The 142,189-nt window shown below is 38.5% G+C and overlaps 15 protein-coding genes, 1 non-coding gene and 2 pseudogenes across 18 annotated transcripts in view; 8 read left to right on the top strand and 10 right to left on the bottom strand.

Annotated features, from left to right (window-relative positions):
• LOC126802730 (protein ALP1-like) overlaps window positions 1-651 on the bottom strand; it is a 3,877-nt gene extending 3,226 nt beyond the window's left edge. Inside the window, exons 1-2 of the mRNA XM_050530412.1 lie at window positions 606-651; window positions 130-387 (exon numbers count right to left, since the gene is read on the bottom strand). Of these exons, the coding sequence (XP_050386369.1) occupies window positions 130-268 (139 nt within the window). The 5' untranslated portion in view covers window positions 269-387; window positions 606-651. The remainder of the gene's footprint in view (window positions 1-129; window positions 388-605) is intronic.
• Window positions 652-9,205: 8,554 nt separating this feature from the next.
• On the bottom strand, window positions 9,206-12,466 carry LOC126802368 (phragmoplastin interacting protein 1). The gene is made up of 4 exons (XM_050529988.1): window positions 11,737-12,466; window positions 11,401-11,572; window positions 10,658-10,704; window positions 9,206-10,558 (listed from the first exon to the last, which is right to left on the bottom strand). The coding sequence occupies exons 1-4, from the start codon at window positions 12,399-12,401 to the stop codon at window positions 9,397-9,399; spliced, it is 2,046 nt and encodes a 681-aa protein (XP_050385945.1). The 5' UTR covers window positions 12,402-12,466; the 3' UTR covers window positions 9,206-9,396.
• A 21,411-nt stretch (window positions 12,467-33,877) lies between these two features.
• On the top strand, window positions 33,878-34,526 carry LOC126803720 (uncharacterized; annotated as a pseudogene).
• Window positions 34,527-36,819: 2,293 nt separating this feature from the next.
• Window positions 36,820-37,953, bottom strand: LOC126803719 (F-box protein At4g00893-like). Its single transcript, XM_050531471.1, has one exon. The coding sequence runs from the start codon at window positions 37,951-37,953 to the stop codon at window positions 36,820-36,822; it is 1,134 nt and encodes a 377-aa protein (XP_050387428.1).
• A 4,182-nt stretch (window positions 37,954-42,135) lies between these two features.
• On the bottom strand, window positions 42,136-44,655 carry LOC126802394 (receptor-like protein kinase THESEUS 1; annotated as a pseudogene).
• A 1,732-nt stretch (window positions 44,656-46,387) lies between these two features.
• LOC126802393 (F-box protein At2g39490) lies at window positions 46,388-48,794 on the top strand. The gene is made up of 3 exons (XM_050530014.1): window positions 46,388-47,600; window positions 47,719-47,877; window positions 48,002-48,794. The coding sequence occupies exons 1-3, from the start codon at window positions 46,770-46,772 to the stop codon at window positions 48,146-48,148; spliced, it is 1,137 nt and encodes a 378-aa protein (XP_050385971.1). The 5' UTR covers window positions 46,388-46,769; the 3' UTR covers window positions 48,149-48,794.
• Window positions 48,795-54,062: 5,268 nt separating this feature from the next.
• On the bottom strand, window positions 54,063-55,183 carry LOC126802414 (aquaporin TIP1-3). Its single transcript, XM_050530039.1, has 3 exons — window positions 55,051-55,183; window positions 54,578-54,828; window positions 54,063-54,437 (listed from the first exon to the last, which is right to left on the bottom strand). The coding sequence occupies exons 1-3, from the start codon at window positions 55,181-55,183 to the stop codon at window positions 54,063-54,065; spliced, it is 759 nt and encodes a 252-aa protein (XP_050385996.1).
• A 5,830-nt stretch (window positions 55,184-61,013) lies between these two features.
• On the top strand, window positions 61,014-62,967 carry LOC126803718 (photosynthetic NDH subunit of lumenal location 1, chloroplastic). Its single transcript, XM_050531470.1, is given in 8 exon segments — window positions 61,014-61,147; window positions 61,258-61,361; window positions 61,857-61,924; window positions 62,032-62,105; window positions 62,213-62,335; window positions 62,421-62,492; window positions 62,590-62,686; window positions 62,850-62,967. Coding segments are annotated over 8 exon segments (702 nt in total). The 5' UTR covers window positions 61,014-61,087; the 3' UTR covers window positions 62,954-62,967.
• A 343-nt stretch (window positions 62,968-63,310) lies between these two features.
• LOC126801947 (ABC transporter B family member 20) lies at window positions 63,311-71,049 on the bottom strand. The gene is made up of 11 exons (XM_050529445.1): window positions 70,318-71,049; window positions 69,056-69,110; window positions 68,780-68,955; window positions 68,456-68,656; window positions 67,992-68,251; window positions 67,575-67,885; window positions 67,228-67,448; window positions 66,754-67,094; window positions 65,803-66,590; window positions 65,475-65,716; window positions 63,311-65,136 (listed from the first exon to the last, which is right to left on the bottom strand). Exons 1-11 carry the CDS (start codon window positions 70,723-70,725, stop codon window positions 63,907-63,909), a joined length of 4,233 nt encoding a protein of 1,410 aa, XP_050385402.1. The 5' UTR covers window positions 70,726-71,049; the 3' UTR covers window positions 63,311-63,906.
• A 3,401-nt stretch (window positions 71,050-74,450) lies between these two features.
• Window positions 74,451-76,312, top strand: LOC126803077 (psbP-like protein 1, chloroplastic). The gene is made up of 7 exons (XM_050530830.1): window positions 74,451-74,587; window positions 74,702-74,804; window positions 75,006-75,086; window positions 75,290-75,495; window positions 75,592-75,663; window positions 75,899-75,995; window positions 76,113-76,312. Exons 1-7 carry the CDS (start codon window positions 74,525-74,527, stop codon window positions 76,226-76,228), a joined length of 738 nt encoding a protein of 245 aa, XP_050386787.1. The 5' UTR covers window positions 74,451-74,524; the 3' UTR covers window positions 76,229-76,312.
• A 908-nt stretch (window positions 76,313-77,220) lies between these two features.
• Window positions 77,221-78,498, bottom strand: LOC126801899 (60S ribosomal protein L23A). Its single transcript, XM_050529382.1, has 3 exons — window positions 78,457-78,498; window positions 77,575-77,935; window positions 77,221-77,478 (listed from the first exon to the last, which is right to left on the bottom strand). The coding sequence occupies exons 1-3, from the start codon at window positions 78,467-78,469 to the stop codon at window positions 77,394-77,396; spliced, it is 459 nt and encodes a 152-aa protein (XP_050385339.1). The 5' UTR covers window positions 78,470-78,498; the 3' UTR covers window positions 77,221-77,393.
• Window positions 78,499-86,618: 8,120 nt separating this feature from the next.
• LOC126802887 (uncharacterized) lies at window positions 86,619-88,424 on the top strand. Its single transcript, XM_050530595.1, has 4 exons — window positions 86,619-86,665; window positions 86,909-86,950; window positions 87,107-87,882; window positions 87,975-88,424. The coding sequence occupies exons 3-4, from the start codon at window positions 87,271-87,273 to the stop codon at window positions 88,062-88,064; spliced, it is 702 nt and encodes a 233-aa protein (XP_050386552.1). The 5' UTR covers window positions 86,619-86,665; window positions 86,909-86,950; window positions 87,107-87,270; the 3' UTR covers window positions 88,065-88,424.
• Window positions 88,425-99,734: 11,310 nt separating this feature from the next.
• LOC126801566 (protein-tyrosine-phosphatase MKP1) lies at window positions 99,735-103,615 on the bottom strand. Of its 2 annotated transcripts, none has more exons than XM_050528956.1 (3): window positions 103,480-103,615; window positions 100,538-103,211; window positions 99,735-99,891 (listed from the first exon to the last, which is right to left on the bottom strand). In XM_050528956.1, the coding sequence occupies exons 2-3, from the start codon at window positions 103,028-103,030 to the stop codon at window positions 99,835-99,837; spliced, it is 2,550 nt and encodes an 849-aa protein (XP_050384913.1). In that variant the 5' UTR covers window positions 103,031-103,211; window positions 103,480-103,615; the 3' UTR covers window positions 99,735-99,834. The 2 variants fall into 2 exon arrangements, with proteins under 2 accessions (XP_050384913.1, XP_050384914.1); XM_050528957.1 differs by having other exon boundaries at window positions 100,538-103,048; window positions 103,480-103,544.
• Window positions 103,616-105,429: 1,814 nt separating this feature from the next.
• LOC126801620 (beta-hexosaminidase 1) lies at window positions 105,430-110,893 on the bottom strand. Its single transcript, XM_050529036.1, has 15 exons — window positions 110,415-110,893; window positions 110,234-110,317; window positions 109,697-109,732; window positions 109,464-109,575; window positions 109,306-109,376; window positions 109,053-109,183; window positions 108,586-108,602; window positions 108,401-108,449; window positions 107,650-107,750; window positions 107,238-107,297; window positions 107,114-107,147; window positions 106,474-106,572; window positions 106,163-106,222; window positions 105,821-106,071; window positions 105,430-105,701 (listed from the first exon to the last, which is right to left on the bottom strand). Exons 1-15 carry the CDS (start codon window positions 110,739-110,741, stop codon window positions 105,526-105,528), a joined length of 1,608 nt encoding a protein of 535 aa, XP_050384993.1. The 5' UTR covers window positions 110,742-110,893; the 3' UTR covers window positions 105,430-105,525.
• Window positions 110,894-115,728: 4,835 nt separating this feature from the next.
• LOC126801519 (metal tolerance protein 11) lies at window positions 115,729-119,243 on the top strand. Its single transcript, XM_050528897.1, has 6 exons — window positions 115,729-115,987; window positions 116,456-116,565; window positions 116,659-116,904; window positions 117,866-117,946; window positions 118,047-118,280; window positions 118,688-119,243. Exons 1-6 carry the CDS (start codon window positions 115,825-115,827, stop codon window positions 119,033-119,035), a joined length of 1,182 nt encoding a protein of 393 aa, XP_050384854.1. The 5' UTR covers window positions 115,729-115,824; the 3' UTR covers window positions 119,036-119,243.
• Window positions 119,244-120,639: 1,396 nt separating this feature from the next.
• Window positions 120,640-127,935, top strand: LOC126802006 (probable sulfate transporter 4.2). The gene is made up of 17 exons (XM_050529519.1): window positions 120,640-121,091; window positions 121,630-121,678; window positions 122,146-122,347; window positions 122,661-122,829; window positions 123,354-123,419; window positions 123,507-123,614; window positions 124,229-124,336; window positions 124,423-124,488; window positions 124,725-124,785; window positions 124,892-125,019; window positions 125,304-125,345; window positions 125,745-125,861; window positions 126,206-126,257; window positions 126,604-126,742; window positions 126,906-126,994; window positions 127,227-127,303; window positions 127,408-127,935. The coding sequence occupies exons 1-17, from the start codon at window positions 120,783-120,785 to the stop codon at window positions 127,723-127,725; spliced, it is 2,100 nt and encodes a 699-aa protein (XP_050385476.1). The 5' UTR covers window positions 120,640-120,782; the 3' UTR covers window positions 127,726-127,935.
• An 809-nt stretch (window positions 127,936-128,744) lies between these two features.
• On the top strand, window positions 128,745-128,899 carry LOC126804263 (U12 minor spliceosomal RNA). Its single transcript, XR_007673219.1, has one exon. It is a non-coding gene; the product is annotated as a U12 minor spliceosomal RNA (small nuclear RNA).
• Window positions 128,900-129,089: 190 nt separating this feature from the next.
• Window positions 129,090-133,549, bottom strand: LOC126801729 (TMV resistance protein N-like). 2 transcript variants are annotated; one of them, XM_050529176.1, is made up of 5 exons: window positions 132,965-133,549; window positions 131,754-132,861; window positions 131,369-131,644; window positions 130,412-131,272; window positions 129,090-130,327 (listed from the first exon to the last, which is right to left on the bottom strand). In XM_050529176.1, exons 1-5 carry the CDS (start codon window positions 133,459-133,461, stop codon window positions 129,731-129,733), a joined length of 3,339 nt encoding a protein of 1,112 aa, XP_050385133.1. In that variant the 5' UTR covers window positions 133,462-133,549; the 3' UTR covers window positions 129,090-129,730. The 2 variants fall into 2 exon arrangements, with proteins under 2 accessions (XP_050385133.1, XP_050385134.1); XM_050529177.1 differs by lacking the exons at window positions 129,090-130,327; window positions 130,412-131,272; window positions 131,369-131,644 and having other exon boundaries at window positions 132,026-132,184.
• Window positions 133,550-142,189: the final 8,640 nt, after the last annotated feature.

Genomic DNA, 142,189 nt, shown 5'->3' with positions numbered 1-142,189 from the left:
TCTCGTCTCAGAGCCACAACCAATGCATATACCAAAGTGTCAGCTGATAACCGAATAACACAGATTAAGCCATAACAGGGAAGTAAAACTCAGACGCTAAACACAAACCAGAAGATAAATATTTCTTACCAGTAATTTGTTGTCGAAACTCGTCCCACCAATCCAGTGGCTGAGGCTGAGGGCTCAGTTGAGCAGCAGCAAGCACATTCTGATCAAGCTTCTTCGGCTCTGTCTTCCTCCTCCTCTTCATTCCTCTAATGGGCCCCATTCCAAACCTCAAAAGGAAGCAAACTCGGCCAAGTCAAGCCTCAGCTACAAAGACCCACCAGGAATACAAAGATTCCCAACACAAATTCACTGGGAACCCATCAATCACAAACCCCAAATCTGCAGAAAGCAAAAGACAGATGATGATGAACATGCACAGAGTTTTATATATAGAACAATAAGGTTTGGCTTAAAAGGGATTAAAGATATGCAAGTATGTAACTTTGTTGTAAACATTTGTGGTATTATATGCATCAATATATGTGTGTATATACGATAGGTGGTGATTTGGGTAGGATTTCAAAGCATGCAGTGAGAACAGAGTTGAAGAAAAATACGTGAAGAAAGTCTTGGAGAAAACCAGAGGAGTTGCAATGTAGCAAAAGCCCGATCGATATGTATAATGAATAAATTTATATATGGACAATGGAGGTTCTGGACATGGAGAACTTCTTACTGCCTCCCTCTTTCTTCTATTTACTGTCCTTTTCTTTTGACCAGCCTCAATGAGTCCAACAGACTATGGGTGTATTTGGGATTTGCTGGATTGTCTATTGTCCAGAAATGTAAGATTGATTTCTCTAGCAATGGTCAAGTACGGATTCATTATTAATGACTTGACTGTGTAGAGAGTAACTAAATTATTATTTATGTACTATAACGTATTTGATGTCGCGTTAGGTCGCATGAAAAATCATGTGATGAGAGATTAATAAATTTTATCTTTGATTTTCGTGTTAGTGTAACTTGTATTGAGTATTAACGAATATCATATATTATTGGAATTTACTTTGAATGTTGTCATTGTAGAACAATTCAGATTGCTATGATGTTCATATATACTCTAATAGCAAGTTTGATATTTCTTTTATTAGTTTGTGTTACAAAACATGGAAATTAAGGTGAAAAAGATTGATCATTCTTCTAATTCACCTTTATGGAAGCACATAGTTATTAATATTGCTATGTTTTAAACAGTTGGAAACTCCTATATTTTGCAGAGACTTCCATTGAAGTTTGGTGTTCCATTCTGATTTTTCAATATAATCTGGACTCCATAACTCTTTTTCAGTCCGTCCCGTATTTGAATCTACGAGTAACGAGTTAGTATGTATTTGTGTCGTATAAGCAATTTTTTTTAATTGAAATAAGCAAACTTGTACATAACTTTCCATTCAAGGCTGTACGATACGACGGTAAAGAGCTACGTAAAGTTGTGTATTCATTGCGCCACTTGACAGAGGGAGGTCCAACGCTAGCCACAATTGAGGCTTAATTATGAAGTGGGCTCAAATTCACCTAGGCCCACTTTTAATGGAACTAAACCCTTGTTTCGGCTATCGGCATATCTTTTACTACCACACCCTGTAAAATTATTTTGACCTTCCCAAGTGATACCTGATTCCATTTAACTGATTTAAATGATCTATTGGGGTATTGCATTAATGCTTTTAACAAATCGGTGTAGATCCGTAGATATATCTATGTTCTTGTAGTCCTTCGTAGATTTTCAGGGCATTAAGTTAGAAATGTAAACTTATTGATTTTTTGTTTGGGTTAGGACGAGATTGTTCTGAAATGGGTAAGAAAACTAATGACCATGTGAGCTAGCTAGAATTACATGTCTACATGTTTCAATCTGAACAGAGTTTTGGTTCCCATATGATAGGGAATGCGGAAGAATGAACTGAAGAATGGAAATCGAAATAACTCACAACCACAAGCGAAAATAAAATGAAAGAGAACACCGGGATTTAACGTGGTTCGGCAAAGTGCCTACGTCCACGGGTAGCAACAATAAAGAACCTCCACTATACGAAAAAAGGTTACACCGAGAGAAACACTACTTCAAGACTCACACTTGAAGGGATACACTCTCACACACTTTATTTTGCTACACACACAAAACTCTCTACTTGGAGTTTTCTCTCTATCTCTCACTCTTGATCACACACAAGATGATCTCTCACTTATTGTTCTTCTATGTTTATTGCACCACTTCTCATGCCTTTATATAGGCAAACATCTTTGTGCAATTCATGCATTTGCATGTAACATGCATGGAAGCAAAGTCAATCTTCTTCCTTGATTCATGCTCAATGTTGGCATGCTCATCAATGCATTCTTCTTTCTTTGTCAAACAAATCAACCACCTACCACCATAAGGTTGTAGATTTGTTTCTTACCTTCAACAAAGGTTGCTCCAAGTTTCAACAAAACCAACTCCACCAATTAATGGGTCACCAAAACAATAGGTGTGCTTGATTTACTCATGTGAACATCACATAGTTTTCACACCTTCATTAAGGAGGGATTGACCCTATCAATCTCCCCCTCCCGACTTAGATGGAGGGATGCGCCATTCCAGACGCGCTTCTGCAGAACTCGAACTTCTCCTTCGGTAGAGACTTCGTCATCATATCTGAACTGTTCTTGTCTGTATGAATTTTCTTCAGCAGCATTTCCTTAGCTTCCAGCACATCACGTATCCAGTGATACCTCACATCAATGTGTTTTGACCTCGAGTGAAAACTCGAATTCTTGCTCAAGTGAATCGCGCTTTGACTGTCACAATGCAAGACAAACTCTTGTTGTGTATGACCCAATTCCTGTAGGAATCTCTTTAACCACAAAATATCTTTGCACGCTTCCGTAGCTGCAATATACTCTGCTTCTGTAGTTGACAAAGCAACACATTTTTGTAGCTTTGACTGCCACGAGACAGCTCCCCCTGAAAACGTGATCAGGTATCCGGATGTGGACTTTCTCGTGTCAATATCCCCGGCCATATCTGCATCTGTGTAGCCAACTAGTTCAGACTTGCTACTTCCAAAGCATAGACTCATCTTTGAGGTTCATCGCAAGTATCTCAGAATCCACTTGACAGCATTCCAGTGCTCCTTGCCTGGATTAGATAAGAATCTGCTAACAACACCAACTGCATGTGTTATGTCTGGTCTAGTACAAACCATCGCGTACATCAAGCTCCCTACTGCTGAGGCATATGGCATTGTTGCCATTTCTTCCTCCTCCTTCTGACTCGTAGGACTCTGCTTTGAGCTGAGCTTCATGTGACTAGCAAGTGGAGTAGCAACTGGTTTTGCTTTCTCCATGTGGAAACGCTATAGTACCTTCTCAATGTACTTTTCTTGTGATAACCACAATTTCTTGTTCCCACGATCACGGGCAATCTCCATGCCCAAAATCTGCTTGGCTGGTCCCAAATCCTTCATATCAAAGGACTTTGATAAATCTGCCTTTAACTGCTGAATCATAGCAATATCTTTGCCAACAATTAACATATCATCTACATAAAGTAGTAAGATGATAAAATTACCTCCAGCGGGTTGTTGAATATAAACACACGGATCTGCTGACGTTCTTTTGCACCCATGACTCACCATGAAAGAGTCAAACTTCTTATACCATTGTCTTGGTGCTTGCTTTAATCCGTACAGGCTTTTCTTCAACTTGCAAACCATATGCTCCTTTCCATTGACTTCAAAGCCTTCTGGTTGCTCCATATATATTTCTTCATCTAAATCACCATGAAGAAATGCAGTCTTCACGTCCATCTGCTCCACCTCTAGATCCATGCTCGCAGCCATGCCCAAAATGACTCTAATCGAAGTCATCTTGACAACAGGTGAGAAAATCTCATCAAAATCAATTCCTTCTTTCTGGCTGAATCCTTTGACAACTAAGCGAGCCTTGAATTTTGTCAGTTTCTCATTCTCATCTCGCTTTAACTTGAACACCCACTTGTTCTTGAGTGCTTTTCGGCCTTTAGGAAGCTTCATCAACTCATAGGTGCCGTTCTTTAGTAAAGACTCCATCTCAGACTCCATGGCTAGCCTCCATTTGTCGTGGTCTTGATGAATCTTTGCTTCCATGTAACTTTCAGGCTCTCCGTCACTGGTCAAAAGGATGTAATTTGCATAAGGATCATCTCCATCATTAGTCACCAAAATATATTGAGATGATGGATACTTGGTGGATGGAATTTGCCTCCTGGTGCTTCTACGAACAGCTACTTGATTATTCACATGTTGCTCCCCCTGATCAAACTCCCCTTCATCTTCGACTTCAGCATCTCCCGTGTCAGGTACATTTTCAACTCTATCACCTTGCAGCCCAACGTTGTATTCATGCTGCAATGGTGAATCATAAATGCGACTATCACTTGTTGCATTTGGTAGTACCTCTTTGTCGAAATCTGCAATAGATTAGTCTTCATGGAACACCACATCTCTGCTTCTTATGAATTTCTCCGTCTTTGGATTCCACAACCGGTAGCCAAACTCTTCTTCACCATAGCCGACAAATATGCATGGTGTCGCCTTGTCATCCAGCTTTTTCCTATGCTCCTTGGATACAAGTGCGAATGCTTTACATCCAAATACTCTTAAATGTGAGTAGGATGCATCTTTCCCGGTCCAAACTTCATTTGGAGTCTTAAATTCCAAAGGTACACACGGTGCTCTGTTGATTAGGTAGCACGCAGTCTTCACAGCTTCTCCCCAAAATTCTTTTGATAATTTTGCCATCTTCAACATGCATCTGACTTTCTCCATAATTGTACGATTCATCCGCTCTGCTACGCCATTATGTTGAGGGGTGCCAGGAACTGTCTTCTCATGTCTGATGCCATGCTTTGCACAATAATCTCTAAATTCGTGCGCTATGTACTCTCCGCCATTATCACTACGAAGACACTTCAATTTTCTTCCAGTCTCCCTTTCCACCATAGTGTGGAAAATTGTAAATGTCTGGAACACCTGGTCTTTGGATTTCAACAAATACACCCAAACCTTTCGTGAAGCATCATCGATATAAGTAACAAAATACTTATGCATACCTAATGATTATTCTTCTATCGGGCCACACACATCTGAATGTACAAGATCTAGAATATTTTCTTTCCTAGTGAAAGTCTTTGAAAAACTAATTTTCTTATGCTTGCCATATAAACAATAATCACAAGAGTCTAGTGAGTTACCTTTGGTAACATGAATTAGTGACTTCTTTGCCAACAATTGCAGTCCTTTCTCACTTATGTGGCCAAGACGTCTATGCCACAAACTTGGAGAAGATTCCTCAACTGCATTCAACTCACTCTTGCATATCTTTTCATAAGTCTTGTAGAGTGTGCAACACATTTTTCCTTTGGCAACTACAAGAGATCCCTTGGTAAGCTTCCACTTTCCATCACCACCATGATGATGAAAGCCTTGTCGATCAAGTACACCAGTTGACATAAGATTGAGACGTAGACCAGGAACATGTCTCACATCTTTCAACAATAATTGACAGCCCACATCTGTCTGCAAGCAAATATCTCCAATCTCAGCACTATTGGAGTAGCTGTCATTGCCCATCTTCACTTTACCAAAGTCACCTGCTTTGTATGTAGTGAAGAACTCTACGTGAGAGGTGGCATGAAACGAGGCTCCGGAATCAATGATCCATTGAACTCCAGGATTATCAACTAGTAGACATTCACCTCCAAGTGACAAGAACTCACACTCATCATGAGACACCGCAGCAACAACATTGTTTGTGTCCTCCTTTTGTTGATGAGTAGCGTCTTCTCTAGCTTCTTTGATTTCCCGCTTCAATTTGTTACAATTTTTCTTCATGTGGCCTGGAAGACCACAATGATGACACTTTCCGTTGAACCTTGTTCTGGATTTGCTCATACTCCTTTCGTGACCTCTGGGTCCCTTGCTTTTGCTCCTTCCTCTCATCTCCGCAACGAAGAATTGACCATTTTCTGAACTTGATGAAGAACTCCTTCTTGTTTCTTCGTTCAACATATTATCTTTAATATTTTCCATAGATAATACACCATTTGGAGCAGAGTTACTTACAGTAACAACAAATGTCTCTCAGCTATCTGGTAACGACCCGAGCAGCAGCAACGCTTGTAACTCATCATCAATCTTCATGCTCATCGTGGCTAATTGATTGAGTACACTCTGAAAGTTGTTGAGGTGCTCGGTCACTCGAACGCCTCCCCGATACTTCATGTTGACGAGCTCTTTAATGAGAAAAGCTTTATTGGCAGTAGTCTTTTTCTCAAATAAGGACTCCAGCTTCAACCAAAGCTCATGCGCGCTGGTTTCATTGGCAACATGGTGAAACACACTATCGTCCACCCATTCACGAATATGACCGATGACTTTGCGGTTCATTTTCATCCAAATTTCTGGTGAAATCTCACTTGGCTTGGCATCGTCTCCCTCGATCGGCTCATGCAAATCTTTGCAATAGAGAATATCCTCCATTCTCGGCTTCCAGGTAATCCAGTTGGAGTGGTTGAGTCTAATCATGGTACTCCGTGATCCTTCCATTCTAGCAGCTCCCAGTCAGAACCAGGAGCTCTGATACCACTGATAGGGAATGCGGAAGAATGAACTGAAGAATGGAAATCGAAATAACTCACAACCACAAGCGAAAATAAAATGAAAGAGAACACCGGGATTTAACGTGGTTCGGCAAAGTGCCTACGTCCACGGGTAGCAACAATAAAGAACCTCCACTATACGAAGAAAGGTTACACCGAGAGAAACACTACTTCAAGACTCACACTTGAAGGGATACACTCTCACACACTTTATTTTGCTACACACACAAAACTCTCTACTTGGAGTTTTCTCTCTATCTCTCACTCTTGATCACACACAAGATGATCTCTCACTTGTTGTTCTTCTATGTTTATTGCACCACTTCTCATGCCGTTATATAGGCAAACATCTTTGTGCAATTCATGCATTTGCATGTAACATGCATGGAAGCAAAGTCAATCTTCTTCCTTGATTCATGCTCAATGTTGGCATGCTCATCAATGCATTCTTCTTTCTTTGTCAAACAAATCAACCACCTACCACCATAAGGTTGTAGATTTGTTTCTTACCTTCAACAAAGGTTGCTCCAAGTTTCAACAAAACCAACTCCACCAATTAATGGGTCACCAAAACAATAGGTGTGCTTGATTTACTCATGTGAACATCACATAGTTTTCACACCTTCATTAAGGAGGGATTGACCCTATCACCATATTGATTCATTTATCAGTTGATTTTTCCAAAATGTGATGGAGTTTGTAAAATCATAGTTGGACTTGATCGATTATTAAGTATTATGGATGAAGTTAGGTTTATGCTCTTGGGTGTTCGTTGAGTAAGAGCAATGTAGCATATTGAAAAAGTGATGTTTTCGTGTCCTCCTGTTTGTTTGATTTGTTATTTGAACTAGCGTTATGGGTATTTTCATTTTCTTACGCAGCAGCGCACGACAGTAGTGAGGGTCAGTGTGCTGAATCATGATCTTAATTAGAAGAAACATGGTAAGACGTGAGCGTCAGATGATGATCAGGCTGTCATATAATTAGAGTGATCATACCAAGTTCCTCCTTGTCATGCAAAAGCATGACGAGTATCCTGTACGTATCCACCTTAAACGATGCTCATGAATTGTGTCTCAAACGGAAAGCCATTTGGACACAAACCAATGACAAGAACTTACTCGGGATGGTCAAGCTTGTATTGGTTCTTTAAGTAAGCATGCAATGTAATATGCGAAAATACACACGAGATAGTAAAATCTTTGATCACAATTCCCGTTATTACTCACAAATAACTTGGATAATGTTACATATTTTACATGCAATATAAAAATCAACACCGTCACATCATGTTACACACAAGATGGAAAACAATTACCATTAATTCCATGCATATATATATATATATATGTACACACACAGTGGAGGCACATTATTCATTATATTGTATCACTATAACACAAATTAGCATTCAACTGAGATCATCCCAAGTTCAGCTGATAGATGCATATGGGATAACTCATTCACAAAGGCCCTTGAGGAAAAGTCTAATGTAAACTTTCATAAAGAACTTTGAGAAATATCGAATAGTAGAATTTCTTGTAGCATTGTAAAAATCTCCAGTACCTGAGGCAACCATAAGCATATTGACTTGGCTGGAAGTGTTTCGTGTTCCCAGTAGTGTAAACTCACCAGTATATCGTTTGCCTGAGTCATCTGTTACATTCGAATGCTCTCCGATAACAAAATAAGTGTTTGCACCTGTTCTAACTCTGGCTCCTCGCCATACAGCCTTCACTGCAGAGTTTGAATTTGGAAGTTTTGTTAACTTACGATTAGTGGAAAAAAAATCCCTCTTCCGATGGGCGTATTAGGGATGTAGCCACTGATAGTAGCAGTCTTCCTTTGTGGTATACAACATGAAGCTTCGGTAGAAAATGCAAACACAAACGGAAGCGACACCATAAGAGACATGGTGGACTTTGGTGCCAAGATAAAAGCCATTTGGACTTGAACAAACCAACAAAGATGGGATTGATGGGAATGAGTTTGTGATCGATGTAGTTATGCAATCGAGTGGTTCATGGTTTCTATTTATAATCCATATAAACAAGAAGTAAAAGTAGATGGACTAATCAAAGTAGTTAATGATCAAAGTTGATGGACTAATCAGAGTTGTACTGTATATTATGCATGCAAAGAGTAAAGCAAGTAGGAGATTTTCATCAAAGATGAATTTCTAAATTCAGCATTTACATTTTTAGTGGAAACGAACTTATATTTCTAATTAATGATCGTAGTATTTTTGCCGTGTTCGATTCTTCATATGTAGACGATACATATATATTAATTTATGATTGAAGTACTCTTGTCGTGCTCGGTTCTTCATCTGTGACAGTAGAGAGCCAACTTCGATATGCAAATCAATACAGAGGTGAATGAAAGCTCCGCATTGTGATTGAGAAATCTCAAATAATGCAAATCAATACAGCATTCCTTTGTCAATTAGAAAATTGCATTATCAAGCAATGAACAGATCCTGATTTATCAATAAGAAAGAATGATCTCGCTTATACAAATATTTGCTTCAAAGTAAGCTGATTTAAGTCATTTAACATCACAGATTCACAGTATTGCTCTCACTAGCAAAACCCCCATGCAGCTTTTTCAGCCAATTCATAAACAATAGTAGTGTGGAAGATGCGCAATCTGGTTTACCTAAATATAATGAATAGGAATACAAATGAATGACAACCATAGGACCCAGTGACATGCTCAAGTTATCAGCTTGCATTGTTATCAACAGATTGTTTCTTTGGACAAGCTGAAGATATATGGCCCTTTTCACCACACTCATAGCATGTCCTTCTCTTAATCTTACCACTCATAGAGCTCAACCCAGCATTATCGGGTTCTGTACCTGTAGTTGTGGATGCAGACTCCAGAAGGGGAGTTGGAGTTGTAAGTACTTGCTTTGTATGACTTGCAGTGGTCTCTATTGGATGAGCATATTGTTTGTTTGGGCAAGCTGTAGATACATGACCCTTTTCCCCACATTCGTAACATGTTCTTCTCTTAATCTTACCACTGATGGAATTTAACCCAGTATTATCAACTCCTGTACTTGAAGGTATAGCTATGGGCTCCAATACAGGGCTTGTAATTGTATGTACAGGCGTTGTAGGGGTGGCATTGCTATCTGTTACTGCACCAGCAGATTGCTTCTGTGGACAAGCTGTAGAAACATGGCCCTTCTCACCACACTCGTAGCATGTCCTTCTCTTAGTCTTACCACTAACAGAACTCAACTCAGTATTAGCAGCTTCAGTAGTTTTTGTTACAGACTCCAAAAGCATACCTGTAGTCATTACAGGCTTTGTATAGGATGCATTAGTATCTGTTGCATTCACAGTATTCACTTGTCGCTTCAGTGGACAAAGAGAAGAAACGTGGCCCTTTTCACCACACTCATAGCAGGTCCTTCTCTTGAGCTTACCACTGATGGCACTCAACCCATCGTTATCAGCTCCTGCACTAGCAGTAGTAGCTACAGCCTCGGAAAGGGTACCAGTACTTGTAGATACGGACTTGGGATGGATCCCTGATTTTCTCAGAGGAACTGCACAGCTTATCTTGACAGGTCTCCCAAGCACAACCTTCTGATCCAACTTCAATGCCATCGTCAGTGAGAGACTGTCAGAAAATTCCACATGGGCATAGCCTCGGAATTCTCCTGTTTCCTTATCCATGCCAAAATTGATAGACGATATCTTGCAATCTGAGAAAAGCTTCCTCAGTTCGTCCTCAGTGATATCCCACGACAAATTTCCAACGTAGATTCTATTGTAGCCCTCCACAATTTTTGGGGCAAAATCAGATACTTTATTGACTACTTTATTAACCCGAGTAGATTTGTAAGGCAAAATTTTCAGAAACAGACCACCCCTGAAACATTAAGAACTTCCATTAGAATCATGTAAGAAGTGGAAAAGAAGCCTATAACATCAAATTCATTTACATAAATTGGATAATGCCTAAACTCACATGTCAGCTCCATCAAGAGCCAAGGCTCGTTTAGCTGCTGCTTCGGTCTGTAGAAACATTAACATAGAAAGATAAGTTAAATGGTATTCGCCTCTGTTGAGAAAGAATCCCAAACACCAACTCAAACTTTCATATTCGTCATTCTTGGTCTTATCCAGTTTTTAAAGTTGCAGTTATCTTTAAACAGGACTCATTCATAAATAATGTAAGATATGAACATTGTAGCCATTCATTTAGTGCTGTTTAGTTTATTCTGGAGGTTGCACAATTCATCAACAGATTCCTTCACAAAAAACTCTACCATGTTGGGAAAATCATCCGTTTAATACAGACTGAGTGAAATAACTAACATCTAAAATCTGTCTATTCTGTTGTGGTTTTCGGTTATGTTTATGTCTCCACCCCTAAATGACTCCTGTGCCTATACTCTTCAAGCATTTGAAGCCAGCTACTCTAAGGCCTATCTGTCATTTGGGCATCGGGGGATGTTGCCCTCAGCCTTAATGCTACTCATGGATTGAGCAGAACTTCTATGACCAAGGTACCCATCCAAGGCATACAGATTCAGGTTTACAAAAGAACATACTACCTAAACTAAGTAGCATGAGGTGTCGATAAAAGTATGTCCAAACACTAGTCCATCCAACAAATAACTTCTAAGCTACAAGAAAAAGTATTGAAAATCACAATGTCCTAATCTGCTATATTTAAAATTCAGGCAAGAATTAACAAAATTTACTTACCCTAAAGCTAATAATGGCAATTCCTTTGAACTTCCCACTGTCAAGAAACCTCATACAATCAACCTCAGTAATGGAGCCACAACTTTCAAGGAAACTTCGAATATCATCCTCCGTCGAGTAATAAGGAATCCCTCCAACATAAACTTTCGTCGCAACTTCCCCATTTTCTTGCCTAAAAGAAACAACACACAAGACAACCACACATTATTATCATCATACACAAAACTCTTTTCATCCAATCCAAACTGCCTATCAATCAACCTCTCATTCAATCTAACTACTCAACACAATGATCAAAATCAAAGACCATAACAAAAAACAGAGAAAAGAAGTTACCTTTCAGTTTCCTTATCAGTCTGATTGACACTTTGCTCTTCCCTCACAACTTCAAACCCCTTCTCCTCCTCACTCTTAACCTCCTTCTTCTTCTTCCACTTAGGCTTCTTCTTCTTCGGCTTCTTACCCTCCTCCTTCACACCCACACCATTTCCCTCTGAACTCAAATCCTCACTCTTCTCTTCCTCATCTATCTTCCTCTTCTTTTCCTTCCCCAAACTCTCATCCCCAATCTCCAAATCCCCATTTCCCTCTAAACCCAAATCTCCACTCTTCTCTTCCTCATCTCTCTTCCTCTTCTTCTCCTTCTTCTCCTTCTTCTTCTTACTCTCCGACCCATTTTCCTTCTTCAAAATCCCATTTCCCTCCAACCCCAAAGCTTCAGTCTTTTCCACCCCATCGTTCTCCCCCAAATCTCCGCCGCCGCTCGCCGCCGGACCACGCAAAGCGGCGAGCTTTCTCCGTTTAGCTCGCTTCGACAGGCTGGGCTTCGGGGTCGCCGAGCCCAGAAGCGCCCGCAGCGATTGGGGCTGCTGCGGATTCGGGTCAGGGTTTGCAGACCCGTCATTGCTTGACGGGTCGGACTTGACGATTTCGAATGTCAGTAACGAATCGGATATCTTCTCCCTGAGCTGCTGCTTCAGCTTTCGGTTCGATAAGACCATCTCGGATGGATTTATGGGTTGATGGGTTTCAATGAAAGTTGGGAAGGAATGAGAAGGAAGAGAGGAGCCGCCAATGGCTTAAAGCTCTGTTAAACCCTGGATAGGTTTTAGAGGTAGTAGACGAGAGATACGACGCGTCGTATCGTGTGTTCTCTAATCTCTCTATTCTCTAGTGCAATATTAAAAAATGGATAATGGCTTAGGCCCAATTTAGCTGCTTTGAGCTAGTAATTATGTACGGATAAAACTTAGCTCATCATATCTTCTAATAAGTCGACATGTGTCCTTTTGTAATGTCTTATTATTTTTTTGCCAACGGAGAAGAGTTCTAACTTAACGGCCATATTCAAGTCTCTTCTTCTCTTCCAATGTTCATATTGAAATCCAAATTTCACGAACATGGAACAAGATTACAAGAAGCAGCATAATCATTAATTCAAGTAGGCATACTCATAGAAGTCTAACCCGAATAGCTTCGATGGGACAAAATTAGTTCGCTAGAAAGTTGAGACCGGAGTCAAGAAACTTATTTTTCCGGCAAATGCCGGCAAAATTTTGATTTCCATTTCACCCAAAAGAACACAAGTTTTCACCCATAACATTTTCTCTAGAAACAAACACAGACCCATCAAATACCAACCCAAGAAAGCTCACCAATTAAGTAGGGACACATATCGTATCTTGAATAAGAACGAAGCACCCCGCCCATAGCGCCACAGAGTGATAGACCAAAATTCAGATACACCCACATATATGATAAACCCATAAAAAGAAGAAAGATGCATTCTTGGAGCAAAAAAAAAAAACCCTTTACCGACCAGTTTAAGCGTCACGATTATGAATGATGTCGACGTGAATCACAGAGTAATTAGTATTAGATTAGGCTATATAAATGATTAATTTGTGTATGAATTTATCAAGCAATTACAAGCAATTTATTTCAACTTGGTATCAGAGCCGATTTTCTCAGTTTTTTCTCTCTTTTTTCCGGCCGGTCACCGCCCGCTGCTCACCGCTGCCTCCTCCCGTCCGGCTCCGCCCCGCTGCCCTCCGGCGCTCCTCAACATCACCGTCCCTCCTCCCTGCCCCCCTAACGTCGCCGACCGCCCCTGCTCGACCCGCAGTCTCCTCTGGCGCTGCTGCTCTCTGACGTAGCTTGACCGCTCTTCCGGCGTTGCTTCTCTCCGGTCGCCGTTCTTTTTTGTCTCGAGTCGGCCTCTCTCCGCCCCGCCCGACCCGGCTTCCTTTCGCTCTGACTCGGCCCGGCCCAGCCCAGATTCGACGCGACCCGACCCGGTTAACTCAACCCGACCCGATCAACTCCACCCGACCCGGTCAACTCAACCCGACCTGACCCGGTCAACTCGACCCGACCCGATTCGGTCCTCTCGATCCGACCTAACCCGGCCCGGCCAGATTCAGCAGCTTTTTCTATTAGTGCATATTCATTGACAGTGCAAGTGCACCGGAGACAGATTCTTCTCCGTTTTTTGTGCTTTTGTTCCTGCCTAATCCCTGCTTTTTACATTGTTTCTTTTTTAATGGGTTCTAGACACGAAGCAGAGGGTTCTCATATCCCTGATGTTCTGACATTCGAAGAATCTGTCAAGGGTTCTGACAGTGGTTCATTTGGGGGCGCCAAACTCAACGGAACCAATTTCCGTAAATGGAAACGACTTTTGGCTGCTCATCTTTGCGGCATGCACAAGATGGGGCATGTCACCGGCGTCACTAAAGCTCCTAGTCCTGAGGATATTGTTGCCTACAATAAATGGGACGACGACGATGGTCTTGTCATGTCCATCTTGTGGAAAGCTATGAATGATGAGATAGTTGATATGGTGGAAGCATGTGCCACTGCGCAGGCAATATGGGAGACACTGGCCGGCTTATATACTAATGACTCTGATTTCATACAGGTTCATGAGTTAATGTGCACAACTTTGTCATTACACCAAGATGGGCAACCGGTGACGCACTATTTCACCAAACTGAATAATATTTGGGCTGAGATTGGTGTGAAACGTCCTTGCATGATCAAAAATCAAGAGGATATTGTTTGGTACCAAAAGGAGAAGGAGCTTAAGCGAGTTAACCATTTCCTGAAAGGTCTTGATACAAAGCATACCAGTACGAAAAGCGAATTGCTCCGAATGACCAAACCACCTAGCCTCCTCACCGCTTTCACCTATATCTGAAAGGATGAGTCTCAGCATGAGAAGTATTCTTCTGACACCGGCTATCATTTCCAGTCTTACTATTCATTCTAGATCTCCGGCACCACCCCTTCCGCAAGCAACTTCAGCTCCACTTCATCGACAAGGACCACCACCAGGCTTCGGGAATCAGCACCGCCCTCCTTGCTCTTATTGCCATGATACTAACCATGCTCGTGTGACCTGTTGGAAATTGTATCCACACCTTAGGCCTAAGAGGCCTAATTCTCGTCCCCAGGCAAAAGCAGTTGTTCAATTAGTTCCAGAACCAGATATCTTTGGTGTGGTTGGGCATGATCATCATACAGCAGGAGGAGCAATACCTACCGCATCCATAGCTGGTCGTGGCAAAATTGGTATGGCTTTAAATATTTCTAACTTTGTTGGTTTTGATACATGGATTATTGATTCTGGTGCGTCTGATCATATGACTTATGACCAATCTTATTTTACCGTATTATCTCCTCCACCAGTACCATTTGTTACTAATGCTAATGGTGAGGCATTTCCCGTATTAGGGAAAAGGAAGTTCGTATTACTCCCACAATAGAGCTTCACAATGTGTTATATGTACCTGCTTTATCTCATTATTTGATATATGTTCCTCAATTGAACGCTGATGCTCAGTGCTCTATGACCTTTTTTCCTACGTATGTGATATTTTAGGATCTTTTCACCGGAAGGGTAATTGGTCGGGGGTATCTGAGGGGCCGGTTGTTTCATCTGGATCTGACATACGTAGGGGAAAAACCAGGAGAACAGTCTCGGACCGCTTTGCTCTCTACTTCTGACAAGCTAAGTGAAGTTTGGTTATGGCATCGTCGCTTAGGACATCCATCTTTTAGTGTTATGAAAAAATCCATGCCTACTTTGTTTATTCTTGTGGACGAGTCTTTTTATGTTGTGAGACATGTGTTTTGGGCAAGAGTCATCGATCTACTTATTTCCCTAGTACTACTACTAAAAGTATTATTCATTTTGAATTAATTCATTCTGATGTTTGGGGATCCTCTAAAGAGTCTACTGTGTCATGAATGCGGTATTTTGTGTCATTTATTGATGATTGCACACGTCTTTCATGGATTGTTCTTCTTAAAAATAAAGATGAAGTTTTTCCAGCTTTTCGTGCCTTCCATACCTCTGTCCACACACAATATAATACTACCATTCGAGTTATTCGTTCTAATAATGGGGGGGGGGGAATATGTGAATCATGTCTTTCAGGAGTTCTTTAACACACACGGAATTGTTCATCAAACAACGTGTCCTTACACACCTGAGAAAAATGGGGTTTCTGAAAGAAAAATTGTCTTTACTTGATATGGCTCGGTGTCTTCTTTTTAGTGCCCACATGCCTAAATACCTTTGGGGTTATGCTGTCATTACTTCTGCCCACCTCATTAATCGTCATCCATCTCGTGTCCTTCAGGGGAAAGTTCCCAATGAGGTGCTTGCATCTCATGTCTCATTACCCTCTTTTCATAATTTTCATGCCTGTGTTTTCGGTTGTGTTGCTTTTGTTCATCTTCCACAACATCAGTGGTCTAAGTTGGATGTCCGAGCAGTTAAATGTGTGTTTGTTGGGTACGAAGGACATCAGAAAGGGTACCGGTGCTATCATCCCCCTACCCGGAAGTACTATGCCACTATGGATATTACTTTTTTTAGGACATGTGTTATTTTACCTCTTCTGATACTGCTCTTCAGGAGGAGAATTCATATTTTGAAGAGCTGTATCATGGAGAGGGGGAGATGAGTGAGCCAGTCGATATGGTAACAGGTTCCGTTGAGATTACCAATGTGTCAGCTACACAGGCACCACCGGATGTTGTCACTCCAGAGATTCAGGTACCATAAACTTACAACACAACTGCCCCTCTGTTGGCTCAAAAATCGTCCCGGCCGCGTGTCAATAGGCCGGGGTCCTCTTTGGCTTCCACGTGTCCTTCTGGCTTGTGATGTGTGCTAAGGCGTGCCAACTCGCGGCCAAGGGGCCAAGCGAGGTTTCAAAGTTGTTGTTTGCGCGGATCTAACTTGTAATCAAATGATTGTGGGCCGAGGAAGGATCACTCTCGGCCGCGGGGTTCTCAATGCCTTGATACAAGGACTTTAACACGGATCGGCTAGCTAGCCACGATCTTAGTGTTGTGTGGTACGGGTGGATGTTGTGAATGTGATGGTGATTGTGGTTCTTTGTGATTTTCTTAATACTTAATGTAAGCAATATAAAGAAAATACGGGGAAATATAAAGTAAGAACGTAAAGAACAATATGATAAAGAACGATATAGAAAAGTGCAGAAAGATAAATACCAGTAAAGAAAACGATGAAGTAAACTTGGAAATTGAAAAGAGACTGGTGTGTTGTGAATTGTAGAATTGTATTGATAAGAAAAACAGTGTAGCCTCGTTGAGCGTTTGGTCGAGGACCTCTAACAATGATGCCTACGGTCCATTTTATAGCAAAACTACATAAAGAACAATAAATGAAATCTTGACACTAATTGTCAGAGATTTATTACAAATGAATCCTAATTGATGATGATTCACAAGAGATACGAATTCCTATTGAAGCTAAGAACCAAAATCTTGGCAACGAATTGTAACGTCTTCACCTCTGATTGCTCCATCATTAAGACGCGGTCAATTTATCAAAACTGACAATGCCTCGTACCTTTGATCAAGCTAAAGTCTAAACCGACATAAATCACAATGGCCATGGTAATATCGTGGCCGCAGAAATATCATGACCGCGGTAACTTTAGTAATTACTGCGGGCTCGGCTTAGTTGTCATGCCACATAGGCTGTGCCAAATAGGGATTCAAACAGAGCCCCCACAGTTCCTTATGCTTCGGCGTAAGTGCCGAATGGTCAAGGGATTAGGATTATTTCAAAAGACTAATTTGGCACATGCCACAAGCTTTCATGTCAAGACATGGTACAAAACTTTAAACCTCCTCAATTGTAGAGTTGTAACACGTAGTTACAGAACCAAGTTTAATTAAGTTCAAATATTTGGCTACCTATGATTAATAAAACCCTGGTTGCCAAATATATATTTAAGTGCCCAAACACGGCTGCCAATGATAAAAACGATTATGGCTGCCGTCTGCCGACTCAATGGAGTTATGGCTGCCACCCTCAATACCATGCTCTAATATTTAATTATGGCTGCCATGTATATAGGAAAACCAAGGGTGTATTTGACATGAAATCAAATTAATTCCTATCCATTAGATCACACGTGATGCTTTCCTTTTAGAACACAAATTCTTCATGCATGCAAATCTTATCAAATCCTTATTTGATAGGGATTCAACTTTAAACGCATATATACCCGGCCAAACACACCGATTATCTCATAGCTCTACACCAATGGGTGAACCAGAACTCAGATTCTCTAGCAAATATAGCAAAGCTATCTCAGATGTGTTGGCGAAAATTCGAGATGACGAGATTCAACCATTAATCGGTCAAACCCCAACTCCGATTTCTTTAGGCCCTTCTTTCCCTGATGGCACACCCCAAAAAATCACTGACGTCTTGTGTAAGTATCAAGCAGATTTCTCTAGCCATTTTACTCAACACGACTGGAAATCTTGGTCATGCTACAAGCCTGAAGGTTGGCCGACCCTTACAGCTGAATGGGTAGTGTGGGTTCCGAGAATGGAGCATTTGTACGGTGATCATTGGCGAGCAGTTGGTATCTACGACGCCATTAAACTCACCGAGAAAGAAATCCTCACTGAAAAACCCATATTAGGTGCCGCTTTAAGTTTTTGGTATGCGGCTACTAATACAATGAATTTGCCGTTGGGTCCTATGAGTCCATCCATCATGGACATGTGCACCTTTTTTGGTTTCAAACCCACTGGGGTTGAGATTAGTGCAAATCACAATTTCAAAACTACCTTCAGAGATAATTTACTTCCTGCAAAAACCGACCGAGGAAATGCCCAGAATGGAGAAGCAATGGAAGCAAAAACCGAGGCTTTGAAATTATCAAAGCGATCACGCAATTACGGCACTTTGTACCGCAATTATGCGGCCACCGACCCCAACCTTGTCACAGAGAACGAGCACCATGCGTTCCTGTACTACTGGTTATGCAAATATGTGTTTTGCGTCAAAGCTCGCCAATGTCCTCCTGATTTTGCAATGTTAGCTGAAGAGCTTGCCTCAGGTACCCAACTTGCACTTGGTCCATTTGTTCTTGCTTATTTGTACAGGAACCTGCATGATATTGTGACCAACAAAATGGATCTCAACCAAGGCGGGCCATTGTGGATGTTTCAACTCTGGCTGCGAGCTTACTTCCCTCAGTTGTCATCAGAAAAACTAACTACAGACAATGTGATGTTCCTTGGCCGCCAAATCATGGCTCTGCCATCTTCCCATATGCCTTTGGAGGAGTGTTTTTCCATGTTTTACACACTTAAAAACTTCAGAAATTTCCATGTTTGCTATAGTCAATGGAAAAAGATTTTCTTTGCGGTCAACAAAGGATTGGGGCAAGAGGTCGTTAGAGATAATTGGAGAGCAACGTGGGGTAGTTTCCTCATCTCCCGAGACTTGCATTATGGCCTAACACTCACTCCACATTGCAAACTAGGCGTAGAAGTTTACCTCCCAAACTCTTTTGCACGTCAATTTGGATTGGTCCAGAACTGCCCCGTTTTCTACAACACTTCACTCAATCTTTTGTGCTCATGGCGTTCAAAAGTCAAAATCATAGATATGTGCAGCTCAATCTCACGATACTACCATGACCGTCTCAGTAGTTTCCAGATGGAAAATTTTCAATCAAGTCCCACGGCAACTCCTATCTTTGTCTCCTGGTGGTCAGATTATTCCACGAGGTTTGTCGACATGGAAGTTAAGGATATATTCACATCACGGATTACTCGAGGGCTTGGCGGCATCCTTCAGAAATATAGCGGCCAAAAAAGAAAAAGAACTAATGCTAACAAGTGCCTTGAGCCGCATGCATCAGATCGACAAAGTTCATTGAATACTCGAGAAACTGCTGATAAGGCATCGCAAGCTAGTTCAGATAATGGTAGTAGCCATACCCTAGAGTTGGCGCTTGATGATGCAGATGTGGAGGTTTTTGATGACAGCGTAAATAGTGTTCCTATTGAAAAATCTGCTCATTCGTTCCCCGAAGATCAACATGTGATCATTTAGTTGATATTGTATGTTGTGTACCTTTATTGTGCACTGGTCGTTAAAATTTTAGTCACCGCAGCCAACATAACCCTCTTCATGTGGCCAACTCTTAACCGCAGTCATCCACTTAGCCACCGTAGCCAATAATTAGCCGCAGCCGACCCTCTAACTACTGCGGCCAATAGTTTGTTGTGGTTATGTTATGTATATTGCTTTGTTCCTTGAAATAACTCATTTGACGTCAATCTGTAGATGTTGATGGAGACTTATCACCTAGGCAAGACACCAAGTCCGCAACAAGAAACTGCTGCATCAATCCTATCTGCTGAAACCATGGCTTTCTTTGATGAACTTGCTGGACAAATTGAAACAACCGAAAAGGACATTCACAATGGCCGGCGAACAAAAGCAACCCAATTTGTGACCACTCATTGTAATACGCCTTTGATAACCATGGTTGAAAAAGGCCTCTATGTGTGCTTCAAACAAGATATGAAATTCTTGATCTCAGAAAATCACTTCAGCCATGAGCACGTACAACAGATTAAGGACCATCTTGAAATCACAGACGCCAATGTGGTTGCCTTCACACATGCTTTAGACGAGTGGGACACTGGCCACGCTCTTGAGAATAGTATGGGCGGATCGTCGAGCACCAGTCTACACGAGCCGCACGACTAACTGAACTGCGTAACGAATTGAAAAAGGATGCCCAAGATCTGGTTGATTTGGAAAGTCGAGTGATCGCAATCCGCGAACGTATGGCCGCAACATCAAACACCATAAACCAAGAGTATAGAGAACATCATGAAGAACTCAAACTATTCTCTATACACGGTAGAGAGACTCAAACCTTCATAGAAAGCAAGGAAGGACTTGAAGCTGCCATGAAGAAGTATGAAGCCGATTGGGCTATGTGGGAAAAACTCCTGTCATGAAAATATGTCAGATGTGGATGCATAGGGATCAAAGATGATTATTGTTAGTATTTCTATTTCTTTTAAGAGAGAAAAAAAATTGCTTTTCGGCTTCCACCGCGGCCACAACAAATTGTAATGCCCTATATTAACCGCGATCATTGTTTTGGTGCGGTCAAGCCTTCTTAATTCATCAGGTTGCAAGGTGCGGTCAAGCCTTCTTGATTCATCAGGTTGCAAGATAAGTAGCCCCCCAAAGTGAATTGACTATTGTGCATTAGACACAAAGTCGTGTCACTTAAAAAATGTGTTGGATTTCGGACACCTCCGACGTGGTGGGATAGTACTGCTTCAAGTGTTGTCCATTTATGGGCATGCGGTTTAGCTCGCCATCAAGGTCCCGAAGATGATACGCGCCATTACCAATTACTCGATCGACCGCAAATGGCCCCTCCCATCTAGGTGACCATTTCCCATATCGTGGATCCTTCAAGGTCTCAGGAATGACTGCTTTCCATACCAAATGACTGCCTACAGGGACACCACGATCTTGTAAGGCGGGCATGGTTCTTCTAAAGACCTTAACTATCCGACTTGCTTCTGTTTTCCGAAAGTGCATACCGGAGGCAAGCTGTGCCATTTCATTAGCATCACTATTCTCCTTTCGTGGAACATGGACAAAAGAGATTCTATCAAAAGTCTCAGCCAGTTGATCTGCTAGAACATAGTAAGGTAGTAAAGACCAACTTGTGCATTTGAATTCCTTAATCAACTGATTAATTACTAACTGTGAGTCCCCAAGTACCAAAACACGCCGAGCTCCCATCTCCTGGAGCATCTCCATCCCAATAATGAGGGCCTCATATTCAGCCTAATTATTGGTGCAACGAAAATCTAACTGAAATGCGAATGGGAATATTTCACCTTCTGGGGACTCAATTGTAACACCAGCGCCGGTAACGTTTCTGTGCTAGAGCCATCAAAGTGCATTGTCCAAAAATTATTCAGCATGGTTTCAACAAATCCAATCTCAACTTCCTCCATGGATTCCATCTCTGCAGATGGGTGATGAGCCAAGAAATCAGCCAATGCTTGTCCCTTTACAGATTTTTGTGCTACATATTTGAAAGTGAACTCTGAAAGAGCCATAGTCCATTTTCCAATGCGGCCACAAATGATCGGCCGAGTAAGTATGTATTTAATCAAATCAGTCTTGGATATAACCAGGACTATTGATGGCAACATATAATGTCGCAATTTAATGGCTGAGAAATACAACGCTAAACACAACTTTTCAACAGGAGTGTATCTCTCTTCTACTGGCGTTAGAATGCGACTCAAGTAGTACACATCTCGTTCCTTCCCTTGATCTTTATCTTGCGCTAAAAAACTACCAATCAACTTTGCGGCCGCGGCCAAATATAGCTTGAGCGGCCGCCCTCTAATCGGTGGAACAAGTACTGGAGGGTTTGTAAGGTAACGTTTGATTTCCTCGAAAGCACACTGATGCTCCTCATTCCAAATAAATCGTTCCTCTGACTTAAGACGTAACAAAGGAGAAAACGGCTGGATTTTTCCTGCAGAATAGTCTCAAAAAGTTTACCTTGCCTATAAAAGATTGCAGCTCCTTCTTCGTTGTTGGTGGTGGCACATCAATGATAGACTTTGCCTTATTCTTATCCACCTCAATGCCCAATTTATGAACCAAAAAGCGTAGAAAGTTTCCAGCCGAAATCCCAAAAATGCACTTTTGTGGATTCATCTTGAGTTGATGAGCGCGCATCCTGACAAAGGTTTGTCGTAAATCGGCAATATGGTCATTCTGTTGCCTGGATTTAACAACAACATCATCAATATAGACTTCCACAATACGGCCAATGATATCATGAAAGATCATGTTCATGGCACGTTGATATGTAGCCCCTGCATTCTTAAGGCCGAACGGCATGACAATCCATTCATATGTTCCAAGTGCGCCAGGGCATCTAAAAGGGGTCTTGTGAACATCTTCTTCCGCTATAAAAATCTGATTATAACCAGCATGACCATCCATAAAAGATAACATTTCATGACGAGATGCCCCATCCACTAAAAGGTCAGCTAAGGGCATGTGATATTCATCTTTAGGAGTTGCCGCATTTAGATCTCGAAAGTCAATGCAAACCCTGAGTTTTCCATTTTTCTTTCTAACGGGAACAACATTAGATATCCAGTCTACATACCTAGCAGTTCGAATAAACCCAGCATAAAGTAATCGTTCTATTTCATGTTTTATTTCTGATTACACCTCGGCGGAAAATCGCCGAGATGGCTGTTTATGAGGTTTACAACCAGAATACAAAGGTAGTTTATGTTCTACAACACTCCGGTCTAAACCGGGCATCTCATGGTAATCCCAAGCAAACCAATCTTTATACTCCCTAAGTAAAGCTGCCAACTCCTCTTTATACTCACTGGGAAGCAGTTTGCTAATAAAGAGTGGTTTTGGATCTTCGGGTGTGCCAAGATTGATCTCTTCCCTAGGATCCTCTACCTCCGGTGGAGTGTCTTCTAACTCGGCTGGAGCATGGCTGAGGCCTTCTATCTGGATCTCATCTTCAAGTCTTGATTCTGACAAAAACTCAACTAAATTGACGGCCGCGCCAGAATTAGCGGCCTTCTCATGCCAATAGGCCAGCAGGTTTTTCATGGAACTTTCAACCGTGGCCATCTTCTCTTTGTTTCTATGGGCTTCATTCATTAATAACTGAATCAAAAAGTTTAGTCAAAGCAGGACGCTCCGAGTCTTCTACAATAGTCTCGGCGCCAAGTGAAATTAACCTGCGCATTGTAACCCCTGTAATTCTGCCAGTATTGTCCTCTCGCTGCACCTCTGATGTGCCAAAATGATCATCATAATATGCAGCCTCAACCACATTAGCCGTAGCCTTAAACGGCTTGTCATCGGCTTTCACAACCTCAACTTCATCCCCGGACCAGAAAATCAACATCTGATGGAGAGTAGAAGGGATGCACATGTGCTTATGTATCCAGTCACGACCCAAAATTGCATTATAAGTCGTATCTTCTTTGATCACATAAAAGCCCATAACAATACTCTTACTTCCTACCTTGATCTCCAATGGAATCACTCCCAATGTTTGCTTTTTACTACCAGAGAAATCGTATACAGCCAAATATGCTGGTAAAATGTCTTTCTCGAACTTCTTGAGTTTGGAGATCACAGATAAAGGAATAACATTAACCGCGGCACCACCATCGACTAACACCTTAGAAAAAGGATACCCTTCAAAACAAGCAGTAATGTATAGCGGTCTAATATGTTTAACCATCTCAGACGTAGGTTTGGAAAATTGAACCTGAGATGACTCTTCTATGAGAACTTTGGGTAGTACCATCTCCTCCACGTCCCCATCCATGTGGTGAGGCTGGTCTGGTTGAGCCAAAAAGTCAAGAGGAAGAACATACACCATGTTCAGAGTCACATCAGCGTTTTCAATCGGTGGCACTGGAACAGACTCTACGTCCAGTTCTCCTACTGCATCGGTTCCACTCTGACTAACAAGGTTGAGCACAACATCAGGACTGGTGAAACTTTCATTGCATCCAAGAAGATCCTGAACCTGGCCGGAGCTAACAAAGTCACCATTGCGGTCAACCAACTCTTCTCCAAGGTTTAACTCAGGTGGTGCCACCGACCCTAATTCTTCCTCTACTTCAATCATTGGCTGCACATCATCAATAACGAATTTCTCAGGATCAGCAAAGACTCTCTTCAGACCTTTACCGTTGACTGCGCAAGAGCTAACAGGTTCTGTAGAGCCGCAATGATCCACATCCATGGCGGCCAACTCTTCTTCAATATCAAGCTGAGTAAAGTCACAAGGTTCCATGTCTATTGTAGCCAACTCCTCGTCTCAATCAAAGTCCGAATCACCTTCGCCAACTACTTCAGCATATTCCTGCTAACGTTGGTGAATACGTGCCTCCATCTTGAGTAACAATTCTCTTTCTTGTGTAGTCACCCCATACGTACTAACAACTGAATACATCTTGTGATAACCTTCCAAATACTTAAGGTCTCCTCCAGACACGGGCAAGTCTTCTTTGCTTGCAAATATCTCCACGCCGTCTAATCGTGCCTGGTATAGAATTTTTAGTGCCGCACTTGAAGTATTCTGCACCATGAAAGGTTCAAGTCTAGGATTCTCTGCCAAGGCCTTCATGGTGTCCATTTCTTCCCATGTAGGTCCATACAAAGCCAAAGCCGAATGTGTCTTGTGGTATTCCTTCATAGCAACCCAGTTCTTACCACAGAACGGAGGTAATTTGTTTTTAACAACTGCAACCTTCAACTTCTCAAGGGTTGGACTTGGCCGCGGCTCCACCAAATTCGCATGATGCTCTTGAGCCACAGGCTTATTAAAAAATTGAGCACCAGATCCACTCGAACGAGTCACACTATCACAATGAGAAGAACTAGGTTCTTTCATTTTATCTTGTACTCGTAACTTAGGCACTAGTTTCTGATAATCACCATTATGGCCTTGACGCCCACTAGTTTTCTCCTGGCGACCACGATAGTGTATGTTGTTCCCACCTTCAAGCCGCATGTGTCTTACTGGACCTGTCTCCACCGAATCTAGCCTTCTAGCCAGAGCGACCTCCCGCTGATGTCGGCGTTTATGAGTCTTTGTCAAGGGTGCAATATCATGTTCTCTCGATGTTCTACCATACCACCTGTTATCGTGAGTCACTGGAGGCTTATATGTCTGCATCTTGCATTCCCCATACTTTCGTTCACCCCTGTACTCCCGAGCAGAGGTTTGGGAAACCTGGTTAGCACCGTAATCCGGGGCCTTTCCTTTCCTCCGATCGTTACTATTGTGCTTTGGAGAAACAACTCTTTCTTTCGTATCACGAGAAGGACTACCATAAGAAAGCTTCCTCCTGATTGACTCATTCTCACACTTAGGAACATCTTGTCGTTCTCTTTTTGAAACCCCAGTTCCACTATTGACGATTCGACTCCAGCACAGAAGATACGTTCTGAACAGGTTGTGCAGGTAACTTGGGTGCAGGCTTATCACGACCATTTAAGATATCAACCAGACATAACTCCTGCTGACACCGTCCAGATAACACAGTTGGAGCGGGAACGTTACCAACTGTCAACTTGGAAGGAGAGAGCTTGATGGAGCCAATCATCACTTCTTCAGCCATTGAAAGATCCTTCTGCTTCAAACTCACACCTGCTGATGTAGGACCGCCGACACGGATCATGTTCACTGTAGTCGTAGGAAAAGAATTGGTATCCACTTTCATCATAGAACTTGACACGTTAGGGAACTTTAGTTTTCCTTGATCAATTAAATCCTGCACCAGATCACGAAAAATCACACAATTGTTAGTGGAATGTCTCCAAGAATTATGAAACTTACAAAACATTTTTTCTTTCATTTGTTCAGGACTTGGCAAAACATGCCCATCAGATAATGTAATCAATTTCGCGGCTAAAAGTTGATCAAAGATCAAATCAGCCTTGCGAATATCAAATATATATGTGCGTTGTGTGGTTTTAGAAGTGGTGTAAAGTGAACATGCGGCTGACTCAGTTTTCTCTAAACCCTTGCAAAAACAAAAGGGCGCTTCACTAAGAGTTCGGCCGAATTTATTCCGGCCATATCGTCGTCACTACTCCATTCTTCAATTTGGGCCGCACTTACGGCCTGACTCGTGTAGTAGGTACCCTTCCAAGCGAGCCTCTTCTGTAGCTCTTCTCTAAGAATTGCATCATAACGGATTACTCTTGACTCTAGCTCATATAGATCTCTGAAAGTTAATCCCTCAAACTTTTTTCTGAACTCAAAACCAAGTCCGGCCAATGCCATCTCCACAAACTCTGATTCTGGTAACTGTGCCTTACACCTGGTCCGGAGAAGTTTGAATCTGCCTATATACTCTTGAGCCGACTCAGCCCCCGTTTGAAATGATTTTGCTAGTTCAGCCACAGGAATATTCTGCTCTGCCTTGTGGAATCGATCATGGAATGCTCGCTCCAAGTCCCTCCAATTATGGATGGAATTAGGTGGAAGATTGACGAACCATGAAAAATGCGGAACCAGTAAGTGAATTCACAAACAATTGCATACGGTTCTCTTCACTATTAGCTTCACCACACTGTGAAATAAAATGATCGATATGCTCAACCGTAGATTGATATGCATCCCCTGAAAACAGATGGAAAGATGGCACTTGATAACGATGTGGCAATGGGATGAGATCAATATGAGGTGGATATGGTTTTGTATAAGTGGGACGATCCACCCTTTGACGCAGATCCCCCACCATGCCTTCTACCATGTGTTGAATGTCATTAAAAAGTACAGGCCTATTAAGATCTCCAGGCCCCGGTTGCGCCATTTGTTGTTGATGTGGAACCAGTGGCCATCCCTGCTGCGGTGGGATATGAGCCTGATAAGGCGGAGCATGATACAATGGAGTTTGGTACGGAGTCATAGAATGTGGTGGAGTCTGGAATGATGTAGCAAAGTGTGCTTGAAAGTGTTGGCCGTAACCTTGACATGTCGGTTGTATTGGCCACGGCTGCGACCCAAAAACATATTGTTGAGCATATGCTTGTTGACTGCCAGGCAATGTGGGGCGTGTGGAAGTGCTCAAATGAGGTGCTTGTTGGTATGATGGATTCTGCGGACGAGAATTCGGATTTCCATGATTTTGATTGTTTATGTTTTGTCTCCATTGGCTGCTAGGAAAAACATGTTGTGTTTGAGTGGAAGAATGAATGGTCATTGCTGGTCTTATTAGCGTTGGTGCCGTCTGACCACTTGAAGGCGGATTTTGTTGTGTCTGACTGCTTTGCCCTGGCTCAAATGACCAAGGCTGACTACCATCACACTAGCTATTACGCGGCATCTGTGTTCCGGTTCCAGTTTGAAACCAACGTAACCAGGCATTCATCATCTCTGATTGAACTCCCAAATTTTGATTAAGCTGACCAATACAATTTTCAAGCCTCTGGCCTAACCGACCAATTCCATCATCAATGTTATCGACTTCATTATGAACATCTTGTCATGTTACATCGAGAGCATTTGTCACTGGTGCACTCACTGGCATGGGCTCAAAAACTGGATTGAAACATGATGTTTGGTTCCATGGTGGCTGCTCTGCTCTGTTGTCGTTGACACATTAGGTTGTTCGAACAGTGGATTATAACCTTGTGAGAACCCCCAAGGGAATGGACCAGCCGCAGTTCCAGTAGAAGCATTTACCGACTCATACAGAGGAGTGTACCCTGGTGGCAGACCCCACGGATAAGCGACCGGGTCATACGGCCGAGAAGCCACTCCACTTGTAATTCCTACATGGCCTGAAGACCCTGCTTGTGACTGTTGCGGTCGACCAAAAATGGTTTGACTCCCATTTCTTGAGGTCGATACTATAGTAGAGATTGCGGCGGATGCTGATAAAGCCCCACTCGATGGATGTGACAAAACCCTACTTGTCGTAGTTGTCATGTTTGGACCCGAGGTTGAACTAGATGTCACTGGAAAACCAGACATATTTCCCACTATATCTCTTGAAGTTCTAGATCTATTTGGACAAAATGAAGAGGTGTGGCCTTCCTGCCTACACCTGTAACAATGATCTCCCCGAGCTTTAGCGTAGGGATCTGGTAACATTCACCCAGTCGTCCCACTGGGCGTGCCAAAAGATGTTGGCTCAAAAATCGTCCCGGCCTTGTGTCAATAGGCCGGGGTCCTCTTTGGCGTCCACGTGTCCTTCTGGCTTGTGACGTGTGCTAAGGCGTGCCAACTCGCGGCCAAGGGGCCAAGCGAGGTTTCAAAGTTGTTGTTTGCGTGGATCTAACTTGTAATCAAACGATTGTGGGCCGAGGAAGGATCACTCTCGGCCGCGGGGTTCTCAATGCCTTGATACAAGGACTTTAACACGGATCGGCTAGCTAACCACGATCTTAGTGTTGTGTGGTAAGGGTGGATGTTGTGAATGTGATGGTGATTGTGGTTCTTTGTGATTTTCTTAATACTTAATGTAAGCAATATAAAGAAAATACGGGGAAATATAAAGTAAGAACGTAAAGAACAATATAATAAAGAACGATATAGAAAAGTGCAGAAAGATAAATACCAGTAAAGAAAACGATGAAGTAAACTTGGAAATTGAAAAGAGACTAGTGTGTTGTGAATTGTAGAATTGTATTGTTAAGAAAAACAGTGTAGCCGCGTTGAGCGTTTGGTCGAGGACCTCTAACAATGATGCCTACGGTCCCTTTTATAGCAAAACTACATAAAGAACAATAAATGAAATCTTGACACTAATTGTCAGAGATTTATTACAAATGAATCCTAATTGATGATGATTCACAGGAGATACAAATTCCTATTGAAGCTAAGAACCAAAATCTTGGCAACGAATTGTAACGTCTTCACCTCTGATTGCTCCATCATTAAGACGCGGTCAATTTATCAAAACTGACAATGCCTCGTACCTTTGATCAAGCTAAAGTCTAAACCGACATAAATCACAATGGCCATGGTAATATCGTGGCCGCAGAAATATCATGATCGCGGTAACTTTAGTAATTACTACGGGCTCGGCTTAGTTGTCATGCCACATGGGCTGTGCCAAATAGGGATTCAAACACCCTCATGTCTCCCGTACAATTGTTTATATCCATGAGCAATGCTCTCCAAGTACAGAAGATCACTCATCTGAGATTAGTCATTCTATTAAGGCTAATAGTAGACAATATGTTTTGCCAAATAGGTCTACTCGGGGTCAACTAACAAAAAAATATGAACCTACCATTCAGACTAAAGCTAAGTATCATGTGGCAAATTTTATATCTACTAAAAGATTATCTAAGTCATATGAGTCATTTGTGAATCAAATATCTACTGTATCAGTACCTGACAAAGTGCAGGATGCATTGAGAGATCCAAAATGGAGGAAAGCAATGGAGGAAGAGATGGAAGCATTACAAAAAAAAAAACAAAACTTGGGAGCTTGTAACTCCACCACATGGCAAGACGGCTGTAGAATGTCGTTGGGTGTTTATAGTGAAGCATAATCCAGATGGGTCAGTGAGCCGGTATAAAGCACGCCTAGTAGCGAAGGAGTTCACCCAGACATATGGCATAGACTATGATGATACATTTGCATATGTTGCAAAGATAAACATTATCCGGGTATTGCTCTCTTTTGCTGCTAACTTGAACTGGCCACTTAGGCAGTTTGATGTTAAGAATGCATTCCTTCATGGAGAACTAACAGAGGAAGTATACATGGATATTCCGCCTGGATATGTGGCCGCTTCTCCAACTACCTCTGTATGCAGATTGAGAAAGTCTTTGTATGGTCTTAAACAGTCACCTCGTGCTTGGTTTGGAAAATTCTCACAATTCATGAGGAAAATTGGCTACAGACAGAGTAATTCAGACCACACGTTATTTCTCAAACATTAACAAGGGAATGTAACAACCCTAATTATATATGTTGATGATATGGTAGTTACTGGGAATAATACTGTTGAGGTGGATAGATTACAGAAACAGCTTGCCACAGAGTTTGAGATGAAGGACCTAGGTACACTCAAGTACTTCTTAGGCATTGAAGTAGCCCGGGGAAGTGATGATATTTATGTGTCAGAGGAAGTACATTCTTGATCTACTAACAGAGACATGTATGTTGGACTGCACTCCCATTGATACTCCTATTGAGCAGAACCATCGGTTAGTAGAGTACCCAGATCAAGTCCCTACTGAAAAACCTTGTTATCAGAGGCTAGTTGGACGCCTAATTTATCTATTACATACCAAACCAGATGTTGCGTATGCAGTAAGTGTAGTGAGTCAGTTCATGCATAATCCCAGTGAGGACTATATGAATGTTGTTGTAAAGATTTTGAGGTACTTGAAGTCAGCTCCAGGGAGATGAGTAATGTTCTCTAATCACAATAATATTCTTGAAATTTGTGGCTTCACAGATGCAGACTGGGCTGGAAATATTACAGATCGGAGATCCACATCAGAGTACTTTACCTTTCTTGGGGGTAATCTTGTTATATGGAAAAGTAAGAAACAAAAGGTGGTAGCACGATCTAGTACTGAAGCAGAATATAGAGGTATGGCTCAAGGAGTGTGCGAATTATTATGGCTTAGAAATTTGCTACAAGATTTGGGTATTAAGCCTAAATGTGCTATGCAGCTGTACTGTGACAACAAGAAAGCTATTGATATTTCACATAATCATGTGCAATATGATCGTACACAACATGTGGAGGTTGATCGTCACTTTATAAAAGAGAAGCTAAACGCGAAGATCATTAGTTTTCTTTTTGTTTCTATAGAAGAGCAACTTGTCAATATGCTCACAAAAAGAGTGTCTAAAAATGTCTTTTATGATTCAATTAGCAAATTGGGCATGGTTGATATGTATGCACCCACTTGAGGAGGAGTGTCGGCGTGAATCACGGCCCGTGATTCACGGAATAATTAGTGTTAGATTAAGCTATATATATGATTAATCTGTGTATGAATTCATCAAGCAATTACAAGTAATTTATTTCAACTAATGAATGGATATAAAATATAGGACAACGATTATGGTGGGTTGCTACCTATGATCAAATCAAACGAAGAAATTCACTCTTATATTATAGGGAAAAACTTGCGTACAAACTAGTATGTACGCGTGCGTCCAAACTCTCGTTTATTTGCACACTTTGCGAATATAAATACATGATTTTAACCGTTCAAAAGTTTAGTTTATTACTAAAGATCATTTCTGTAAAATATCAACATAAACAAAAATCGTCTTCATAGTCGATTGCATTAAAAAAATTGACGGTTGATCATGAGACTACTAACTTTCACCATAACCGTTCATTTGTTTGATGCAATCGACTATGAAGACGATTTTTGTTTATGTTGATCTTTTACATAAATGATCTTTAGTAATGAACTAAACCTTTGAACGGTTAAAATCATGTATTTATATTCGCAAAATGTGCAAATAAACGAGAGTTTGGACGCACGCGTACATACTAGTTTGTACGCAAGTTTTTTCCTATATTATATTCACTTCACAGCTGCTGCGATTTGGGGGGAAAAGCCCTTGAAAGCCTTGAATAAGTCGTCCCGTTAAACTGAATTCTTCCCTGTTAGCAACAAAATAAAGATATATTGTAAATTGCCACATGTCAACCTATTATAGGATGCGGTCAGGCACGGGCTAACCAGGTATGGTCTGGTAAGTTTTATCCATTATGTACTAAACCGCTTAGACCTCCACCCAATTTAGCTTGGTTGTATTCTGATAGGAATCGGCACGACTCAACTTGAGTATGAGAATTCTATACCTAGACTTGTATTAACTCGATTATGTGCGGTGGTTAAGCTGTCATCGATCTCAGTATTATTTTTAAGTGACTTGATAATAGGCAGAAATTCCGCCGTTATGATCATCACGTAAGTGATTCCGTAATTGTGTGTTTGGATATTGGAATTTAAGTTTCCATAGAAATTATAAAATTATGGGAATTATAATTTAATAGATTTCAATTCTATCATTTGAGAATATCATTTTCTCGGGATTACATAATTTTTTTTAAAATAACAAAAATTAAGGTCATTTAGAAAGAATTAAAAAAACACATATTTTTAATGGAATTCAAGTGAAGAATCTCCATCTTATCCCTAATTTATTTTCCACAAGAATTATAATTTTCACGTAATTTTTATCCAAACAGATTAGTTTAAGGAAATGAATCCTGAAATACTCATTTTCTGTAAGTGATATATATTTTCCTCTTGAAAAAAATGAAGGCATTTTCACAACATTATAAAACATGTGTTTCACTTGCATTTGTTGGAAATCTTGTTTAGAAACATACTCTAGGTGATGGAAGCACTTGTCAATGCTTCTTGGGAAAGTAATTGGATTGACCAAGGAAAAAGATGAGAACCGGTACTAGGAATTTTAATAACAAACAACGAAAACTGAAGCATTGTCATAGGAACACATGGATAAGGGATTAGATAGGTCCAATATATCAAAACGTTATGACTATGATGTTACTCTATTCTTCTTGCATTTTGTTATTACCAGGGGAAGTGTCTGTCCAGTTCTAGCATGCGCAACCAATGACTACATTTACCTTAATTGTTGCCTTCGCGTTTTTAATTGTTTGTTCACACTATTTCTTTCAAATTTTAGGCAACAGCCTTCTCGGGGGGTTTGTTTAAGTAGAAAAAGTTGTTGGTTTCTTATAGATCTTGACACAGTCTTAATTCTCTCCGTTATCTTTGATTTTCTGGGCAAGTTGTATTATGAAACTGGAATTCAAACAAGAATTACAAGATAATCTTGCAACTTTGTGCAAGTCAATTGCTTAATTACATCAGAAGCTCAGCTATTCAACTTCATGACCTCATTTTGGGGTATTTCATAATACACCCATTTTTTGAAAGCTTTTTTTTTTAAAAAAAACTCATCTAGTTTTTTCTTTATTATACACTAAATTATTATCATTCTCTTAAATTTAAATTACAAAATGTCACTATTAAAAGCTGATTAGTCAATCAACAAATTATGCTTTCATTCATCTATAATTAAGAGCATAATTTGTTGATTGACTAATCAGTTTTTAATGATGACATCTTGTAATTTAAATTTAAGAGAATAGTAATAATTCAATTTATAATGAAGAAAAAACTAGATGGGTTCTTTTTAAAGAGCTTTCAAAAATTGGGTGTATTATGAAATACTCCAAATTGAAAAAACATTTGAGTGTGGGTTTAATTTCAAAAGGGAGCTCTAATATTGGGTTTATCTCTAATTTTCTCTTCTCAAGTCTATAACTATGCATATCAGTATTGTCTTCTTCATTATAAAAATCAGAAATCTTACTATCTATCTAATAGATTATGCTAGTCAAGATCGTAGAACAAGTCCTACTTTGAATGTATCGGATAGTTGGGAGTTAGTGTGAAGCTCAGTAGCTATAAAACCAATGCAGAAGAACTAGCCAAATGTCACAGGTATCATCTTAATGTTTCAACTTTCCAATACTAGTATACTCAGTCATTCTAGATTTCTTGGTTTCTACCTTGTTTAAGTTAATAGGATAATGAGGGAGCAAAAGAGAGATAATATGTTTGGTAGATTACCAAATGAGATCATTTGCCATATCATTTTTTTTCTTCCTTCAGAATCTGCATTAGAAAGTAGTTTAATTTCAAGTAGGTGGAGAGGTCTATGGAAGAACATGAAGCCATAGATGAAGTTCCTGATGCAGTTTCTAAGTTCCTATCCCATTTTGATAAATTCAATCCCTTAAGGCATCTGAGAAGGCTAGAATTACACTTCGGTGAAGGTAAAGATATTCTCTTAGCAAGCACTGCACCAAACAATAAACTTCATCTGGATTTTTCTACAGGGAAGAAGGAGGAGTACCCTCTAAGGCAGTTTGATTTACAGTTACAGCTCAAATATAACCAAAATGTCCAAAGCCTTGTAGCTCACCATCAACCTTGTTCTTCTACTTTCTATGTCAAAACTCTACATCAAAAGCAGTAACCAATTTTACCAATGAGGCACTTTCTTCTATGTTTTCGAGTTTCCAGTTTCTTGAAAATTTGAATATCATTGAATGTGATGGTTTACAAAGTTTGCATATTGAGTCCAGTCCAAAGCTACTCAGCTTAACCATCTTAGACTGTCAGCACCTGGAGTCTCTCCACCTCATAACCTCTAAGCTTCAATCCTTTCATTATTGAGGTTTCCTCCCTTTAATTTGGCATTTTAATCTGGTAGATGCCATGCTTGATTTCAAACTAGGCCCCAGCGAGACCGATTTCTGCAGTAGCGACTTTGATTCATTGTTTTTAACCATTAAAAATGCTCGGGTTCTTACACTACGCAGATGGACTTTTCAGGTTTGTTCTAGTAGCTTTTGCATGAACTTCCTAGTTCTAGCTTCGAATTCTGAGTACATTTACATCATTTATATTGTTTAAATTAGAGTACAATACTTGAGTTCTAATCCTTTTGCAGACACTGATCTGGCCATCGATTTCGCCTCTAAAACAAAATTCTGTGTGCACCCCACGCGCCGCCACGTGCGGCGGCGTGAACAGTATTTCTGAAAAGGGTAATTTTGTAATTTATTTTTACGTACGGTAAATGTAAAAAGGTGATTTACGTACGGTAAATGTAAATGTAAATTACTTTTAGTAAATGTAAAAAGTAATTTTGGAAGGGTAATTCGGTAATTATTATTTACTGAGACAGTTCGTACATATGAATAATATTTATACGTACAGAAATACGTAAATAGTATGTACTCGTACAGAGATACATATTGGATGTGTATTTATACATTGATACATAAATAGTAAATACGTGAACATTAAAAGTGAATAGTACTTAGTGAACAGTAAATTCGTAAAACCGAAAATTGCTGAACAGTAACCGATTATTACTGTTACGGCATTTAAAGGTTTACGAAACGTTTCTAAATTCTTTTCTTATCTTTTCAAGGTGATCGATAAATCAAGGAAAAGAATTATCTTCGGAAATTGTGGAATTACGCTCGAGTCGATAAGGTGAGTAAAATCTCACATATTTACGAATCTACCATTGCGGTGAATTCAAGATTTTTGCAAGAGTTTTAAATATTGACATACGACATGTATATGATGGAATATATATATTTGTATAAATGGTAAATACGTACTTATATATATAGTTTGCTATATTATATACTGTTATGAATTCATTGGAATTGGTCATTTCGATGACGAGAATTATATGACGAGCATGTGAATTAATTTGTGCAATATGAGGTGTAATTATCGTACGTGATTTTAATGTGTTGTTAAACGTTTTGTCTTCGGACGTGTTTATGAATTATGACATGTATATGATATAATGGATTATATATATATATTGTATAAATGGTAAATAAGTACATATATATATATATATAGTTTGCTATATAATATACTGTTCTGATTTTATCGTGATGATGTCATTTCGATGACAAGATATTATCGAGCATGTGACTTTGATTTGTACAATTTGATATGAGATTATTGTACGTGAATTTTAACATGGAGATTGTTAAAATGTTGATTTGTCTTCGGACTTGATTTTGTACAATATGATGTGAGATTATTGTACGTGTTTGGCAAGTCGGAACCTAGGCCTTGGCCGGGCGAAAGTTACGATACAGTTAGAGTTCTAGTCTGTCTGCCGGAGTACTGCATGTGAGGTAACGGGTGGTTATCGGCTCATGAGTACTCATATTGTTTTGGATGTTGGGTAGCGGGTGGTTACCCAATATCGGCGGTGTACTACGTGAGGGGTAACGGATGTGTACCAGCGTTCATTAGTATTATAAATGTTTTTGGGTAACCGGAAGGGTTACCCGATTTCTCATTAGCACTTTCATTTCATATATTTTTGGGACAACCAGATGGGCCGTCCATTGACTCATGAGGGCATTTATATTTGTTGATTGTGATTTTTCGTATATATTGATATGCGAATTATATTTTCATTTTACTCATACGAGCTATAAGCTTACCGGGTTTGTGTTTACAATCCCGGTGCACCAATTCGATGATGTAGAGGATAATTATGCAGGTCTTGATTAGTGGAGATTGAGTGACGACTCCGGAGACTCGAAGTCGTTCGTATCCTATTTGTGGTGAGGTTTCTAGCGTGGATTTGTGTGTGAGAATTGGTGTGGATTTATTTGTGAGTTTTGTGAGAGATTGTGAGGATTAATACATTCCCATCTTATGTAATGTTGAATTATAAATTTAGGTTGTAATAATTGGTTTTCTGAGTTGTATTGAGAACTCAGTAATGATCCGCTGTGCATTTTAAATGATTTTGATTTCATTGAAATTGGTTAGTGTTTAACGACTTTGAAAATTTTGAGTTTTAAAGCTTGAAATTTTAGGGTCGTTACAGAACTATCGAACAAAAAAATGTAATCTTACAAAGATAACTAGCAGGATGAGGGAAACATAACTTTTACTAGAACATGAAGAATACATTAGTTTAGAAACTCGGTTGGATCCATGAATGTGACGTTAGGTTCTTTCCTTTGTAATGAAAATTAAGCAATGTTTCCAAGTGATTCTCTATTTTCCCTTCATCCATATAGTAAATACCCATGTCGATGTGATCTCTTGTAGATACGTGACTCCGATTTAGGAAATAAATACAATTGGCCTTGCATACAGAATTATCTAAAGGCTCAATCGAGAATGAAGAATAGTTTGCACCCACAAATAAGGTTGTATTCCCCAAATTCTTTACCTCTGATTTTGCCCATGATTTACCATCATCAAATGGCACTTCGAACACCCTCCAAGCAATAGTTGTATCATAGTCTTCATCAAATAAGGAGAGAACCAATAACAGGGTCCCTGTGGCTGATTCCACTAAATATGCTTTATTAAGATGAATCTCAGGGCCTAAGAGTATTTCCAAAGGAACCTCTGCAACAAGCCTCAGATGGGTATTATTAGGATCTTCCATCTCACAAACAAAAAGCTTACCACGAAAGTCCAGTGCATAGAACTGTCCCTTGTAATAAACGGCATCCAATAATACTACCAGCTCCAGTAAAGGAACATTCCATCTGCCATTGTTGTAACCAGGCCTGTAATATGCCAAACAATGTGATGACATAAGCAGGACCTCATAATTCGATGTCCAAGAAGGGTTCGATGACAATACAAGCTTTCTGACATTACCTTCCCAGTATCTGCTGGAAATAAGGGGTAGCTCAATATGGGCATGAGTTAATGGATTAAAAAGATGGGGGTTGGAACAATCCCAGGATATAGTCAACAACCATCCCAAAGAAGAAAAGCAAATCTTGCTTTTAGTTTCTGGTAAATCAAGCTGGTAAATATGACCTTTTGTCAGGCTGTAAATATTGCGGATGGGATCATTGTACTCCTTTGGAGGGAGGAGGATGGGAACTTTGTGCTGTAATCTCAGAGCTGCATTAGAGTTTTCCTTGATCGCTTCTGATCTCCATGATTTGCAAACTCCTCCAAAAGCAAAGAAATCCTTCATGGAAACTATCTGCTCCGCGAAGCAGCTATTAAAATCTTGATGAAGGCCCGACCAGTCAGTCACGACGTTCTTCTTACTTTGGCAATTACGTATCGTTGCTCCCATGGAGATTGATTTCTTGTACGTTTCAAATAAATGAGATTATTCTGTGTATTTGATGAATGCCGAATGCAATCTAGTGAGTGCCTTATATAGGCTCTATCCAGTAGGAATCCCATTTCGCTTAGAACTAGGAAACCTCCCTTTCAAAATATATAAAAAAAATTAAGAAACCTAAATTTACTGGAACTAGAAATCCTTACTGAAATGGGAAAATGAAATAAACCGTCAGTCTGTTGTTATAAATTATATTTCCTTGATTCAAACTGATTACAATATACATCATATCTATGATTCGGGGAAATAAATTTGTCACTCACCCCTACCATGACAATCTCATGCCAAACTCACAAATAAATGTCAAATGTCTTTTATAATAATTATGGTTTTATATTTATTGAGAAAAATGACACTTTGACATTTATCTGTGAGGTGGACATGGTAGGGATGAATGTCAAATTTGTTTCCGTGATTCTGAGCCTATTACAGAATGAAATATACAGTAATAAAAGCTATAAATATGGAGATTCATATCAGTGAATCAATCACACAATTTGTGGTAATATCAGTGGAGAAAATCATGCTCAAGGATTGAGCTGAGATGAAGGAGAGCTAATCTCGCCAATAGTTGTTATGCGTGTAGATATCTTCTTTAACAAACTACTAGTTTTCTATATTTTTTTGGATATGCTTGGAAATATTTGATGCTTTTTGATATCTGATAAGTTGCTGATCTAGGCAGACGCAGCCATTTCAAGTTGAAGCTTTTAGACCTGAAGACAGCCTACTTTTATGTGAACTGACTGATTTACAACTTCTGCCTAGCCTTCCTTTGTTATGAAGTCATTACGCCCTTAGCTCAAGTTGTTGTTAGAAAACAATCTTCTCAACTAAACTTGGCTCAGAATTGATGGAGGAAACCAACAATTCTAGAGTGTATATGTCACGATCCCGAAATTTCGATTTATAAAATTTGAAATCGAAGTCATGAAAAACTCTAAAACAATCTCAAATATATTGAAATTATCTTATAGTCACAGTGTATCGAAACTGAGTTCAAAGTACAACTCAATCGATTTGATTATTACAAAACATAGTTTATAATTCAAGCATTATAACAAATGGAAATAAAACATCCTCTCAATCCTCCAATAATCCGTACTTGCAGAACTATCCCCTTCACCATCGAATAGGTGCACCGGGATTGTATCTACAAACCCGGTAAACCCGGTAAGCTTTACAACTCGTATGAGTAAACCAGTAATATAACGCACATCGCATACTAAAGAAAATACAAATGAAATTTAAAAATAAATGTACTCGTAAAACTTTGGACAACCCATCTGGTTATCCAATAACATCTGAAAATATAAGTACTTATGACACATTGGGCAACCCATCTGTTTACCCAATTACATTTAAAATATGGGTACTCATGAGATCTAGGTACTCATCTATTACCACTCATGCAGTACGCTGACCGATAATGGGCAACCCATCTGTTACCAAATATCACTCAAAAATATGGGTACTCATGAGACCCAGGCAACCCATCTATTACCCCTCATGCAGTACACTGACAGACAGACTAGAGCTCTAACTGAATCGTAAACGACATCCGGCCAAGGCTCGGTTCCGACCACTGCCAATACGTCCGAATACCAGAAAACGTTTTAAAGACTCAATGTTAAAACCGCGTACAATATAACAATCAACACATGTTTATTGTATTACAATCAAACAACTCTCGCCCAATAATAAAAATATAGTTGCCCCAAGATAAATTCATTTGGAAATAAGAACGTAACAGTATATAATATAACAACTCATATATATATATCGTATTTACCATTTTATACACATACACAACCCACTATATTTTATACATGTCATAGTTCGATCTTTTTAAGAAAACGTAAATATGAGTCACCATCAAGGGTAGACTCGTCATAGTGAGATTTACTCACCTTATTGCATGAGTGTAATTCCCACGACACCGAGAGTAATTCCCTCACTCGTTTTGTCGGTCACCTAATTGCATAATAAAGTGGTTAGAAACGACACGTAAAACCTCAGATGCTGAATCAGTATATTGTTTATTATTCAACAAATTATAATTTTTACGTAATTACTGTTCATATAGTACTATTCACCAGATCATTGTTCAAGTAATTACTATTCAGAAATTACTTTTACAAGTTACCGCTTAGAAATTTACTTTTAAAAAGTACTGTTCAGAAGTTACTTTTATGAAATTATTGTTCACGCACCGCTGCATGTGGCGGTGTGTGGGGCTCACGCGCCACCCTCCGGAAACCGCGCGTGACCTCACACGCAGCCCCTAAAACGTACAACTCCACTTCCTACGCCGTCCTAGCTGGATGACCTAGTCCCTACTGCCCTCACCTCCTCCCACGCGCCGCCATGTATATTTATGTTTTTGTGTGTCACGTACTATTTCCTCATGTTTGTCATGTTAGCTTCTTACTTTTAAGGAACTTTTGCAGCTGTAATCTCATCACTCAAAGTTTTTTTCTGAAAACATGGCTGATGACAATCCTTCTAATGGAGATGCAGTCACTGAACAAGAAATTGCAGTTACAAGGTTTTGCCAAGGAACAAAATGCCAACCCAACGATCGATCTTGCCTCCAGATAGAACAATGACCTCAAAGACCAATCAAGCATCAACAGAAACCCAACTGCTTATCAGATTATCAACCAACACCTAATTCTATCTAACAACACCTGAACTTCCATGATCAAATTTAAAGTTGATAACAGAAGAAAAGAAAATACCTCTCGATTTCCTTGTTAGTGTCATCAACAGTTGAGCTTCTTCTTTGGCGTCTTTAGCCTCCTTCACACCCCCATTTTGCTAATTTGCTCCAAACTCTAAACCCAAAATCCCCTCATCTCTTCCTCTTCTTTTTCTCAACCCCAAACCTCTCCGACGCAGTTTCCTTCTTCAAATGACAAACTCATAGTCATGAGTTACGTTTTCAACCCAGAAAACGATATCCTATAAGCAGCGATTAATATATGTTATTATTGTTACTATTTTGCCTTTAACCCAGAGGCCCCGTTGACTTATTCATTTTCTATTTCAGTAATTAAGGAGATATCTAGTTCAATATCCACTTTCCTATCTGGTTTAGGTTTCCTATTCAATAGAATTTTTTTTAAAAGCATTGTAGACTATCTAAATAGGAGCCTATATAAGGCAGTCACTAGATTGCATTAGGCACAACAAACATGTGAGATTAGTGAATAGGAGAAACGGGTAACGATTAGTGATTATCAAAAAAAGAACGTAGCTCATAAGAGCTGGTCGGGCATTCATGAGGATTTGATTATATATGTATTATATACATATAGATTTTCTCGGATAAAGAGGTCCACACTAATGATTTTGGTGCGGATTTCTATTTTTCACTGGTTTTTGATCGAATTTTCTCATCCACTATCTAGTATATAAATAATATTATGTAAATCATCTTTACATAATTTCAACCAATTTGGTAATCATTACAGTCCTCAAAATTAAAAAACAAATTTGACAAACTAAATTTTATCAAACATGAACCGTTCATGTTTTTAACAGGAATATACAATTTTGAAGGCTTTAACGATCACCAAATTGGCTGAAATTTTGCATAAATAACCAACACAATATTATATAGATACTAGACAGTGAAAATAAGAAAATTTAATCGAAAAATTGTATAAAAATAGAAATCTGCACCAAAACTATTGGTGTGGACCTACACAGCCAAGAAGATATATATATATATATATATATATATATACAGTCCCTATCCAGAGTGAAGTTCTAATTTTGAAACACTTTTTGGTCAAATTTTTTCAGCATAAGCGATTCAATATTTAGGTATGCTATTGAAGATCATCTCTACAAAATTTCATCTAATTCGGACATCGTTAAGGTATTGAAATTAGATTAAATCAATGAATGAATTAAAACTGTTCAACGTGAACCGTTCGTGTAAATCTCAATTTTGAAAGCTCAAATCATTATCAAATTAGATGAAACTTTATAGAGATGATCTTGAATAACATATCTAAATATTGAATCTCTTATGGTGAAAAAATTTGACCGAAAAGTGTGCTAAAATTGGAACTTCACTCTGAAATTTCAGAGTGAAGCTTCATTCTGGATAGGGACTATATATATATATTGCTTGCACTCTCTATTCTCACGGCTCAATTCTCAAGATAACTCTTGCACTATCCGACTCTGAAATCTTAACAATGTATTCTGCTTCCTTGGGCACCCATTGAATGCTTAACTATAGATGGGATGGACTATTACACCTTCGACTATGGACTCCTCTTCCAACTTCGCTACCGCTTCTTTTGCAAATTGCAACCATGGCCATTGAAAATGATATGACCTTTGCCACGTGACCAAGTCTACCTGACATTTGACAATATAGCATGTAAGACTGGTAAATATATATGTACTTCACCTCCAAATGAAATCACAGCTGGAGAAATATGATCATTCCTTCTGCTAGAAATCATAAGATCTATTCAATGTTGCTGATTTGCATCAGTTGCATCACTTGCACATGCTCTATAACTGGGTAGAAAAAAAATACCACAACCAGCATTGAATGCTACCACAGCGTACATGTTTCTAACTGCATCCTTGAGGACCAGAGATGCTTTCCTGTGCCTCTCCTCTGAAATTATTTGCACTAGTTGTAGCTTAAGCAGTGAATTGTATAGAAGCCTCGTGTGGTTGAAGAGCATACTCCAAATTCTACAATACATCTCCCATTATTGGTCTCTCAACCCCATATTCAAGCAAACACTTCTCTGCTGTCTCACCAAATTTTCTCAGTGATCAAAGATTGACATGCACTACAAGATTTCGATCCCATAATCTTCTCCAGTCTTCCTTTCTTTGAAGGTTCATGGGCCATTCAGCTATATCAACCTGTTCTCTCGGGAGTGAAGGGTTTATAGCAGGCCTAGCACATAATACCTATAATAAATCTACTCCAAATGAGTATACATCTGATTTCTCAGTAAGTATCTGGATCAAGATAACCAAAGTTCTCCTTCACTGCAGTACTTACATGTGTTTGATCCAAAGTAGGCCTAACTTTGACAATGCGAAATCAGCCATTTTTGCAGTCAGATTCTCATCAAGAAGTAAGTTGGTTCATTTGACATCACGGTGAATTATTGTCTTTGCTGCTCCTGTGTGAAGGTAGTGCAACCCTTTTGCAGCTCCTATGCAAATTTGAAGCCTTTGTTTCCATGTCAATGGAGGAAAATCTGAGCCATACAAATGTTTTTCAAGAGGACCGCCAGCCATGAACTCGTAAACAAGAATCGTCTTTTTAAGTTCCTTACAGTAGCCTATAAGAAAAACCAAATGTCTGTGCCTCATCTTTGACAGCATTTCAATTTATGTCCGATATTCTGTGAGTCCTTGTTGAGAACATGGATTTCCATGGTTTACTGCAACTACACTCCCATTTTCTATCACTCCTCTATGCACCATTCCAAAGCCACCAACCCCCAAAACCAATTTCTTGTCAAAGTTATTTGTTGCCTCAATGATATCTGAGAAAATGGGTGATGTGGGAGGTGATGTGGGAGCAGAGCTATCAATCGAAGTTTTAGAATCAGAAAGTCCCATATGGGTAGGAAGTGGTAGCCACGTTGAACTTGAGTTGTGAGTACTTTTCTTCTTTGGATGGCTTTGACGCAGATACAAATTAAAAAGCAGCTGACAAAATCACAAAGACGACAAATCCTGATGAAGAAGAACATATCGCCAGCAGCATCCACTTATTCTTGCCTACAGATGATTTCAAACCTGTAGACTACTCCCCTGGAAGATTCTCATCAAGGCTGTCTCTAGAATTGCTCATTTTCATAATCTCCAAACCATTCAAGATTGCATTGGATGAGCCGATTAGAGGTCTGCTAGCAAGGGAGGACCAATTTGAACCAAAATCCGGTCTGACCCATTGACACATTCGTCACGATGTCTATAAAACAAGCTGCTGACAATGCCATTGTCCTGCTAGAGATATCAAAAGTGTCTAGAGCAGATAGTTGATTGATTTACACATTGAACAGCAAATGATGTAGAGATGCACTTACAATGTCACAGAAATGCATCCTAATAGGATAGCTGAAGCCAATTTCAACTTTAAATGCCCAGGATATGTTATATTTCTGATCCAAACTTTTTGTTGTATTTATCTTTTAACAGGATTTATTCATAGAAAATGAATAATGCTAACATTGTACTGAGCCATTCATTTATAGTTATCCAAATTATTTTGGAGGTTCCACAATTGATTCTGCCATGCTAGGAAATTTATCATTTTATTACGGAACTAGTGGAATCACTAAAACCCATCTAAATTATGTTTATCCTTTTGTGGTTTTGGATTATGTTTCCATGTCTTATGACTCCTATACCTAATTTCTATACTTTTCAAGCAGTTTAAGCCAGCTACTCTAAAGCCTATCTGTCACTTTGGCAGTCAGCAGATGTTGCTACTCATGTTTTAAGCTATCATTCAATCTAACTACTCAACACAATGATCAAAATCAAAGACCATAACAAAAAACAGAGAAAAGAAAATACCTTTCAGATTCCTTATCAGTCTCATTGACACTTTGCTCTTCCCTCAAAATCTCAAAACAGACCCTCACAACCTCAAAGCCCTTCTCCTCCTCACTCTTAACCTCCTCCTTCTTCTTCCACTTAGGCTTCTTCTTCTTCGGCTTCTTACCCTCCTCCTTCACACCCACACCATTTCCCTCTGAACTCAAATCTTCACTCTTCTCTTCCTCGTCTTCTCCTTCCCCCAACTCTCATCCCTAATCTCCAACTCCCCATTTCCCTCTTCTTCTCCATTTTCCTTCTTCAAACTCCCATTTCCCTCCAACCCCAAAGCTTCAGTCTTTTCCGCTCGCCGCCGGACCACGCAAAGCGGCGAGCTTTCTCCGTTTAGCTCGCTTCGAAAATCCGGGCTTCGGGGTCGCCGAGCACAGAAGCGCCCGCAGCGATTGGGGCTGCTGCGGATTCGGGTCAGGGTTTGCAGACCCGTCATTGCTTGACGGGTCGGACTTGACGATTTCGAATGTCAGTAACGAATCGGATATCTTCTCCCAGAGCTGCTGCTTCAGATTTCGGTTCGATAAGACCATCTCGGCTGGGTTTATGGGTTGATGGGTTTCAATGAAAGTTGGGAAGGAATGAGAAGGAAGAGAGGAGCCGCCAATGGCTTTTTAAAGCTCTGTTAAACCCTGGAAAGGTTTTAGAGGTAGTAGACGAGAGATACGACGCGTCGTATCGTGTGCTCTCTCTCTCTAGTGCAGTATTAAAAAATGGATAATGGCTGAGGCCCAATTTAGCTTGTTTTGGACTAGTAATTGACGGTAAATTATGGACAACTCCTTGGAGCTCCACCAAAAGATTGGGTTGCAGTCCGATAGGAATCGGCTCGACTCGAAATTGAGCATGAGAATTCCATACCTAGACTCGTACAAACTCGATTAAATTGGTACGAACTCGATTACTTTCTAGTGGTTAAATTGCCATCAAATTTGACATTTTCTTTATGAACGAATTGATAATAGGTAGAAATTTCGCCGTTGTGATTACCACATAAACGATTCCGTAGGTGACATAACATTTTCCGCTTGAAAAAAGGAATGCTTTTTTTTTGAAGGAAAAATGAATGCTTTTTTGTTGTGAAAAAAAAAATAACTTGACATAATGAAACATGTTTTCACTTGCATTTGTTGGAATCTTTTTTAGAAACATACTCTAGGTGATGGAAGAACTTATCTATGCTTTTTGGGAAAGTAATTGGATTGACCAAGAAAAAAGATGAGAGAAAGTACTAGGAATTTTAATAACAAAAAAAATGAAGAAACTGAAGCATTGTCATAGGAACACGTAGATAAGGGCTATATTAAAAAGTGATGACACTAGGCACCATATTATGGTCATACATATGATTTGCTATACTTCAATTTTGAGAAGTTTTATGACCATGACGTTACTCTATTCTTCTTGCATTTTGTTATTACCAGGTGCAGTGTCTTATGTGTCTCTCCAGTTCTAGCTACCAAGCGTAACCAATGACTACATTTACCTTAATTGTTGCCTTTGCGTTTTTAATTGTTTGTTCACACGATTTCTTGCAAATTTTAGGTAACAGCTTTCTTGGGGGTTTTTTTATGAAAAAGTTGTTGGTTTCTTATAGATCTTGACACAATCTTACTCTCTCCGTTATCTTTGAATTTCTGGTAAGTTGTATTATGAAACTAGAATTCAAACAAGAATGACAAGATAATCTTGTAACTCTGAGCAAGTCAATTGCTTAATTACATCAGAAGCTCAGCTATTCAACTTCATGGCCTCATTTTTAGAGATCAATAGTCAATCTCTCACTCTCAATCTTCATAATTTTAATTTTTCTAAGCCTCAACCACATTACTCGTTTATAAGTCTACAACACTATGTAGACCAGAACTGTCTGGAGTGTCTCCTTCATTATAGAAGTCAGAAATCCAAGTATCTAGCTATCTAATAGATTAAGCTAGTCAAGACCGTAGAACAAGTCTTGCTTTGAATTTATAAGATAGTTGGGAGTTAGTATGAAGCTCAGTAGCTATAAAACCAATGCAGAAGAACTAACCAAATGTCACAGGCTACATGTATACTTCTTTTTTATTATCTTAATGTTTCAATTTCTAGTAGTAGTACATTCAGTCATTCGAGATTTCTAGGCTTCTGCCTTGTTTAAGTAATTATTTAGGATTATGAGGGATGAAAAGAGAGATGACTTGTTTGGTAGATTACCAAATGAGATCATTTGCCATATCATTTCTTTTCTTTCATTAGAATCTGCATTAGAAACTAGTTATATTTCAAGTAGGTGGAGAGGTCTATGGAACACATCTTTAGTTCAACATGTAGCCATAGATGAAGTTCCTGATGCAATTTCTAAGTTCCTATCCCATATTGATAAACTCAATCCCTTAAGGCATCCGAGAAGGCTAGAATTACACTTCGGTGAAGGTAGTGATATTCTCATAGCAAGCACTGCACAAAACAATAAACTTCATCTGGATTTTTCTACAGGGAAGAAGGAGGAGTACCCTCTAAGGCAGTTTGATTTACAGTTGCAGCTCAAATATAACCAAAATGTCCAAAGCCTTGTAGCTCACCATCAACCTTGTTCTTCTACTTTCTATGTCAAAACTCTACATATAAAAGCAGTAACCAATGTTGCCAATGAGGTACTTTCTTCTATGTTTTCGAGTTTCCAGTTTCTTGAAAATTTGAAGATCATTGAATGTGATGGTTTACAAAGTGTGCATATTGAGTCCAGTCCAAAGCTACTCAGCTTAACCATCTTAGACTGTCAGCACCTGGAGTCTCTCCACCTCAGAACCTCTAAGCTTCAATCCTTTCATTATCGAGGATTCCTCCCTCTAATTTGGCCAGAACATCATTTCAACCTGGTAGATGCCATGCTTGATTTCAAACTAGGCCCCAGCAATACCGGTTTCCGCAGTAGCGACTTTGATCCATTGTTGTTAACCATTAAAAATGCACGGGTCCTTACACTACGCAGATGGACTTTTCAGGTTTGTTCTAGTAGCTTTTGCATGAACTTCCTAGTTCTAGCTTCGAATTCTGAGTACATTTACATCATTTATATTGTTTAAATTAGAGTACAATACTTGAGTTCTAATCCTTTTGCAGACACTGATCTGGCCATTGATTGCGTCTCTAAAACAAAATTTTGTGTTCTATAAACTGGAAGAGTTATGGTGGATTGACAATGAGGAGGAAAGTTATAACACAGATGCATTAATCTCCTTTCTGAAACTGTCTCCTGTTTTGGAAAGACTCTTTGTAACTGTAAGTTTCTTATTTGCACTGTTGATATTTCTCCAACACTGCTGCAAAGTAAAAAATAATAATAATAATAATAATAATAAGTTTTTCATTGTGTGGTTTTTGGTACATTTTCAACGATGTGCAGAATGATCCTGAAAGCTACTGCATAACAAGCTCAACTCCAACCTCGAAGATAGTTAAAAGCCACACAACATTGGGTTGTCTCAAAGTGATTAAGATGGTAGAGCTTGTCAATGACTTGAGTACACAACAAGCTCACATCCAATCATAGTTGGTATTATCTTCTCAAAAAATAAAATCATAGTTGGTATTAAATTATTCGTTTTCATATGATTTTGGTGAATTTGTAAATATATAATCAAGTCAAATGTCAAGTTATAGTGACAAGTTATTTCAGATTTACAACATATATAGTCGGTGTTATTGCTCTGGTAGGTAGACTAGCTTTCGTATATCAATGTTGAGTATAATAATTTGTTCACGTTTATATATCATTCAAGTTACTCTTTCGGATTAGTTGATCTTTAAGATCCCATGTGGATTAGAAGAAGGAAAAAAAAAAGTGCAAGATCCTATCACCCGGCCCTATGGATGATTTGTTTCTTCTTCCGTCACGTTATGGATGTTCCATTTTCTCTCCTCATTTTATGGATCCTAAAAAAGAAGAAAAAGTAGAGTGATACTGAAGATCCTAACTATATATATAAAAAAAAAGACTATTGATCGAGGTTTGTTTCTCCAGAGACTAAGGAACTTTGTGTCCCAATAACTGAGAAATTTTTGTATGTTACCGTAGTACCACGTAACAATATCTAGTTGTACTTATTACTTATTATATTTCAACACGTGTGTAATAATCCCATTTTTTCTCCCCCTCTCTCCGCACCCGCGCCTTTAGAGGCGAAAGTTTCCTTCCGACCCGACTTTTCTAGCTGACTCCGGCGGTTTCAGGCGACCGGGCCAACCCAGATAGCTTCGTCTCCTCCTTGCGCGCCTCCCTGTGGTGGTGAATCGTGGAGTAGCAAGCCGGTTTCCACGCATCGAATCCTGGAAGTCGACCCGGAAATCAGTCGGTGAACCGGTTGTGTTTTTCAATTTTCCGGCGATCTCCAGCGAGTTTAGGCTTCACCAGCGGTCCCAACGTCGTCAACAACCCCTTAAAAGGTTTTGAGCTTGTAATGACCCGATTTTTCGGGATCAATTTATTTGATTTTGTAGAAATTGATGAACTTTGTAAGATTATTAAAACGCATTTGTTTCATTTTGCGACGTTGTAAAATCAAAGACAAAAATGTTATCGGAACTTTTAATTAGAAAAACGTTACGTTTCCGCGACGCGAGAATCGACTTTTACTCTGTCGCTTGTTTGTGAAAACCTCCTTCACAAAAGTTGTAGAGCTCGTCAATACGAGTTCGTGGACACGTCACGCGTTCTAATCGGACGTCGTACAAAAACGTTATTAACGACAGAATTTAGTTTCCGATTTTGGAAATGAGTATAAAAGGAAATTTTTAGGAGTAGGGTTTCCATTTTCGGAAACCCTTTCTCTCTCCTCGCCCCGCCTCCCTCTTCTCTCTCTCTCCCTCAGAAATTTTTCGCCGGCGATCTCGCGAACCACGCCGTCGTGGCCCTCACCGCCGGCCCCAGTAGCTTCACACGGTCTTCCGCAGTCGACCCCGAGCTCGACACGCCGTCCCACGCCGCATCGGAGCTCAACCAGCAACTCCAAGAATCGGCAGAAACTGCCTCCGTCCAGGGTGCTCCTCCAGCGATTCTTCGGTGCATCCAAGGCACGAATTAGGTAAGGGTTTGCTTGATTTGTTAGTTGTTGTGCTTGGTTGTCGATTTGGTGGTGTTTTGGTGGAGGATCGAAGGAGGAGGAGCAGAGAGGATATCGTCGCATTAGGTGGCACGTGAGGGGACGTGAGGTAGCCTAGAGGCGGTCTGAGACTGTAGGAGGGTAGACCGGCGGCGCGTGAATAGTGATTTTGAAACAGTAATTTGTAAAAATTATTTTTACGTACGGTGAATGTAAAAAGTGATTTACATACAGTAAATGTAAATTTATTTTACATACGGTAAATATAAATGTAATTACGTACAGTAATTATAAAAGTAATTTCTGAAGGGCAAATCAGTAATTATTATTTACTGAGTCAGTATATACGATTGAATAGTGCATGGACCTACAGAAATACGTAAATACTATGTACTCGTACAAAAATACGTAAATAGTATGTACTCGTACAGAAATACGTAATTACTATGTATTTGTACATTAATATGTGAATAGTGACTACGTGAACAGTACATTCATAAAAACAAGAAATTGCTGAACATTAAAATATTTTTACTGTTTTGGTATTTAAGGTTTTACGTAACGATCATAAATTCACTTCTTATCTATTCTAGGTGATCGATACTTCAAGTAAATGATTCACATTCGGAATCGTGAAAATTACGCTCAAGATTATAAGGTGAGTAAAATCTTACAGTGACGAATCTACCTTTGCGGAGATTCAGGAATATGCTAAATTTTAAAGAATGAAATATGGTATGTATATGATATAGTGGATTATGTATGTGTATAAATGGTAAAATAGGTACATATATATGGTTTGCTATATTATATATTATCGTAATTTCCTCTGCGAATAAGTTCATTTTGGTGTTGAGATTTATTTAATGAGCATGTTAATTCGATTTGTACAATATCATGTGATGATTGTTGGTACGTGGTTTTAACATTGATTTTGTTAAAACGTTTTATGTCTTCGGACGTGTTTTCTGTCTTCGAACGTGTGTTATGTCTTCGGACGTGTTTTTCTATCTTTGGACGTGTGTTATGTCTTCGGACGTGTTTTCTGTCTTTGGACCAGTCTTCGGACGTGTTGGCATGTCGGAACCTAGCCTTGACCGGTGAAAGTTACGATACAGTTAGAGCTCTAGTATGTCTGCCGAGGTACTGCATAAGAGGTAACATATGGGTTATTGGCTTATGAGTACCCATATTTTTTATATTGGGTAGCAAGTGGATGTCCAATGTCGGCGGCGTACTACATGAGGGGTAACAGAGGTGTACCAGCGCTCATGAGTACCCGTATTATAAATGCATTTGGGTAAACAGAGGGGTTGCCCAATTTCTCATGACCACATATATTTTCATATTACTAGACAACCAGATGGGTCGTCTAATGACTCATAAGTGTATTTATGATTGATGTTTTGTGGATTTTCGTATATATTTTTATGCGAGTCATATTGTTGTTTTACTCATACGAGCTGCAAAGCTTACCGGGTTTGTGTTTACAATCCCGGTGCACTTATTCGATGGTGTAGGGGATAATTCCGCAGGTGTGGATTAGTGAAAATCGACGGACAACTCTGAAGACTTGAAGTTGTTTTATTCTATCTTGTGGTGAGGATTTGAGAGGATTTTTACATTTCCATTTGATATAATCTTGACTTATAAATTTGGTTTGTAATAATCGATTTGACTGAGTTGTATTTTGAACTCAGTAATGATCCGCTGTGACATTAAAATGATTTCGATTTATTGAGACTGTTTTAGAGTTTTTCATGACTTCAAAATTTGAGTTTCATACTCGAAATTTTGGGGTCGTGACATAACTAAATCGAAAGGTAAGAACTCGAACCAAGAAATTTCAATTCTAGGGTTCTTGATTTGGGATTTTTTAGAAATTCCAAAATTGGAGATTTTTAAGCTTTGATTTAGACTTTGTTGTGAACTAGAAAGTTGTTAAGAATGTCATTTAGATTGTGGTGGTGGAATTTGGTGGTCATTGGTGGCGGTCGGTGAACAGTGTCGCCGCATGAACAATATTCATAAATAGTACTGTGAACAGTGTTCATGAATGGTTACAGTTCCCAGTGTTCATGAACAATTACGATGCACAGGGTTCGTGAACATTAATTGTGAACAGTATTCTGTGAAATAATAAAATATGAACAGTGTTTTATGAACAACATTTAGCTATACTGAAATCGTCACCTGATATTTTACGTATCGTTTTCTAAGCATTTTATCATGTTATTAGGTGACCAACGAAACGAGTTAGGAAATTGTTTTCGGTGTCGTGGAAGTTGCACGTGGGAATTAAGATGAGTAAATATCATAATGATCATCATGATCGAAGTAGTATTATAATTATTGAATTTAGTTTGAGTTGTCACCATAATCGTTGCATCACTAGTTTATAAAAATTATTTTAAAAATATGTTTTTCTTTAAATTACGTGAACTTAATCGTCTAAGGTTCATGGGTAAGTGAAATGCTATTTTAATAAATAATTTTAAAAATGTTTTAGTGATTATGTACTATGGTAAATGTGAGTAAATCTCACTATGACGAGTCTACCATTGGCGGTGACTCATATTTACGTTTTCTTAAAAAGATCGAACTATGACATGTATATAATATAGTGGGTTGTGTATGTGTATAAATGGTAAATACGATACATATATATGAGTTGCTATATTATATACTGTTACGTTCTTATTTTCAAATGAATTATACTGTGACAACTATATTTATTTTATTTGAGCAAGAGTCGCTTGTTGTAGTACAATAACATGGGTGTATTGTTATTGTACGTGGTTTTAACATTGAGTTTTGTTAAAACGTTTTCTGTCTTCGGACGTATTTTATGTCTTTGGACGTGTTTTAATAGTCTTCGAACCTGTCTTCGAACGTGTTGGAAGTATCAGAACCAAGCCTTAGCCGAGTAACAGTTACGATTCAGTTAGGTAACAGATAGGTTACCTGCTTATGAGTACCCATATTTTTGGATATTAGGTAACATATGGGTTGCCCAGTGTCTAACGGCGTACTGCATGAGGGGTAACAGATGAGTACCTATGTCTCATGAGTACCCGTATTATAAATGTATTTTGGGTAACCAGATGGGTTGCCCAATGTCTCATGAGCACTCATATTTTCAGATATTATTAGACATCCAGATGGGTCGTCCTGTGACTCATGAGTGCATTTATAATTAAATATTTTCAGTATTTTCTCTTGTATACTATGTGTATTATACTGTTGGTTTACTCATACGAGCTCCAAAGTTTACCGGGTTTGTATTTACAATCCTGGTGCACATATTCGATGGTGTAGGAGATAGTTCTGCATGTGTGGATTAACAGAATTAGAGGATTTTCTCTAAAAATTGTCAAAGATTTATTTATGCTGTTCGTGGTGAGGATTGAGTGAATTTTACATTTCCATTGGTTGTGTATTACTCAAGTCAACTGAGTCATGATGTGAACTCAGTTTCGATACACTGTTATGATAAGATGATTTCAATATATTTGCGATTGTTTTAGAGTTTTCATGGCTTCGAATTCGAATTTTTATCAATCGAATTTCGGGGTTGTGACAACGTGGATTTATTATACTAAAATTATAATTTAACATATTTTTATTATTTATGAAATGATCTTCATGGGTATTAATGATTTTAAATTAAGATTTTGGGTTTAGAGTTTAAAGTTTAGGATATAGGGTTTAGGATTTAGGATTTAGTATTTATAATTTAGGATTTAGGGTTTTAGAAAGAAATCTAAACTAGTATTTGACAAAATAGCTGAAATATAATTTTTCTGATTAAATCTTGCATGTCAAATTGTAATTGAAATGGTAGACCACTAAACATTAACATGTGGGGCTACGGTAGCACTGAAAAATTTCTCCCTATAACTCATATTAGAGCACAAGATGAAACTTTTTTTCTGAATCTAAGACTCAAAAGTACGTAAAACAAGTAAGAATTAAGTAGAATTTCATGTGTGTAGCCAAAGTTCCTCCTATCAGCCAAAAACAATTGGAGCAGTATGCTCACAGGGCTCTGTGGATGCCATTATATCTGTCTTGCTTATTTGATATTAATGGGTTGTTAAATGTAAAGTTTCTGATCATATGTAATATATATATTCACCTTTTGCTAGCATTCACAATTTACTCATATTTTGATTGAAGAACACTAAAATGATGCCAGTTCAACCATAACTGAAATGATTAACAAGGCAAATTCCCCTGATTTCACAAGAAAACCAACTAGCGCTCTGCTCCCCTCTTAAAAACCGAAATATAAAGAGACTGATCGAGAAACACATCCAAACACCTACAACAAACGTTTCTAACATCAACGAAACAACTGCTTTCCTAGAAGTCATGGTGGGGAAGTGGTTCATGAGCTCCATCACCAATAAACATGTTGTCATAGACAAGAGCAGCTATTGCGGCACCAATCATCGGGCCTGCCCAGTAAACCCAATGGTGATTCCATGACCAACTCACCACAGCAGGCCCGAATGACACGGCCGGGTTCATGGATGCACCATCAAAAGCACCACCAGCCAAAATGTTGGCACCCACTATCAGACCAATAGCAATAGGTGCAACAATGCCTACATTCCCTTTCTTCGGATCCACTGTTGTGGCATAAACTGTGTAGACCAAGCCGAAGGTCATCACAATCTCAAACACCAACGCATTCCATATAGAAACACCGGAAGATAAAGAAAATGCTGTTGTTTCCTGTAAAAAAAAAAAAGGTCCCAATATTGACATGCATATCCAAAAATTAAGATACATGTGTTCGTTTAGCTGAATAGTACTCTCATAACATAATAAGCCAATATGTGTTACGCTTTGGAGATCAAACACATGTTCCTTACCAATCCTCCAGTGGCAAACTTGAGCAAAACGCAAGCAACAACCGATCCCAGAAGTTGCGCAATCCAATACAAAATGGCCCTCAACAGTGTTATGTTACCACCAAGGAATGCACCAAATGTGACAGCAGGGTTTACATGTCCCCCAGAAATGTTTGCACCAACTGAGACCGCCACGAATAGAGCAAACGCGTGCGACAATGATGCAGCTATCAGACCAGACGGTGTAGCTGATCCATTATCTGTAAGCTTACCTGCCAAATTTCCTCTCCATTAGATCAGGAAACAAAAAAACGCATATCCCGCACTTAAATTCAAGAACCGAAATGGCCGGCGAAATGTACGACACAGTGATACCGGAGTACAAATAAAAGAGCTAGTATTCTAAACCCCTGTGATAAAAAATGTTGATGTTATAATGAAAATATAACAGTGAAGACAGTAAAAAGTAGATATATGTATAGTTGGGTTCTTACTGTAGGCCATGCCAGACCCTTCCCCGGCAAATACAAAAATAAGCATAGAGAAAAACTCAGCAAAGGCAGCCCTAATTGCATCAGGGTGGCTAGCCTCTCCTGGTGTCCCAATCGCAATTCTAGAGATCGCCATTTTCTCCTTTCTTCAACCTCAACACCTTCAAAGTACTCAAATTAAGCCTTTGTATATTAATCTGACACTGTTCTGCTCACTCACTTGTCTTGGCTTAGTTCGTCTATATATAACACTGAAACAACGGCCAAGGAACCGGTACACTCGTTTACAGTTAAACGCTGTATAATTCAGTGGGACACATTTGCCACATGTCGGTCTACGGTGGGGCTACGGTTGTCCTGGAACGGCGGCGTGTACGGTTGCGATGCGATTAAGTAGCCGTTGAATCGGAAATAAAGGACGAAATTGTTTGTGATATGATCTGCCAATACTCATTTTACCAAACTCTTAATTAGTTCTTTGTTACTATTGGATGCGTCCAGTTCTAGAGAGACACTAGGTTTATTTCAACTAAAATAAATAAGTTTTCCGGCCATCATAGCTGATATTGGGTTTTGGTTCATTTTTCCCGATGGGATATATGATATTGTAACTTGGTTAAGATCTACTTACTGATCTAGTTGCATAAAGCACCATTCGACATTCACAAATCGCAACTGCTATCTGATTATCCCTGTTTTCAATTAATGTACCATAGATACATGGCACACAATACCAATCTAGATTAAAGATGCTTGCCTGTGCAATGGCAGAAATAGTAAGAACAGTGTCAAAATGAAAAACATTAAACATTATACTGCCGTTCAGTTATAGCTATCGAAACTATCTGTCAAAAGGATTCACTGACTTATAGGCATATCTATTACAGAACTGAAAGCTTCAATGGAACCGAGTGCAATCACTAGTTAAGAAGCCATTAAAAATCTGTCACACCTGTTATATGCAAAAACAAACAATATCTTTTGGAAATATTCCCCTAATTATAAGGTACTTGTTCCGGGGGAATTATTATTATAATTTTGTGTGTGTCATAGCTTAATAGGTTTTCTGTTAGGATATTGACTAACATCTTTGTAATAGATTAGTACTCTAAATCCTACGGGATTGTGGTCCAAAATTTTAGATTGTGACATTAAATTCCACCAAATCAATATAAAACTCCATAGATATTCCGAACATGCAAACTTCCAAACTAAAATTAATGATTAATTCTAAGTTTGAAATAATGTGCATAAACATTTTTTTCTTATGCAAACAAGTCCTCAGCAAAGGAGTGACGATGAGCTTGAAGTCCTTGAACTGAAGAAGACGAGAAGACGGACGCAAAGGAGAAGAAAATCATAAAAGTGAGAAGAGTTTTGTGCTATCTCTATGTTTTAATTTTTTTTTGTTATGAAGTTGGTTTTTCTTTTTGTTGGGCTTCAACTTTGGCAGAATCCGCCCGTGCCATTATATAATTATCTAGGGCTTTAACTTTGATCCGAATATTTGTGAAACTTGCGAGAGCGAGTGCGACACACTGGACACTCACCGTGTGAGAAGGAGATTGCATACGACAAACTGATCATAGTAACCATTCGCACGCACAACAGAAGTAAAATTAAAATAAAAGAAAAAGAGACTGACATTGATGTAAAATTAGATTAGTTTCAATGACAGAATGTCATCGAAACTTATTCAGTGCACGGCCTGTATATCTACATGGGTGATCAAAGCCGTTCATTTCAACAGGTGGAGCATATTTCGATCGTGTGAGATCAGACTCCGATATAGTAGAAAAGGCGCGAGTGAAGCATTCGACCTACCCCGCCGCCAATCTCCTCCCCTACGCTATTTAGAAATAGAACACGACCTAGGAGCATCTATGAATATGTCATACTAATCACCAGCGCGACACCCGGTGAGTTCGATTGGCGAAGCTGGGGTGAGGATCTCGTTGTTGGCGGCTTCGGTTTTGAGGTTGAGTTCGATCGATGCTTCTGCAACTTCCTTCTCTCTATCGGGTTCCTCTTCTGTGATTAAACTTCTCCATGATCTTGATTAATCATCCCATAGAGAAGCAGATCTTGATTCATCATCCTTCTTGGTCTCAATTGTTGAAATTGGGGTTGAAGTCAGAATCAATGAAAAACAAATCCAACACAGTAACCATTGAAGCTCTAATTCGCTGCTGGTATATGTGAAGAGAGTAAAACGAATCAAACAAATCAAAGAGGAGGCGGAGAACGAGAAGGGGTGGTGGTGTTGTGTCGTTCAGGTAAAGAGGGTGATATCAGTTCATGTGCAGTTCTTATAGAACACAAACAACAACCTTAAACCCCTAATTGTACTAATAGCGCCTGGTGTGCAACTAAACCCGTTTATATACACGGGCCGCGCACAGAATAAGCTCTCGAATGTCATACAAACATTTTGAGTTTAATTAGTACTGACTTTTCTCTTTCTCAACGCCTTGCCCTGACTAGACTCATGAATAGTCTTCTGAGTTTTCTTCTGTAAATACCGCAAACCTGAAAGATGGCGCCTCAGGGTCCGTACTGTGAGTCCTTGACGGCGCTCCTCATCCATCAGCTTCAGAACAGCCGCCGGGGTTGCCTTGCTCAGACCACCGAGCCTTTTCACGGCCTCCACGACCCGCTTGTGATGGTCCACCGTCCTCGATGACAACAGCCTCGTCGGAGGTCCCACGTGAAGGCCTTCCAAGTCGTTCACCAAACTCTGGTAAGCATCCGAACAAGGTTGCCGCGGTAACGGCGTCAGTCTATGAGATAATGATAGATGGGTTCGTTTGTTTAGTAGCTGAAATAAAACCATGTGGTGCACTAGGGTTCTTTGGGAAAAACCCTTCGCATTGTTCATCATCTCTGCTACTACGATCCTTGGTGTTCCGATTTTGGTAAAGCCTCCCAGCCGGACCACTATGTCTATAAACGTCTTGTGGTGCTCTAGCGTCCACTCCATTGATCCTTGAGGGTGGCCGTCGACATCCATGTGTCGAATAAATCTCTTAACTGGTTGAATCTCAAATAATTTCTTCGGGAGTCAGATGAATAACTTGTTCAAATAATGGTTTGCTCGTAGAGGACCTCAAATTCGTTGAAATCTTCTATTGAACGGACCTAATAAGATCGTTAGAAGAAAGAACCTGGCACCCCATCCTCAGAGAACAAACTCTTGAAAGAGTTTTGGGTTTGACGCGATTGATGATTTTCAATCCGGCCGTTTCGTATGGAACCCTAAACCAACCTATGTATAGAATGTTGACAAACCCTAGCTGTTTCTTGCCCTTCCTTTGCAATTCTGAACTGTATAAGGAAAGCTAATCAACCAACCTTCCATCGATAATTCCTCTGAGCTGTCAATGTCTAAAAAGTAAAAACTCATACGGATGACGATTTATGCATCTGAGGGCCGGGTAGCCAGCTCAGCAAGGAATCAATTAACTAGGCTGGATTATATTTTGCTTAGCAATTTGGGTCAGTTAACTCATTAACAGGTCATAACATACTTTTCCGATTTTCCTGAAAATATAGAAGCGAGTTTGCTTGAATTTTCTTTTACCGCTATTAATCTGATCGGAATTTGGGTTCTCCACCCTCGTTTTACAACTTAATAATCAATTGTGTCCTGGACTTTTACCTGTTAATAATTCATCTCATCAGAGATGCTATGGAGTTTATTTCCATTCTCAATGGAGGTTGGGGACCTATATTGATCGTCAGATCAAAATTCAAGATCCAACTAGCAGGACATCGGTGAAGCAGTTTGTTTGATTTTAATGTCTTGAGATATAACAGATTCGGGATCGAAAGATTAATTTTTGGTAATATGAACATTGTGAGAAATTATGTACAACATCGATTGTGACTACTTCAAAGTTCTTGCCGTTTGATTTGATTATAAGTCATATAACACACAGATTTCGATCCATCATGTACTTTTTCTTTTTACATTCGGTAACTTTCCTTGATAGAAGATTATAAGTTATAGAACTATGAGTTCATACAATGGCGAGCTTCACCAGCATATTGTCAATTTGGCAATACCTTCAATACAAAGAGACACAAGACATCAAAAATAAAACAGTGGCTTCTTCGATATTCAATTCTTACTCCAGCATATGATCCGAAATAAGGCCGTGACACTCTGAGGCTCCATTGTTATTGTTTCTTCTTCCCACTTTCACCTTCTTCAGTTTCTTGGGCTTCCTGACGCTGTAGCCATGTCTAGCTTTATTCTCCGCCGCTTGTACAATGGTCTCCTGAGTTCTTCTCTGTAAATAGCGTAACCCTATCAGATGCTTCGTTACCATCCAAACTGTCAGACCCTGGCGGCGCTCTTCTTCCATCAGTCTCAAAACCCTAACCGCCGTCTTCTCCATGGGGCTTGCCATGTCAAGGGCACCCACCTTTGCCACATCATCCACCACGCGCTTATGATGCTCCAGTGTCCACGTTGACACTTGACAGCTTGCGCTCCACAGTTAGGCCCTCCAGGTCTCTCACCAAATCGTCCACCAAAACATTAAGTGATCGAACAAGAAGGTTTTCGGGGTCGACGATGTGATAGTCCTGATTGGGTTTGCTTCCAACTGGCGAGAAGGGCCTAACGCAGCCGACCATGTAAGACCCTTCACTGTCTTCATAATCCTCCTTAGTACGAACACTCGAACTTTCTCGAAGCCGCCGGACCGGAGGATGAGCAGGTCCATGAAAAGCTTGTGGTGCTCTAATGTCCACTCCAATATTGTTTGTGGAACGTTTTTCTGATTTTCCATGACTCCGACTTGGACCATTTTATTTCTGCACTTCTAGCTGCAAGAACATTGGGGTCATTATATAATGGAACTGCAAAAGCCCCCGTATTGATTTCCTGATCGCAATCAGCTTTTGACTTGCCCATAAATCTGATAACATTCTTATTCCTTAGTGGATTACGATTTTCCCCTAACCTTAAGGTTTGCGACTATGATGTTAATCCTCTTGCCAAAGAGTTATGAGCTTTGAGATAATCCATTAGAAAAAATTTGCGTATAACCTAGTAGTATGTAAATGTAAGTCCAAACTTGCTCTCATTTGTCTATTTTTCAAAATGTAAATAAAAAATTTTAACCGTTCAAAAGTTAAATAAACCAATAAAGATCATCTCTGCAAAAAATTAATGTCAATAAAAATCATTTTCATAATTGATTGCATTAAAGAATTGACGGCTAAACTTTTGATCTTTAGTGATAAACTAAATTTTTTAGCGGTTAAATTCATGTATTTGTATTTCCTAAGTGTGAGAATTCAGACACACACACATGCCAAGTTAGACACAAGTTTTTTCCCAATCCATGCTCAAATTACTACTTTTTTTAAGGCATAACACCTAGAAAAAAAACTAAGTGTCACGGGTGTTATTTGATAAAAGTAAATTTTGCAACCGGGGGGACAAAGAACCTAAATCACGTGCTACAGAAGATAACCCACAAATATCCTCATAAAACACATCCCAAATAAAATTAGAGATGCCTCCTCTAACCATAAACTATCGACAAAGTTACTACTTAGAGCCACAAAGTTTGCGCGTGCGCTTTTTTTGCATCTTACAAAAGTGTAACCTCTATATATAAACACAAAGTAGGCAATTCTTGCGTAATCGTAAACAAAAAAAAAGACCCCCTAGCTCTAATGTAAATTGTAATTACATGACTAACAAGTTCCTTGCATGTTGGAGTTCATCTAGGAAAAAGTAACTATATATTAGGACTTGTCAAACAGTAAGAAAAACTTGACCTGCAAGCAAAATAATGGGTAATCAGCCACGTGTTTTATTTACATATTATTATTCATTTATATTCATATATTATTTTTCAATAATAAGCAAGTCACGTGCATCTCTCGTGCTAGCTCCCCAGTCAACTCCGAGCCTTACAACCCACATCAAGAAAACCAAACTACAAGCTTCATTCTCCACCATCCACCTACAATATCAGAAGCCAAAACCGGTTCTCACATTGTCAGTTCCCACAATCCTACTATGGCAATATCATCACTCTCACTGAGCTGGGTTTCAACTACCTTGCCTGCAGACAATAAGGTAATCTTACCAGATTTCTCAGTTACATGCCTAATGTTCATTGATCGAGGACTAGTGTACCTTGCTAGCTAAGCTAATTAGTATGAATTCTGTACTTGGTTTTGCACCAGTTGAATGTGCTTAGTCATAATGAGGTTTCAAAACCTGCCGGTGCATATTTTTCCGGTAAAACAATCACATGCTCCAGTGAGACAGCTTCCAGTGAAGAAAGTAAGTTAACCGATCTGAGTTTTTCTTCAAGCTCCTTATGCTTAATGATGCATTGTTGGTAGTCTTCGGCTTTGAATGAGTACTTCATTGATGCATATGTCAAGATATCAATATGGGTTCCTACGAAGTTCAATTCATTTCATACATGACCTCATCTTGTGAGCAGTTGTCTTATTATTAGCCATTGCTCTCTGCCACAGAAATTCTTCATGTGGATAATGTTGGAAATTAGCCATTGAGCTCTATTTCAATTTTATGTGATATTTTCTCTTTGTATATATGCATTATTATAGGGAGTTTCATCTCCATTTCAATAGTCAATCATCTGCACTTTCTATGCTTCGTGGTTCTATTGATAGTTTGTTACCCTCAGAGAGTCAAGAGTCTCGAACAGGTGTTTTGTCATGAAGATATTATAGATAATGTATGAGCCAGCTTCTAATGGATTCTAAAATGATTACTCTATGTCCTTGACTCATCACATTGATGAAATTTTTAGGCCATTACTGTTGGGAGTTGGAGCACTAACAACAAGTCTACTACAGACAAATTCCCTCTTGGCTGAAGGTATGAAACTATCAATAGTTTTAAGTATTAAACTTTTCTCTGAACCTTTTTGTTCTTTGAATTATAAATGGAGAATTTTCTCTCAACCAGTTTTCTTGAATATGAAGGAATGCCTGACAAGTTTCGCGGCTATATTGACAAACAAGATGGGTATTCATATTATTACCCCTCTGATTGGAGGGTAAGAACTAAGAAGACAATCACATTTGTGCAGAAGCCTAATTCTATCACACAACAACTTTCTTCCTTGATTACTATATTAACGTACTTCTATGCTCCATGTATCAGGATTTTGACTTCAGGGCACATGACTCTGCCTTCAAGGACCGATATATGCAACTTCACAATGTAAGAGTTAGATTTATACCCACAGATAAAACCGACATACATGATTTGGGTCCATTGGAAGAGGTACATACATGATTGGAGGAATTGTACTGTTGTCTCTTATCTAGGAAGTTTGAATGATCCTTGACCAGTTTTCATCATTATACAGGCGGTACCCTAGTTGGTGAGACACACATTTGCTGCACCAAACCAAGTAGAAAAAATTTTCAACATGGAGGAGGTTCTACTCTTTGCATCATATCTTTAAATGGAATTCTTGCACTATCTAACTCTGGAAATATTAATCATTTCATTCATTGGGTATCCATCGAGTGCAGAAAACTATAGATGGGAAGAACTATTACACCTTCGAGTATGGACTCACATCTCCCAACTTTGCTACCACTTCATTTGCAACCATAGCCATTGGAAATGGTAAGTAGTGCACCTTTACAATGTGTTAAACATTCAACATGCGATATTGTTTGACATATGTATATAGATTTCACTGCCAAATGAAATCACTGCTAGAGAAATGTGATCATTCCTGCTGCATAAAATCTGTTCAATGTTGCTGACTTGTATGTGCTCTCAACAGGGAGATATTACACCCTAATTGTCGGAGCAAATGAGAGACGGTGGAAAAGATACCGCAACCAGCTTAAAATGGTTGCACACTCTTTCAGGATTCTTGACATCTAAAATGCAATGTCGTCGAAGAGGCAATCTTCACACTGAAATTTCCAATTGGTGTACGTATAGTACTCCCAAGTTCTTCCGGAACAGCTACAACTAGTGTAACTGGGCAAAACTAGAAGTCACTAAGTATTTAACTACATGCAGATATGGTGTTCCAACCTAAGTTTTTATACCACTCAACTTCTAGTTTTCACATTCATATCTGTCCACTTCCCCAGTCCCCATTTGGTACCATGTCAAAAACAATTCAAGACGTATATGACCGTGCCGATTGGCTTGTAAAAGTTAAAGAGTCCCTGCACCTAGCATTTCTCAGTCCTAAAGATTTTAACAGAAAAATAGAGGGCAATCGAAATTAAATAGCCAACCAAGCGGGAAAGAAATGAATAGCATTAAATCATTTCCTGTATATTTACAAATGTTACAACAATTTTCCCCCTGAATCTTTCTACCCTTTTCACAAATGGGAGGAAAACTTTTAGAGAAATAATTTACCATCCAACTGTCAAAAGGATAACTCCAGTAAACTAAGATATAGGGCAAGCCCCCACACCTCAGCAGACCCATGAATTGATACCAAACCCTCTGCTTCAAAACAACCAATATACCATGGAGACAGCACAAAACACCCAACCTAAGGATGCTTGCCTCCTAAAGAATTTGTCCAGATAGCACAACCTCAAAGACAACCAAACATCAAAAATCCCTAGTCCTAAAGCCTACATTTGAAATATATAACTATGAATCTGCCTCTGCCTCCATGTTCCGACCCTCACTCTGCCATATAAACATTGTTACAATCCCCCGCATTCTGATTCTTATTCTCCCCTGCCGATTCTGAATCTACCGATAGATATTCCCGGATAAAGCCATCGGATGCAGATATTTCCAGCAGAACAAAATGAGAGAATGAGAATTGTACCGGTGAACCCCGTGACAATATTAAAGACCCATCCCTAAACAAGGCGGTGCTGACGTAAACCTTTGCCAAAGTGAGGTTGTATCAAACGGACGTACAAACCGTTCTTTGACATTAAAGTATCATGGGACCCTTCTTCCACAATTCTCCCTCCATTAAGAACTACAATGTTGTCAACATGCCTCATCATTGCCGCTCTGTGAGCTATCAAAATGGTAGTTTTGTTCCCCATGATTAATGTATCAAGAGCCTCCTGCACCACTCGACTTGACTCAGATTCGATGGACGAACTTGCTTCATCCAACAACAAGATTGGAGCATTCTTCAAAATAACACGAGCAATTGCAATTCTTTGCTTCTGGCCTGGGGTCAGATCAACACCTCTCATCCCCACATGTGTATCATAACCATGAGGCAAGCTGCTGATAAAGTGATGAGCATTCGCTATTCTGGCAGCCTCTTTCATTTCAGCTTCACTAGCATTATGCCTTGCGTATATTATATTCTCCCTAATTGTTGTCGAAAAAATAATGGGTTCTTGTTGAACAAGACCTAGGTGGTTCCTCAACCATCTTAAATTATATAGCTTCAGATCTCGACCATCTAGCATCACTTGACCAGCAACTGGATCATAAAATCTCTCGATCAAAGAAATTATAGTGCTCTTACCAGACCCTGAAACTCCCACCACAGCTACAGTTTGCCCCCCGTTTACTTTGAGACTGAAATTGCTCAGCACCAACAATTCTGGGCGAGTTGGATAACAGAAATCAACATTCCTTAACTCAAGGCTTCCGTAAACATTAGGTGGTTTCATGGCTGAGCTTTCATCTGGCTCAATCTTTGGCACTCGGTCTATAATTTCAAATACTGAAATGAGAGATTTACGCCTTTTAAGTATGTACGGAGCCAATCCAAAAGGCTCTACCAGTGCAAATGTTGCAAAAGAGAAAACCATATACTCCTTGAGGGCAGTAGGGAGATCCATATACTTCATTTTGACGGAGTAAGCAGTGTACCAGAGAAGAAGGGCATTGCAGGCAAAGAGAAGGAACTGTGAAAAACCAAATGCAAACCCTATGGCCATTCCATGTAAGAAACTCTGCTTAAAGATCTTCTTTAGCTGCAATCTGTAGAGCTCCATAACCTTGTTACCAGCACAGAATGCTACCACAGTGTAAATGTTTCTAACTGCATCCTCGAGAACCAAAGATGCTTTCCTGTGCATCTCCTGAATCCCCCTCGAAAAACCAGCTAGCCATAATTTCTGCATTTAAATAGAAATATCATTGGATGAACACAGACGCATTCAATCTTTTTTCAAAGAATAAAGCAGAAAATGATGAATATATAGCAAACTGGAATATGCAAGTGCCGGGAATATCACAACATTTGGCAAATGAATTGAAAGGATAAATAGGGGTAAAGGACCAGTGAGTAATCCTTCAAATAAGAGTACAAGACCCAGTTAATTATACAACAGTGAGCAACAGGATCCAGCTACAGGGAACTATTAAACTCAAAAAGCAAAGGATTCTAGTCTAGCCTCAATCAATAAAATTTCTGGTTACTCCAATGTAAAAAGAAAGTAGACATGATGAATACCTGTGCAATGGCAGAAATAGTGAGAACAGGTAGGGTTGCCAGAGCCACAAGTGCCAATCGCCATTGTAGCAACATCCCTATAAGAACAGCTACAATAATAGCAGAACTGTCCTGTATGAATATTGAAAGCCGATTACTAAAGGCAGCTCGCACGAATGTAGCATCATTTGCCAAGCGCATGGACAAGGTATCAGCACTGTTTTCTTCTTCATCAAACCATCCCACTTCATTGCGGAGCATTGCTGAAACATGATAAAGCACGTAAGAATAAAGTGCCTACAGTGTCAGCAATAATAAGAACACTAATAAGAGATTAATAGTCTTGCACCTGAAAACATCATTCTACGAACTCGTTCAGTCATTTTCTCCCCCATGATACCAAAGTAGAAATGTTGCAAGAAATTGGCAACAACTGTCACTATTCCCATGCAAGCAATTATCAAGCACCATTTGTCTACCTCCTGCCTCAAGTGAGGACCTTCGTTAACCCTGTAGTATGCTGTTACTACAAGTGCGATGACATAGGCAAGAAGAGGATTAAAAGAACCAAAGATAGCAGCACCAATGCTTCCTAACACCGCATAAAGCCACTCTGCAAGACTAAGCTGTGCAAGCCTCCAGAATGATGGTGACTTTTTATAGTGTGCACTCTTTGCTCCCTTCACTTTTATCGGAACATCATCAGAGTGGCTATGAGGACGGCTAAAGGTTTGTGAATGGGAACGTTCATTTTTTGGATCAGATGTCAATAGGGGTGAAACGGGGGATTCAGGGTCTGAACCATTTGTCCTCTGTTGATTTGCAGACTGGACATCAAGCTTGGGTAGTTCTGGAAGTCTCATTTCAAAACTATCCTGCCTCTTTATTGATGGCTCCTTATCTGCAGCATCCAAGGGCTGCTGACCGTTTTCCGTAACTTTCTCTGGTGGACTCTTAGGTTTTGGTGATTCCTGTGCACTAAAATTGTCATCACCCATCCGAAATATGCCTGTGACCCTCTGAAGTGAGGGTGATTTCATCATTTTTGGTGATGACGGTTCTTGAAGGCTATTACTTGCTGAAGAATCCATTTCAATTTGAAAAGCTGTAGTCTCCTTGTAATTCCGCACTGGCATTCTGCATCAAAAGATGTCAATAAGGCATAATTCAGCTAGCAAAAGAATTTAGTTCAACTACAAAAAATAACAAATGTCTAGCCTCGCTGAAAAGAACTTGTGCAATTAATCACAGATAATCCTCAACAAAGTTACAGAAAGAGAACAATGATCTTGTATAATACCTCCTTGGAAGCTTTGCAGCTTCTTCGCACTTAAGAAGCTCTGCATATAGCCCATTGTGTGTTATTAACTCTTCATGAGTACCTGTTTCAACTAGTTGACCTTCCTCCATCACAGCTATGTAATCAGCATTCCTTATAAGACTAAGTCGCCGAGCTATAATTATAGTTGAACGTCCCAACATGAGGAGATCGAGAGCCTCTTGAACAGTTCTTTCTGCTTCAAAATCAAGTCCACCAGTGACTTCATCAAGCAGAAGAATTGAAGGATTCAGAAGTACTGCTCTGGCAATCGAAAGTTTGATTTTTTGCTCCTCTGTCAATGCTAATCCTGCCCTTCCTACCTGAAATGCATAAGAATGAATACAACAACCATAAGTATAAATATAAATACTTAAAAGTAACATAATAAAATCAGTAGGCGGGAAAAGTAGAAACATAAAAAAGATATGGCAACTTTTGCTTTCCAATATTGACCTGTGTTTCATATGATCCCTCAAGTGATGTAATAAATGTATGTGCATGCGCTATTTTAGCAGCTTCTTCAATTTGATCCATTGTTGCATCCCGCCCATAAGCAATATTATCTCTTATACTCAAACTTAACAAGGCAGGCTCCTGCGTGACTAGCCCTATCTGGCTTCTGAGCCATTCCAATTTCAGATTTTTTATATTTTCTCCATCTAAAAGAACTTCTCCTGCACCACAAAATGGAAAAACCATTAGAATCTGCAAACAGAAAGTTTTGCTAATTTTTCAGCAGAAACTTGAATGGAAAAATAGCATGCATGCCGCAATGAGAATGCCATATGACATCCTTGTACCTAATGTTGGGTCATAAAACCGCTCCATGAGAGGAATGATACTGCTCTTTCCAGATCCATTTCTGCCCACTAGAGCCACAGCTTTCTTTGCAGGTACAGAGAGGTAAAAACCACTCAAAATAGGAATCTCTGGACGAGATAGATAACTGAAATACACATTCCGGAACTCAATATTTCCTTGAACAGCCACTAGGGTAGTTCCCTCATGATTAACAATAGAGGATGATCGACTTATCATCTCAAACAGTCTATACGCCGCAATTCGACCTTGATCAAATGAGTAAAAATTTGTTGCAGCTTGGTTCAGCCCACTGTATGTGTAGGTATATGAAACACATAAGTGCTATGGAATAAAAGATACTCAGAACTATGAATGAGACACAAATATATATATATATATATATGGAAAAGACTTACAGGCCACTTAATATCACAGCAAACAAAGCTGTTATAATTTCACCACCATGAGCTTGTTTATGAGTAACCAGAATTCTTCCAACCCAGAGTTGCAAGGCACATGAACAAATAGCAAGCCCATATGTAAATCCAAGTCCAAGTCCTTGTACCAGACTAATCAATATACCATATCGAAGCGTTGCTTGTAGTGATGTTGCATAAGAGTACTTGGCCAATGTTTCATTGGTAAATGCATATAATGTTCCAATGTATGAGACTGCCTGCAAAATGGAGATGTACAGGAAGTTAAACATCAATTTAATAACTTCATCAACCTCAAAAACCGGAACATATCAGATTACAAAACTAAAAATACAATGAGCACTGCTATTTTAAATGGTTATATGATGTCATGACCCGCTTTGAGAGTCAATTCCATTTTATTTTATCCTGTGTTACTAAGATTTTGAAAATTATTAAGCAACCTGTTCAGCAATGCTAGCTGCTTCCGCATATGCATCTTGAATGTTCTCAGCAAGCCTATGAAGAAATATATTTGATATTCCTCCTGCAGCAACAATAAATGGACCAGTGGCTAATGTTATAGCCGCAATCTGCCAACAGTTGATGAATCCAATAATGAGACCACTGAAAAATGTCGCCATATTATGAATATAATTTCCAACCTGCATTATGAGAGGGACTTTAAAGATTAGACACATGGACCAAGTGATCAATTTGAAAATTAATTGGGCGGGAATATGAAGGTGAGAAAGCAGAATGAGACAATAAAATAAGCTCAAGCGTACTTTTTCACTAAGAGCAGACTGAATGAGTAGAACGTCACTCAAAACTTGGCTCACGATGTCCCCATTGTTCCCATAGGTATCAAAAAAACTCATATCCTGGTTAAGTAATACTTGAACATATTTTGACCTGATGACAGCAGTCTGCCGTTCTCCCGTTAGAATCCAGCATGAGACCTCTATTACATAAGACAAGAACAAGTTAGAACAATGTATGCAAATCTTATCTATATGAATGAAAACTAGAAAAGTACTACAATGGGAGAGAAATAAACTTACCAATCCACCCAGCAGCAAACACACCCGCAGCAATATAAACAATGCATAAAGCAAGCTGCAGGCAGACAATAAGACAGTTATTAAATTCCAGCTCATACTTTAAATTCCATTTAGAATTGAATGCTCATTAAATAGGTAGAAAAAAAAACATATATTAAACGCCCTGATAAAAAGAAGAGGAAAAAGTAAGAATCACGCCTCAATACAATTCCTAAACTTTCCGTCTACTAAAAGATTCTATTTTGGTAACATGATGATTCCACTGTTGTATTCTTAATTGAGAGCATTTGAACTATGTAACTTCTGATATAACACATAAACTTTAGACAAAAGGGTTTCCAACAGAATAAGAAGCAAAGTTAACGGTAAATTTACATATTTGCAATTACATTTACAAAATGTTCCCCTAGCTGAGGACGGGACCCTTTAGTTGACAAACAGATCAGATATGAGGCTGCTAGATGCTTAGCCAAGTAATTTACCCAATTCCACAATTTGTGAATTCAAAGGTACTGCCAGCACTGTGATAAGTATGCAACTCTGAATACTACCAACCACTGAAATAAGAGTCTTTTCTCAGAAACAAACTTTCACAGTCGTGCAGTGTACAACATTCGGAATGGGAAAGAATTATATCTCGCAAATCTCTATTACTACTATAGAAATACTTATTGATTGAAGTTGTTGCGGCAGAAAACGTACGCATCTTCCTCATTAAAAAGAACCTAAGAAGACCTCAACGCAAATTACTGAGGAGCCATCTTCCTGATTAGCAGAACTGTTCACCTAGTATTCATAACTACTTGATTAAAAAATTATTCCCTAGACTGCTAACTCAAACTGATATTGCATGGTTAGAATAAGCCGGCAACAATAAATCCCCAGTCTCAACGTTTCCAATTTGAAGTCTTAACCTCGCTTGCCTAAGCTAATGTCCCTATAAGCAAGCAAAATAGAACCAAATTCCGGAACTAGCATTGAAATAGAACACCAAGACAGATTGCATCGTATGTAAAATCCCTATAAAAACATAAAGGAACGAGCTTTAAACACTAAATCAGTAGATCTCAAACTCCAAGCTTGCCATTTCCAGCTCAATCTAGCCCGAAAAGGAAACACCTGATAATGAAGAACTGTATACCTACTTAAATCAGCTAATTCCAGCTGAATTAACCAAACCTCACCTAAAACACAACCCAAATTTCCTTTCTTTCCCCAAATTATCAAACACTAGGGTTTTCGAAAACGAAGATTAAACTTACATCCATAAACTTCTCGTACTGGTAGTCCTCTTTTGTCATGCCCGCCGGCGGCGGCGCGGCGTTCGGGCCCTTATCGATAAGCACGTGAATAATCTTGGCAAAGAAGTGCAAGTACACCACAAGCGCCGTCCCGTGCGCCGCCGCGGCCACCGATCCGACGGTCATCAAAACCCAATCGAGCCGGTCGGCGCACTTGAACAGCCTCGAGAACGGCACAGCTTCCGGCGGCGGCTCGATCTCCTCCAGCTCCTCCATCTCCTCCTCCTGCTCGACCGGCTGCGCCGACGTGTCCCCGCTCATGTCCATGTACGGCGACGGCGACTCCGGCGGCTCGGAGACCTCCGAGACCGGCGTCAGCGGCTGCACGTGCGGCGGAGACCACCCGAACAGCCCCCGGTTAATCATCATCTTAATCCTCCTCTAAGCTCCACCACAGTCGACAAAACCCTAAACCTAATTCTGTAATTGAGTCTCTCTCTTTCCCGCTCTAAATTTAGCACAGATCCGCTAAATTTAGAGGTGAAGCAAAACGAAGAATCGATGCTATGGGATTTGGTGTGAATCAAAATCCGGGCGTTGATTTCTGCAGCTTCGTCTTCGAATTGAGAAGAAGAAGAAGAAGAAATGGAGAGTCGTCGGAAAGCTGAAGAAGGAAATGGGGGGCAAAAATGGGAGGGTCGAATCGGTCAAAGAAGGCGGAGAATGGAAGAAAGAAAATATTGACTCTCCCCTCCAAACCCAACTCTTCTCTTTTTTTCTTTTTTCTTTTTTTGATAATTGTTTTGGTTATGTTTTCGGTGTTTAGCGGTCAAACGCCGGCGAGGGGAGGGTGGTTTGGTAATTTCGGGTGGGGGATGGGGGAGTGTTGGCGAATGTGTAAAGTTGTAAACAGCTGTGAAGGGAGGGGGAAATGACGGGGGAGTCCTTGTTCGAGGGAGACACGTGGATTGTTTTAGATTGATAAGAAATTTGTTGTAATTTATATAAAGTATTTTGGTGCTGGTTTTTGGGGGAAGCAGACATAATTGATGGAATTTAGAAAGGGTGCTTTTGCTTGCCAGGGCATTTGCTCTGTGTGCCCATCATTCCTTTTTTCTCATTTTGCTTTTGAGTTGTGGTGCGCTTTGTTTATTGGAGCTAAGCTGTTATTTCTTTTTCTTTTTTATTGAATTTCATGTTGCCTATAATAGTCATCTAATTCGCCCAAGAAATTAGAGCAGTTGATGACTTAATGCCTAGAATCTCTGAGAGGTGTGCATATATTATGATTTTGTCGTGTTCATTTGAGCTTAGGTTGTGTTCGAAATTTGAGATAAAATTATATGTTATGGATGTTGATGTTTTGTTATTCAAAGAAAAATTATATGAATTTCTAAGGTGACAGTTTTGTCATTCAAAATATGACTGTTTAAGGTGAAAATTTTCTAAAACTTCATATATACAATTATCTTCTTTCTTTCCACAATTTTATGTTGGATTTGTTTTGATTGTGAAACAGAAAACCAATTATTAAATTCAGACTTTTGATTCCATATTTGACCACTCCTTACTCATCATTTATTACTTATTACTAAACATGAATACACATCTCGGCAGTGTGAACAACAAAGCAAGTGAAAGCATAAATAGCTCCCGACACTAATATATAAGTTAGAGCGAGGAAAAAGAAAAATGCAAACCATGTTAATAACCAAGCAAGTGAAAGACTTCGTCTTAAAAGAGTGAGTGAATGTGAACCACCAAATTTTATTTACACTTTATGCTTAGTAATTTAGAAGAACATAAGACCTCGGGCACTTGATTTCTTCTCTGTAATTTAAAACTCATCATCCCTTTTATAATATAGGTCTTATAATATATAGTCTTTTTATATACTAAATAAAATGAAATCCTTTTGGAAAATGCTGGTAACCAACAAGGTACCCCCTTACCTAAATCATTACAAGTTGTTTTTATCAATCTATGACAACAAAAACATGCAAGTTGTCAGCAAATCAAACTATGATTTTTTATGGAATAGCCTTTATCTCTTTTGGATTTTGCATTTGTATGCATGCTTGATAATGCGGAGTTTATTTATGCCTTTAATCACTATTTTAGCTGGTCAATCATGATGCAATCTTAATTAAACAATACTATTGCATAAAGATTTCATGTTATCACTGTAGCATATCTCAAATTAGTTAATTTGATATAAAGTACAAGAAAAAAAAAAGCAACAATGAGAGGGACGATTCGAGGGACGATTTCGTAGGAGTTTTAATTTAAATTGTTCGTTACATAATTTACATTTGGAATATGTGTGTAAGTGTTATACTTTAAGATATACAAAATAGCATCTGTGAAGCCCAATTATTGTTATCACTGGAGTTTGATTCTGAAGGCTAAAGGTGTATGAGACATTGATCCTAATTATATTCGGTATTTGAGTTTATTAGCAAAAAGTTTGAGTCTTGTAGCAACCGTGTGACAATGACAATAAGGGAAAAAACTTAATGATAAGTTGCTCTACTGGTGCAATGACAAAGAAGATAAAAGATATACATCATTCATTTCCCAACAAAAAAAAAGGGGATGATGGTTCTTTGCTTGCCAATGTAAGTCTTTATCATATTATAAGAATGGCTGCAGCAAAGAACAAGCCACAAAGTAAGAGGCAATATTTGGGTAGAGAATCGATACATTATACTACTAAAAACAAAGGGAATACGATATGCATTGTCGGTTTTTACCTAGGTATGAGAAGACCTTATAAAGTGTTAGTTATTGATTAGGAAAATATGCTACACACACGTGGATAAATCAAGCAAATAATATAAAGAGTTGGTATAATTAGCGTTGATATATCGACCCTCCTAATTATGATTTATCATTTCTGGATACACCACTGACAATATGTATTACAAAAACTCAAAAAGCCAAGATGACTGCAATGAGGTAGATATCCAATACACAATACCATTTAAGTTCGTGATATATGGTACAGACGTACAATGGCTATGGAGATTGCATCAATTCCAATATAGCCTTGTCTTCGAGAAAGAGTTGGGTTCTGCGCTGGCCACCAAAAGAGATCGAGTCGCTCCGAGTTTGCAAGAGAGGCTTGATTTACCACTGGAAGAATGACCATGTTCACATATATTTGTCGGAGTTGAATATGCAAGGCACATATAGTTCGAGCTAGCACCTTTTCGAATTTGTATAGTTCGTCACCAAGGATCATGGAAATGGCAATCAAGACCTGGTAAGCTTGAAGGCCACTCATGCTCTTTGCGCTGAGACCTGCATCACAAGGGCTCCAAGAAACACTGATAAAGCAATAAAGCAACCAAAACAATGGAAGGCAATGCACCAGAATAAAGTTCATAGGTAGGATCTTAGGATGCAAATGTTTCGCCAAAGTAGTGAGCTATTCTATCATGAGTCAATTCATATGGTCCGCCAATATGTAGCTCTGATGTAGTGAAAGTTCTTGGAGAATGATCTTTTATAACATTGATTTTAGTGTATTATTAGATCAAGAATAAGTGTGTCATTAATAACATCCATCCACCATACAATCAACAAAAGAGAGAGAGAGAGAGAGAGAGCGCTTGACTTCAATACAAAGATTCATCAACCTAAATATCAAAACCAAACAGAGCGTTCATGAACATTTGAAGAACAAAATCACCAATTTCCAGCATGATTATTCTATCAAATTATAGAAAGTGCCTCCATTTTTAGCTTGAATGCTCAACATCGGTCATCAATTTGGTAAATCACGAGCAATGATTGAAAAAAATAGTAAGATAATCTATTGCGGGGATCAAACTCGAGACACTCTCTTCTAAAAAATGTAACATGGATAGTATGAAGCATCTTCTCTCGAGTTTGACTCTTCCTCCTGTAAAATTCGAGGCAAACGTACGAATTTGAGTATCTGTGAAGGCAAAAGAATCCAGATAATTTTATCCGGAGTATTTTCTCTATTCTAAATAAAAATGCGGGTGTTCAATATTGGGATTTATTTATTTATTTATTTCTGTGACAGTGAAAGAGAGGAAAAGGTAAAGAGCAACAAGGCATACAGGTGTCTCATCTTGTCCAAACAAACAAGGAAACAGATAAGGTGATCATCCACTTCACCACAGAAAACAATAGGTAACTCTGAAGAGCTCACATAGTGACTACACTTTGTTTCCAGCTTCACTCGCAAACACCAACAATGGCGACCCTGCAGAACTCACCTTCACTTCACAGGACCCTTGTACTCAATTCCTTCACTAAGGTAGGTACTAAGAACCACCTCTTTGTTCCCAAAAAGCTTCAGTCTTTAACTTTGCAATGTTCATCTTCTTTTTCTACTTGGTTGATTAACATTGGGCTATAATGCATTAACTAGGTACAGAGTAAGCAGAGCAGCTCCCATTGTTGTAGAAGAAGCGTGACGTTTTTGGTAAGAGCAGAGCAAGCTTCATCATCTTCAGCATGCTCTCCTTCTCAAGGTCCTCACTTTCATTATTTTATCTTCCTTTCTATTTGCATTGTTGTATATCAATGTCTGTTTCAATATAAAGTAGTAGTATCTGACATTAGATTCAATATTTGCTTCTTCTTTTTTCGATTGATTAGTGGTATTAGCTCTAAACTATATGGGTTTCTTTCTTCTTCAATTCCATATCTAATTTTATGTTTATACTTGGCAGATAGATCTGGGAGACGCCAAGTACTAGCTGCAGGGACAGTTGCTTCTTTGGCGTATCTCATTAACCAACATTCTGTATCATGTAAGGACTTATATCAGTTGTACTTGTTCTGTATTTTGTTTTGTTTTTTGAAGTCTAGCTTCGGTTTCATACTTCAAAAGTTCAAAGTACTAGTGCACTAGATAGCATTAGTCGAAAGAAATGTCCATTATGTCTAAACTGAGTTGCTTTCCTAACTGAAATGTTGACTGATATCCTAAAACAACACCTTTGATATGGCTCAGTTGCTGCAGAAAAGAAGAAGGATTTTCAGCTTGTTACGGACAAGAAGGATGGATATGAATTTGTCTACCCTTTTGGATGGCAGGAAGTTACCATTGAAGGCCAAGACAAGGTATTAAAGGATGTGATTGAGCCACTGGAGACTGCAAGCGTGACCCTCTTCCCAACTGTCAAGCAGGACATCAAGGAATTTGGTACTCCACAAGAGGTTAGAAGGATATGAACCTTGCGCGCTAGATTCTCACATGTTGACCTCAATTTCTATGTAGATTTAGCTGAGCATACCCTTGATGATCAAAAACAGGTTGCTGAGACTTTGATCAAGAAGGTTCTGGCTCCTCCTAACCAGAAAACAAAGCTGGTTGAGGCATCAGAGGTTTGTTTTATAATTTCATCTTGTTTATACATATGATGAATACTTAATAATTTTCATATAAATCCATCAACTAGTTTAGAGCGATGGAAATTTCTGATAAAGTTCGAATTGCTAATCCCCAATGCTGTGATTGTCTATCTACACCTTTCACCAACAGTAACTTTGAGGGATATATAATTGTGTTGGGCCTTGTCAACAAGACTATTCTAATGGTGCTTTAAAAAATTTGGTGCAGCATGAGATTGATGGGAAAACATATTACACGTTCGAGTTTGTGGCCAAGGCTCCAAACTATACTCGCCACGCTCTAAGCACAATATCTGTTAACAATGGTACTGCTATTTGTTCAGACTTAACAGCAATTTTTGTATAAACTACTTTGCCTGTAGCAGTTGGCAGCAGCTAATGTTATTTTGCCTTTTGACCATAACTCGCATTGCTGATTGCAGGCAAATTCTACACATTGACGACCGGAGCCAACGAAAGGAGGTGGGGGAAGATGAAAGAAAAATTGCACACGATCGTCGATTCCTTCAAACTTTTTAAAGTCTATGAAGGCAATTAAGCAGACATCAGAGTTGTAATTAGCAGAGGTCATTCTGCATTATACCAAAACGAGGGCAAACTTTAGACCATACATTATGTACCTGCACATTCTGCATTTCATTTTAGTTTTTTTTTTTGTAATTTTTTTTTTTTGAAAAGCTTTTTTGTACTTTTGAGAGGGAAGAGATTGAGATGTACCTATTAACCTTGAAACTTGAGCGAATGTCTTTGGATGGTAAACTCTAAACATTCTAATACATCACAACATCATCAGTTTTACAGAACATCATGTCCCTGGTATGGAGCATTTTTCCAATGCTAACAGCTCAGCACAAAGCGCCATTTTCTTTCAGTCTGAATTTATTCAAATCATTTCAATGTTAATAGACCAGTTCAGCAAATTCTAGACCCGGGACCGACTTGTATGCATTTACTCAAATTCTCAAAAGCTAATGGATGTTGCGGAAGACAAGGATACTGAAACAGAACCTTTGATGAAGGTCCAACTGAGGAAATTGTTTCACCGGAATCTACTGATGAAGATGCAGTTGCAGCAGTCGGAGCGTGAAGTGTTCAGATGGCCTAAAAAAGTGTCAACTCAACGGCTTCAAGTAATGCTCGAGCTACTCCCCTTATTCTCCTGCTCAGCTGGCTCGAGCAAAATCGTCAGGAAGCCTTTGTTTCAGGCTCACTTTCTCCCTAAGTATTGTGTAATGAATCTTTGAAAATATTCCGGGGCAGTTTAGACTTCATAGTATGCATGTCTTTCAAATATCTTAATTCACCTTTGGTGGTTATTAAATGTTCAACTGAGAACAATGAATTCTCTGTAATGTTATAAGCAATACTATATGATGTTTGAGAGCAATGAACTTGACAAGCACCTGGGTCTCCAAGATTCCATCTAACATACAGAGATCGGAAATTAACTAACAAGAGAGTTGATTGCTGGAAAGATCTGTGAAAAAAAAAACATAGAAGCATAATAACAAGCACATTTTGACACAAGAATTACCAAATTGCAAGTACTAATATTGATAGCATCACATTGCCATAGGAAAAAAGACATGGTTCTCAAATACATCAAAGAAAGAGTATTTAACCAGTACAGTTCTACTAACAAAAATGTCAAAGCAATAACAAAAATCCCTTGGTTCCATCTAAGAAGATAACACAGTGATAGCTTATATGATGCCAATCTTGTTAGCCACGTCCAATGCATCATAATCAGGTGTCAACCTAACATATGCTTTCTTGGTTCCATCAGGCCTGCACAATAAAACCACCCTTAAAACATTGTATAACTAAGAACAAAGTCAACCTCAATGTAGTGTTCACATAGAAGTATCAATTGATAGCAGTTACCTGATCAGAGTGTTCACTTTCTTGGTCTGAATGTCGTACATCTTCTTCACGGCATCCTTGATCTTCTTCTTGTCAGCACGGATGTCAACAATGAAGACAAGTGTGTTGTTGTCCTCAATCTTCTTCATGGCAGACTCTGTGGTCAATGGATACTTAAGGATCTGGTAATGGTCCAACTTGTTTCTTGGTGGTGCGCTAATGCGGGGATACTTGGGGTTTCTTTCCTTCTTCAAAGTCCTCGGCCTGTGGAATGTGACCGAAGTCCTGATCTTCTTAGCCTTCTTCTTGAAGCTTTGCCCTGACTTCACAGCCTTGGCAGTCTTCAAGGCCTGAGCCTTAGGATCAGTCTTCTTACCGTCAACTGCAAGAGACAATCAACACAATTTAATACTGTTTCACGATTCCGTAAGATAAGTACCCAAACCAAAAACCAGACATAATCATAATTTTTGGTCTCTAGAATCTACTGGGTTCTAGGCAGAAAGCAGTAACATAATTATACCAAAAGTAGCACAAACAGACCCTATTTCAACTAGTTTCACTATAGAAACCATAGGAGTACTCTTCAGACTTAATCCACCGCAGAAAACTATAAAGTTCATTTGTCCAGATGAAAGAAAGGAAGTAAAAACAAACCAAAGCTTTCATCTCTTTCACAGAGAATGCCTACAACATACAATCACAAACCTCGGAAACACTTGCTACAACTACTAGATATGCATAGAAACCAAACATATTGAACTTCAACAAATGAACACATGCACGAAAATAACCAACTTGCAGTCGCAGTAGCACAGGTACCATGTAAATCAAATTTCAGACTAATCACAATAAATCATCCCAAAATTCACTCTGCATAAAGTTTGGTATCAAAGTAAGTACCTTTAGGAGCCATTTCTCAAACCGCTGCTGAAACAGTCCAAACTGAAATTCATCACACAAACAATGAGACCACATTAGTACAACCCTAAACCAAATAAGACCAAAGCCAAACCAAAACAACAAAGCCAAACTATTACTACTGAAACAGCAAAGCTAGAAAGCAAACATGAACTGAAATCAGAAGCGTGAATCTTTAAACGGCGTAGAGAAATATCTCGACTCGGAACCTAGCAGTTAGATTTAACGATACAAGAGCATTTCAGAGAGAATTGGAGTTGAAGGTTGAAGGAGGTACCTGAGGTGAAAGAGGAGCTGCGGCTGGGAGTAGGGTTTCAAAATGGAGAAGATGACTCTGGTGGCTTTATATAGCTGCTCTCTCTTAAAACCCTTGCTTTTATGGGCTGCTACTTTCTCATTTTAAACTGGGCCTTCTTCGGGCCCGTGTTTTGCTATTCTCACGGTTTTTTTTTCCGTTGTCATGAAAAAATTTCGTCGAGAAATATACAAAAACAGTTTAAAACTTCAATTCAAGGATCATGGATATCTTCGCAAAACTCTTGTAAAGACGCATAAACTACTTTCATTATAACTATGCCATAAACTAGAACCGTTATTGTACTATTTTGGCCGCAGCTCAAAACAATATGCCAATTCCAAAGAATCACAACTTCTAAGTGAGACTTCCAAATTATATAATCTATCATTGTAAATTTCAGAACTGTATATGTTGACAATTTTTCGTTTAGAAGCCAAGGAACTGGATAAATTTGAAGGTCTTAGTTTGAGACTCTCCTTATCGGTACTAACTAGTCTAACTTAGCTGTATATGTTGACAATTTTTCATTTAGAAGCCAAGGAACTGGATAAATTTGAAGGTCTTAGTTTGAGACTCTCCTTATCGGTACTAACTAGTCTAACTTTAATTATATAAAGCTTACAAGTTTATATCATGTTGTCACTTAATTATGACCAATGACTAAAAAATCGAAATTCTCATCGATATTTTGGCAATAATTTCGTTTTTTTCAGATACGGATATTTTTTTGCCATACCAAATTAATTTCGTCCAAAATTTTTGATATTTTCTGATATTTCCCTATATTTTTGATATTTTCAATAAATTTAATCATGTATACCTTTTAATATAATTTTCACTACCGATATTTCCCGATATTTTCCATATTTCCTCGATATTTCCTGATCCATTAATTCAAGACGAAAATTGGTGGTTCGCGACATTTCGAAACGAAAACGAAAACGTTTTCGGATCGTTTAATTAAAAAACATAACGTTACCGCAACGTATAGATCGACTTTTATTCCGTCGCTCGGTTGCGAAAATTTCCTTCACGAAAGTTGTAGAGCTCGTCGATACGAGTTCGTGAGCATGTGACGCGTTCTAATCGGACGTCGGACGGGGAAGTTATTAACGTCAGAAGTTAGTTTCCGATTTTGGGAACGAGTATATAAAGAACTTTTCTGTTTACGGTTTCCATTTGTGGAAATCCCTCTCTCTCTCCTCACTCTCTCCGCCTCCCTCTCTTCTCTCTCCCCGAAACCTTCACTCCATCCTTCAGATTCTTCCCTCCACAATCGGACGAGCTCCGGCTCCGTGCTTCTCACCGCCGGTCGCCACTCCATCACAAGCTCGACTGCATCCTCTCCGAGGCAAGACGCGCTTCCCTTCATCGTTGTGGATCGACATCGAGCTCCTCCGTTCGCTGCTACACACCCGCCCCTATTCACGCCCTCCTTTGATGAAGCTAGGGTGCAACGCAGGTGCACCTCCATCAACCCTCAAGCCCTGCACCATCTACGAATGAACGGGGGACGCGGCGACACACCTCCGCAAGGAATCGACACGATCGGCGATGAATTCGACTGTTCAAGCTTCGTTTGAGGTGAGGGATTAGTATAGCTTGATTGTTGCGATGTTTGTGTAAATTTTTGGATGATTTGGAGTGGAGATGTTGGAGATCGGAGGTGGAATGAAGGAGAGGGGTTACTGCCGCTCTAGGCGGCGCGTGGGAGTGCGTGGAGGGAGTAAGAGGCGGTGTGAGGCCGTGGGAAGGAAGAGGAGGAAGAAAAGGAGAGAAATGGGGCGGCGGTGGCGTCCTACTCGCCGGTTTTGGGCTCGGCGCGTGGGCCCCACGCGCAGCCACAGTGAGTGGTGCGTGAGCGCCACGCGCGGCCTGCCGGAGGTGGCGCGTGTACCCCACGCGCCGCCACGTGCGGCGGTGTGAACAGTGTTTCCGAGAAGGGTAATTTTGTAATTTATTTTTACGTACAGTAAATGTAAAAAGGTAATTTGTGTACGGTAAATGTAATTTAAATTACTTTTAGTAAAGGTAAAAAATAATTTTGGAAGGGTAATTCGGTAATTATTATTTACTGAGACAATACGTACATTTGAATAGTATTTATATGTACAGAAATACGTAAATAGTATGTATTCGTACAGAGATACGTATTGGATGTGTTTTTGTACGTTAATACATAAATAGTACCGTGAATAGTAACCGTGAACAGTGAACAGTACATTCGTAAACCGAAAAATGCTGAACAGTAACCGATTATTATTGTTTCGGCATTTAAAAGTTTACGAAACGTTTCTAATTATTTTCTTATCTTTTCAAGGTGATCGATAAATTAAGGAAATGAATTATCTTCGGAAATTGTGGAATTACGCTCGAGTCGATAAGGTGAGTAAAATCTCACATATTTACGAATCCACCCTTGCGGAGATTCAAGATTTTACAAGAGTTTTTAATATTGAATTACGACATGTATACGATATAGTGGATTACATATATATTGTATAAATGGTAATAAGTACATATATATACAGTTTGCTATATTATATACTGTTATAAATTCATTGGAATTGGTCATTTCGATGACGATAATTAAATATTGAGCATGTGATTTGATTTTTGAACAATAAGATGTGTGATTATCGTACGTGGTTTTAACATGAGTTTGTTAAAATGTTTTGTCTTCGAACGAATTTTGTCTTCAGACGAGTTTTTGTCTTCGGACGTGTTTTATGAAATATGACATGTATATGATATAATGGATTATATATATATATATATATTGTATAAATGGTAAATAAGTACATATATATAGTTTGCTATATAATGTACTGTTATGATTTTATCGTGATGATGTCATTTCGATGACAAGATTTTATCGAGCATGTGATTTTTGATTTGTACAATATGATGTGAGATTATTGTACGTGATTTTAACATGGAGATTGTTAAAATATGGATTTGTCTTCGGACGTGATGTTTGTACAATATGATGTGAGATTATTGTACGTGTTTGGCAAGTCGAAACATAGTCTTTGGTCGGGCGAAAGTTACGATACAGTTAGAGCTCTAGTCTGTCCGTCTTAGTACTGCATGTGAGGTAACGGGTGGTTATCTGCTCATGGGTACTCAGATTATTTTGGATGTTGGGTAGCGGATGGCTATCCAATATCAGCGGTGTACTACGTGAGGGGTAACGGATGTGTACCAGCGTTCATTAGTACATGTATTATAAATGTTTTTGGGTAACCAGAAGGGTTGCCCGATTTCTCATGAGCACTTTCATTTCATATATTTTTGGGACAACCAGATGGACCGTACATTGACTCATGAGGGCATTTATATTTGTTGATTTGTGATTTTTCTTATATATTGATATGAGAATTATATTTTCATTTTACTCATACGAGCTGTAAAGCTTACCGGGTTTGTGTTTACAATCCCGGTGCACCAATTCGATGGTGTAGTGGATAACTCCGCAGGTGTGGATTAGCGGGAATTGACGGACCGCTCAGAGGACTTGAAGTTATTTACCTCCAGCTTGTGTGGGGATTTTGTGTGACTATCTTGTGAGGTTGTTGTGAGGATTATACATTTCCATTTATTATAATGTTGAATTATAATTTGAGTTGTAATAATCGATTTGACTGAGTTGTATTTTGAACTCAGAGATGATCCGCTGTGGCATTTTAAATGATTTCGATTTCATTGAAATTGTTTAGTGTTTAACGACTTTGAAATTTTGAGTTTTTAGGCTCGAAATTTTAGGGTCGTTACATTGAGTTTTCTATGAAACAAAAAAAAATCTCGGCGGTGCCAAAGACTTATATTATGTGGGAAAAAATATACATTTGGGAGATCATTACCCATCAAATACAATATAAGAATAAACTAACTAAATCTAACCCTACGGTTCGATAAATTTTCAAAGTCATGGATCACTATATCATTGTCAACAAATCAACATACTCCTCAATGTGGAGCACTATACAATCATCAAGAAACTCATCCTCCATCTTATGTTTAAGTCTATTCTTGAATCATACAATTTATTAGAGACTACCTATAGATTAAGAAACAATGTTTATAGTAGACAAAATGTAGGCAAACACAGCAACAAGGCAAACACAGTAACAACAATCATACCAATTAGGCAATTATCAAATACAAAAATCCATATTAATTGTGAATTTGTGATAGAAGTCATAGAACCTAACAGGCTAAAATTACACTTATGTAAATCAATAAGTATAAATTTAGCAATAATCGTCTGACAAAGCTTAGAGTCTAAGTAGCATGAACACGAACACGAGTGTCTGTATTGGACACGATTCAATACGTAGACACAACATATCAATTTTGTTTGACACGGACACGTGGTAGACACGTTAATTAAATATTATTTTTAATATATATAGGTATTAAAAATTGAAATCTAAGTTATATAGTTTCTTAATTAAAAAAATTTAAACAAAGATTCAAACCAATTACTAAAATATTGACTTCTTAGCAAAAACCAACATTCTAAAAATATATTTTGATCAATTTTCAAGAATTATTTTTGACAAAATTGTCAAAATACACCCCAAACTTGGCTGAAATTGTCAATTTGCACCATGAACTTGTATTTGAATCAATTTACCTTCTAAACTTGATAAAAATTGTTGATTTGCACCTCATCCGTTAAATTTAACTGTTTCTATCTAATTTTGTGTCACATGTCATGCACATGAGGGGTAATATTGTCATTTATATTTATATTTTTCTTAAAAACTTTGTCACTGTTTCTAACTTCTTAAAAAATTATTTAAAATGAGGATTTTTTAATCAAATTATTTATTTACATTTTTTTTCTACATACATAACCCTATTTCGAATTATATATTCAACATACGCACTCATTCAAATACAGTGTGTTGTGTGTATATATATATATACATATATATAGTTTTATATGTACAAATTTATTTTTAATTTTATATTTATTTATTTATATTTTTCTAATATCTTTTAACATACCATATCACGTAAAATAATAAATATATAAATCAATAACATGTTTCGAAAAAAATAAAAATATATAGTAGCAAGTGTTTCTCTTAAGTGATTTTATTAATTTATTTCACTATTAAATATGAATAAATATACAATGACAATATTGCCACTTAAATGCATGACATGTGACTTAAAATTGGCTGAAAAACATTAAATTTAACGGATTGGTGCAAATCAACAATTGTTACTAAGTTTATGAGACAAATTGACTCAAATGCAAATTCGGGGTGCAAACTGATAATTATGACAAAGTTTGGAATGTAAATTGTCATTTTTGCCAAATTATTTTTATTAATATAAATTTTAAACTATTTTGATAGCTATATCTATTAAAATGTGCATCAATATACACAAAATCAATTCAGGAGGAATGACTAAGGAGTTCACATCTCCTTGGAGTAACCAAGGTTCGAATCACACTATGTGCAATTTTGTGATTTTATTGCATGTGCATGTTCAGATTGTATCCAAGCAAGGATACGCGTGTCCGAAACGTATCTAAACAAGCATATGCGTGTCCGGTGTATTTGAGCGTATCTGAGGCGTATCATGTCCGTGTCTGTGTCGGACACGCAATACGTGTGGTGTTGCACGTGTCCGTGCTACATAGCTTAGAGTTCATACCAGAAAGCATAATTAAATTCCCAATTTAGTATTTGAAACCAATACACCATTGTTTGATTAGTCACTTCATGCTTGTCTCTATCCATCCTCCAAGATTAGAAACAAATTTAAAAAAAAATCAAATCAAATAAATGAAATAATAAAACTCAATTGAAAATAATCTATTGTATAAGCTTATAGTCTGTTAAACCAGAGAAATAAGAAGAAGTAGAATTAAATCAATTGATGATGCTGAGAGGGAGCTAGGGAGGAGAGACTTTGATAGAGAAATTGGAGGATGTGCAACAGTAAGCAGTTGAACTTGATAGAGTAAGTGAGAGACCGAGAGTAATAGATCGGAAATGATAGAGAGATTGTGAGAGTATTAATGTAGTACTTAAAAAAATGCTTATACTTAGATTTGTTTTTGTCCCAAAATTCTCAGTTGGGCTCAACCCCACCCAACCTATGTCCTAAATCCGCGCCTGAAGGCATTAGGGCTGGACTTTCTGACACCGAAAAAACTGAAATCGGCTATAACCAAACTGCGTCAAAGCCGATAAACCGGAACCGGATGGAATCGCCGTGTCGATGTCAGAAACCGAACCGAGCAATTGGTGCCGGTTATCAGTTTCATGCTTTCCAAAAACCGGTGGAAGCCGAACCGAACCGAGAATTAAGAGGTAAGGTTATAACTTGTATTTGGTGAACATATATAATCTGGTGCTTATGCAAAGAATAGATTTGGTAATAAATATATACATGCAGAGATATGTGGGTTTGTATAAGGTAATATGTGATTTTAATTTTTGTATGTGTACAATCATGCATGCAGAGATCTAATGTAATACTTGAGAGTTTTGTCAACTAACCCTCATGTTAAGACAAGTCTGAACATCTGGTGATGATGAAGTTATGAGGTTTAATGTTTATTTTGGTTAACTTTTTGTGTTTCAGCAAAACATAATACATTTGTTTAGTTAATATTTGAGTTCTTAATTATTTATTTGGTGAATGTAACTTAATTAAAGTATTGAATTTGTAGCTTACTCCTTCACTTTTATTTTTTTTATTTTCATTAATTAAGTATGAAATGTCAATAAGGATATTAGATTGTGTAACCGAAATAAAACCAAAACCGAACTGAATTATAGGTTAACCGACACCGCAGTTTCTATATATATTTTTCAGTTTCAGTTTTAAATAAGGGTAAATTCCTTCTATGGTACCTAATGTTTGACTACTTGGACAATTTGGTACCTAATGTATGAAAACGGACAATTTGGTACCTAAAGTTATCAAATTTAGGCCATTTTGGTACTTATGTCAATTTTGACTATATTTTCAGGGTTATTTCTGTCATTCTATCTCTACTTTATTTTATTTTTTCATAATACCTTCAAATTGCCTCTAAATTATCACTAAAAATTTGATAACTCATCCATTTAGTATATGTGATGATTTACGTATATAATTTTTCATAATGTAGCTATTAATCTAAATTAATTTTAATTATAAGTAATTTAAAAAATATATTTTATTAAAAATTTACAATTGCATAAGGACAATTTATTTCCTTTGTAAAAAATAATTAGGATACAATAAGTATATTAAGAAAAAAAATTCGATTTATGCGAAGTAGATGCTAAGTGGAGTAGATATATCAATTTAATTATCTAAAAAAAAGTCAATTATAGGAAGAAATGAAGAAAAATGTGAATTTAATGATTTTAGGGCTAGAATGACGAAAATAACCCTAAAAATATGATCAAAATTGATAGAGGTACTAAAATGGCTTACAAATGAGAACTTCAGGTACCAAATTGTCCGTTTTCATACATCAAGTACCAAATTGTTCAAGTAGTCATACTTTAGGTACCATAGGAGGAATTAACCCTTTAAATAACATGAAACCGAAAGTTCGGTGTCGATTATTAGTTAGTGCTCATAAACTGAACCGTTAACACCGAGTCCAGCCCTAAAGACATCCATGATCCTTGAATCGAAGTTTTTTTCAAGTTATTGAAGTTTTAAATTATTTTTGTATACTTCTCGACGAAATTTTTTCATGAAAAACGGGGAAAAAACGTGACAATAGCAAAACACGGGCCCGACCCAGAATAAAAAAGAGAAAGCAGCAGCCCATAAAAGCAAGGGCTTTACCAAGACAAAAGAGAGAGAGCAGCTATATAAAGGATACTCTCCACTTTGAAGCCCTACTCTCCTCTTTCACCTCAGGTACTCCTTCGTCCTTCAACTCCAATTCTCTTGTATCGTTAAATCTAACTGCTAGGTTCCGAATCGAGCTATTTCTCTACGCCGTTTAAAGATTCACGCTTCTGATTTAAGTTCATGTTTGTTTTCTAGCTTTGCTGTTTCAGTAGTAATAGATTGGCTTTGTGGTTTTTGGTTTGGCTTTGGTCTTATTTGGTTTAGGGTTTTACTGATGTGGTCTCTCATTGTTTGTGTGATGAATTTCAGATAGGACTGTTTCAGCTGAGGTTTGAGCAATGGCTCCTAAAGGTACCTACTTTGATACCAAACTTTATGCAGAGTGAAATTTGGGATGATTTGTTGTGATTAGGCTGTGAATTTTGGCAATGTTTCTGTACGCATTTGTCTTTTTTTCGTTCAACATATTTCAACTAAAGTTTTTGGTATTCTGGTTTTCTTACGCAGGTTGATCACGCCATCCACCATAAAAGCTTTGGCATGAAAAAACTCATTGTTTAATTCTCCACTTCTTCCTATTTCTTTCCGGTAAAACTCATTGTTTCGTTAAACTGTCTAACATTTAAATCTCTTGGTCTAGTATTAGTTTTATCATACTCACGTTTGATATCATGAGTTCCTCTTTTAAATCGTCACCGGAGATTGAAATGAGTTTTCTTTGTGATGTGAAAAATCATAGAGTCGTTTTTCTTGAAGCAAATGCCAAATTTGTGGACATTTTATTTGGTTTTTTAGGGGTTTCCATTACTTCTTTAGGGAAGTTAGGAATTGGTGCTATGCCCAAAATTTGTGAGAGTTTAGCTAGTATAGGAACTAGTCATCTTCAACCAGAGTTTAAAAGCTCAGAGTTTTTGGAACTTAAGCCAACAGATGAGCAATGGTGTAATAAAGTATATGACTTGTTGAATGGGAAATCGTTCTCGTATTCTTGTGTCCCATTGTATTTGTGTCAAGAATGTTATTTTCAAGCTAAGTTTGTTCCTACCTATATCACTACTGATCCTCTTGCACTGTGTAAACAATGTGGAAAACCTATGAATTTAAGTCTCCACCGTGATCTTGATGGAGATATAATTGTTAGGGATGATATAATATTTCACATATTTGATGATATGACTATTAAGCCACAAGGAGATCATTTGGACGTCTTAAATGATGTTAAGAAGATGGGATTCAAATGGGGTGATTTGAAGGAAATGAAATTGACTTTTACGGCTGAAATGGTTCGTATTAGCATTGTTTTTCATTTCTTTTAGCTTGTATTATTTTGCACTGGTTATGATAGATACTAATTTTGTGCTTTGTTTTTTATTAGATTTGCACCATGCTGAAGACACTTCCAAGTGTTGGGGAGAAAAAATCGGTTTTAACTGATTTATTCATTGAGAAGCTGATGAAGAAGTGATTATCCCACAGTCAACATGAGTCCATTGACTAGAGTCATAAGCATAGCTCCTCCCACAGTCACTGTGGTTCCCAATATCTTTGCCTGGCTGTGCAGCTTTCTTATATGAACCATCTCAAGCCTACAAATTGCAAACCAGAAGTTCAATCGAGTAACTAATTGTAGTATATAGTGAAAATAAATGAAATAATAGAGATCAATATCTGAAAATCCCAGCCATTATGCAAAGGCATGAAGAACATTGCACATGGTAGTTGTAAATGTTGCTGTTGTTAGCTTACTTCCAGTATTGAACAAGTTCCCATCGATTACAGGCCTGATTGTAACAGATCAGAAAGACAATCAACTTGATTAGTACTAATTAGATTCAAACATGCAGAAAAAGGAAACAGCAATAAAAAACTGAAGCTTACTCCAATAGGCTGACTGGCTGAGTACGCAACACAATCTTGACAAAGACTGAGGGTCATCTTTGTCCTTATATTCATGCATGATCATTTACTATTTAAATTGAGCTCTTATAAGCTCCAACATGTCAATTGCAAATTAAAAGAAACCAGCAGGTAACAGCATTCCTATAGACAACTAAGACCTGTTGGCATATCCCTTGGTTTAGAGCAGACATTGTATTATGGACATTCCGGCATACCCAAATTGCAACAGAATCACAGCCACAAATGACTTTGCTTGTGAGCGTCTGATCGGGAAACCGCATCTTAAGCAGACTCAACTATTTTTTAATTTCTCTAGAACACTTAGTTTCTCTGTTTGGTTTCTGTGAGAAGATAGCTAGCTAGTGATGATGTGAAATAAACAAGGACGTGCGCTTATAGGCACAAGCTTACTTGTAAGTAAGTTGCAATCTTGATATTCTAGGGACTGCACTTGAGTAATTATATTCGGATAGATAAGTAACCCAAGGACTCTGCAAGGAGCTCTGCTTCAAGAGCTGAAGTTAAAACCAATTGAACCTGCAAAACAACCAAAGCAAAGACCTAAGTGATTGCGAAAGACACCATGTACGAGGTTTAGGTCATTCTCTTTAGTTCTCTCTAGAGTAGTAGAGTAATTAACTTGCAACAACCAAAAAATCAGTATAGAATAGTTCCACCGGTCGCTATGCGTTTATTCATCTTTTGACAAACCCTAGCTACTCCACCGGCTCCAGAAATTTCTGCCGGCGTAGTTGGATTTTTTTTTTAATAAAGCCGGCGTAGTTGGTAAAGCAACACAAGTTGTCTGGGCGCTCAAAGTGTTGTTGCACGATGGACACTATGGCACTTAGCTTCGGGGTCTCGGACACATGCATACTTGTAGTTGTGGTAATTAACTCCGACAAGATCTGTTTCCGAGCACTTGGCTAGTCCAGCAAGTGGTGCCTTAGGTCTCAGAAGAACGTCCTTGTTACTATTGAGTTGCATGTATGATTCATGAAGATTTTTCACGCTCTAGTTAGTACAGTTTTCAAAACCTACCCACCCGAGAAGCCTGCTGACTATGCCTGTAGGCAGAGAGCAGACTGAAAAGAAAACAAAGAATTATATGAATGGTATATCACCTTTTTCATTATAGGCATTTTGGTATCCAAGGTTTTCCAAATATCAAAATGGTGTTTCATGTTTAGACTTTGATACAACTTTGGTACCTGTAAAAAGTATTTTCCATTAAATTCCGAACACCGTTATTTATTTTCTGACGGAGTGTAGTGGACCGATATTTGTGTTTATTTTTAACATTTTGCAGCTAAAATCTATCTTCTACACTCAAAGGTAAACAATTATTTTTTTCATCATAGCAATTGCAATAGCCTCTCGACTCGAATTATTAGCGTTTGCTAAAATTTCTCTTAAAGAACTTCATGAAGAAAAAGAAAAGGCATAAATGCCGATTTGCACCCCAAACTTGGCTGAAATTGTCAATTTGCACCCCGAACTTGCATTTGAGTCAATTTACCTCCTAAACTTGGTAAAAATTGCCGATTTATACCATATCCGTTAAATTTAATGTTTTCAATCCAATTTTAAGTCACATGTCATGTATTTAAGGGTGTTGATACCAGAAATATTATGCACATGACGAGTATGTTTTTTTGTATAGAACGCCAACTACGTCACGCGATTCACATGAGATCTTATGATTTTATAAAGACTTAACTATAATTCGTCAAGCAAACACTCATTGATGCGGACCCAAGCCGCATTCATGCATCGTTGGGGCTTGTAGTAGTGGGCATGGTGTGGAAGGTTACGAAAACACATGAACACTCATTCATCGATTTATCATCGTTAATAATTTCGGTCTTGGGCCCGAAATTCAAGCCCAACGGTGTAAATCAGTAAGAGTATGGCGGTAATAAAAGAATTGGGCCTCCTCTTTTTAGATAATAGCGTTATGGTTATAAGACCAAAGTCCAATATTATTTTAACCCAAACTATTTCCTCCACCTCTGTCTTAATCTGCGCACGCTCCTAAATCGGTTTCCCCGCACCTCTCAAATACCTGCATCAACCTCTTACCCAGCATCAACCTAAATTCCCCCTGGTTATAAGTCGGATAAGTCGGAGCAAGCTTTCAAGGTAGTCCAAAGTATCTTCCCATCTCTTGAAATCATGAATCCTCAATTTTATATTTTCTTCCAATCCGACATTCCAGATTTCCATAAGATATTGAGCGTAGTGCCTTGGCTGCCCATCATCAACCACAAGAGAAAATCCAACTTCCCAGAGGAATCTGGAGAGCCACCCTAAGCAACCCGTCTTTTCATTGTCCTCAATGCATATATTAAGGGTAAATTGAAGAGAGATTGACTAGATTCAAACGCCCAGCACCTCAATTGCGAGCCTATAAAAATTGGGGGGGGGGGGGATTGAGGGAAGAGGAACAACAAAAAACCTAGCCAAAACATTCATGCACTCATGCCTTCAAGCTGTAAGTTTCCTTAGCCATTTCCCTTCAAGAACTTCACCCTGAAACCCATATTTACTTTTAGAAACCAACCCTGTAAAACTTGCCCAATTCTTCTACCGCCGTGCGTTTTTTAGCTCCCACGCCAAGCTTATTTTGCAAAGCTCTGTTAGTTTGGATCACACACAAAATTGATTCAATTATTCAAGTTATTGAGTTAATTTTGGCCTAGTTACCTCCTAAATCAAAAGAACCCCTCACAAAGGGGTAGTATTGTCATTATATATTTATTCATATTGAATAATGAAATAAATTAATAAAATTACTTAAGAGGAACACTTGCTACAATGTTTGTTTTTTCGAAAGATGTTATTGATTTATATATTTATTATTTTATGTGATATGGTATGTTAAAAGATATTAGAAAAAATATAAATAAATAAATACATTGAAAATTAAAAATAAATGTGTGTTACGAGAGAATTACTATTCTACCATTGTGTGTGTCTTAGCCTTATTAGGTTTCATGTTAGAGATAGATTCGCATCTCTGTAATAGATTAGGACTCTGAATCCTACTGATTGTGGTTATGTAATGCCTATATATTGGTCTCATTATCAATCAATAAACGGTTATGTTATGTTCTATTATGTCGTTATTATTCTCGTTTTGTTCATCCTCCAACAATGTGTACATATAAAAATATATTTATACACAACACACTATATTTGAATGGGTGGGTATATTGAATATATAATTCAAAGTAGGGTTAAATAGGTAGAAAAAATATGTAAATAAATAATTTGATTAACAAAATAATCCTCATTTTAAAGAATATTTTTATTTGTTTTTAAGAAAAATATAAATAGAAAATGACAACATTACCCCTCATGTGCATGACATGTAATGCAAAATTGGATAGAAACAGTTAAATTTAACGGATGGGGTGCAAATCGGCATTTTTTTTACCAAGTTTAGGAGGTAAATTGACTCACATACAAGTTCGGGGTGTAAATCGGCAATTTTTACCAAGTTTAGGAGGTAAATTGACTCAATTGCAAGTTCGGGGTGCAAATTGACAATTTCAGCCAAGTTTGGGGTGCAAATCGGCATATATGCCAAAAGAAAAATATAAAAAATTAATAAAATACAAAAATAACATTCCCATAAATACAAAAAATTACTAGAATATTATATACCAAATTCAACGTAGAATCTACAAAACTGAAGAAAATATTGAAGCTCTTCAAGAAGTCATCGAAGAAGATCAAAAGCTCTTAATTTTTTTGAGCATCGGTTAGATCCGCCCTAGCTGGTATCAAAGTCTGTTTTGCTCAAAAATAGGTAAAGAACAGGCTTATGCCACAAAGTTTGCTCCTTTTAGCCAATAAAAAAGAATTCAAACCAAACAGTTATCATACATTTTGTACAGAAAAATGAAGTGATAAGTGACAAGTGTGCTTTCATTCAAGACATATACATTGAAGCCAATATTCTATCGAATATGTATGCGGAATTTTAAATACTTTATACGACGAACATATTCATCTCCAGAAAGAGATTGGAGTAGCAGAACTTGATCATTCAATACCATGTCTAATTGAAATCATAGATCACCTATTTAGAGAAAAAAGCACAAACAAAACCAAAGTTTCAGATCAACTCGAGAGATTTAGCTTTCGAATAGATAAACTCGAGGAGATTAATTCTCGAATAGCTAAGCTTGAAGTCAAGCTAGATTACCTAAAAGAAAAGCAATATCTTTCAGATATTGAAAAGAAGTTAGCTCGGATCGAGAATCTCGCTAATAACATTCATCAGCAAGCAGCTGAATTAAAAGATATACATGAAATCTTGAAAAAGCTTTTAGAAACTCTAGTTTCTCGAATATGATGAATCAAAGAGTAGATCTAAAAGTAAGAAATGAAGATGGTAAAGCCATAAGTTTTCACATTCCTACATAAAAACTCAGCGAAAACGTTGAAGCCATAATTCACCAACATAATTACAGCATAGCCTACCTCCAAGAGATAGGAAGTAGTCTCAAGGAACAATTTTGAGAACTAAGCAACAAGGTCTTAAATCTACAAAAATCTGTAGAAAAAAATGAAAGAAAGAACAATTGAAAAAATCAATGAAGAAGAACTAGCATGAATCGTTGCTAGTAAGATCAAAATACTCTCACAAAAAGGAGAAAACTCGCTTAAGTTTAGTGAACCTAAACTACTCGAGTGGAAAAAATCCAAATCTAAAAGAGACATGAAGATGTTAAGTAGAATCCTCAATAAAAAGAGTATTGTTCCAGTACAACTCATTAATGCTCAGGAATTTGAGTACAATGAGATTGAATCTAGTGTAAGAGAAGCATATACTTCTACATTTAGATTGAATGAGATATATAAGAGAGGATTTTTCACCTTAGATTCTCACAGGTTCAAGATTCTTGAACTAACAATTCCAACCACTGGTGGAGAAACAGATATCAGATTGATTACTCCTAAAGAAGTAAGTGAAGCCATGCATAGAAGATACTCCTACATGCATATTGGAGCAATTCAAGTAGGCATCAAACTCTTAACAAGAGATGGAATAAACTGTTATGTCCTATGTGTTTTACATGATGATAGAATAACAGATTTTAGAAAAAGTCTGTTAGGAATAGTGGAAGCTTCTTTGTGCAACCAAGTTGCATATTTTTATGTCTTCCCTAATTTTACTACTCATTTGAGAGATGCAGCTCACTGCTTGAGACTGAGATTGAAGACAGATGGAATCTCGACGAAGAACAGAATGATGGAACTTGCTATAGATTTATCGAATCTATTACAAGTTAATGAGTTTGAACGTAGCACCTAATACCAGATTTTTAAATAGCCCTGGTGTTACTACATCCATACTCACAAATCCCAAAAATAATTCGCAGCATAAACATGTCACAAAATGACATGAGGTAACCTTTCCAAGGGAATGAAGACTCTCATCCCCGGAAAGACAGGTCAAAGCTCAAATGCTTCAGTTTATGACGTTATGAGAGAAAAAATTAGCCTTCAATTCCATTATAGACACTCATTTGTTGGATATGATGAGGCTAGTACATCCGAATCAAGAGCCTCAACCTTTCACGAAGAAGCATTTAAAGATGAAAATTCTTAAAAAAACCTCTAAAAATGCTTAAAACATAGGGATTAAAATAGCTTTATGCACAAGCAGAATCTTGTGGATCCATAGAAGGATTAGAAGAAATCATGAAGAGAATCTCCCAAATCCAACTAAAGAAGAGGAATATTTTTCCTTATTAAGAAGCACAAAAAAATGAGCCTGATGAAGAATCATCCATGAATCTAGAACAAGGAGATAATGGACATGCACCAGTAATCCAAAATATTGCGAACTATCCAACAAGGATTATTCGAGAAAATAAGACTAAACTTCCAAAAGGACAAGCTCACACAGGAAGGATTGAAGAACGAAACTCGCAAAAGTTCATCCCTATAGAGCCAAAATGGGGACAATCAGTATCTCAAAGAGGTGTATACTTAGATCTTGATAGAGTCGGAGATAAGAGAAAAGTTATTGACAATTGGGTAGCCAGCTTAAAACTGATTCAAGCTCTCGTGGTATCCAAGTATTCATATGAAGATGCTCATGAATACTATGAGTTAACCTTGACAGGAATTGTCTAGAAATGGTATAATTCCTATAAACAAAGCTCAATGTGGCCAGACTAGGCAAATAGACTTGCTCAAACCAATAGTCCCTTAGACTTTGCTATGCCAATTTATGTTTAGTTTTGTGGAGACATAACAGAGCACAATGAGCAAGCGAAAGAAAGAGCTACAACAAATATTCAGAAACTAGTATTTGTAACATGAGATTTTTCGAAGAATACACAAATGAATTCCAGAACTATTACTGCACAATTGGAGACATAGAAAATGATGATCTCATCAAAACATATTACAGAAAGCTTCCATAACCATGGAATGATGCAGTAGCTCAATCAGTTGAAGAAAATCCCCTTCCTCAGTTTAGGTTGGAGGGATAGCAGAAAGAGTCAGAGATCTCCTGAGAAAGCATTGCACATATAACCTAAAGTAAAAAAATGTTAAGAAACAACTAAGAGGAATTGAGAATATGTGTCCTAAAATTATTAATATTCCAACTCAGTGAGATTGCCATATCTCCAAGGACAAAACGCATTAAAGCAGGTTTTCAAGCAGTTTTTCCAGCAAAGGACGTGGACGAAAGTTTGCTTCTAAAAAGTATAGATTCAAGAAGAAATCTTCCAAACCAAAATATTATGAAGAAAAGAAAGAGAAATCATTGAATTGTGGATGCGTACATATACAGAAGATGACCTACAATCAAGGATTCCTACTCCTATAATTATGCTACATTCTAGGATCAGAATACTACAATTAAGTAATACATAAGGCAAACTGATATGTACAGAATAATACAACTTAATGGAAAAGACATTTACTAATTTACTTCTTAACACTCCCCCAATCCCATGTCCAACACTCTCAGCTTGCAAATCATACGAGTAAAAAGTTCCTTCCCGAGAGATTTAGTCAAAACGTCCGCCAATTGATGTGCTGAACTCACAAACCTTGTAGTGACAGATCTATTTTTTCTCTAATATAATGATAGCCCATTTCTATATGGCTAGTCTGCTCATGGAAAACAGGGTTCACTGCAATATGCAGTGCAGCTTTATTGTCACAGTAAAGTAAGGCAAATTCTAGATGCATTAATCCCAAATCTTTGAGCAAATACCGCAGCTAAGTCAACTCACAACATGCTCCAGTCATAGCACAATATTCTTCTTCGGCTAAGGAAAGTGACATTATTTGACGCTTTGATCTCCAGGAAATCAGTGAAGGACCAAGGAAAACACAATAACCAGTTGTAGACCTTCTAGTAATTAGGCATCCTGCCCAATTTGAATCACAATAAGCTCTCAACTTGAAATCATTGTTTGAGGAAAAGAACATGCCTTTACCAGGTGCATTCTTGAGATAACGCACAACTTTGAGTGCTGCTTCCATGTGAAGTTTTTTGGGCTGATGCATGAACCTGCTTAATACATGGACATAATATGTAATGTCTGGCCTGGAAACAGTAAGGTATATCAACCTTCCAACCAATCTTCTATAACGATCGGGATCCTTAAGCAAGTCATTTTTGTCATATAGTTATAATCCCTGCTCCATAGGAGTATCAACAGGGGCAGCACCAAAAAGCAATGCATACCAAGACAATATTTTAGGTTGCCCAAATATTTAAGACGAAAGTTGTTATGTAGGAATTTCTTAAGTGCATCAATGCTCACATGATTATTTCCGGTAATCATCAACATATATCAGAATAGCTCTCCAAGAACCTGAATTGGTTCATCAACCCGAACATGTTGACCAACCAGGAGTTGAGCCTCATCTTCGTCGATCTACCAGGCCACATGTGCCTTCTATCTGCCTCCGCGATTACGTATGTTCCCATGTCCAATCTTCAATCACAAATTCATCACCTTCTTTGTCTTTGGGTTCTGTGAAAGGTACACGTTATCCCTTATGTAATTACTTATCATATTATCGATATACTCCACTGCATCGATCTTGTGTTGCCAGATTACACAGGTTCATGAGCCTGATTGGCTGTGATAGGAGGAGAAGGAGAGGCTACGATGGGATCAGATGAACTAGACGAAGATCAAATTTGAGGTTCTGGGTTTGTGGCTACATAATCCATTGATGAATTAGGGTTGGAGGTTCTTGATGTGTTAGAAAGCGAACTAAGTGGTTGATTGGAAGTATTGGGTACTTGAGTTTCTCTGTTGGAAGAGGAGTTGGCATTCTGTGAGTTAGAAACGTACCTATGTGTTGGTGAATCATATTGGGTACTTGGAGTGTAAGGCAGACTTGGCTCTACTTAGCTTCTCTAGAAGCAAGTTTATGAGTGATGTTTGTAGTGAGGATGCCAAACAACTAAATATACGAAGGTGGTGATAAGGAGGTGGTTTGGAATAGAGACGCTCGAAAGGTGTCTGGAAAGAAAGAAGTGGGGTAGGTAAACGATTGATCGCATGAGCGGCATGCAATACAGTCTCTCCAAAATTTTGTAGGAAGATTAGCTTGAATTTTAAGTGCACGAGCAGTTTGGAGAATGTGACAATGTTTGCACTCTACTGCCCCATTTTGTTGAGGTGTATAAACACAAGAATGTTGAAAAACAACCTCATTGTCTTTGAAATAAGTTCGGAGAGAAAGGAATTCATACCCGTTATCACTACAAAAACCTTTAATTTTGGATGAGAATTGAGTGGACGCGAACACAATTTTTTTTTTTTTTACTAAAGATTGAGTTTCATCCTTATGTTGCATTAAGAAAACCCAAGTGAATCGAGAATAATCATCTACTAGAGTGAGAAAATAATGAGCACCAGAAATTGTACGATCCTTGTAAGGACCCAAGATGTCAACATGAACAAGATTAAAAATACTAATAGACGAGATCGAACTAGAACCAAAGGGAAGACGTTGTTGTTTTGCCAATGGGAAAACATCACATACATGATTATCAAAATTAAGAGACGTGTTCAAAGAGTGTTTGGCTATATACTCTAGGGGCCGCGATGCAACATGACCGAGACGACGATGCCATAAACTGGCAGAAGACACAGTGAGATGACAAGTAGATTGGATAGGTGGTGAGTGGCTTGGTTTTGACTTACATTTATTTGTTGCCAGGGCCATTAAATAGTAAAGACCCCAGCATTGCTTTCCCAAACCAATTACCTCCCTCGAAACTAGATCCTACAAAATACACCAATAAGGGTAGAAGGTTACTGAGCAAGTCAATCCTCTTGTGAGCCGACTAATAGACATTAAATTAACTTTAAACTTTAGAATACAAAGCACATCACGAAGACTGAAATGAGAATTCAATGGTATTGATCCCATAGACAATATCGACATTTGCTCTCCATTTAGCAACAAGACAGAAATTATTGAACCATTTTTATTACAAGTCAAATTCTGTGATAATGAAACTATATGGTCAGTTGCACTGTCAAGGATCCATTGTTGTGATGATATTGGGGATAAACCAAGCAGATTCTTGGTCTTTGGTCAAGGGACCTGAAGGTTTTTTGAAAAGTTGTTGGTCATATTGATCAAGACGAGACGGCTACACGAGAGGTAAAATGCAGCAAGAAGAAGATGATAGAGTCAGGATCTTAGTCCTTCTTTGATACTATGTTAAACAACGATAAGCGTGGTCCGTGGACCAACTGTACCGATACTGTCATAACTTAACCACCTCACAGGTGTTGGGTTTTAATAAAAAAATGCCTTGGTACAATTAGGTATTACTACTCACTTATAAACTCTATTTTATTTGTCACTTCTTAGATGTGAAATCTCTCATCTCCAACACGTCTCCTCACGTACAACCTAATTTTTAGATCTGCACGTGACAGATTAACATCACACACACTAGGACGAAATAAACTAAGGTCAAGTAACCAACGACAGTTGGTAACAATCCAATTGGAAACTCTTCGATGACATGATAATGGAACCCAACTCGGGCCCATGACACTTAGTGTCAAGTAACCAACGACACTTGGTGACAATCCAATTGGAAACCTTTCGATGACATGATAATGGAACCCAACTCGGGCCCATGCCAAAATGACCCAACTCAGACCAACGACATATTAGAGGCGCGACTGGAGAGAAACTCGCTCTGATACCATAAAAGAAAAGAAAAGAAGTTTTGGCTGAATGCATTTCATTGAATTGTGGATGCATACATATACAGAAGATCACCTACAATCAAGGATTCCTACTCCTACAATTATGCTACATTTTAGGATCAGAATACTACAATTAAGTAATACATAAGGCAAATTGATATGTACATAATAATACAACTTAATGGAAATGACATTTACTGATTTACTTCCTAACAGTAAACAGGTTGACAGCATTTGATGGTTTGAGTTGATCATTACCGTTGACGGTCAACAACTCAAGGAGGCTATCAAGTCCATCAACCGATTCATTATATCTCAGCAGGGTTTCCTTGTTAACACTGGGTTCCATGTACTTGTGACCTAGGTTTTCGATGCTTTGATAGACATGGGTTAAACTTCCAACCATCACATCCTGAGAAAGTAGCCCGGCGCCATCCTGGGATCGAACCTTAGCCATCTTCCCATCCTTGATAAGGAGCTTAGTTACAGTTGCGAGAAGCAAATAGAGAAGTGAGAAAAGGAAATCCACGAAGTCTTTGCCAGCTTCAGCAAATAGAACTTTCTGCTCCTTTTTGTCTATTAGGAGCTTCAAGGTAAGCTTTTGGGGTGCCATTGTTGTTAAAGGAGCGGAAAGAGGCCGGAAAGGACTAGCACGACCAGGGTTTAGAGATGAAGTAAGCTTCACGTAAGAGTAGTTAAAGCGAAAAGATCTCTGAAAAATTATTATATGTACCCGATACATAGTGTACATACCCCTCTAATATTATTGCTGCATTTTTTTTATTAGTTACTTATATTTAAATAAATTTTTTCACCGCGTGCATATTTACCACATTATAAAATAATATGATCGGGACAATTCAGTTTAGTCACATTACCTAAACGCCAATAAGAACATAGCAATTTTCCTTGCTCAACAGAATCAAATTATCACAAGAGAAACTGGTTGCAACCGACTTTGAGATAATGATAACGTGGGAGAGAAGTAGACATTGTAGTATCACTAGTATGGAAAGTTCAATGTAAATTGCTTGGCCAGAAGAGGCAGTCAGGATTTGATCCTCATATGATTGAATGTACAAGAAAATTATGATTTTTGCATTGGCGCTACAACGGACTCAATAACGCAAAAAATTCCACCGGTTCTTCATTTTCTTTAACAATCTGTTTCAGATACAATATCAAGTATATATGATTAGAAACCATGCAAGATTGCACAAGCAAAACTTAAAGCATAAGCATTCTGATCCTAGCAAATTTCACAATGCATGAAATACAAAAAAATTCATATGCAAAAGAATAATCATATTAAACGAGAAAGGACTTGTACCATCAAATCCAGACAAAAAAACACATTAGCATGAAAAAAGGGACAGAATCAAGGGGAAAATGTTCAAAAATGCAAGGGAGCCATATGCTTAACTTAGTTTTCAAGATAAAAGAACGGAACCAGATTTTCCAGTGCAATGAAGTTTCATGCTCAGATTCAGTTACTCCATGTCATAAATACTTTTGAGCTAAACCGAGCCGAGTTTTGTAACAAAATGATTATGTGGAGGCCTATAAACTTCAACAATAGAACAATTACTAAAGCCAAATGATAGCCCCAATAGGCAATGAGAATCTTAATATGTCTTTAGTAACTTAACAATCAAAAGCTGAAAGCCTTCGTAAACCTCTAGCCAGTTGACAAAGCCTTCATAGTGAAACCCAGATCAACTGAACTCGATGGTGCAGGGGTGCAAGCTTAAAAAATGATTATAACACCGATCAAATGGTATAAGTAAAAATTCAATTGTGGAGTCCATACCTTAATGATTGTGTCCTTTGGCAGACCTGTCTGGATGAGAACATCAGAACCAACTTGGTGCCAGTCAATGTCTTCTTTATCACTTCTGGTTTTGTCACTTTCTAATTGAATCTGATTATTACCATTGTCAAAGAACCTTCCTACCCATAGATACAAAATCATGCCTTCACTTTTACTTGAGTCTCTATTTGGTGAGAAAATAGCAAACACAGCTTTAGAATCTAGTTCACTCACACCAAATGTTGCCATCTTCTCTAAACTGGGCCAGCAGCATACAAAAGGTTGCATTGAATTAGATCGCACAGTACAACTTGCCCCCATCTTATTTGAGGCAGAGGATTCTGCAGCTTCTCCAGGAAGGGAATTTCTCCAAGGTTCAGGACTGTGTTTGATAAGAGAATCTTCCCTTTGGCATGAGTCGATACTATCTGCCTTACCCAGCACTATGTTGCATTGTGGTGTTGAACCATCCCAGCCACTTTCAACACCAACCATCGACTCTAAGACATTGCCAACATTGTTCTTGCCATGTACAGAACTAGCACTATCTGTTATTCCAACACCATCTTCTTCACTAGGAATAGATTTTGAGGAAGTATTCAAACTCATCATAGGTAACTTGAGAGATTTTGACAAGCTGCCTCTACGCTCGGCGAGTGAGGATGACAACTTTTTAGAAGGTATTGGGGTTGACCGAGAACTTGCCTGTGAACTTAAATTGGAAACAACTTTTTCTGGACTGTTAGACATGGGTCGATTAGAAGATCTACAGGAGTGGAGAGACAAGTCAGAGCAATTTGTCAATGTTGATGAGACCGGAAGGGAACGGGATCCCGCACATGGAGAATCCAGAGAGGATTCGGAAAAGTACTTTGAACTAGTGCTTGAATCAGAAGAGATGGAATCTGGTGACAGATATGGTGGTGAGAAAGAAGATGATGATGAGGATGAAGAGTGTGCTGATGAAGGTGATATAGAACTTTTAGCGGACTGAAGAAACATCATGGAATCTGAATAGACCCTGGTGAGAGATAACCGGGGTGCTGAGACAAACTCCTTCATGTTTCCTGAGGCAAACTTACGCCTGAGTGCACTCCAGCTGCTCTCTCTAGCAGGAAGATGAGTTTCATGTTCATTTTCTGAGGATGCAAATGGAGGTACAAAACCTCCCATAATAGCTTTCTGGAAAATTTCGAAATCAATATTATATGAGTCTGACTTCCTTTCACCCGGGCGAATCTTATCTTTTGACTCCCCAACCTCTACACCATTGACAGATTTCTCCATCAAGGGTAAAAGGCTTGAGAAAGCATCCCAAAAGTAAGCAGGCTCTTCCCCTTCCTTGATTACTGTTATTGGGCCTTGCACTCTCTCATACCGAACAATCTGACAAACAGCCCCTCTTGCATCCCTTTCCATGATAAGCTCACAATTCCTACCAATCCAAAGATAGATTGCAGATGGTATATGAACAATAAAAGCACCTCTAGAATCCAGAGCAGAAGGTGAGGGACTATTCAGCATTTTGGGCACGAGATGCAATGGATCATATGGTGAATGTGGAGCGATTCTGTATATCCTCAATAGTGAACTTGGGCTAAGCGGGAAAGCATTAACTCTTTTCTGACACTGTAATAACTGACAAGCAAAGCCCATATTTGGATCGGCAATACCTCTAGCAGCTTTCACATACTGAAATGCATCATCAAAACTTTGTCCTTCCCTCCACATAAGATAAGCAATCACCAACGATGTGGACCGAGACACCCCTTGACAACAATGAACAAAAACCCTTCCACCTTGTTCTCTAACATCTTCAAAGTAATCAAAAACATCATATAGAATACTAGTAATATCCTCCGTAGGACTATCCTGCAGCCATAAAGTTCTATACACAAAATCAGCCTTGAAATACTCGGGACAAACAAAACCCACGCAGTTCAGAACATGGGTTATCCCATTCTGCTTAAGAATGTCTCTGTCCTTCGCAACAGCATCCCCACCAAGATAAATGTGTTGAGCCACTTTCGAACACTCCTTATCAAAGAAAGCAATCTTATCTCTCCTCACAAGCCCACCATTCTTAGCCGGGTTGTTCTGAATGGTTGACAAATCAAGTTTCAACCTCTCCCCACCTCCTCTCCCACTCGGAGTAGGAGGCTGCGGCCACTCACCAATATCATCCGAGCCTGCCTTGGGCCACTCATCCAAACTCCGCCTAGCAATAGGCAACTGCAACGGTGGCAAACCAGACCTCGCCTTGCTACTCTGCTGAGATCGCGGCGTCAGTGGAACAGGAAACCTTCGGTGACTCTGCCCGTTACTGTTCCCTGCAGCCGCATTTGGATCCAACAGGTCCTTCTCCTCACCCTCAGGGTTGTGCGCAGCGGTCCTGGAAGCAGACCACGAAGCCGATCGCCAGAACATTTTCCGGGAGCTGGAAAGCGGGACAGGAGCCCGAGAAGTAGCCGCAACATCCTCACTATCCACCATTCCCAGCTGAAATTCTCACTGCAAACACCCAGCTACCTTTCAAAACTAAAATCCCCCCTACTTCATTTCCATTTCTCACTATTCTATGCTCCAATCAAAGCCAACACAGTTAAACTTTCAATCACCAAGAATGTGAGAAATTCTAAACACCCTTATCAGATCAAGCATCAGCTACATCACACTGACACCAAAAAACACAAACTGAAATAAAAATCCAAACTTTAAAGCAACATAAAGCTCTTAAATTTACAGTAAGACCAAATCAACAAAGCACTCAAATTATTCCCCAATGATAAAAAAAAAAATGAAAGCTACCCATCTACAGCTCTAGCATAAAGTTTCGATCTTTAATCACAAATTGAATAATAAACGATGCAATTTCAGTCCTGGGGTTCTGTAGCGTGATGCGAAACTCAGAAATAGAAAGAGAGATTAGATTTGTGACTTACAGATTGGTACAGCAGAAACCCTTAAGTGTGCCAAACGCGGAAGCAGAGCTGGGAATGAGAAGTATTTGGGGGGTTTTAGAGAGAGAGAGAGAGAGAGAGAGGAAGAAGACGAAGCGAAGCAGAGGAGGGAAGGAGGAAGAGGAACAAGAAGAAGAGAGTAAGCCACTGGCTTTCAATTGCTTCCTTTTTTTTATTTGACTGTTTCAGAGAGTGTAATGGATCCCTCGGGTCAACCCAGACCTGGATCCGGAAACCCGGACTCGGATCATTTTTCTTGCTTTTAACCTAATTTTTTACTTAAACCGATTTAAATTATTTTTGGTAAGATATGTGTTTTTTTTCTCTTTGACCGTTTTATCAAAGGAAATAAAATTTGGAATCAAGAGTGATCAGTGATTTTCTGGTCTTCCTTTTTGATTTGTTTTGGTTTTATTTTTATTTTTCTTTTGTTTTGGTTGTATTTGGATGGTGAAGATTTACATTCTAAATTCGGTTGTTAATTTGACCAAACAATATTGCTAGTTTCAGTCAATAGTCAAGACCCAAAATTAGTAGATTTGAAATTTTGACTGGTATAGGAGTTCAGTTTCATAGTTAGAGACTGAGCATGAATTTTGACTGAATTTTCAGAAAACAACTTTGGTAGGTAATATAATTAATTTGGATGTAGAAAGAGAAAGTTCGTGATTGTTAAAAAAACTGCTGCTGAAAATTGAAAATATTGTTATAGAATGATAAAGTTGTTGATAAACCACAAATGTGGTCTAGAAAGACCAGTTTCGTTTATACGGTCAGTAGCTGACTATGATTCATGTTCAACCACCATTAGATGTAAATTTAAGTGTGAGAATAATATTTTTAAAATTGAGTTATTTTGTTTTCAACTTTTGGATTTACATCCAATAATAGTTGATCATGAATTATATGATCATGTATTGACCGTGTGAACGAGATTGCTAGACAGACATGTACGTTATGTATTGAAAATGACCATTAACAAAATTAATAAATGCTATCTTAATAGGCTTAAATTAGGGAGAAATGATGATTGTTTGTTTGGTTCACAATTTAAGAAGAAAGCGACACTGTCAAGCCAAAGTCTCCAGCTTTTGAAAATTTGGAGGAACTAGACAAACAAGTTTTTGAACTCAAGAGAGCACAAGTTGTTGCCCCCAAGCAAGTGTACCTTGGATTGGCCGTGGACTTTGGCATTCTTGCCTAACAAATTGTCAATTTTTAGTCATGAATATGTGAACTAAAAGTCACTGTCTTTGTGGAAATTCAAAGAAAATGGAGGGTTTTAGTCTCTATGGTAGCATCTTTCATCGATCTTTTCTTGATTACATGACAAGTTAAGCATAGAGACTTGTATATTATAAGCTTGCTCAAACAATTGTCCCGTATGAATGAATGTACATGACGTCATGAACTGCTGGAAATGCATTTGATCAGATTTCTTTAAGGATAGTCTCTTGAGTCCATCGCAATTTTGATGCATGTGTGCTCCGCTAAGAAGTTCTAATCGTGGACTGATTCAATGAAAGAGAAGAAACTTGTCATATAAGAAATTGAAGTTTACGGTTTGGACTTTGGAGACCAGATATTAACCTGAAACTCATGAAAACTGAATCTTTACCACTAGAACTACAATCCAACATGATCATATTCCGTTAGATGGGTTCCATGTGGAATTTTCAATCCAAATATATGATGACAGATGAAAAAACATACATTTTGATTGAACAAGATAGCGTCAAAGATCTACCAGCATGTGAGGGGATTTTTTATTTCATATATTGGTCACAAAAATTTATTTTTATTTTTTTTGGTTAGAATATATTGGTCAAATTTACTGAGCAGAAATTGACATCATGCCATCTCCCTTTTGCCTAGAACAAGATAAATGCTGAATTCCTGGAATGCTTGTATTTATTGGAAGCTAATAACAGCTATCATGAAAAGGCACATATATTTAATCAAGACAGATGAATGTTGCATTTCTGAATACGAAATTACATTATATGAACTTATGACAAAATGGAAGAATTACTGAACATAACATGAGCCAGCACCAGTTGGAGCACTTCGAGCGTAGAAGTTTTCAACTGGAGCGGCTTGAACTCCACGCCTATTCAAGAGGCATCTGAAATAATGTAGCCTAGGTAGCGCAGTTCCATTACTACTTTTTCCAGTAGTTGACCGCTTCGTGCTCCACAGGCGCTCTATTAATAAAACAAGTGACATTCAGACTCAAGCTTAACAGCAGCAAGAAATAATAGTTATAATTAATTTGTATCCCCAATCTCATTTGAGGTCACATTCTAAAACTTAAACATTATACCTGCAGCTGCTGCAGCTCGAGGCCATATTGTTTGTTGAACATTGGATGGATCAGCAGTCTCACCCCACATGCATACTTCTCCTCCAAGGACAAGCTTTTGCTTGGAAGATTCATGTATACCTTCAAGTGGATCAGCATTATATGTTTCATCCCAAGGCACATCTAGATGGTCGAGATACCAAACACCTTGATTGCTGAAAATGCACCTGAAACCTTTCTCAACAGCCTTTGGACAAACGCCTCCCCCCAACCTATGCAAAATCCGGAAGATGAGACGGTGCTTAAAAAAAACTCTATCTTCACTTGATACAATTAAAAGTCTACAGAGAAGAAGAAACTCACCAGTTATGCACTACAGTCTTTGGATTAAGCTTTGTTGGGAAGGTGTTGAAGGTTTCTTCCCTGAGGTAAGAAACTTAAGTCTGTCACATGAACTTTTACAGTATTGAGAAACAATCGGCAACAGAAACAAAACTTTGACCAGTTAATCCCTATATTTAGAAACTGCAAGAAACTGCTGTTTCATAACTTTAACCCTGTCAAGATCGTAGAGGAAACGAAGAAACTGAAATCTGCAAACTTGCCATGCAGATCAATGCAAAGGGAAAAGGCCAATGATGACAACAAACTTCTTGAAATAATCTTAGACATACCAGTTGACGGGTGTCCAGTTTTTGGAAATTGCTATTTCTTGTGCTTTGAGAACAAAATATTGGTAGGCATCTTTGGCAGTCATGTTCTGTTGATCAAGCCTACATAAAGGGGTTTAAGAAAAACGCACATCAAACATAAATCATCCTTTCCTGCACGATATATTTATGATACATGAAACACCCCAACAAAATATTTCTTCCACCGGCTCAGGCCTTCAGACTTATTACAAGTTTGAAACGGAAGTCCTAAATGGTATGATATCTGACTTCAGTGGTCTGGTCATACTGCTTTCACTAAATTTCCCATTAAGAAATATAATACAACTACATAAATCGAGTGGAGTGATCCAATCATAGCTTAGTTCCTACCTCAATCCTTGAAATCTTAGACCTGATTATCACGTAAAATTAGTCACATAAATATGATGAATAAAAAAAGCCCATGTTTCATTTGCTTTGGGAAAGTTATCCAGAAGATGGGCATCAGGTCAAGAGTTTAAGATGTGTCAAATACTAAAATACTACATTTACAGGCTGGCATAACTTAGATGCTTCGTGTTTCTTTTGCAAGATTGATTGACATTGTAATTGATAACATAGCATTTGAAAGATGAAAAATATAACCAACTTAAGTGAATACCATTTATTTACATGTGTAGTAGTTTCCCAGCAAGCTGTAAAATATTGGACCAGCATAAGATATTGTTGTCAATTAAATAACTGCAAAATTATAGCTTGAAATAATAACTAAAATTCAAACTGACATGTATTAACTTCATCACCACCCAAGTGGAATAGCTCGAAGGGGAAAATCTTTCTCAAATCTGCATAATAAGAGTAAAAATGCCACAACTGATTAAATTCTCCAGAAACTAATAACAGAGGTCTAAAATAATCTTAGGCAGATATGACATTCATGATTTGCAGACAATCCTACTCCACCATATATGCATCAATCCATGGGATTTAGTCAATATGCTCCTGATAAAGTCCCTAACCATAATCATGTGCAAATGCTGAATACATATCTTCTTCTTTTTTGGTCTAAAGTGAGAAAGAGAGGAAGTTCTTGACATCCTACATGACAACTAATCTACTATAAGCACACAATAAATAAATAAAGCAACTTAAAAACATCTTTGTCCAAGAAAAACAAAATGTTTCCACAAGCTTTACCTGTCAGAATGCCAGAAAGTACATCAAAAGTAAATTTCTTTGAGACATCAAGAGGCTGTGTACAGGAAGGGGAAGGCCAGAGATCAGGATATCCAGTGCCCCTGTGAGGATTAAAAACAGGTTTGCATTTCATGACTCAGCAGCTTTCATAAATTGATCCAAACCAAATAACCAATCATTCGCTACAATGATATGAAAAATCAGGTAAATTCTGGTACTTTTTGTTGTTCTAATTTTTAAGATTCCTGCAAGTGCATGATGCACAGAAACAAAATGCTGAAAGAGAATAGAAAATATAATAAAATGACAAACAATATCGTTCACTTTGAGCTGGTGGTGAATTGAGAAAAGAATTTTTTTTTCACATATATAAAAATAATTAGATAGTGGTCTTCGTAAGCACACAGTGCACACTGACTGTCTCTTACTTTATTTTCTATTTCCTCTTATATAAAACCACTGTAAGTTTTGGAAGTGGAAAGTTAACCAAGATTACAATATAGTATGCGAGAACAAAGGCAGTACTTTGAATATTAAAGAAATAAGATGTACAGTCAAATACTAAGAAACCAGAGAGCAGTAAAGCTTTATCAGTTCAAATATCAATCCTGCCTCAGAGAAATTAGCTAGTAGCCTATTATAGACAAAATGTTGAAAGTTGGGACTTTTTATTCATAGTAAAACTTTCTGAGCAACAATAAATGTCCAATTCATTTTCTTACAACAACAACTGATATTAAGGAGGCCTTACCAAGATTGTGCATGACCAGGGACATCAACTTCTGCCATAACATTGATGCCTGTTACAAAAAAAATATGTGAATGGATCAAGCAATATATACACAATCTTGTGAAGGTGACAAAAGAGAAACCAATGAAAAAGTAAAGGGTAGAAGTTATTTTCTGGCCCAAAAAAGGAGTCAAGATTACACACACCTCTAGTTTTTGCAAAGCTTCATGTTAACACGCCGATATGTGGACAGAGACACAGTATTAGTGTATGTAAGAGTAAGGGAGCATAAAGTTCACATCAGATACAAAGATGTTCAGATATTTTGAATCTAGATCACCATTATTCTAGAAGGCTGTGACAAAAATCAAGTAGTTAAAATTACTTTACCATCTTTTTCCCCTTATAAGCAGTAATTTATAGTGGTTGCCAATCTACTAAGATGAGAACTGTTATCAGTATCCTTTTCACTTTTACATAAGTTCAGATTCATTATTCACTGTACGATTATGCATCTAAGTATCGCATTACATTGTACTATTTGAAAGATAAATATAAATAATTTAAATTAATCTTCAGCTCTTCAAATCAGTTATTAGAAAGTACCCAAACAAGTTCTGGGCAACTAAAGTTCTTAAGCTAAGGAGGGTTGAACAATAAACAGAAATCTTACTTGACAACCTCATATGCATCTTCAATGGTGTATCTCTCCCACTGTGAATATGCACCTTTCCACAGTTTTGGAAATGAAGGTACTTCTAGAGGAAATGACTCTTTATCAATGATGTGCCAATGAAGAACATTCTACTTAATTGAATCACATATCAGTATTACATAAATAAGAGGAGAAACACAAAAAACAGTAATAAAAGGAAAGAGACACATCCAAATCATGGTATAGAAACCAAGCTGGGTGAAAGTCTTACAAATTTTGCGTATGCCATCGATTCAATTACTTGCTTAATTACGTCAATTGGTAAGTAGTGCCTTGATGTATCTGCAGAAGTCCCCCAATTAGATGGCCACTAAGATAAATGAACTTCACAGAAAATTCAATTATTTCATATAGAACTTTGTAGCTTACCAAGCATGAGTCCTCGATATGCAAACCTTGGTTTGTCTCGTATGTTCCAGGGTGCCTTATGTACTTGCATGGATTTAGTTTCATAGTCATAAGTACACAATTGGCTGAACGTCTAGCACATGGTAGAAGCGAAGAATCAACGTGGATTCACAATGCATAACAATGTAAATGAGAGGTATGGTAGCACAAATCCACAAGCCTATCATGCAATGCAATGTAATAGTCAGACATACCTCTAACCCCCGCAGTGCACCATACACTGTGTTTGCCTGAAACCCAAAAGCAGACACAAATCAACATCACGGCATAATTGTAACACACTGTTATGAAACTAGTCTAGATGCAAGTCCAGATTAACTAAACATGATATAAAATTAAACTGTACTAGGCAGAACCACAGGTAGTAATTCAGAAATGCAGGATACAATGGAGCCCTTTGCTCTTATATATTATTTCAATTAAACAGACATAAAGTTGCGAACTTGATTCACATTGTTGGTTCAAAACTTCAAATTACTTACAGCTTAAGCCTTTACGACTACAAAGTTAACCCTTTGATCTTCGCATCTGCCTCTAAAATTTTCAACAAACACCAAAGAACTCAAAACTAAAACACTCCCAGACAATATTTTTCATCAAAAATGAAAGAAAAGTTGCTAGCTTGATGTACATTGTTGGTTCATTCTACAGAAATCTCAAATCTTTAATACAACAAACCAAATCTATCCCTTCAATCTTCAAATAGACAAGAAATTACCACTTTGACTGACCTCAATAGTGGCCTCCCCAACAATAGCTTTCCCATCTTTCCTCAACACAAACAGAGTATAGCTCTCATCAACACCGAGATTAAGCTGGAAAAGAAACCAAAAACCAATATCAATATCAATATCAAAATTCCAAATCATCTGCACAAATCAATCTTAATTGACACTGAAAAACCAAACTCACCTCTTCGCTCTCCGACTGCACAACAACTCTGACTTTACTAATATCATAGCTTCCCTTCCTGGCCTTCATCTTCTCAATCCCAGTTACCCCATTACTGTTCTTAAATATAATCGCCCTGTACCGATCAAACGCTGCCCTCAGAATGCCGGAGTTCCCCCCATTCCCGCCGACGACGAGCGACAGCGCCGGGTCAACGGAGAGCGTCTCGTTGCCGGAGGTGAACTCGGCCGGCAACGGCCATAAATACGTGATGGGACCTTTGACTTTGGCCTGAGAAAAACAGAGCGTGTTGGAGAGAACGAACAGGAACAAGAAAAGGGTCTTCATGGTCGTTTGGTGTTTCTGGATAGTGAGGTTTGGATTAAGAAGACGGGTTAGAGTAGGTGGAACATTTGAAAAGGATGATGAAGATAAATAGAAGATGATGATGGCTAGAGACAAACACAGTGGTGTGGTAAGTGATCGTGATGCATGTTTAATAATGGAAAAGGAAGGGTTGTGTTTGGTTACTGATGAAAATGCATGGGGTAGTGAGAAATGGAGAGAAATCCCCGGGAGTAAATTTGTAGCCGGATTTGGAAATCTGATGTTTTTCACTTGATGCTGTTTTTATGGCGAACAAGGCAAAGCTGATGGTTTCTACGTTACGGTTGGAATGGTCTTGTACGAACCGCCAAGACATGGGACAAATGTCGGAGTTAATCTAATGTTTGATGGAAAAAATGGTACATTGGTACTTAGCTTCTATCTTGTACGTGGAATCTTGTTTTGTTCTTGTGTGGTGTGTAGAGATTTTTTAATTTGTGTTGGTTGAAATGGGAATCTGTCTTTCTTGCGTGGTTGTTGAGGGTGGAAACGAAGGAAGTCCGGCGATCTGATAGGGTGTTCTCCGGTGGAATTTTTCCGTTTGGTAGTTTGATGGAGTAGGTGATCGTTGCTACATTGCCCGTTGAGACTGAAATTATCAAAGTATCATGTATATGTAAACATTACGACAACTCAAATACTCAAGGCATGAGCATTTTATTCAACGGGTGCCATAGATACGTTACATCAAACATTAATCGAGGTAATTTCATCAGAAGACTAAGATTAAGAGTAGTATCCCATCATGTGGACGCAAATTTGGTCAAATAGAGTGAGCTACATAGTTAGATTACTACAATTGTTTTACCTTACACTATAATTATTAGATTGGATCACCAGCATCTCTTGTATATAAACTTGTAGTTTAATTCGTTAAGTATCAATGGCCCGCCAAAAATTAGTGTTCTGATCTTCTTATGCATCATAAGAGAAATTATAACTTCATAAAAAGTATTAGGAGCTACCGAGTTGAAAACCTTTTAAAATTTATTGTGACGTAAGAGAAACATGAACATTATCATAAATTGAACACAAAGGGAAATTAAGTTAAAAGAATTTGTCAATTATTCGTCAAGCTTGGACCACTATTATGTCTCTTGTCTCTTAGAGTGTTAAATAGTGAGCGTGGTCCGTGGACCAATTGTATCGATGTTGTCCTAATTTAACAACTTCACAGATGTTGAGTTTTAATCACAAAAAACTTATATACAATTCAGTATTATCCATCCACTTATAAGTTCTATTTTATTTGTCATTTTTCATATGTGATATCTCTCATCTCCAACACACCTTTTTCACGTGCAACCTAATTTTTAGGTCTAGACGTGAAACAGATTAACCCACACTGTGAGACATAACAAACTCAAGACCGGCCTCCAACAGACACTTCGTGACAATCAAAATCGAAAACCTTCTGATGTTAACACAATGAAACCTAACTTGGGCCCATGACAAGTGACACCCAAACTTGAGTCCACGACAAATTGGATGCGCAATTAGAGAGTAACACACTCTAATACCATGTTAAACAACGACAAGCGTGACATGTGGATAAACTGTACCGATACTGTCATAACTCAGTTACTTCACAAATGTTGAGTTTTAATCATAAACAAATATCAATACAATTGAGTATTACCCACTCACTTATAAAAATTATTTTATATATCACTTTTCACATGCTTTAACATACAATGTTAAACAACGACAAGCGTGGCATGTGGATAAACTGTACCGATACTGCCATAACTCAGTCACTTCACAAATGTTGAGTTTTAATCATAAATAAATATCAATACAATTGAGTATTACTCACTCACTTATAAAATTTATTTTATATATCACTTTTCACATGCTTTAACATATAGCTTTGTGCACATGATGAGGAAGTGTCACCCGAGTTTGAAGTAATTCTTCTTCATTTCCTTGAAGACAAAATAGACAAAGATTCTTCCGATATTAGACCCCAGTCTAACAATTAATCATTGCTTAACCGAAATTATTCCAGCCCTATGTCTGGTCCCATGAGCTAAACATTAACCAAGGCCGGAACCATAGATGGTACCATTTCCTGAAGATTGACAAAGACAAAGAAGCCAATGACTCCACTCTACTACTACCAATGATGCCACACGCTCACCCCTAGCTTCCCACAGGCACACCACATGTCCTCACACTCCAGCCCAACTCATGTCCCATGTTATTTCCCCCGACCAACTATGAAAACCTACCTATGTAGATACGTTCAAGTACGTATACCGTTTTGCAAATCGATTTTGATCAATTGTTATGTAAAATTTCAGAATAATGAATATGTTTTCAGTTCGTCACCTCGACACATGTGTGACATAAGATGAACATTATATGCAAAGTGATGTGGTGAATGTGCAGCACATGTAGTCATCCAAATAAAATGTGGACCACATGTATTTTAATGAGTTTCATGTGCGTATTACAGGAGAGATGATGCAATTCTATGATTCCATACATCTCGATGCAATTAGTTGTATTTCTAGCTATTAGTTATATTTCTAGATACTTATGAGTCACACCGGAGTCAGAAATGAATGCCACTTCTTGTGCATTCAAAAGTTTTCTTTGTCACTCTATAGTCAAACAAGGGAAGAGATAGGATTATAATTTTCGGTGGGCTAGCAAAAAAAATTTCAATGAACGTTCACTATATATATAAATATTTGATTAAATCATTTATTAAGATAACTATATATGTCATAAAATCACGTAGCTAATTGAATAATAAACAAAATCATACGTCCAAGACATAATAACATACCTAGTTAAATTGCACCATTCGCTCTTGAATAGAAGCAAATTATGTAATTATTGAGTTTGTAACACATTATGCTCTAAACCTCAACAAGACAACAATTCACAAACGTATAGACCCATATGACTAAGGCTGGGACCGGTACGGGACGGTCCGGTATTGTGCTCATATCGATATCATACCGATTTTATATTTCGGTATCGATTCGGCACTGTCATTTTCAACCTCAATACTGAACTGAACCGATATTGTTCGGTTTCGATACGGTTCGGTACTTTTTAAGTACCAAACTGGCAAATTCCACAAGACCTACATATGCATCATCACTACACTAACTAGGTTAAATTATGAACAAAATTCACATAAAAGATACAATTAACACACTTCACATTTTCACAAAGCTGAAAAGATACAAACTGAGAGCAATTCCTACAGGTGCATATACTTCTGCACAAATTGAGAGTTTTACACTATACAAATTCATACTTCTGCACAAAGAAAGTAAACACAACACTCAAACTCTTTCGATTTGAAACGAACACAAAGTCAAACCATAACCCAAAGAAAGTAAAACTCAAAATCCAAACTGCATATATGATTCATACTTTCATAGTTTCAGTTAAAAATTCAAGATTTAATTAAAGCTTACATTTAGTTTTCCCATCGACATTCCGAGAGACTGCGATTGAGACTTGATAATGAAAGTGAATGGCGAAGTCAGTGATTGAGAGTGAAAAGCGAAGACGCACAATGAAAGAATGAAGTCGCGAAGTGAATGGAGGCGATGAGTTTTCGATGAAATGAGTTAGAGTATATTGGCTTTTGTGAACCCAAACCCCCCCCAAATGAGTTTTTATGGTTTCGGTACGGTTCGGTATATTCGGTATCGGATCTAATAGAACCGACCAGTACCGATTATATACTTTCGGTATCGGTATCGGTTCGGTATTAGAAATTTGTACCGATTCATCCTGTCCCGTTGAGATTTGGTACGGGACGAATGATTTCGGTACCAACTCCCAACCCTACATATGATCATATATAATCCCAATTTAACTATAGTGCGATGAGAATCATGATATCTTATTGAATTCAAATCATTTGACTTAGGGCATTAATCAATTAGCATGGGGAATTATATCACAATCCCATGAGTATACCTTAATGGTTTAATACCCAAGAATATGGACTCGTACCTGGTCACTAGAGATAGAAAAACAGCCACTTTAGAGAGGCAACGAGTAAAGAAAAAAGAAGAGGAAAGGTTAATCTAATTTTTTTTATAAAAAGCAAACCGTATAATTAACTGAATGACTTAATAAGAGAAATAGTTTATATTGATAAAAATATAAATGACCTAAGTTCAAAAACATATAAGTTAAGTATTTTAAATTGGGGTGAGTTAATTTTTAAAACTGAATAATTTATACTAAAATTAAGTTACAAAGTCAAGTTTTTTGCGAATTTGGCCCGTGTGTAGCTACGTTCTTGTAGTCAAATAAGATCCGAAAAATACTGAATTAGATACTTTAAAGTATGTGAAATAAGGTTAGTGTTTGAAACAAGTCCAACTTATTATGTTTAGACTTTCTTTAGAACTCGGAAAACATGGGTATCCAAAAAACACAATTCCGGATAATTTTCAAACTATTTTCGAACAAGAGTAAACTGTCAGTCGGAAAAACTCCTGATCACAAAGAATGAGTCATTTTTTTATTTTATTTTTAGAATGAGCGTGAGTCACATTTAAGTCATTCACTGACGTGTAAAACTGTCCATACACACGAGCCCACTCAGGCCCACGAATCCCCACATAACCATGATCCTCATTCTCTAATCCACCACGCCACAGCCCACCAACATGTTTTTATAAAAACAAAAAAAAACCCTACCAAGTTTGACTGCTCACTCCCTCTCAGCCACCTGATCAAAATCAAACGGCTGAAAGTCAAAGCACCTTCAAAACTCACCCACACTGGATAACCCAAACCCAGAATCCAACCCCAAAACGCGGCCCCACCATATTCATTTCCCGCACGAATCCGTGGCCCTGATCCCGTCACGCCATCATGTCCGCCCACGTGGCGAAACATCGCGCTCAAGTTTCGGGGTTTATTACACTCCACTTTCCCTGGTTTTCAAATCTCCGACTATGCAGACCACACCAGCATCGTCCCTCACATAATTTCTGCATTCCCAAAAAGCCCTCGGATTCTCTCCCTATTTCCAACAACCCACCCCGCCCCCTCGCCGGAAATGGCGTCGCCGGTGGCCTCCGAGCACGAGGAGGCGCAGTCGCTGCTGCGAGATTCCGGCAATGTCGACGGCTCGTGGAGGCTGAATTTCGAGAGCTTCCAGGTGTCCTCGGAGCACAAGGAGAAGCCGCCGCGGGGCTTCCAGGACTGTCTTGGGGTTAAAGGTAATTTCGCCATATATCCTCATGGCTAAAGTAGCCTAGTGTTTTATATTCTGTTCTTTGATCTTTGGCTGTTATGATTTGATATGGCAAATATTCTATTCCGTGTTTTGGTCGGAAGAATTTTGCTTCTTTTGTGCTTGTGAAATATGTCAAAATTTGATTTGTGCGGTGTGGAATGTTTTTTTTTTGCTCTGTGATTCTACTGGTTGGTTTGTGCTTTGAATTTGCTTTATAAAGAAGCACTTGTCAAAGCTTTAAAGTAGAGGTGGATTGGAGATGCTTAGTGCTAGTGTGCTGGAGTTGAATAGCTTAGAAGACTTGAAGTTCATGCTTTGTGAAGGGTTGATAGAGCAAAGGGGGATTAGTCGCGACGAGTTCGGGTGTTTTTGCTGTCGATATAGAGCTGCAATCAGCTGAGAAAGAGGTTTTACAAGTTTAATTTTTAATTGTTCTGCTTAATGGATTCAGGCCCGGAGGATAACGTGGCGGAGTACTATCAACAGCAGGTGGAAATGCTCGAGGGATTTAACGAGATGGATGCGTTAGCGGAGCGGGGTTTTATTCCTGGGATGTCAAAGGTTTGATGTTTATCTGTATTGTGTGTGTCTACCTATGAACGAAGGTATAGTCGGTGTAAATTTTAACTGATACATGGAAGCATTTGATTGCAGGAAGAGCGGGACAATTTGGCTAAAAGTGAGACCTTTGCCATCCGGATATCAAATGTTGCGAACATGGCTCTTTTTGCAGCTAAAGTTTATGCATCTTACAGAAGTGGTTCATTGGCCATTATTGCGTCCACACTGGACTCATTGCTTGATCTTTTGTCTGGCTTCATCCTGTGGTTTACTGCGTTCTCCATGCAAACCCCGAACCCTTATCAGTATCCTATTGGCAAGAGACGTATGCAGCCGCTGGTAAGTATCTGTACTGTTGTTCTTCATGGCAATAGATTCATAGTTTTGCATTACATCTGACGTTAATGCATACAACTCGAATTCACTTCAACATCTTTTAGTTTCTATAGATTCAAGTTATGTTGCACACACAAACCTTTGTTTCGTGCCAATCTTTATAGATATAGTGAAAGTATGTTACTCATATGATACCATAGGTGCAATCAGTAGTCAAACATGCAGCGCTGCTAGTCTTAGTTTGCATCGTGGATAGTATGCGGCTGTCTAATACTCTAATCTCATCCTTATCTGTTAATATGCTAAAAGGAGCATTCTCATATCTCTTCTGTTGATGATGGGAACTGATGTCTATTTCCTCTGTGGACTTCCCAAGTTGATGATAATTTGTAACTATGAGGAAACTTATAATTATTTCTTCTTGACTTTATTCTAAGTTGCTTCCTGTTGAGCGATGTTCAGTACTGGTTTCAATGTATGTGCATATGTTATATGCAAACTGTACATGGAATGACATATGCGTTCTGCCTGACCATGGTTATAGTTATTTCCCATATGGATCTCATATAAGTCTATCTTGATCCATTTACTATCTTCAACCTTTTTCTTTGCATTTTCTTTCTCCTCGTCTGCATGGTAAAGGAGTGATCTGTTCATTTTACCTGGCTTGCAAGAGGTGCCATTTGGTATTTGTTTGGATTGATTCAGTCATGTGTCTAGAGGATTATACATATAAGTTCGTCTGGGTATTTTCCAAATGAACCTGCTTATGGCTTCACTAGGTTTGATGCCAAGCAAGCCCGTCATTTAGCTTTAAACTGCGCAGACATGGAAGAGGATCAAGAATTATATTGTTTGAATCATTTCAAAGAATGTCTTCTCATTTTCTGTTTCTTTTCTGATTTATGGTATATGTATTTATGATTCTTCACGTCTGATACCCAAAATATAAACCAAATTGCAGGGAATCCTGGTTTTTGCTTCAGTCATGGCAACTCTGGGACTGCAGATCATCTTAGAGTCTATGAGGACCCTGATATCTGATGTAAGTGATTGTGACCTGAATTGCCTGATATCTAAAATAGTTGGCCTTAATTACCATTCAGCTTCTTCTTCTTGCTTTGCGAATTTGTATGTCTTACCAGGAGGATGAGTTCAGCTTGACCAAAGATCAAGAGCGATGGGTTGTGGGGATTATGCTTGGCGTCACTTTGGTGAAATTGCTTCTGATGCTTTATTGCCGCACTTTCACCAATGAAATTGTCAAAGCGTATGCCCAGGATCATTTCTTTGATGTTATCACCAACATCATTGGTCTGGTTGCTGTGCTCCTTGCTAATTACTTTGATGATTGGATGGACCCTGTTGGAGCTATTATTGTAAGTGGTTTCCCTCTCAATCCTGGCTTTCACTCTTTGTTCACCCACATTATATAGTTTACCAGAATGAGAACTCATATGCATAGTAAGGGCGGACTATTGCATGTGATGAAAAGGGGATGATATGAGAGACTACTATAGTACAATTAGATAGGTTGTACCCTGGTAGTGAATCGTATGCTATGCATAGATGTTTAGTGCTAGGATATCAGACATTATAGAGCTGGTCGATTTATATTTGATCAACTGAGGTTAATCGTGGCTACGACATACTCTGAATGCTCAACTGATCTTGCTGATCTTGAGTTCCCTATATGGGGGTTCATGATCCTGATCAAGTGATTGAATCCTATCTGACTAATAAACTGGCCGTTCATGATTGCATCTAACTCTTGGATTTTCTGCAGCTGGCCCTGTATACTATTCGCACCTGGTCAATGACTGTCTTGGAAAATGTGAATTCCCTAGTTGGAAAATCAGCTGCTCCAGAATATTTACAAAAACTGACATACCTTTGCTGGAACCACCACAAGGCAATACGCCATATCGACACAGTCCGTGCATACACCTTTGGCTCACACTACTTTGTCGAGGTTGACATTGTCCTCCCAGCAGCCATGCCCTTACAAGAAGCTCATGACATAGGCGAAGCATTGCAGGAGAAGCTCGAGCTCCTGCCTGAAATCGAGCGTGCCTTTGTTCATCTGGATTATGAGTTCAGTCACAAACCCGAGCATGCACAATCGCACTCTTAGAAACAAGGAATGTCAGATCCCTCAGTGCATCAACTTGAATGTTAAAAGATGATGGTGAATGGGAAGGCAATATGAAAACTGGAAATGTGTAGATATTTGTTGTCAAGAATGTAGCACGCAACTCTGGTACACTGGGTATGAATGCTGGTCCATGCATCATGTAGCCAGACATAATACTTCATTAATTTAAATGAATACCACATCTTTTTATATAGTCCCGGCCTCTCATTCTAATGTTTCTTTTATGTTTTTTATCACATAGCAAGAGTTGGTACAAAAGCATCTCTTCTTCTGTCTTCTATGCAAAGATGCAATGATACGATATAATACACTATTAACTTAATGATGCTTAACCACTAACATGTTAATTACAGGATGGTGGAGAAGTCTTAGATGAGTTGAAGTATTTTATTGAAGGAAGAGAGCTTGTAACTGGATCTTTTAACCAATGCAGCTCGCAAATATTCGAGTACTCAGAAGTAGAATCAGTCAATATGAACAATATAGTAAAGGAATACTTATGCTGTTATGCAGGACTGCAGCTTATGCAAAGTGATTAGGATTAAACGGATGTGTGAGCCTAAATTCAGTGCTAAAAGATCTTCCTAAATAAGCAAATCATGCTTGTGTTGAAATTTAGGCCGAGTGTATGAGTTCTACTTTGCTGAGTTTTACGACTTTGCAAGACTGGTTAACTGGATAAGGAGTGGAAAACAAGGGACGACGAAAACAGAGACCAAATCTCCATTAGAGATATAGATTTGTGGAAAATTCTGCTTAAAAATGTAAAATGTCAAAGCTAGAAATTCCGCGGTATATAAAAACTCTTGACTTGCAATACTCTATACATGCACTATACTCTGCTTTAGATGGGGAGTTGAGATCGTTGATCTGATGCTTGAACTACGTACTTTGATTAGTCCATTCTTCATCTACTCGTTCATATGGTTATAAATAGGAACTATGCATGACCAAATTCAAGAACCATATTACAAATTCATCATCTGCTTATAGTTGTCTTCCTTTCTTTGTTCCTTTGTTTGAATGGCTTTAAGAACGACACTAAACCTTGCTACATCCTCTTTGAGAATGCTCTAGTCAGAGTCATCTCAGTTACACGACTCTGAGTAATTCTATTTTACTACTCATCAGTGAACACGCTAACTACTTTCAATCATCCACGTGGCAAGCTGCAAGCACAACAATTCCCTGCACGTTACCTGGATCTCAATGATTGAAGACTTGGAAGTCTTGAACGTAACTGCAGTATCATCCACATTCATTCTGACCCGCCGACCTTTCTATATCTGTGTTTATGGTTAGAAAAGTCTCATGAATACTTTCTATTTCCGGGTAAATCACAATTCACCCCAAAACCATTAATTACCAAATCCAACTTTCTATCCTCGTGATGTAAATTTGGTAGTTCCAACAAACCAAGCTGATTCGCTCATGGGAAAGCAGTAAATCGCATCTATTTCACTGATTCACACCCATTTTTTACCCCGCGGGGTAAAAAGATAGTAGCCGCCGGGGGTGTGTAGGTGTTGCATATAAAAGCCATCACTCAAAATATATATATACACTCCTCTCCTCTCCAAATCTCCACCTCCCGAAAACGATTTTGTGGAATTACGATTGTGCCCCCAGGGAGTGGACCACAACCACTTTTGGCTGTGCCTCCCTCCCAAAACGCCGCGCGCGTTTTTTTGTTGCATTTATAAAGCCAAATGCGCCGGTGGTGCGCATGGAGATAACCTACGCATCCCCAAGCGACTCCGACTTCTTAGCCGCCGCGTCTTCCTCCTCCACCACCATGCCGACGACGACCCGAACCGTACGGATTATCCCTCTGCAGCACCCGGACACGACGTCGTCAAACGCGGCGTGGGCCGGGCTGTCGAGGTGGAAATCGAAGGTCGTCAGCATGACGTGGACTGAGTGGCTGGAGCTGTTCTTGCCGTGCTTCCGGTGGATTCGGACCTACAAGTGGCGCGACTATCTCCAGGTCGATCTCATGGCCGGAATCACCGTCGGCGTCATGCTCGTTCCTCAGGTACATACACTCTTGTGTGTTTTTCGCTTCATTCAAACGTCGTCGTTTTTTATGGTCGCTGAGATAATTGAAGATAATGCAAGCAAGAAATGTAAAATCAACAAAATGTAACGCAGTAATTCATTCTTGATTCAGCCTAAACTACAGTAAAATTTATAAACTTTGGCACTATATAACAGTAAATTTTGTATTAATAATCAAGCATTTACCTTTCGGTGATTGAATATATTTATTTAATTATTGGCTATAGGAATCTTCATATAGTCTTCTGTTTAATAATTGTTCTTTCTGTTCATTCACTTGGAAGCTGAGAAATTGTCAACAGTAAGTTTTTTGTTTTTACTATGCGTGATGGTAAAGAACAATCGTGTGAAGTTTACTGAACTTATAGACCAGCAGTAAATTTCGTAAAAATTATATATCTTTTCTGTAAAAGAAAAAGATGTTACTAATTCTTGTCTGGCTGTCTTATTTAGTTAATGCATGTTTGATATTTAGTTGTTAATTGTTCTGTTGATTTTTTGCTCTGAAATGGCAGGCAATGTCTTATGCAAAATTGGCAGGGCTTCAACCTATATACGGTCTTTGTAAGTTCACCCAATCTTAATGAAGTTTTGTATAGTTACACTGTTTTTAAGTTGTTGTTTTCTCTTATTATGCTTTCTGTAATTTTGGATTAGGAGTCCTCTTTTCCAATAGTTTGATTTTGATTAAAACTTAAAAGTGCAGAGCTTTCTATTTGGTTTTTTAGTTTGGTTACCCTCGAGCTGAATAGGTAGAGGAGCTTTAGACCATGTCATGTCAAATAAAATCTGAATAATGTAAAATCTCGACTCATGAGAGTTTGAGACAGTTTAGTGCCATTGAGTTGGAGAAAGAGTGCTTTTATAAAATGATCGTTTGACAAAAATGTGGCTGCTCCAACCCTGTGCTAAAATTGCTGATAGTCATACTTATTTTGGTATATTCTGAGTTACTGAAAATTTATCGTAATTTATTTTGGTTATTATATCCACGTTATAAATTTAATTGTTACCCTCATTATGCAAGGCAGACTCCGGTTTTGTGCCTTTATTTGTGTATGCTATATTTGGCTCGTCTCGTCAGCTAGCTGTTGGTCCAGTAGCGTTGGTTTCGCTCCTAGTTTCCAATGTTTTAAGTGGCATCGTTGATTCTTCTGATGCGCTGTACACTGAGCTGGCAATATTATTGGCACTCATGGTTGGGATCATGGAATGCATTTTGGGGCTTTTAAGGTACCTGCGATTTATCCTGTTTAGTATCATGGTTATGTAGATGTACTTATGCATTACTTAGTAACCTGCAATCCAACCATAATATTTGGTTTAGCTTGTACTCGTCTTAACATTATCAAAATCTAATTAAAAACTACAAACTATCATTTTATCCCAAAGAAGCAGCTTTAGGGTGTTTGATCATTGTTGCTAGATAGATGGATTACTGTAAGTAACAAAGTACTTTTCCTGGCTAACACCTCAAGCTCTTGTAATTCTTAGTCTAAGGATTGGTCTTTTAGTTTCATTTACATTGTATTCTTCTCCTGTCCAGGCTTGGATGGATTATTCGCTTCATCAGCCACTCAGTCATTTCTGGCTTTACGACTGCTTCAGCCATTGTGATCGCTTTATCTCAAGCAAAGTACTTCTTGGGATATGATGTTGAACGAAGTAGCAAGATTGTGCCACTGATTGTGAGCATTATATCCGGAGCTGATGCGGTATGCTTTCCTTGCATGCCCAAGTGGTATAACTTTTGTTATTATATTCATATTTGAGTTTGGGATTTTTCATGTGCCTTTGCAGCTATTTGGTAACTTGACTGTTATTAGATTCCTCATGAATTTTACATACATTGGCAATTTGATTCTGCATTTCCTGGAATGTTCATGATATAATACTATAATAGTTCTGTTGAGTGAAATCCTGTGTGCTATATAATAGTTTTAACTTCTATTTCTACAACTCTACTTTTGTCTGGGCTTACCGTGGGGATCCCAAAGCAAGTATTGCATGTTTGCATTGTGTTTTTAATATACCATTATATGATTTTATGTACTGATAGTGACTCGGTCATTACATATTTGAGAATTTCCACAAGCAAGTCTCTGTTGTAGTTAGCTCTCCAGTGGTTTAAAAACTTATCTTTACATGAGGTAGATGTGAGATGTCCGTTTACAATGTGTTATTTTATGTTATACTTATCAGCTCATTTCTTAACCATAGCAGGTTTTTCCTTTTGTAGTTTTCATGGCCCCCTTTTGTAATGGGATCCGTCATTCTTGCGATACTGTTGACCATGAAACACTTGGTATGAGCCTTATTGTTATAATTTTGGCAGAATATGTTTTTTTTTCCTAACAGAATTCTGTTTCTCATTTCAAATTTATACATTCAGGGAAAGACGAGAAAATCCTTGCGGTTCCTGAGAGCAGCAGGTCCTCTCACTGCAGTCCTTTCGGGCACTATTTTTGTGAAAATAGTTAATCCATCTTCCATATCCTTGGTAAGAGATCCATTTACCAAATTTCGATTATAATTTCTAGATTTATCCAACTGAACAGTGCAGTCATTAAATGTTAGTTGCAATTGGTAAGTAGAGTCGCTAGAGTCAATTTTATCTACTTTACATAAGTCTGCTATGCATCTGTATTGAAACTCTGGCTTGTGAACACCAATGGATCTCTCGTCCATGAAATTCCAGAAAAGAACTTTAACTAGATGATTGATCAACTTGAATTATATAGACGTTGTAAGTACATTCTTCAGAATGAAAGCTACCCAGCTTTGGTATGCAATCTGCTTGAAATTTGGGACAGTAAAGGAGTGTGCTGTGTTCCCTAGATTGAACGTAGGACTGTCACATGAAATGATAGAATTTCCTGAAATTTTCATCACCTAATTAGGTACCTTTTTTACAATCTGTAAGAAACTAAGGCATAAAATAATATATATTAGATTCAGCCATAAAAAGATAAATTTGATTGTGTTGCCATTCGCCTATTGGATGCTTCCTTGTCTTCCTTCTGTTTTCATGTGTATGTTTGCTTTACAATAGTTCGTAATTCTACATTATTTTATGGTAGCAGTAAGTATTTAATGGAAATGTGTGGTCTTTAGGTGGGAGACATACCACAGGGCCTTCCATCTTTTTCTATCCCTAAAGCTTTTGGATATGCTACATCTTTGATTCCAACTGCACTTCTCATCACTGGTGTAGCTATTTTGGTAAAAGGAGTTCTGTACATCGATTCAGATTTCATTTTGTTTTCTCTTTTATATTGATCCTCAAGAGGATTCAATTTGAACTATAGGAATCTGTGGGCATTGCAAAAGCATTAGCTGCGAAGAATGGGTATGAGCTGGATTCAAATCAAGAGGTATGATTTTGGAAAAAGCTGGATTTGCAATATACAAAAAAGTAAAGCTGTTCATTATCTGTTGAAAAAAGAAAGAAAGAGATTAGTCTAAGTAAACACTTCGTAGTCAAACCTCGCATATTGACATGCCTCTCTTACAGTCTTTGCATCAGTTTTTCTTGTTAGATGTGTTCTGCTTGGTGGTGGGTAGCAAGAACCTGTAATATATCTAATTAGTCCTGTTTCTTTCTAAACAGTTGTTCGGGCTTGGTGTGGCAAATATCTTTGGTTCATTTTTTTCTGCATACCCTACAACAGGTCAGGTTTGTACTAGCTTTTAAGAGCTGCAACCTTGATTTGCACGTATTGCACAAATGGATTTTCATGTATCCTTAACAATTTTTAATTTAATGATGTCATGCAGGATCCTTTTCTAGATCAGCTGTGAATCATGAAAGTGGAGCAAAAACTGGCTTATCTGGAATTGTTATGGGATTTATAATGGGGTGTGCCCTCCTTTTTATGACGGAATTGTTTGAATCCATACCCCAGGTATGTCCGGGTTAATTTGTTTGTCTTTCATTTGGGTATGCAATTTTGTGCAGGCCATATCTGATGGCTTTTACTGTCTCCATTGAATTTTTTCTGAACGAAACTATATATTTTCTTCATTACAATTGATCAGTAATTTGTTGTTGTGGGATTGGCATTTACCAAACTCCAAGATGCGAGCTATTTTATTTTATGCTCTGTCGTATTGGATTGTAAAATTCTATTTTGTCATTCAAGTACGGATATTGACTCTTATGTGCTAACAATAACTTTCTCTATACCAGTGTGCTCTAGCAGCCATCGTCATTTCTGCTGTAATAGGCCTGGTGAGTATTCTACAGTTTGAAGGAGTTGTGCATACATATTCTAGCTTTCGTTTTGCTTTTGCTATTTTTATTATGTTAAGTATTGCAAAGTATTATCTGACGCCTTAGACTTCATATATGACATTAACTTATAACTCTATAAGTGACACTAGAATCTACCATGTTATCATTTCAGTTGCAATTAGTTTATGCATTTTCTGTGAAAGGCTAAGTTCATTGGCTAAAAAAAATGACACTAATGAGTTACATTTTCATGGATAAACTCATGGATGAAGGGGGTATCATGCTTTCTTTTTATTGATAATTGCGATTGTGCGTTTTGGTGCCCTAAATCATGGTATGCACACTTGAACTGGTAACCACCATTTTTTAGAACTCACCTTTTATAATGAACTTCAGGTGGATTATGATGAGGCTATTTTTTTATGGCGAGTGGATAAGAAAGATTTTCTTCTTTGGACCATTACTAGCACTACAACATTGTTCCTTGGCATTGAGATTGGCGTCCTTGTCGGGGTGAGTACTTAAAGCAGGTTATATCAGTTACACTGGGATAAAAATAGTTATATGGCATTGAATCAAATAATATTTTGGAATTCCTTGTCCACATATATCAACAAGTCAAGTGCCCTGGTAGTAACTCATCTATCCGTTGCAACAAAAGTATTTCGGGTTTGTTTGCATTAGCCTGATAGGTAAACCTTTGTCCATCGATTCTTACTGGGTTAGAAGCTTGGAAAAATCAAGTAGTATACAAATTGCCTGATTATCACTGAAGTTCTGAAAGAAGCTATCTATTGTTTCCTGTCTAACCTTTCCTCTTTCGAGTTTTTAAATTTGATGCATGTTGGTGATTGCAGGTTGGTGTTGCACTTGCATTTGTTATCTATGAATCAGCGAATCCCCATATTGGTGTGTATACTTGATCCATTACAAAATGTTTATGCATATAAGCAGATGTCCAAGATCTTAGCTTCCTGTATCACCACAAAATATTCATTTATTTATGCTTTATTTTAACCTTAAACTAAATCTGGAGGTAAGGTGCACCCTGCTATCATATTCGTGTACTTTATATAATTGGGAAGGGATGGCAGTGACTCTCTTTCTACTTTACACTCTCCAAAAATCACTGCATCCTTTTTTAAGTTTTAATCTTCTATTGGTTGGTTATCAGTACCACCTTCATTGTTTTCTGCCTTTCCTGTAGTCTCTTAAACCCAAGCATCCTTAATCATTAGTTTCTTTTGTGTTGCAGCTGTCTTGGGGCGTCTCCCAGGTACCACTGTTTATAGAAATACACAACAATATCCGGAAGCATATACATACAATGGAATTGTGATTGTTCGGATTGATGCACCTATTTACTTTGCGAACATTAGTTACATAAAAGACAGGTAAATTTTCATGATCTACTATTGTGATAATAGACAACAAATGTAATAAATGTGATTCTCTCATTATAACACCTGTTTACATATCAAGTTCTACAGCAATGTAAACTTTATGCTTTCCCCATTAAAGAAAAAATCTAAATAATAAATTCATTTCCTCTGTCAGGCTACGTGAATATGAAGTTGAGGTTGATAAATCTACTAGTCGTGGACCAGAAGTTGAAAGAATTCATTTTGTTATTTTAGAGATGGCACGTAAGTCTTGTTAGTTAAGTCTTTATTTTCATTTTTCATATGCTACTCAGAAGCTCTTGATAAATAGAGATGCATGCAGGCACAAGCTGCATAAAGAATGCCAAACATTGTTGTTTGAAAGTATGCTAAATTTGCAACTGCAGATCAAGAATGCTAGTGCTCTCCTTGTTCAAAGGTTGATGTGAATGATGATTATTCCGAATTACTGAATTGGATCTGTTTCTTATTTCAGCTGTAACATATATAGATTCAAGTGGTGTACAAGCATTAAGAGAGTTGCATCAGGAGTACAAATTGCGGGACATCCAGGTATTTGTTCCTTTATAGAGATTTTTCCTCATCATTATAAAATTATAAATTCCTTGAAATGTTGTTTATAATATGCTGTTTCCAACTATCTGCTTGCAATACAGATTGCCATTTCAAATCTCAATAGAGAAACTCTGATGACCTTATCGAGAGCAGGCCTAGTAGAGCTGATTGGCAAGGAGTGGTACTTTGTAAGAGTGCATGATGCTGTTCAAGTTTGCCTTCAGCATGTTCAGAGCTTAAAAGAGACACCTAAGAAAGCTGACCCTTTAACTGAAGAGAGACAGAGTTCTTTCCAGAGTTATCTTAGACAAAGAGCAGAGGATTCATCAATGTCCGAGCTGGAATCTGGGAACCAGACATCTTTAGTTAGCAAGGACAGCCCTCAGTTGGAGCCTCTTTTGCCTCGAAAGTCTTCTTGATTTTCTTTATAAGTTCATAACTTCATATAGAAATCCCCCTACATTTTTTCTAGCCAGGTTCCCTACCTTAGGTTGAGGATTCATTCTTTCCATGTAATTAGTCTCCTCTGTTGTAAAATGTAAAGCATTGTCGCAGCAACAGGAAAAGACAACAAATGGGGGCAATGTACAATTTTATGTAATGAATCAACTTTCGCAGTTTCTTTGTTATTCTCTCGGTCTCCTGCGCACTCATAATTCATAAATGAACTGTCCCAACGTGGATTAGTCTCTGGGTCCTGCAAAACATTTGAGTATATTGTGTAATGCTATTCTTTACTCCACCGAAAAGGGAAGAAACTAGCAGTGGGACTCTATAGATTGATGGTGATCTTATTTAACCAGGGACTATCATTGCTTGCTGCTACTGGGAGTAATAAGCTAAATGACCAAAGACTTGGTATGATTTGCAGCTAAAAAATTGGACTTTTAGGGGTCTGAAAAACTTTAGCTCAAGCATTGCAGAGCATGATCGATACTAGCTTCCCAAGACCTCAAATCTGATTAAAATTCTACTTGGAAATCCATTCATCCAGACTATTGCTGATTCTTGTCAACACAAAAACACCGTTGCCCCTTCCATATAGCAGAGATTTTATAAATTTGATGCAGCAACCATCAAGTGATCAAACTTCGGTCATGTCCTTACACCCTTATATTCAACAAACGGGGTTGCAATGTTACGAGAGAACTTACTTTCATATCCAAGATGGGAAGGTTTAGCATATACAAATTGTACAAACGGATTTCAATGGCGAAAAAAGCGGCCATTCCACGCAATCTGCAGGCAGACTTCAGTGTCGGGATTTTAGTATATACATAAATCGAGACAGACACACAAATTACAACAGTTAAAAGCAATGCTAGAAATAACAGAAGGAATATAAATTAAAACTCTATACGGATCCCACATCGAAGGTAAGAAGTAGTAGTTCCAAAGTGTAGTGATATAAAAAAGAGGTGCTTGGCAACGAAGAAACTTGCCTTAAACTAATGAGTAAGGAAAACAAAGCGAGTGGTGAGAGCTGCTCGCCGCGCATACTCTAAAATCGCGCATTAATTTTTGGAGGGGCATAGGCTGGCCGTTGTGTTGACGCTGCTTACTTCGCAGAACTCGCACGTGCGGGCCTCCCCCTAACAATTCTTACTTCAAATATTTGTTACATGACTAAATGCAAGCATATTTCTGGAGTCTAAACGATACACATCCCCGTTCAATTACGGAAGACGTAGTCCTTCTACATAAAACCACAAAAGCGAGGAACCCGGAGCCACCGCCGCTACGTTCCCCGGAACCAGGTTTTACGCAAACCTGTAACTCTGGAAGATGATTTAACACTAAGCTTGGCAACTTTGTTGAAGTCTACATAGAATGGATGTGCTAGGCACATGAGATTTTGTCCAAGGGAAAGCCAGTAAAGAATAGGACATGTATAGCTTTGGAGAGATGTACCCTTGGGAATTGGCTGGAAGAAGATATTGAGGACACCACCTACTACTTTACATTAGTCCGATCCAACTAGCAGCAAGACAAAACGTAACCTGTGGTAGATTGAAACTGAAACTTAACAAATGCCACCAATTTTGTGCATCTTTCAGTTGAAGCTTTCATCTGTTGATTTCGAACAGATCCTTTCTGTAACTTCTCTTTTGTATTATGCCAGCACCCTAACAGGCTTCTTACGCCAATAAGTAAAACCGCCAATTATTGACTCTAGACAACTGTTTACTGAATTATATGAATTATTCATATAAACTACTTGATATAACATATCATTCGTGTTATTAATCAAAATGACAAATCAGATATTGTAAAAGCACATGAGAGACAGAGGAAGCAAGTTACTTAATCTAGATGGTCACTTACTTGATACGACTTGTATATACCTAAGTATAGCAGTATTAGCCTTGTAATTTGGCATTGAGACACGAATGTTTCAAAGAAAAACAATGTCTTCGATCTTCTTCACTCTTCAGCAGAGTAGTATACATCCTCATCACAGCCACCACTTGTGCTCGGTGCTGCCTCACCTTGTTCACATGCTGGCTTCTCTAAATCACAATCCACAGTCTCTTCCATGTAAAGAGAAATGCTGCTGTTGTGCTTGTAAAGTGCATAGGCTCCAGATTTCTTCACCTGCAAGCATCTGTTGTTTCCTACAGCTCGATTGATCTCAAAAACAAACTTGACCTCATTGCACATGTCCTCCCGACAGTACTTGGGTTTTAAGAAACGCTTGTGTAAAACAACAAAGTAAAGGTGATCCGCAACAATGTGTTTTACACTGCAACCAACTACTGATACACCAGAACTGTATCCATCCCAGGAACAATTGATTCCACTTGTATCAGGATCTAACTCATCATCTTCAGGAATGGCAGATGCATCGTCTTGAGGTACTAATAGAGCACATACAGCAACTCCAATCCACTTGCTGCTGTAACTTGCATCCGAAGATAACTTAGCAGTCACCGAGTCTCCCAAACTCTGATTATTGAACCACTCAAAGATTTCACTTCCAGGAATTACAAAACTGAAATAGTAAAAAGAACAAGGGGTTTCCTGCATGCACCAAACAAGATCATATCACAACGAGAGAGAGAGAGAGAGAGAGAGAGAGAGAGAGAGAGAGAGAGAGAGAGTTACCTCAAGCAACCGCTTTAGCAATGAATACAAGAAAAAGCTAGAATCTTGATTGTCAACTGTACTGGAGCAATTTGTGCAAACAAGCATAAATCTCAGTAATCTGCACACATCTTGTGGATGTGGAAACATCTGTAATGAAGTACAATTGTCGGTTCTTAACGATAAATCGTCATTTAATGGGAGCTCTGGCAATTGTTGGAGCCTTTTGCAATCCTCCACATTAATATATTCAAGCTTTGTAAGCAAATTAATGCTGGCAGGAAGGCTAACAAAATTGTTTCCTCTGAGTAGCAAGTTCTTCAAGGAGGACAGAGAACCAATTTCATTTGGAATTTCTCCTTCACTCAGATTACAGTCATTCAGTTTTAATGTCGTCAAAGAAGTGAAATGCTGCAAAGAAGCTAACAGAGGAGCCAAAGGATGAGGACTCTTCCTTGGAAATAAGCCAAAAGATGATACTCTAGTAACAATTCCACTCAAATCAAGCTCCACCAAACTCTTACTGAAGCACTTAATCGATGAAGGTGTATTCTCAATAGCAGTCCCACTTAAATACAATTTTGATAATCTGTTCACCCCACCCCCAAATTTTGGAATCATTTGCAGTCTAGAGCAGCCAAATAGATCAAATGTTTCAAGAGATTCCGTTTCTAATTCACTTGGGAGACTCTTAATACTCTTGCAGTTTCTAAAGTTCAAAATTTTTAGTCTCTTGAGAAATGCAATGGATGGATGAATATGAACTAAATTCGTACAACCTTGAAGAACCAACTTCTCAAGGTTCGGAATACCTGTGAAATCTGGGGTCCTTGTCAACTTTATGGAGTAACTAAGATCAATAGATTTCAACTTGGGCAAGAACTGTAGGAATCATATATAAAGAATGGTAGAAAAATCAGCTTCCATGCATGAACTATAAAATATAATAAAACTTGTAACAGATATTGGATAACTTACTTTCATTTCATTCCAGAGGTGATGAATATTGCTATGAACCAAAGTAAGCTCAGTGAGTTCATCCGGATGGAAATCTGGTGGGAGAGATTTTGAAGGATACCAACTCCAATTCAGAAATCTCAAGGCATCAGGAAGACAATTGGGGCCGAGAGAAAGCTTTAAATTATGAATGTAGAGCAGCTTTAGTCTACACATTATGGAGAAGGCTTCAAGATTCCAATCTGCCTTTTCTAATTCGTCCAAATGTAAGAATATGCCTTCGATGACCTTTGTTCCCTGACAATTGAAAATGTCAGATAAGTTAATTCCAGAACATATGAACGTATGGTGTATTGATGTTACAGAAAACTATAGTGATGTCCATGCTTGATGTATAAAATCTTACCGTATTTTTCGTGAACACATGAAAAATGTCTTTGCGAAGCCACAACCGAGTCCGTTCACCAGGCTCTTCAGAGCACTCTCTTCGAACTATTTCGCGTCCCATTTCTTCTATCAGTTCATGTATTTCAATGTTGTTTTCTAGTTCAATAGATAAGAGACATTTCTCAACAAGAACATCTATTATAATACGAGTGCAAAAGTCGGAACTGTAGACTTGTTCGATCATAAGCTCATCGTAATACAGCCTGTGGAAACATGCAATATCCAGAAAAACTTTCTTTTCCATCTCATCAAGTCCGTCATAACTTATTTTCAAAATTTCAAAGACTGATGTGTTGGGAAGTTGCTGTAATTTTTGCAATGTAGACTTCCATGCAACTGGACTTCTTTTATACAAGAAAGACCCCAAAGTTTTAAGAGATAAAGGAAGACCTGCAGCATACATAACAAAACTCTTAGAGTATTCGGCATAATCATCTTCAGGCTCATATTTCCTAAAAGCTTTCCAACTAAAGAGCTGGAGAGCTTCATCACCATATAACCCCAACAACTCATATGGTGATTCTATACCATGGGCGACTAGTATATGTCGGTTCCTAGTTGTAATGATGATTCTACTCCTCAAACAAAACCAGGCCTTTTCTTTCACCAAGGTTTCCAGTTGCTCCACATGGTCCACATCGTCAAGAACTAGAAGAACTGCTTTATTACATAAACATCTCTTTATCCTCGTCATTCCATCATACTCATTCCATACTCGACCTTCTTGAATGTCTTCCTTCAAAATTTGGGAAAGAATTTGTTTCTGTAGATGAACTAGACCGTGTCTTGCAGAAACCTGTCTGACATTAGCAAGAAAGATGCAGAGTTCAAACTGATGAGAAATCTTCTCATACACCATTCTAGCGAGGGTGGTCTTACCCACGCCACCCATCCCCCATATTCCTATAAAGCGAACATCATTTGCTTCTGTATCTAAAAGAGCATCTATGTCATCCAGCTTGTTTTCCATTCCTACTAACTCTTCCGAGGAATAGAGCACTGTGAAAGTAGGGTGAACTTTGGTCCACAGTACCTTAATAATTTCATTAATAAGCTTTGTCTCATACCTAAAACAGGAATGAACATTACCATACTAAATAAACAAACGTATTGAATACAAATTAAGTTCTGTGGTAAGATCATTAGGTAAGATTGCTAGATCGGCTTTACCTGTAATCCTTTGAACTCCAGCCAGCGAGATTAGCCACTTTTGACAAAGCATCTCTCCACTTTTCAACTTCCTTGCTATCTTCCCCAAACTTGTCTACATGTTCACTGAACGCTTCAGCAAAGCTACCCCTTTGATGTCTCACATGAGACGGCTCGACCTCATAAAAGATCGGCAGGATTGTCCCCCTCTTTTCCATGCATTCAAGAATCTTACACAGTTCAAGCAAGCACCAAGTGGAAGAAGCATAGTTTGGCGAAAGAACAACGATCGCAAACCTGGATTGCTCGATTGCTGAGAGGAGCTCAGGGGAGATGGCTGTGCCTCTTTCAAGTTCGGGGTCGTCCCTGAAAGTCCTGATCCCTCGCCACCTCAACTTGTCGTGTAAATGATCTGTGAAGCCCTTCCTGGTGTCTTCGCCTCTGAAGCTCAAAAACACATCGTATTTCCATGAAAAAGATGAATCAATGGAGGCCCCGACTTGGGTGCTCAATGCCATTGGATACTGATTCACAACAACTTTGCTTCAAAATTACAAGAAGATCTACTGAACTTCAGAGGCAAAGGAGAAATACCATGACAGGCAAGGAAATGGAAAGAGATATGGTAGCAAGCAAGAGATTTCAAAAGGGGGATAAACAGAGGGGCGGAGCTGAATGTGGACAATCTTAGACGACTTTGACTTTGATGATTGCAAGTAAGAACATGGGGGGCATCACAACTCTTGTTTATGAAATTAATAATAATGCTATAATATATATAAACAATAATGCAAATACAGAGTAACGCGCAAGATGAAGCATCTACGCAAAGTCAAAGCCAAGATTTTAGAGATATATGCCTTATGCTTATGCTTATGCTTGTGCCTATATCATGTCCCAACATGCTTACTTGTGCCACAAGCGTTTTATTTTAACTTGGATAAAAACTGGCCTTCCTTACTGAATCACTGGCCTCCATCACTGAATATAATGAATTACTGATGAAGATGGCAGAGAAAATGATGACAAGTGTCTTGACATTAAAGCACATGAGTGACAACGGAAACATGTTGAGAATATTAAATTGCAACAAGAAGACATAATGTGCAGTAGTCACTTGCTCGTTACATATGCTGAGGGTGTTAGCCTTTCAGGACTTTTCAGGCACACGGTATGCTCAACCCAATCTTCTGCAGAGTAATACTCGTCGTCAGAGTCACCACCTCCGCTGTTGCTACCTCTAAATTGGCACCTTTCTGTTCATCCATAGCCTCGTAAAGAGAAACGCTGCTGCTGGACTGGTTCATTCCTACTGATCAGTTCTTCCATGTCATGCTCGTAAAGTGCCCGAACTCCACATTTCTTCACTTTTATGCATCCCTTGCTTCCTACAGCTTGAGTGGTTTCGAAAACGAACTTCACCTCATCGCATGCGTCATCTTCCAGAGAGTTCTTAGGTTTCTAGACATGACTAGGCAAAACAACTAAATACAGGTGGTCTGAATCAATTTGGGTTAGTACGGAATCTGAACCAGTCGAGCTATAAGATTCATTCCATTTACATAGAATTAAACTGTTATCAGGATCTAAACTATCGTCTTCAGGAACGGCTGACGGATTCACTTGAGGTATAATTACACAGCAACCCCAATCCACTTGCTGCTACTACTTGCATAAGAAGGTAACTTCATAGTCACCGAGTCTCCCACACTTTGATTACTGAACCACTCAACAATTTTCACCTTCAGGAATTACAAAACTGAAATCTCCAAAAGAGCAAGGGGTTTCCTGCACCATACCAAGTTACCAACTATCATATCACACGACAATAAAAGGAGTGGAGGGACAAAGGAAATGAATGTTACCTCAAGCAACCACTTTAAGTTTGAATATAAGAAATAATAACTAGAATTTTGATTATTACCACCACCCACTCTAGGGTGATTGACGCAAATGAGGAAATAATCCCCCTTGCAGATATCTGCTGGATTTGGGTACACTTGTAAGGAAGTACAATTTTCGGTATATATTCCTAAGCTGTAATTTGATGGAAGTTTGGGTAATTGTTGGAGCCTTTTGCATTTTGCCACATAAAGACATTCAAGGCTAGAGAGCCAATGAACACTTACTGGAAGGGTAACAAAATTGTTTCCCTTGAGTTCCAAGTACTTTAAGGAGGATAATGAACCAATATCATCAGGAAGTTGTCCTTCACTGAGATTACGGTCATTCAGCTTTAACTCTGTCAATGAAGACAAATGCTTAAAAGAAGATAACAGACGAAGCAAAGGGTGAGGACTCTTTCTTGGAAATAAACCAGAAGGGAGAAATGAATTCTTAAGAAAAAGGGCGTACACAGGCAGCTCACTTGTACCAATTCCACTCAAATCAAGCTCCACCATCCTCTCACTCAAAAGCTCAAATGATGGAGGCAGTATCTCAATAACCGTCCCACCCAAATAAAGCTTTGATAATCTTTTCATTTGACCCACAAATTTTGGAATCATTTTTAGTTTTGAGCACCCAGATACATCAAAAGTTTCAATAAATTCCATTTTCACGTCACTTGGTACTGTTGGTAGACTCTTGATACTTTTGCAATTTCTGAAATTCCAAATTTTGAGTCTCTTAAGCAATGCAATGGATGCATGTACCTTAACTAACTTCGTGCAACCTTCAAGAACCAACTTCTCGAGGTTTTGAGACTCAATTAGTATATCACACTTAAGATCTATACACAGAAAATGACATATATAAGCTAATAAAAGTACACTTTATCGACAAATAATTCCTTGATTTCTTCCGTGAATTACGCCCGTGATTTACGAAGTTATTCACGCTAACACTCCCCCTTAAGTTGACGCATACACATCAACCATACCCAACTTGCTAAGTGAGTCATAAATTGCATTCTTAGACACTCCTTTTGTGAGCATATCGGCAAGTTGCTCTTTTGTACGGTCATATTGCACATGATTCTGTGAAATATCAATAGTTGCCTTGTTATCACAGTACAACTGCATAGCACACTTAGGCTTAATACCCAAATCTTGTAGAAAATTTCTAAGCCATAACAATTTGCACACTCCCTGAGTCATACATCTGTATTCTGCTTCAACACTATATCGAGCTACCACTTTTTGTTTCTTACTCTTCCATGTAACAAGATTACCCCCAACAAAGGTAAGGTGCCCTGATGTGGATCTCTGATCTGTAATATTTCCAGCCCGGTCTGCATCTGTGAAGCCACAAACCTCAATGATATTATTGTGATTAGTGAACATTACTCCTCTCCCTGGAGCTGACTTCAAGTACCTCAAAATCCTTATAACAACATCCATGTGGTCCACACTGGGATTATGCATGAACTGACTCACTACACTTACTGCATACACAACATCTAGTCTGGTATGTGATAAATAAATCAGGCGTCCAACTAGCCTCTGATAATGACGTTTTTCAGTAAGCACTTGATCTGGATATTCTGATAACCGATGGTTCTGCTCAATAGGAGTATCAATGGGAGTGCAATCCAACATACCGGTCTCTGTTAGTAGATCAAAGACGTACTTCCTCTGACACAGATATATACCATCACTTCCTCGGGCTACCTCAATCTCTAAGAAGTACTTGAGTGTACTTAGGTCCTTCATCTCAAACTTTGTGGCTAGCTGTTTCTGTAATCTATCCACTTCAACAGTACCATTCCCAGTAACTACCATATCATCAACATATATAATTAGGGTTGTTACCTTTCCTTGTTGATGTTTGAGAAATAATGTGTGGTCTGAATTACTCTGTCTGTAGTCAATTTTCCTCATGAATTGTGAGAATCTTCCAAACCAAGCACGAGTGACTGTTTAAGACCATACAAAGACGTTCTCAATCTGCATACAAAGTTACTTAGAGAAGCGGCCGTATATCCAAGCGGAAGATCCATGTACACTTCTTCTGTAAGTTCTCCATGGAGGAATGCATTCTTCACATCAAACTATCTAAGTGGCTAGTTTAAGTTAGCAACACAAGAGAGCAATACCCGAATAATTTTTATCTTTGCAACAGGTGCAAATGTCTCATCATAGTCTATGCAATATGTCTGGGTGAACCTCTTTGCTACTGGGCGTGTTTTATACCGGCTCACTGACCCATCTGGATTATGATTTACTGTAAACACCCAACGACATCCCACAGTCTTCTTGTCATGTGGTGGAGATACAAGCTCCCAAGTATTGTTCTTTTGTAATGCTTCTATCTCTTCCTCCATTGCTTTCCTCCATTTTGGATCTCTCAATGCATCCTGCACTTTGTTAGGTACTGATACAGTATATATTTGATTCACAAATGATTCATATGATTTATACAATCTTTTGGTAGACATAAAATTTGCCACATGATACTTAGCTTTAGCCTGAATGGTAGGTTCATATTTTTTTGTTGGCTGACCCCGAGTATACCTATTTGGCAAGACATATTGTCTACTATTAACCTCACTAGTATTAGCCCTAATAGAATGACTAACCTCATATGAGTGATTTTCCGTACCAGGAAAGCATTGGCCAGGTATATAAACAGTAGTATGGGAAACATGAGGGGTTGTTGTGTTGTCATCTTCTGGTACCTGAATCTCCGGAGTGACGACACCGGAATCATCCGATGGTGCCTGTGTAGCTGACATATTGGTAATCTCAATTGAACTTGTCACCATATCTACTGACTTATTTGTCTCCCTTTTTCCATAATACAGCTATTCAAAATACGAATTCTCCTCCTGAAGAGCAGTATCGAAAGAGGGGAAATAACTCATGTCCTCAAAGAAAATAACATCCATAGTGACATAGTACTTCCTAGTAGGTGGATGATAGCATCGGTACCCTTTATGATGTCCTCCATACCCAACAAACACACATTTAACGGCCCGGGCATCCAACTTAGACCTCTGGTGTTTTGGAAAATGGACAAAAGCAACACAACCGAAAACACGGGCAGGAAGATTATGAAAAGAGGGTAAGGAGACATGAGATGCAAGCACCTCATATGGAACATTTCCCTGAAGGACACGAGATGGAAGACGATTAATGAGGTGGGCGGAAGTTATGACAGCATCACCCCAAAGGTACTGAGGCATATGGACACTAAAAAAAATACACCGAGCCATATCAAGTAAATGACGATTTTTCCTTTCATAAACTCTATTATGCTCAGGTGTGTAAGGACACGTTGTTTGATGAACAATTCCGTGTGTGTTAAAGAACTCCTGAAAGACATGATTTACATATTCCCCCCAATTATTAGAACGAATAACTCTAACTGTGGCATTATATTATGTTTGGACAATGTTATAGAAGGTTTGAAAGCTGGAAAACCCTAATCTTTAGTTTGAGGAGAACAATCCATGAAAAACGGGTGCAATCATCAATAAATGACATATAATACCGCATCTCTGACACAGTAGACTCTTTGGAGGGTCCCAAAACATCAGAATGAATTAATTCTTAAAGAAAAATACGTTTATTAGAAGTATTAGGGGAATAAGTAGATCGATGACTCTTGCCCAAAACACATGTCTCACAACGTAAAAGTGACTCATCCACACTAATCAACAAAGTAGGCATATATTTTTTCGTAACACTAAAATATTGATGCCCTAAACGACGATGCTATAACCAAACTTCAATTAGCTTGTCAGAAGTGGAGATTAAAACGGTCTGAGATTGTGCCACTGGTTTCTCTCCCGCATATGTCTGATCCATATGAAACAACCGGCCCCTCAGATACCCCCAACCAATTAACTCCCTGGTGAGAAGATCCTGAAATATCACATACATAGGAAAAAATGTCATAGAGCACTTAGCGTCAATGTTCAATTGGGGAACATATATCAAATGATGAGAAAAACAGGTACATATAGCACATTGTGAAGCTTTATTGTGGGAGTAATACGAACTGACCCTTGCCCTAATACGGGGAATGCCTCACCATTATCATTAGTAACATATGGTACTGGTAGAGGAGACAACACGGTAAAATAAGATTTTTCATAAGTCATATGATCAGACGCACCAGAATCAATAATCCATGTATCAAAACCAACAAAGTTAGAAATATTTAAAGCCATACCAAGTTTGCCACAACTAGCTGTGGATGCGGTAGATATTGCTCCTCCTACTGTATGATGATCATGTCCAACCACACTATAGATATCGGGTTCTTGGACGAATTGAATAGTTGCTTTCGCCTTGGGACGATAATTAGACCTCTTAGGCCGAAGGTGTGGATACAACTTCCAACATGTCGCACAAGCATGGTTAGTATCATGACAATAAGAGCAAGGAGGGCGGGGCTGATTCCCAAAGCCTGATGGTGGTCTTTGCTGATGAAGTGGCCTGCTGAAGGGGTGGTGCGGGAGATCTAGCACGAACAGTAAGACTGAAAACTTCAACTTGTGTGTGATGAAGACTCTCCTGGTGAGATTCATCCTTCCGGATATATGTGAAAGTTGTAATTAGGCTAGGGGGTTCGATCTTTCGGAGCAATTCCCCTTTCGCACTATTATGTTTGGCATCAAGATCTTTCAAGAAATAGTGAACTCGCTCAAGCTCCTTCTCACTTTGGTACCAAACAATATCCTCCTGATTCTTGATCATGCAAGGACGTTTCACATCAATCTCAGCCCAAATATTTTTTAGTTTGGTGAAATATTGCGCCACCGGTTGCCCATCTTGTTGCACCCCACCGGTGCACATTAACTCATGAACCTGTATGAAATCAGAGTCATTAGTATATAAGCCTTCAAGTGTCTGTCATATTGCATGCGCAATGTCACATGCCTCCACCAGATCAACTATATCTTCATTCATAGCTTTCCATAAGACGGACATCACAAGACTATCATCGTCATCCCACTTAGTGTATGCAATAATATCATCTGCACTAGTAGCCTTAGTTACTCCGGTTACATGCCCCATCTTGTGCATTCCTCGAAGATGAGCCGCCATAATTCGCTTCCATTTACGGAAATTGGTCCCATTGACTTTAGTTCCCCCAAAGAACCCACTGTCAGAACTCTTAACATATACTTTAAATTTCGGAACATCAGATTCGTCTCCAGAATCCATTGAAAAACAAATTTAAAAAAATCAAGAATTATACAGCGGAAATACCAAAAAACTAATATGAATCTGTCTTGGGTGCATGTGCACTGTCGGTGTACCTACACTGACAATCAAGACTATCAATTCTGGGCCGGATCGGGTCTAGTTTGGGTCGAGTCTTGGGCCGGATCGGGTCGGGTCGGATTGAATTTGGGTCGGGCCAGTCGGATCCGGAGCACGGTGACTCGAATTTTTTTTCTTGGTAGCGGTGATTCTAATGGCGTGGTGAATGTGGCGGCTTTGGTGGAGAGGTGGAGAGCTCGATGCGGCGGTTCTGGTGGAGAGGAGGATAGCTTGATGTGGCGGCTGTGGTGGAGAGCTTGCAGCGGCGGAAACTAAAGGGCAGCGGTGGAGAGAGATGTTGCCGGCCTTTAGTCAACCAGGATGTCACCGGCGCTCGTCGAGGAGGAGAGGAGCAGTCCCTCTCAAGACCGGCTACGAAACAAGGATGGCGATGCAGTCCCTAGCTCGGTGGGGTGGGTGAGCTGAGTTGGACGAGTCGGGTATTGCAACTGAGTGTTTTGCAGCGGTACGACGTCGAGGGCAAGCAAGTCGCCGCCAGCTGGCCGAGTGGCTTGCTAACGTCGCCGAAGGGCTGTGCGCCGAGGGAGGGTGACAGCGAGCTCGTCAGCCGAGCTTGCACCACAAACTGCAAAGGAAAAATGAAACCCAGAAAAAATAGAGCACTGCTCTGATACTAACTAAATTAGTATACCACACTTATGATCTATACACAGAAAATGGCCTATATAAGCTAACAAAAGTACACTTTATCGACAAATAATTCCTTAATTTCCTCTGTGAATCACGTCCGCGATTCACGGAGTTATTCACGCTAACATTGAGTACCTGTGAAATTTGGGGTCCTTGTCAACTTTCTGGAGTAACTAAGATCGATAGATTTCAACTTGCGCAAGTACTGTAAGAAACATGAAGATGGTAAAATCAATCAGCTTCCATGCATTAACTAAAAATTTAATAATGGTTGTGCAGATTACATATATTCGATAACTTACTTTCATTCCCTCCCAGAGGTGATCAATATTGCTATGAACCAAACTAGGTTCAGTAAGTTCATCTGGCTCAAAACTTGGTGGGAGAGATTTTGAAGGATACCAACTCCAGTTCAGAAATCTCAAAGAATTAGGAAGATATTTGGGGCCAAGAGAAAGCCTCAAATTGTGAATGTAGAGCACCTTCAGTTTACGCATTTTAGAAAAGGCTTCAGGATACCAATCTGCCTCTTCTAGTTCATGCAAGTGTAAAAATATGCGATCAATAGCTTCTGTTCCCTGTTATGACTTATGACAGATATGTCAGTTCCAAAAATGACCAAGTTTCATGTTTAAATGAAATGAAATTGCTATCAAAGCTTGGTGATTTAATATGTTCAAAAATCTTACTGTATTCTTTGTGAACACATGAAAGATATCACTGCGAAGCCCCAACCAACTGCGTTCACCAGGCTCTTCAAACGACTCTTGTCGCACGATTTCACATCCCATTTCTTGTATCAAATCATGCAAACCTATTTTATAGTCTGATGAAATAGTTAAGAGAGATTTCTCAACAAGAACATCTATGATCTATTGCAATACAAGTGCACATGTCAAGACTGTGCACCTGTAGTCTGATGAAATAGTTAAGAGAGATTTCTCAACAAGAACATCTATTGCAATACAAGTGCACATGTCAAGACTGTGCAGTAGTTCAATGACAATCTTGGCGTCATATTCCAAAGAGAAACATGTAATATCCAGAAAAGTTTTCTTTTCAATCTCATCAAGTCCATTATAACTTACTTTTAGCACATCAAAAATTGTTCTGTTGGGAGTATTCCGTAGTTTTTCTAATGCAGAACTCCATGCACCCGGACTTATTTTATACAAGGACCCCAAAGTTTCAAGAGCTAAAGGAAGACCTCTGGCATAACTAACAAAACCCTCAGAGAGCCCTATGTAATCTTCTTCTGCCGCATATTTTCTGAAGGCATATCAAACAGCTAAAGAGCCTCATCGTAGTTTAAGCTCTTCAGCTCATATGGTTCTTCTATACCATGTGTGACTAGTACATGTCGATTTCTGGTTGTAATGAT

This window comes from Argentina anserina, chromosome 7 (assembly GCF_933775445.1).
Source record: "Argentina anserina chromosome 7, drPotAnse1.1, whole genome shotgun sequence".
Taxonomy (NCBI): Eukaryota; Viridiplantae; Streptophyta; class Magnoliopsida; order Rosales; family Rosaceae; genus Argentina; species Argentina anserina.
The sequence above is the reverse complement of the archived record's forward strand: the minus strand, read 5'-3'. Positions and strand labels throughout refer to the sequence as shown.

Excerpts from the sequence above, each read along its gene's own strand:
- LOC126802368 (XM_050529988.1), bottom strand. The coding sequence starts at position 12,401 with ATGGTCTTATCGAACCGAAAGCTGAAGCAGCAGCTCAGGGAGAAGATA. Across the intron at positions 11,573-11,736 it reads ACTGATAAGGAAACTGAAAG|GCAAGAAAATGGGGAAGTTG; the intron begins GTAACTTCTTTT and ends TGTTTCTTTTAG. Across the intron at positions 10,705-11,400 it reads TTGCCATTATTAGCTTTAGG|ACCGAAGCAGCAGCTAAACG; the intron begins GTAAGTAAATTT and ends ATGTTTCTACAG.
- LOC126803719 (XM_050531471.1), bottom strand. The coding sequence starts at position 37,953 with ATGGGAGCAACGATACGTAATTGCCAAAGTAAGAAGAACGTCGTGACT.
- LOC126802393 (XM_050530014.1), top strand. The coding sequence starts at position 46,770 with ATGAGGGATGAAAAGAGAGATGACTTGTTTGGTAGATTACCAAATGAG. Across the intron at positions 47,601-47,718 it reads TACGCAGATGGACTTTTCAG|ACACTGATCTGGCCATTGAT; the intron begins GTTTGTTCTAGT and ends ATCCTTTTGCAG. Across the intron at positions 47,878-48,001 it reads TGGAAAGACTCTTTGTAACT|AATGATCCTGAAAGCTACTG; the intron begins GTAAGTTTCTTA and ends AACGATGTGCAG.
- LOC126802414 (XM_050530039.1), bottom strand. The coding sequence starts at position 55,183 with ATGGCGATCTCTAGAATTGCGATTGGGACACCAGGAGAGGCTAGCCAC. Across the intron at positions 54,829-55,050 it reads AGGGTCTGGCATGGCCTACA|GTAAGCTTACAGATAATGGA; the intron begins GTAAGAACCCAA and ends GAAATTTGGCAG. Across the intron at positions 54,438-54,577 it reads AGTTTGCCACTGGAGGATTG|GAAACAACAGCATTTTCTTT; the intron begins GTAAGGAACATG and ends TTTTTTTTACAG.
- LOC126801947 (XM_050529445.1), bottom strand. The coding sequence starts at position 70,725 with ATGATGATTAACCGGGGGCTGTTCGGGTGGTCTCCGCCGCACGTGCAG. Across the intron at positions 67,886-67,991 it reads GCTGTGATATTAAGTGGCCT|TGGGCTGAACCAAGCTGCAA; the intron begins GTAAGTCTTTTC and ends CTACACATACAG. Across the intron at positions 67,095-67,227 it reads AGGGATCATATGAAACACAG|GTAGGAAGGGCAGGATTAGC; the intron begins GTCAATATTGGA and ends TATGCATTTCAG.
- LOC126803077 (XM_050530830.1), top strand. The coding sequence starts at position 74,525 with ATGGCGACCCTGCAGAACTCACCTTCACTTCACAGGACCCTTGTACTC. Across the intron at positions 74,805-75,005 it reads AGCATGCTCTCCTTCTCAAG|ATAGATCTGGGAGACGCCAA; the intron begins GTCCTCACTTTC and ends TATACTTGGCAG. Across the intron at positions 75,664-75,898 it reads AGCTGGTTGAGGCATCAGAG|CATGAGATTGATGGGAAAAC; the intron begins GTTTGTTTTATA and ends AATTTGGTGCAG.
- LOC126801899 (XM_050529382.1), bottom strand. Across the intron at positions 77,479-77,574 it reads AAAGTGAACACTCTGATCAG|GCCTGATGGAACCAAGAAAG; the intron begins GTAACTGCTATC and ends TTTATTGTGCAG.
- LOC126802887 (XM_050530595.1), top strand. The coding sequence starts at position 87,271 with ATGAGTTCCTCTTTTAAATCGTCACCGGAGATTGAAATGAGTTTTCTT. Across the intron at positions 87,883-87,974 it reads TGACTTTTACGGCTGAAATG|ATTTGCACCATGCTGAAGAC; the intron begins GTTCGTATTAGC and ends GTTTTTTATTAG.
- LOC126801566 (XM_050528956.1), bottom strand. The coding sequence starts at position 103,030 with ATGGTGGATAGTGAGGATGTTGCGGCTACTTCTCGGGCTCCTGTCCCG. Across the intron at positions 99,892-100,537 it reads CAAAGGACACAATCATTAAG|ATTGTTAAAGAAAATGAAGA; the intron begins GTATGGACTCCA and ends TATCTGAAACAG.
- LOC126801620 (XM_050529036.1), bottom strand. The coding sequence starts at position 110,741 with ATGAAGACCCTTTTCTTGTTCCTGTTCGTTCTCTCCAACACGCTCTGT. Across the intron at positions 110,318-110,414 it reads TGCAGTCGGAGAGCGAAGAG|CTTAATCTCGGTGTTGATGA; the intron begins GTGAGTTTGGTT and ends TTTCTTTTCCAG. Across the intron at positions 109,733-110,233 it reads TTGGGGAGGCCACTATTGAG|GCAAACACAGTGTATGGTGC; the intron begins GTCAGTCAAAGT and ends TTTGGGTTTCAG.
- LOC126801519 (XM_050528897.1), top strand. The coding sequence starts at position 115,825 with ATGGCGTCGCCGGTGGCCTCCGAGCACGAGGAGGCGCAGTCGCTGCTG. Across the intron at positions 116,905-117,865 it reads AGAGACGTATGCAGCCGCTG|GGAATCCTGGTTTTTGCTTC; the intron begins GTAAGTATCTGT and ends ACCAAATTGCAG. Across the intron at positions 117,947-118,046 it reads TGAGGACCCTGATATCTGAT|GAGGATGAGTTCAGCTTGAC; the intron begins GTAAGTGATTGT and ends ATGTCTTACCAG.
- LOC126802006 (XM_050529519.1), top strand. The coding sequence starts at position 120,783 with ATGGAGATAACCTACGCATCCCCAAGCGACTCCGACTTCTTAGCCGCC. Across the intron at positions 121,092-121,629 it reads GCGTCATGCTCGTTCCTCAG|GCAATGTCTTATGCAAAATT; the intron begins GTACATACACTC and ends CTGAAATGGCAG. Across the intron at positions 122,348-122,660 it reads TGCATTTTGGGGCTTTTAAG|GCTTGGATGGATTATTCGCT; the intron begins GTACCTGCGATT and ends TCTCCTGTCCAG.
- LOC126801729 (XM_050529176.1), bottom strand. The coding sequence starts at position 133,461 with ATGGCATTGAGCACCCAAGTCGGGGCCTCCATTGATTCATCTTTTTCA. Across the intron at positions 132,862-132,964 it reads TGGAGTTCAAAGGATTACAG|GTATGAGACAAAGCTTATTA; the intron begins GTAAAGCCGATC and ends TTCCTGTTTTAG. Across the intron at positions 131,273-131,368 it reads ACCTCTGGAATGAAATGAAA|TTCTTGCCCAAGTTGAAATC; the intron begins GTAAGTTATCCA and ends TGATTCCTACAG.